The sequence below is a fragment of the Coffea eugenioides genome, chromosome 9 (genome assembly GCF_003713205.1).
Source record: "Coffea eugenioides isolate CCC68of chromosome 9, Ceug_1.0, whole genome shotgun sequence".
NCBI lineage: Eukaryota > Viridiplantae > Streptophyta > Magnoliopsida > Gentianales > Rubiaceae > Coffea > Coffea eugenioides.
The window spans coordinates 15,139,366-15,261,501 of NC_040043.1; the positions used below are offsets into that span (position 1 = coordinate 15,139,366).

At 33.9% G+C, this 122,136-nt stretch overlaps 10 protein-coding genes across 11 annotated transcripts in view; 3 read left to right on the forward strand and 7 right to left on the reverse strand.

The window, feature by feature from the left end:
* Nucleotides 1-6,435, forward strand: part of LOC113783129 (coatomer subunit epsilon-1-like) — a 7,026-nt gene extending 591 nt beyond the window's left edge. The window contains exons 3-7 of the mRNA XM_027329180.1: nt 1,647-1,798; nt 3,439-3,574; nt 3,656-3,811; nt 4,160-4,239; nt 6,064-6,435. Coding sequence (XP_027184981.1) covers nt 1,647-1,798; nt 3,439-3,574; nt 3,656-3,811; nt 4,160-4,239; nt 6,064-6,157 — 618 coding nt within the window. The 3' untranslated portion in view covers nt 6,158-6,435. The remainder of the gene's footprint in view (nt 1-1,646; nt 1,799-3,438; nt 3,575-3,655; nt 3,812-4,159; nt 4,240-6,063) is intronic.
* An 11,700-nt stretch (nt 6,436-18,135) lies between these two features.
* Nucleotides 18,136-27,992, reverse strand: LOC113782293 (putative FBD-associated F-box protein At5g56690). Its single transcript, XM_027328183.1, has 4 exons — nt 27,720-27,992; nt 20,073-20,147; nt 18,790-19,632; nt 18,136-18,660 (listed from the first exon to the last, which is right to left on the reverse strand). Exons 1-4 carry the CDS (start codon nt 27,990-27,992, stop codon nt 18,136-18,138), a joined length of 1,716 nt encoding a protein of 571 aa, XP_027183984.1.
* A 10,485-nt stretch (nt 27,993-38,477) lies between these two features.
* On the reverse strand, nt 38,478-38,828 carry LOC113782294 (MADS-box transcription factor 23-like). The gene has a single exon (XM_027328184.1). It carries the CDS (start codon nt 38,826-38,828, stop codon nt 38,478-38,480), a length of 351 nt encoding a protein of 116 aa, XP_027183985.1.
* Nucleotides 38,829-42,640: 3,812 nt separating this feature from the next.
* LOC113782295 (MADS-box transcription factor 25-like) lies at nt 42,641-46,273 on the reverse strand. Its single transcript, XM_027328186.1, has 2 exons — nt 46,216-46,273; nt 42,641-43,032 (listed from the first exon to the last, which is right to left on the reverse strand). The coding sequence occupies exons 1-2, from the start codon at nt 46,271-46,273 to the stop codon at nt 42,641-42,643; spliced, it is 450 nt and encodes a 149-aa protein (XP_027183987.1).
* Nucleotides 46,274-50,470: 4,197 nt separating this feature from the next.
* On the forward strand, nt 50,471-50,863 carry LOC113782296 (NAC domain-containing protein 4-like). The gene has a single exon (XM_027328187.1). The coding sequence runs from the start codon at nt 50,471-50,473 to the stop codon at nt 50,861-50,863; it is 393 nt and encodes a 130-aa protein (XP_027183988.1).
* A 6,047-nt stretch (nt 50,864-56,910) lies between these two features.
* On the reverse strand, nt 56,911-61,728 carry LOC113782297. Its single transcript, XM_027328188.1, has 3 exons — nt 61,693-61,728; nt 57,673-57,759; nt 56,911-57,540 (listed from the first exon to the last, which is right to left on the reverse strand). Exons 1-3 carry the CDS (start codon nt 61,726-61,728, stop codon nt 56,911-56,913), a joined length of 753 nt encoding a protein of 250 aa, XP_027183989.1.
* Nucleotides 61,729-62,528: 800 nt separating this feature from the next.
* Nucleotides 62,529-68,982, reverse strand: LOC113782960 (UDP-arabinose 4-epimerase 1-like). Of its 2 annotated transcripts, none has more exons than XM_027328945.1 (11): nt 68,663-68,982; nt 67,768-67,939; nt 67,205-67,329; nt 66,323-66,436; nt 66,139-66,246; nt 65,928-66,019; nt 64,407-64,548; nt 64,166-64,260; nt 63,700-63,829; nt 63,142-63,286; nt 62,529-63,060 (listed from the first exon to the last, which is right to left on the reverse strand). In XM_027328945.1, exons 2-11 carry the CDS (start codon nt 67,826-67,828, stop codon nt 62,825-62,827), a joined length of 1,248 nt encoding a protein of 415 aa, XP_027184746.1. In that variant the 5' UTR covers nt 67,829-67,939; nt 68,663-68,982; the 3' UTR covers nt 62,529-62,824. The 2 variants fall into 2 exon arrangements, with proteins under 2 accessions (XP_027184746.1, XP_027184747.1); XM_027328946.1 differs by lacking the exon at nt 68,663-68,982 and adding an exon at nt 68,550-68,634.
* An 11,014-nt stretch (nt 68,983-79,996) lies between these two features.
* LOC113783863 (pentatricopeptide repeat-containing protein At1g30610, chloroplastic) lies at nt 79,997-87,758 on the reverse strand. The gene is made up of 9 exons (XM_027330108.1): nt 86,996-87,758; nt 85,954-86,145; nt 84,647-84,728; nt 84,336-84,527; nt 82,284-82,397; nt 81,816-81,906; nt 81,579-81,736; nt 80,957-81,388; nt 79,997-80,569 (listed from the first exon to the last, which is right to left on the reverse strand). The coding sequence occupies exons 1-9, from the start codon at nt 87,691-87,693 to the stop codon at nt 80,162-80,164; spliced, it is 2,367 nt and encodes a 788-aa protein (XP_027185909.1). The 5' UTR covers nt 87,694-87,758; the 3' UTR covers nt 79,997-80,161.
* Nucleotides 87,759-94,629: 6,871 nt separating this feature from the next.
* LOC113782298 (protein PELPK1-like) lies at nt 94,630-94,956 on the forward strand. Its single transcript, XM_027328189.1, has one exon. It carries the CDS (start codon nt 94,630-94,632, stop codon nt 94,954-94,956), a length of 327 nt encoding a protein of 108 aa, XP_027183990.1.
* An 8,143-nt stretch (nt 94,957-103,099) lies between these two features.
* On the reverse strand, nt 103,100-109,256 carry LOC113782299 (uncharacterized PE-PGRS family protein PE_PGRS20-like). The gene is made up of 2 exons (XM_027328190.1): nt 109,167-109,256; nt 103,100-103,378 (listed from the first exon to the last, which is right to left on the reverse strand). The coding sequence occupies exons 1-2, from the start codon at nt 109,254-109,256 to the stop codon at nt 103,100-103,102; spliced, it is 369 nt and encodes a 122-aa protein (XP_027183991.1).
* Between the last annotated feature and the right edge of the window lie 12,880 nt (nt 109,257-122,136).

Consider the following 122,136-nt stretch of genomic DNA (forward strand, 5'->3'; position numbering starts at 1 on the left):
TGAGATTTGGCTTATGGATCGGGGCGCTACCATAGTTAGAGCCGTTTAGGTGAATTTGCATTTCATTCGGTACTTAGATGTGGTTTTGGATACTCTTATTCTTCTGTGTTACATTGTGATAAGTGAAGGACTTTTTTTTTGGGAATTGTGATTGTGTGGAAGTGTTGGTGGACAGTTGTGATACCGGGTTTGTTCAGAGTGTACTTGTGCTTTCTACTGTGAGTGGAACTGTTTTGTGGCCTCCTACTAGCAGTAGGAAAGAAGTGTTGTGAAGCAACACTTGTGTGGTAATAAGCTAACTGTTAAATTAAAGAAGATGTTTCATTTGATAAGATATCCAAGTCGATTAACTGAAGGCTAGAAATATATATGATTTGTGATGCAATTGACACTTCTGAGAAGATATTCAGATTCTTCTAGTGAATCAAGTTTATCACTTGATGATAAATCTGATAATGTGGTTTGTGGTCATTTCTCTCTGTTGAATTGCAATAATTGTATCAGATAGAAAAGATGTACCTGGCTGGAGAAAATAAAGACCATAGGCCTGAAATGCTCATGTTATAGGTATTGGTAGATAGGAACCTCAAGACCATAGCTTATTCAAATCTGTTCATGAGATTTATGAGAAAATACCATTCACTTGTCTCAAGGCAATGGAAAGAGATGCACGTTGCTTCTGTTTCTATATCTAAATCACTAGATGCAGTTCTTGGGCAAAACTTGAAAAAATAACTGCAGAACCTAGTTTACTTTGATTTTTTTGAGCTCATAATCTTGTTTGATTTGTTCTCACTACACAAAATTGTTCCTTGCGCTGAACTTGAATCAATTTATTTGGATAGAGTATTATTTGAAATATTATTTGGAATAATTACTGTAGCACTTTTTGTGATGTGATGTATGTGAGATAAAAAAGTAATTGGGAATGTAAAAAGGTGGATTGGGAAATGTGTTTATGATGCAAGCGAAATATTATTTGAGATATTTGTGCTATCCAAACTAGTGTTTTGTTTTTTTTTTTTTCAGATTTAATGTTTTTAAGTTCCCAATTATATCTATTTTGTTTTCCTTAGTGAACACTCTGTTGTTTATTTACCTTTTTCAAGTGTAATTTGATCACATTTGAGAGGGGTAGTGACTTGATGGAAATTTGTGTTGAAGAGTTATGGTATTGTTACTGTAGTATTTCAGATGTTCTTTTTGAAGGTGTAAAAGATGAAACTTTTGTGGAAAGATATTTTCTTGTGCATATTATTATCTTTTTGACAAGGAGGCTTTGAACATTTTTACTTGTAACACAATTTTTCGAAGTATTCTGATGCACTGGTCTTGAAAAAGTAAAGCCATTTTGTTTTTTCTAGTAGAGGTCCTACCTTTTCTTCCTTGTCCCCCCCTCTTCTTTCCTTGTGGGAGAAGAATGGTAAAACTGCATCAAGAATCCAGCTTTATATGTTTCATTTTGCAGAAAAACTTAGTGTTTGCACTTACATGCTAAAATTGATGGGCATGATATGATATGTTTTTCCTGTTGCTTTCTTTTTTAAGCAGAGGAAATATTTTCCAAGTATTTTACTTTCCTAAACTTTCTGTTGAACTGAATGGGTGAATAGAATTATTTAGCCAGTTTCATTTGTGTTGAACAGGAAGCAACAATCTCAAGTATTAAGGAGTGGTTGGGAGATCCAGCCATTGGGAGCAACCCTATTTTACGCCTTATTGCTGGAATCATATTCATGCATGAGGAGGACTACAATGAAGCTCTCAAACATACAAATGCTGGGGGAACTATGGAGCTGTAAGTGATTCTTGTCTTGGTTCTCGAAATCTAATTTTTCCCCTTGTAATACATATGCTTTGCAGATTCTATTATGTTTCTATCGTCAATATTATTCAAGTAGTGACCAAGCTTAATGCCTTGTGAAGAGATATACCACTTCTAGATATTTTGTTGACCTCGTGTAATTTTTATTGTGATGCTTGACGCAGTTAAGGTAACTTCGATTTCGTCATAATCTTGAATTTGTGATAATCTGTTTGGCTCACTGTTATTCTGTCTCATTTTTGCCAATGCTTATAGGTGCCTGTAAAGGTTTTCATTTAGGTTACCAGAAGTCTTTGACACTGTAGGTTTTCATGATGTGCTTACCTGTTGATCTTCAACCTTCATCTATAACTCCAAGTGTTATCACACACAATAGTTACCAGCCAGCAATATTCCATGTTTCACCACAATTGTTTTCTTAGCCATGGTTTTTGTTCTTTGGCTTGTTTACTTTATTCACAAACTTGCTTGTTCTTTTTCTGGAACCTAATTTGCCTCTTCCTTTTTAGCTTGTCATGGTGTACTGAGTGCTTTCATCTGAATGTTTACATTCAGGTAGAATTCAGGTCTTTTCATGTATAACAAATAAATCACTAAGTATTTTTATGACCATATAACTTCCTAACGTGATATCTTTTAGGTGCAATCCCTGAGATTGCAGTTTCTTGCGCAAGCCCATGCCTATGCCTCTTCCCTTTTTTACTGGTCTTTATAGTGGTAGGCTGAACAAAACTTCCTGGGTTTTCAAATCAAAGTGGCTTTTTTATGACTTGAAGCACGTCATCATTAGTGGTCTTCCTGTAAATTGTCTTGAAAATGCCCGGCATGAATCTGATTTGTGATACAGTTGAAAACCTAATCATAGCTTTTCTTGAATTAATATCAGTAGTTTCTATCAGGGTGAAATATTCTGTGTTGGTGAAGGAAGTCCCTATAGTATGAGTTAATATGTATGCTTTATGCGTTGGGTAGAGAATCATGGTGAATTTTTAATTTTTTCCTACATTTCCTAGATTAATTTGTCTTTGTTTTTTCTTTTTTGATAGACATTGCTATGAGCAATTTTTTTGCTTGTTTGGGATGTTTCACTTTTTCTATGAACTTGCTTTTGCATTTCTTTATGCTTCATCGTATTTCTCCCCTTCCGATTAATTAGGACTGCAGAATTAAGCAGTTAGGCATACTGAAGTTTATTGGCCAATATAAACTACAAGAATTATTCATGTCTAGTGTTTTCTTCAATTAATTTGTCGTTTACTTGAACTCTTTTTTTTTTTTTTTTGGGAACCTCGTTCTTGCCATGTGCATGTCACCATGATGCTTCATGCATACAGATATTTTGGGTGCGTGATCGTTGATGTCCTGCTTTTTCTGATGCTCTATCCTTAATTCATGGCTGTGTTCTAAGGTTCCAGCGTGGTGAGTTTGCTAGTCAATGCACATCTAGCATTTTTTTCCCTTTGTTGTGAGTGTTGCTGCTTATACTGTGATGTTGGAATCTGTTCTGAAGTCTTTATGGCGTACTTATATTTTGCATATATATAGTTTGTTTCATATCTGTGACTTGGAAGACCTGAATTATATCTAAATGTATACATGCTTGCTTTCTACAGGCATGCATTGAACGTCCAAATATTTCTTAAGATGTACAGATCAGATTATGCAGAGAAGCAATTAAGAATCATGCAACAGATTGATGAAGACCATACTCTAACTCAACTTGCAAATGCATGGATGAATATAGCCGTAGTATGTATAATTATGTCTAATGTTGTCTTGTAAACTGTACAACAATCAAATTGTTTACTTAAATAAGGTCATGTTGAGCAGGGTGGTTCAAAGATACAAGAGGCATATCTTATCTTCCAAGATTTTTCTGAGAAGTATCAGAGTACATGTCTCGTCCTGAATGGAAAGGCTGTTTGCTGCATGCACATGGGAAACTTTGATGATGCTGAGACACTGTTACTTGATGCCCTAAACAAGGCAAGCTTTAGTTTGCAGATTATCTTTTATATAGGCACTCAAGACCCCTAGGAATAAATGATAGTAATGACTTGTTCTTCTGAAGAAGGATAATAACATCTAATCTTCATCACTTTGAGTTGATGTATTTAGCATATCTCTTCGAAAAGAATCTGCTTTTCATAGATGACACCAATGTGAGATGACCGTTTCTTCACTGGTTTTGCATTTCTATGTCTTATGGTTACATTATGAAAAACATCCTTTGACATACTTGTGCCTAGTTAGTTTAACACATTTGAATTCTGGGAAGGAAGTGAGTTCCCGTTTTGCCGCCAGATGACGGGGGGTTTTTGACGATTTATGCAGGATGCAAAGGATTCTGAGACACTGGCCAATCTGGTGGTCTGCTGTCTTCACCTTGGGAAGTCTGCTTCGCGGTTCCTCAGGTAGAGTCATGATACTTTAAATAACTTTACTTGGCATACAGTAATGTGTATCTGAAGTGCTATGGTCTAAAGGGATTTCACTTGGAATCTTTTATGTTCCCTGTATTGTACTGTTATCATTTTCCTTTCTTTTTCTTTGTGGTTCCTTTTCTTCTTCAATTGCTAAACAAAATAAGTGGTGCATCAAATGACATTATTGAATAGTCCTTAGGTTGCTATGTTAAATTTCTAGAATTTACAATATCATTTCTTCTGTAACAATAACCAAATGATAACGTACACATCCTTTGGGGTTTGCCAAAACATTTTGAGGCTTTCAAGGTACCATTTCTTGGAATAGCTCCCCACAATCCTTTTAAGATTAATGAAAATAGGCAACTTGAAGTTATAACTTGCTTGATTACAATTTCCTAACTGGTTTTAATGTTTCTATTTGTCCATATCTAAAAGAATCAGTGGCCATACGGGAGATCTGGTTACAATTGTCTGATAGGAGTCTTTATTTAGTATTAATTGGGTTACCTATGAAAGGTAGATAACTAGATGTAGTTGCAGGAGAAATGGCAGAGACTGTGAGAAAGGACGAAGAACTGATCCTTATATTTTTGAAAGCAGAAAGTTTTTAATGCTTAATTTAGGATTGGCTGCTTAGTTTTTAGAAGGGTACGATGGTTTTTTCCCTGGTTTGCAGTCTATTAGTTGAAAGTGAAAGATTGTAGAAAATTGAAGGATTCTGTCCATGTTTGATATCATTTAGCAGCTGCAAACTGCATGAAGAGAAACTATCAAATGCAGAAGAGTGAATATTAGGAGGTAGGTAGGCATCATCTCTTATGATTTAGGTCATGGACAATGACGTAGGCAAGTCTCAATAAATGTCCCTGGTGACTTGCACCAAGGTTTCTTTTTTTGACTGCTTACAAGGTTTCAGATACAGGCATGCACCGAGATAGGCGTTGATTAATCTCACATTTCTGACTCTAGTTTCTCGTCAATCACAAGTATCCATCCTATCTAAGTCAGAAAATCAGCTCATGGTGTCAAGGCCAAAAGCTCAGTATTCGCAATTACTAAACGCACTGTTGGACAATCCCTAAGAGACTAGAAAAGTTAAAACCCTCCAATTTCAATAATTTACCAAGTGCAAGAGCAAACAAGGACTCTAAAATCAAATTGTCAGAAGAGCTTTTGGTCTTGTTTGTATAGTGTTGTAGGCATATATGTGAAGTATGTGTATAGTTCTCAAAAAGAATGTATATAGTTGGTGGCCGAAGGAGAAGTTAATTTGGTTAGCAGTAATTTCAAGGCTAAGTTTCTTCATAAGATGTTCAAGAATAGATGCTTGATAGGAGTCTGCTAATAATTTCAGGGCTCTGTGCTAAGTTGGGTTTTTGTGAGATGAGATGAGTGAATATACAATACTAGAGTCTTTACATCATTTGATCTTTAATCATCTGCTGACGAGTGTTGAGTAGACGAGGATGGAGCCCTACAGGACCTGAAGCATTGGATGACTTTTGTAGTCTTGGGCTTCAATCTCACGCTCTCTTCACCCGAAATTCTCCCCTTCTTGCTCTACTTGTAGCCTTGGATTTTGACCAATTATTGATAATGAAATTGCTAGTGTCGGAAAATTGTTCTCTGTCCAAGCATGTAATGTCACCTTATTTACTTAGGGATGCCTCTATTCTGATCCATTGTGGTCTCAGTTGTCTGATTTTCGTGCCATACTTGAAAATCTGGAGATCTGAAATGTGACTGACATTACTTTTTAAAATCTGAAATTTGACTGATATTCCTACTTTTTATGATTCTCATTTTCAGCCAGTTGAAGTTGTCACACCCAGATCACTTGCTTGTGAAACGGGTATCGTCTGCAGAAGATAATTTTGAGAGGGCACTTCAAACAGTTGCTTGAAAATTGCCGCATCGCCTGCTACTGCAAAACTAGTGTTGTTTCTGGTCTTTACACCATTGTCCTGGTTTTACTTCATATGAGCTAGGAAACAAACTTGGTCATTATTCTGAATTGTCCGTAATACATCGATAGTTGCGACTTCTCTCTTGAATCAGATAGTGTTTTACATATGAAATTTTTTTAAGTGGCTACAGGTTTCTTGTGTTCCATTGCCGCCATTTTGGAGATCCATGTACCGACTTTTTTTCGGAATAGATATTGCCAAGAGTTTCATTTCAGTTCGTAGTTTTCTCCTGCCTCTGCGCAGCAATTTTTGAGAAATCTGTTTCTTGGTTAAGACTCACTTAAGTTGATACCATGAAAAATAGATGAAGCAGAATTTTGTTGAAAAACATTTTTGTTCCAGTAAAACCAGACATGAGCATAGGAAGCGGTCGAGTTTTTTTTTTTTCAAAATTATTGTCATACATATTTATTGCAATATTGTTGTACAAATTTGAATTTTCATACTCATGACTGATAAACTATGTTTGGAAAAACGTACTTTTCATCCTTAATGTTTGGGTGTGCGATAAATTTCATCCTCAGTTTTAGCAAGAACACATTTAATTATCAAACATTGTCAATTTTGGTTAATTTAGGACAATTGGCAGAAAACTCTTAAAATTGGACGGAAAGTAGTCACATGAGAAGCATGCTGCATTAGTGAAGCATGTTCCATTAGGTAATTTATTGTAGTCAACAAAAGGAGAAAATTGAACCACTGGGCCAATGGCTCAGTGGCCAATGGCTCAAGTTCCTCCTTGGACTGTAGGTGAAGGTTCAAATCTCACCTGCAGCAAAAAAAATCTAAGGGTTGTGGCAGAGCACTCCCTTGATTTAGTTGGGTCTGTATACCCACTAGTTCCCTACCACAGCCTCCTTAGGCTTCCCCTCCCAGGTTATACAAATGTAGGAAGAACTTTTCTGCCATTCTCGCTGTCATCAATTGGACAATCGGCTATTCGGCTGGCTACTAGCTAAAAGATTTGGTGAAAGCGGATTGGATCCATGGAGAATCCCATTGAAGAAAAATGTCCTTATAAAAGAAGGAACTAAGTGATTGGTCACAATGAACAACCAAGAAACCTTCTTTTCGGATTGTCATCCCGCTAAGGTTTCGTTTGATAGAACTGAATCTGAATCCTAAAATTTAAATATTAAAATAATTAATTTGTTGATTTTTAAGTACTGAAAAGAAATATATGAATGTCTGAATTTTAATGTTGAACCTATTTATACTATTTGATAAACATCTATAATTGAGTGCTTAATAAGCTAAATTGTACGATTTTGCCCTTCTATCTTTTCCTCCAAAAAAAAATAGAACCTATGAAATAATTAGCTTAAAATTGTTAGGAATGAAAATGACAATAATTATTTTAAAATCAAAAATTAAAATAAAAGATGAAATATATTACGGAAAAAACAAATTTGAGTTCGGTGAGTACAGGAGCGGTAGATTAAAAAAAAGTGAAAGGAAAAAAAATGAAAATTATGAAAGAGTAGAAAATGGAAAATGATAAAATTATGACAGAGTAAAAAGATGTGAGGAGTATGAAAAAACTGTGAAAGTCCTTAAATAAGGAGAAAAGAGAAGTATAAAGCTATTAGGTAGAGAATATCAGGTTATTTAATTAAATAATGATTTTAAACATTGTTAATAAACAAGGGTAGATTTGGTAGATAAGATAAGATGGTTGAATTAAAACTGTTGAGTCTAATCAGAATTAAGCATTCAGTTATGATTCTTATGCTTAAAAACATATACACAAGTTTAGCACCGTTTAACAAGTTAGTAGATGAATTTTTATTTATCAAACATCTAAAACTTCTGAATGTCTGAAAATGTTCAGTTTTAGCACTTTTTTATGTTATCAAACAAAATCTTAGAAGTTGTTAGTGTTGTTCTCAATCCACAATTGTAGATCGGTGTTGATGAAATCGAAGAAGAAGAACTTCTACTTCTCATTTTAGCACTCTAGGTTCTCCATGGCCTTTGCTTTTGTAGGTAGAATAATAGGGATTGAGCATGGTGAAACTCTGCCTGCAAAATTTAGGGCTAGATTGTATACTTTCCCATTTTTGTTGGCTGCATAAAATTACACTAACGGATTATGTTTCTCACGTGACCACCTTCCAATTTCAAGAGTTTTTTTTGTCAATTGTCCTAAATTGACCGAAATTGATAATGTTTGAGTATTAAATGTGTTTTTACTCAAACTTTGAGGATGAAATTAATTGCTCACCCAAACATTAGGGACGAAAGTGCATTTTTCCCAACTATGTTTAAACTTGATGAAAGTGAAGCTATGAATAAGGGTGAGTTATTGTAAAACATGAAGTACGAGTTGGAATGTCTTCAAAGCAGCATTCTTCACCTCTCTCTCTCTCTCTCTCTCTCATTATTTTTATTGTCTCTATTTTACACTTATTTCTACTCTACACTAAAGGAAATGGGTGGATCCAAAATGGTTAATGGGAAACCCAAAAAGGATTGAACCACTATCGAATCAGCCAGATGCCTCTGCACCCCTTGGTGAGTTTTTCTAGGTTATTCTAGAGAAGAATACAAGTCAAGGGAGCTTTAAACCTCCTCTGGTGGTCAACAACTCTAGAGGTAGTTGGTTCTCTTGATTCACTTAAGCCAAAACTTGACAATTTTCTAGATTATTCAACTAGTTAAACTATAGTATATGTAATTGTCAAAAATAGCAAAAATTTATCTTAATAAATATAACTAGGCAAATTGACCTGTTATACTTATTTGTAATTTGAGTTAATTCGAGATTTACTTTATTTTGTGAGAAGTCCAGTTAGATCCACACAATTGGTTTCTAAGTAAAATTCAACATCTGGGTTTAGTACATTCATCCCATTCATTTCTAGTCAATTTCAACGTCTAGGGTTAACATGAAACGAGTAGGTTTATTTTCTAATATCCTTCTAATAAAAATATATTTGTCATTATGGGAGATTCTAAGTTTAGTATGAGAAGTGCAGGCATATTTCCTAGTAATTTCATTTAAAAACTCTTTACCTTTACGGGAAATTCCAAAAAGGTTAATCAAATTTTGGAACTCTCCCTCCGAGTTTCAATATAACCGATAAAAATATGGCAGCCTGTTTTCCCAAAATCTATTTAAGAAACTATTTAGTAGTTACCTTTAAGGGGATTCTAGGTTTGGTATGGGAAGTACAGGCATATCTCCTAGTAATTTCTTTTAAAAACTATTTACCTTAATGAGAAATTCCAGAAAAGGATTCCTGAAATTAGAAACTCTCGCTTTCGTGTTCAATATGTAAGCTATATAAATAGGTTGTTCGTGTGGTAAAGAGGAAAAAAAAGGTTGTTTGTGTGGTTTAATCCCAATAGCCACCACAAAGAACATAGAGCACGAGAGAGTATATAATCAAGGTTCAATGGCTTCAGACAAAGGTATGCAATTTCTTATGTACGGTCGCTTTACTTGCTGTTAACTTTTAACTATTACATAACATATTATTTTTGCAGAAATCCGATTTTGTGAAAGAATAAGAAATTCTTCACAGGGCAGAAATTCTATTTCTGAAGGAATACAATTAGACTAGACTCCTTTACATACTATAATTGCATGCCTATCTCATCCTATTCAGCATTGCAGATTGCACATATTTGTTCATAAACTGCCTGTCTAATAGCTGAAATAGTTATCTTCTAATTTAACTGAACTAGTAAGTAAGAACAAGGAAAAAAGTTTGGATAAATTACTTATTACCCCCTTGTAATTTTATGTAATGTCAGATGATCTCTCTAAGGTTTTAAAATAGTCACATAATCCTCTCATGGTTTTATATAAAGTGAAAAATGAACAGGATGCCCAATCAGTTATGGCGTTCATACCAAACGCACTTTAAAAGCGCATGTGATAAAATTTTAACATCCATGTAACCCCTTATGATTTGTATAAATATCTACTTTACTTCCTGTGATTTTTGTATTTATCTATGTAATCTTCCGATATTTTTATGCAAGGTGATTAAGTCGTGTGAATAGGGGCCCTATTGATATTTTAACTAATGCCATTACATAGGCTATTCTTTGTCAAATTTTCATATTACATAAAATCATAGGAGTTGAAAATTTGAAACATTAGGGATGTCATATGGCAATAAATGAAATCACAAGGGGGTATATGTAATTTACCCAAAAAATTTAAATTAATGCCAACTTCTCTGCTCCGACTTCCTCAGGAACAGGTTCCAGGATCATTGAAATCGGTGTCAATCATGCTAAACTAAATCCTGAAAAGAAAGGCAAATACTATGTTGATATATCCGTCGAGGAAGGCCAATGTCTACGAACAATGTTGAGAGATTGTGTAGGTGGAAAATACAGTATTTCATGGAACCAAAAGTTTGTTTTCTCGGTCCCAAATCAGTTCATCTTTGATGAACATTCCAGCGTTTCCTTCACCCTCTTCAGAGCCCGCAAATTTTTTCCAGATTCTGTCGTAGGAGAGGCGACAAGTCAGATGAAAGCACTCTTTCCCATTGCCGGAGAGTTGGAGAAAGTTGAGAACGTGGAGAGAAGCATTCTAGCTGAGGCCAACTACGATACAGAAGAAGAGGAAGAGGAGGATTGTATCAAGGAAGAGTCACCAGAAAAGGAGGCTTTTCAATTGACAACAACCGTTGGACTTCCAATTCTCAAGGGCTCGTCTGTGAAGGGAACATTGGACATATACATAACTGCATGGGAGAAGTATTATCCAGGCGAGCTAAATTGGTATTGGAGGAACTCAAAAGTATATCAGATTTTTAAAGGGTCGGAGCATCTTGGAAGTTTGTATGTGGAGAAAGCAGTGGAAGAGAAATATGTATCCTATGTGGGTAAAGTAATGTGGAGAAATTTGGCCATGGAATATGAAGAATTCATGATGGATCGAGTACCTGAGGCGCCACGCCCAAAAAGATCATTTCTACTGTCCAATTGTCTCCTCCTATAGTTCTAAGGATTAGATGAAGGAAATCCTGTTTAATTTGTTATGACCTTATGTTTCTTTTGAATATTTCTGTCATTACGTATTCAGGATATCGATTATTTAGGTTTCTTTGATTATTATATGGTTATACATTGTTATCATATATGTGCTCTTTGATTTTAGATTTATCAATTTCTCTCTAGTAAAATTATTGCGAACGAGTATCTACAACACTAATAATTTGAGATTATTATGAAAGAGCTTCTACAACACTAATAATCTGCTATAATATGAATGGGATGATTTTGAACATATGCATTAAAAAAAAGGCAGGTTTGGTTACCCTAACTTGTACCCTTTAGCCCCTCATTCGGTCTCTGCTTGATGGCCTTGATACAAACAATTAACATCAAGAAAAAAATGATGCCATCAGTTGCCTTACCCCTAAAAGACGTGCTTTTGGTCACTAATGTGTCATCCCGCCTTCATAGGTGTGATGCTTGCTTGCAAAAGAAGAGAAAATGTTTTCAATTGCCCCTCGCATGGTTTCTTTTACTACTATAAGCTGATCGAGCCTTTTCCCTCTTGAAGGCGTGATACTTCAACTGCGTAGAACAATAAGCCCCGCCAATTGAAGGCCCTACACTATGTCACGACTTTACGCGTTCTCTAACAAACCTCTCAAATATTGTGAACATTTTCTTAGTCATGGTAAAACATCATTATCAGGCAGCAATCAATATATTTGAGATCTAAATTTTGGGCAGTTTCTCATGAATTCACCCTCCTTTTTTTTCTTTGTTTTTCATATTTCTTCCCAATTAAAATTCTTGTCTTTCTATCTTAGTCAAGCTACACAGTTACGTCAAATTCCAAAAATTGCTTTTCTTATTTCAAGATTTCCCCCCTTTCCAAAAAGAGGGATGGTTGCAAATCTTATTAACTCTCACTAAATTCTCGAGTACCTGTTGTATGATCACCTGAAACAGCGAATTGTATAGAGAAGGTGATTCAATAAAAGATTATGAACGAAATATTCAATCTTATTGCAGTAATTGGAATGTGCCAATTTTTTCAATGCTCTGTGGCAGAAAGATAAGCAGATGCATGCTGCTCTCCAACTGGATGGAAAATAAAGTGATGGAATGAACAATTGATATCAATAAATTTCGAGAACTAAATGCACATAAGCCGTTTACTTGTCGACCTTAACTGCTTTTGTTGCTTCAAATGGTATTTGCTACAAAAAAAAAAAAAGGCATTTGCTAATTGCTAATGTCTCGAGAAGTGAGATCATGAGTTTAGACATTGGTAATCAACGGTCTACGCTGATGAGATCATGCGTTTGACAGTTGGGGTGAGAAGGGTGTGAAAAGGGATGCGAGTTAAAAATTAAAATTTTTTTCTAACCACATTAACTAATATACAAAATCTTGCAACTGTAGGACATAGCTCACATTTATTGCCCAATTACATTTGTACACTTTTTCAATTTAGTATTTTTCCAAAAAAAAAAAAAAAACTAACACTTACGGCTCACTTAATTAGTGCCCTTAGCAAACTCATTAGACAAACCTTATAACATATGCAACTCAAATATTTTCAAAACTAATAAAAAAATAAAAATAAACAAAACCATATAACCATTGAAAATAGGATTTTATGTATATGAAAAAAATGTCATGCTAAATCAACAAGAAGAGATAGATATAGAATATTAAGAACCCAATAAGAATTTTTTTACAGCAGATATCAACTATCAAATAAGAGAAATTTTGACAAAATTTAGTCTGAACAATGTGGGCATATATCTTGGGCAGACTGCCACATAATTAAAGGAACCCTGTAGTAGGTCAAATTAATGATGAAGCCTAGAGAATTGATGATGAATTTTGACAACCAAGGTTCTCTAATTTTATTGGAATGCGTGGAAGGGCAGAAGGGAAAAATGAGAGATGAGTGCAGTGAGGAAGTCTTGAGCTAGTAAGCGGAGAATAGATATAGGGCTTTCAAATGCGCAGTCAGGTTCAACAATATTTTTAGACCATGGTTTCTATGGTGTACAATTAGTGCTTTTTGTATTGAAATTTTACACCCAATCATATAGGGTTAACACGTACTTCTCAAGGATCAAGATGTACAATGCATGCATTTAAGCCTACATACTAGAGCACGAGGGGCATATTATTTCAAAAAATTGTTCAACCAATTATTGAGGCCGAGTTTGATATTATCCACCATGTTCATTGATCACTAATGAATTGTTGTATTATTTAAAAAGAAAAAAGATTGTAGTTTAAGCTTGAACTTCCTTCTCTGCAGCTTATATTAGGTAAGACTTGCTTACTAATTGCGTCGCATAATATGATTCCAATTCAAGAATGGAAGCAATTTGGATCCAAAAAATAGTGAGAAAAAGGGAAAATAAGATAGATAATTTAGGGGAGGGGAGGGTTGGATTGGGTGATAAGATAGAAGAGATTATAAGACCTCTCACTTACAAATAAATAAATATAGATAAAGTTTCGTTACTTCCAATTCTGTAAAATTGACATTAACTAGAGCATATATATGTGAGGGAATCATACTTATAGGGCGTTACTAGAAATGATAAGAAACTCTCACTAAGAGATTCTAAAAGAGAAGAATCTCTAATTAAAAAATCTTGAGAGAGAATATATTCAAACAAGGGAAATTACAAATTAGGGAGAGAGAGAGAGCTCCCTCTCATAGAGAAATGACTAGATTCGGTCTTTCTCATTAAAAAGATGAAAGAGATTTTAAACGTCTCTCTCACATGGAAGAAGAGATGATAGAGATTTTAATTTAAAGAGTTCCAAAGAGATGGAGGAGAAAAGAGTGCTAGAGAGAAGGAGAATTTTCCATTGAGCATGTGCGTGTAGTTGAACAATAGAATTTGTCCAATACAATATTACACTATTTTGTTGGACGATTTGATTCACAACCGAGAGTTGATTTTGGGATATAAAAGCTTCGAGTTTTAAATCTGAAGGACGAATTTGCTACATTTTAAGTGTGAGGGACAAAAAAATTTTTTTTACGAAATGTGAGGGATGAAATAAGTCATTTTCCCAAGAAAATATACATAATTATTTACAACTTACAAGTACTCCTAATAAGGGCGGTAAATGAGCCGAACTCTTAAAGAAGCCTTAACGAACAGTTTGAGCTCGATTCAAGTTTGATTTTCAACGAATTCAAGCTCGAATTCTAGTGGGAACTAAAATTCATTTATAGTATCGAATCGAGTTCAGACTTATAGACATTCGGCTCATTAAGACTCAATTCAATTCAAACAATTTTTAATATTTTTTATTTAAAAATTTTGTTAATATTTTATATAAAATTATATATTTATTATTTTATTATATAGATATTATATATGTATTAATGATAATTTAATATTAAAAATTGAAGAACTAAATAAATTTTCGAGTTCAAATCCATCGAATATTAAATCTAATCGAGCTTAAACTGTGGAAAGTTCAATTCGTTTCATTTATAGCCCTCCTATTAATATTACAGTCTCAATCTGGTAGAAAAATAGAATAGTTCTGTTGAATTGGTTTTTTAAACACTAAACTATAATCAACTGGGCTCTGGGAGGTAGTTTTCTCTGAAGCTTCTTTGCACTTAGTAAAGCAGCTTCATTGTTTCTTGGAATTGGACAAATCTCTTCCCTCCATGATGTTCGAGTATAATGAGGAGTACGGCAGTCAATGATGATCTTCTCAAGTGAGGTGGCTGTCTCAAGCAAATAGTTGGCAAGTTAAAACATCAGTCTTGATCCCAGCCCAACCAACGAATTCGATCACGTTGAGACACTATCTCCTTGTTTGCTCTTCCCACTCCTGCTCATACGCATCTAACGTTTCTCGGTATCCAAATGGAGTTGCAAGAATAGACGTCTTGTTGCCCAATCAATATCATACTTCAATTTCGGCTTAATTAGTCTAGGAGATGCACCTATGATGGAGCTGAAGAAGAGAAGACTTTCATCGGCAACTGCTACAAATTTCAATTCCAAGTGCTTAAGGTTGCTGAATTCCGGAAAATTAGATGGAAAACCTACGCATCTTGCTGAACCCTGCACTCGAAATGTTAAAAACAGAAGTTAATGGTTAAAAGCAAACCAGCACCAGTGAACAATTTAGGAAACAAAGATAAACAAGTAACATACAAATAAAATTGCAGAAACTGTTAATCGATATTACCGTGAACCTCAGATCCAATTCCAGTTTCTCCAGCCGAGAGAGATACAAAGTACATGGAGATTTGGTGATGAACACCTCACAGTATTGATTACTAAAGGAAACTAAAGCGAGTTCTGGAACTTCTATAAAGCATATATTTATCCTTGGCCTGGCGTATTTGAAAGATACAAGACTTGCAGCTGAAACCTCAACATTCTGCAACTTCTGGCAATATCCAATCTTTAAGTGCTTCAACTTAAGTGACTGACCAGAAACTCTGAAGTTTTGCAGAGAGGAAGAATTTTCCACCATTAGTTGCTCGAGGAAGAGACACGTTGATAAGAAGTATGCAAGATCTTATTTGTTTTGGTTCATGTAATTTATATTTTACATTGCTAATTATATTGCTTGCGAATGCAAAACTTTAATGTAAAAATATAGGGCAAATTACACTTTTCCCCCATGGTATAGCTAATTTTTACATAGCCTATATATAGTTTTAAAAACTATATATAATCCCTTCATAGTTTAGATTAAAGTGTCAAAATGACGGAAATGATCATCCGTAATGGAACCTATGAAAATATTGAAATTACCGTTGTTTAAAAACTAAAATGACTTAAGTGATCAAAATATATAAACATAATATGCATGATGCTCCAACCCCGTATGATTTTATATTTACCATATAACTCTCTTATGGTTTAATGCTTTACCATATTACCATATAGCACCTTTATGATTTTCAATATATATACATAATCCACCTATGGTTAATAAATAATTTTTAACTTTACATAGGGGTATTTTTTATATTTTAGTTGACTCCGTTATAGATTGCAAATTTCGTCACTTTAATACTTTAATTCAAATCATGAGCAGGTTATATATAACTTTGAAATTATAGGGGGAGTTATGTAATAAAATACTAAACCATAGGAAGGTAAAGTGTAACTCGCCCAAAAATATATATGCTACAATGAATCAAATATTACAATTGAAAAATTTGAGTACCAATCCCCAATTATTCTAAAAGTAAAAAATGGCTAAATTTCACATAAATAAACCAATAACATAGTAGAAAAAAAATGAAAGCAATAAAACATGGTATGTTTTATAAATAAATCCAGACTAATTAGGTCAAGTTTGTATTAATTGTAATCAATCTATTCTATTTGTGTACTAGGCATTGAAATAAAAAAAATTTGTTCCTACCATTTTGGATATCGTAACCAAAAACTACGATTAATTTCACTTTGCATCCTTTAGGTATACCTAATTTTCACTTTAGTCCCCAAACTATAAAATTTGTTCTACTTAAGCAAGATTCTTGAGGAAGTGAGCTGGATTTTATATTTACGTGGGTATACTTTAGGAACTAAAGTATGACTAATTTCATACTTCAAAGATTAAAATGGAACATGTTTTAAACTTTAGTGACTAAAGTGGGGGAGGTACTATAGTTTAGGGATTTAAATGTCTTGCTTTGAAGTTTAAGGATCAAAATGAAAATTCAATTATAATTAAAAGGTATAATGTGGAATTAACTCCCAAAAAATATTCATTATATCAAACACCGGAATTAGAATGTTCAAAAGTTCAATGGACAATTTAGAAATATTATTTTAACACTTGACAGTCAACTTCATTGACTAACGTCAATGACCCAACGTCTAGTATACATTCCTCTGGTAGATAGGATTAACCTTTAATGTATTAATCACCTGTGCCATGTAAATTGATTACTTATGCTATTAGTATTAAAAGTTGTATCATATGCAGATTTAAAATGGTGGGATGCAGATTTAACCCTTCCCTATTTCATTCTTTATCACTTGTTAAAATAGAACATATGACATTAAAATCACAACCATCTTGTCACTTGCCTACCAATTATTGATCATGAATTCATTAACCTAAAATGTGCCACGACTCACGAGTAGATATAAGATATAACCAATTTTTTGCTGTCTTGTCAGAATAACGTGCCTTTGTGCACCCAATTTTCTAAAGACAGTCGAATAAGTTTTTTGATTCAGGTTAATTCTGTTTTTTGTCGTAAAAATGTTTTATATCAAATTGTGTCTTTTAGTAACACCAAAGAGAAATGGTACATTAGTCAATCCGCAACGCCTCCTATATATCAGCAATAGGTCCTAATATTCTTTCTATCAAGGGAGGTTTATGAGCTTTTCAAAAGTTTGGGGGGAGGCAAGTGAAATAGTCATAAATCTCGTAAACTTAATTGCTCATTTTTTTTTCTCTCCTATTTAAGATGCCTAATTAAAGAGAATTAATGAGTCGTATGGATATTCGGGTTTTACCCATGTTCATATTCAACTCTTCACTAACCAATTTTTTTTCATAATTTCTCTCTTTTAACAACTTAATCATTTTTAATTATATTTTGTTATGTTTTCCTCTCTCTTCTAACAACCTTTATTTTTATTTTTTTATAAATTGACTTAATTTATTTTATCCATATGTACTTCTTGATGATCATCATATCATGCATGATTAGTGCTTTAACATTTGAGCTATGTCCGAACTCTGAAGAAAAGAGATGAATCTTGAGGAATTATCAATGTAATTCAGGAATGTTATTGAAAGAAAAAGGGAGAAAGAGAGCAAATGAGATGGAGAACTGAATAAAAGGGGGATTTGTTGAAACTGAACGAAATTGATTTTACATAAAGAAACTACACATAAACAAGCACCCCAATAACAATAGAATAGTTCTGTTGAATTGGATTTTCAAACGCTAAACTATAATCAGCTGGGCTCTGGGAGGTAGTTTCCTCTGAAGCTCCTTCGCACTTAGTAAAGCAGCTTCCCTGTTCCCTGGCATTGGACAGAGCTCTTCATTCCATGATGTTCGAGTATAACGAGGAATTCGGCGATCAACTATGATCTTCTCTAGTGAGATGGCAGTCTCGAGCAAATAATTGGCAAGTTGAACATCGGTCTTGATCCCAGCCCAACCAACAAATTCGATCACGTTGAGACACTTGTGACTGTATCTCCTTGCTTGCTCTTCCCACTCCTTCTCACACACTTCTAAAATTCCTTGGTTTCTAAATACTTCTGGATTTGATAAGGTTTGGTGTCTTGTTGCCCAATCAATGTCATACTTCAATGTCAACTTAATTAGTCCAGGAGATGCACCTATGATGGAGCTGAAGAAGAGAACACTTTCATCGGCAACTGCTACAAATTTCAATTCCAAGTGCTTAAGGTTGCTGAATTCCGGAAAATTAGATGGAAAACCTACGCATCTTGCTGAACCCTGCACTCGAGATGTTAAAAGCAGAAGTTAATGGTTAAAAGCAAACCAGCACCAGCGAACAATTTAGGAAACAAAGACAAACAAGTAGCACATAAATAAAAATGCAGAAACTGTGTTAATCGATATTACCGTGAACCTCAGATCCAATTCCAGTTTCTCCAGCCGAGAGAGATACAAAGAACTTGGAGAATTGATGATGAACTTCTCACAGTATTGATTACTAAAGGAAACTAAAGCGAGTTCTGGAACTTGTATTAGGCATATGTTTATCCTTGGCCCGGCGTATTTGAAAGATACAAGAATTGCAGCTGAAACCTCAACATTCTGCAACTTCTGGCAGTATCCAATCTCCAAGTGCTTCAACTTGAGTGACTGACCCGAAACTCTGAAGTTTTGCAGAGAGGAAGAATTTTCCACCGTTAGTTGCTCGAGGAAAGGACATGTTGATAAGAAGTATGCAAGATCTTCTTCAGTTATCGAAACAGACTTCAAGCACAGGGCTGTTAGTCTGTCAAAACTCGGAAAATCAGAAGGTAAATCCAGCAACCAGGACGGGAAAGTATAGACACTATCAGAACAGGTATAACATCCGGCAGCTGCAGTCAGATCCACTTCAAGCCTTTGGACTCTTTTCACGATGGCAAAGTCGATCCATTTATCAACAGCAGTTGCATAAATATATGACCCGCCCAAGTCAAAAGCAATTCTCAGTCGTTCTAATGATGAACCTTCATGTGAATCTAAGACTTGATTAACCCAATCTCGATATTTTGGTGCTTCGATGTGGCGTTCTTTAACCCCATCGAACATAAGCCGCATTGTTTCCGATGCATCAAAATCCAAATGGCTACCATAAATTTTCCAGAGGTTCCTCCACCTACGAGAAAGGATACTTGTCCTTGCTGCCTCTTTCATCGCCATGCGTGACAATATGTTTCCCAGAATTTCTTCCGGCAACTGATCAATCCAATCCTGCAAAAGCAATATTTCCACATTCAAAAGACAGGTTTGAACAAGTTGTATGGTTAAAAAAAGAAAGTAAAGCTTAATCTCTAAGACACAATCAACATAGCAAGAAATACAAGTTTTGATCAGATATTTATCGACAAAAACGCAGGTGCAGATTAACATGCAAAGTAATATGCCCACGCAGCCAATATCCAATATTGGATATAGCTAGCGAAAGAAGACGTGGTTTCATATTCCAAAGGTACTTGATAATTTAAAAGGCAACAATGGAGAATGAACAATTCATCTTTTTATGATTGTTTTTCAATGAAAACCCCTAAAAATTAAAGAAGCTGATAGATAAGACAAGTCCAAGACGCAGTAGTGTGGCAAATAAGATAAACTCAGGAATAAACAATCTCAAAAGAAAAAGGGAGAGGAGAGGAGAGGAGAGAAGCTTTCACCTTCTGGCGCGACTGCGGTGGTGCACTACGGGCCTTCTTCGCCTTTTTCTCCATGGAATTAGCCAAATAGCCAAACTTCAAGACGTTTTTGTTGAACTTAGAATAGCCAAACTTCAATCGATGATTTAATGATCCTTAAAACCATCCATCAGCCTGGTTAGCTTAGCGTGGGGAAATCTTTTTCCTCATAGCAGTAGGAATTAGTAATGCTTAATAATTGCGGATTTGGATACATATTTGAAGCAGGAGTGGGTAACCAACCGTTAAAACAATAAATTGCACGGACACCCCTTGAGGTTTCGTATGATTACAATTATTTCCTTCAATTTTTACTAAATCGCAAAGAGCCTCTATTTATAGGGAACAGGTATTGATAAAAGTCGTTGCTTTAGTAATTTTTTTTTGGGAGGAAACATATGCTATTGAAATACACAACCTACTACCATTGCAAGGATAAATCAATTTAATTTAGGGGTTGCCCTTATATTACAAAGATACCGCTCTATTACAGTACTATTTAAGTTTTCAGGCATGTATGGTAAGTTAAAAAAAAAAAACACTAATATCACGTTGGCAGATCCCAAACCCCCTAATTTCCGACGTATTTTTGGAGCTTGTTTTTTAACTGCACTAAAATGTGATTCATGTGATCAACACTAAAAGCTCTTGGGTACGAATATTTTGTGCTCAGTTTTTCTATGGCTAGCAACATATAAATTTGTCAATATACTTGAGATGTTGAGCTAATACTTAGCTACTTAAAAATCTATTTGCTGAGTTGGAAATTATCTCTTTGTATCTTAAATCACACAAATACATTTTTTTGTGTAGGTCGTTAACACAAATTCATGCATTTCTTATCTTAGATAACTAAAAAAATGCGTCGTACAAATTATGAAATGTCACTCTTACTCGATTACTTATACTGATTATAGATTCTAATTTTGAATAATTATTTAATTTATGTTCTTTCTGTTTGTATTTAAATTAGGATTTATTATCACTTTGCCCCCTTAACGTTTGGTACTACTATCAATTTCCCCCTTAACGTTATTTTTTAGTCACTTTACCCCCAAGACTAACGGTCAAACTTAACGGAGTTTGTTAATTAAAGTGAAAAGACATGTTTAACCCTTAAAATTATTATCACTTTACCCCATAAAATATAGTCTCATTATCAATTTACCCCATAGAGTTATTTTTTAGACAATTTATCCTACCATTAAACCAACTTAGCAAGTTAAAAAACTTTAGAAGAAAATACCCTCCTCTTTGCATAATAAAAATAATAAAAAATTTAAGTGACTCTTCTCCTTTTTAGTATCAAGAAAAAAAGTCAAAGTATTAATTTCTTTCTTCTTGGCAATTTTATTAATATTGAAAAAAATAGAAAGATGGAGAGGGGGAGGGGGAGAGAGAGCTCAATTCTTTTTTTAAAAATTACAAATAAAAAAGAATTAAATACTTTTATTATTTTAAAATTATTTCACTTTTTTGTTTACCACCAAATTCCAATCCTAATCTCGACAATCCTTAAAGTAATACGATAATGTTAGACTTTTCTTTATTTTCTTTTTTTGCAAAATCTAATTTTTTGTCTCCTTCTTTCCTATCTCTTTTTCTTTTCCTAGTATTAATAAATGTGAAAAAAAGAAATTTGAGAAAACCCTTTATTTTTATGTTTTTCAATCTCTTAAAGTAAAAAAAAAAAAGAAGAATAACCATTCCAACTTTTTTATTTTTATTATAGTGATACAAGGGCTTTACTCATTCCAATCACTTTATTCATTTAGATTATACTGATACAATCACTTTAGTTCCTAAACATTATTTTCTAGGCATTTTACCTCATCGTTAATCTAACTAGTATGGTCAAAAAAATTTAAATATATTTACCCTTTTTAATAGATAATTAAAAATAAAAATGTTGGAATGGTTATTCTTCTTTTTTTTTTTTACTTTAAGAGATCGAAAAACATAAAAATAAAAGGTTTTCTCAAATTTCTTATTTTCACATTTATTAATACTAGGAAAAGAAAAAGAGATAGAAAAGAAGGAGATAAAAAATTAGATTTTGCAAAAAAAGAAAATAAAGAAAAGTCTAACATTATCGTATTACTTTAAGATTGTCGAGATTAGGATTGGAATTTGGTGGTAAACAAAAAAGTGAAATAATTTTAAAATAATAAAAATATTTAATTTTTTTATTTGTAATTTTTTTTAAAAAAAAGAATTGAGCTCTCCCTCTCTCTCTCTCTCTCTCTTTCTCCCTCTCTCCCTCGCTCTTCCCTCTCCATCTTTCTATTTTTTTTCAATATTAATAAAATTTCCAAGAAGAAAGAAATTAATTAATACTTTGACTTTTTTTCTTGATACTAAAAAGGAGAAGAGTCATTTAAATTTTTTATTATTTTTATTATACAAAGAGGAGGGTATTTTCTTCTAAAGTTTTTTAACTTGTTAAATTGATTTAATGGTAGGATAAATTGCCTAAAAAATAACCCTATGGGGTAAATTGATAATGAGACTATATTTTACGGGGGTAAAGTAATAATAATTTTAAGAGTTAAACATGTCTTTTCACTTTAATTAACAAACTCCGTTAAGTCTGACCGCTCGTCTTGGGGGGTAAATTGACTAAAAGATAACGTTAAGGGGGAAATTGATAGTAGCACCAAACGTTAAGGGGGCAAAGTGATAATAACCCTAATAACAATGTAGTAATGCTATAAAATAAAGGGTTAATCACATTTAATCCCCTTAAGGTATACCCCATTTCTCAGTTTACCCTCTAACCTTTAATTTTTCTCACTTAACCCCCTATAGGACAAAATTGCCCTTGCATAATTTTGACTTTTCATTTACCTTGTTTTCCTTTCTTTTATTTCTTTTTCTCTTTTTTCTTTATTTAATTCTTCCTCTTTCCCACAAAAATCTTCACCTTAATGATTGAAATTAAAAAAGAGGAATTGCAGAGATCTATCTTCTCCTTAAATGATTAAAAATATATTCAAATTACTTTCCTAAAATACAATTTTTTTAGCCTTTCAATTCTTTTAATTTTGGGTTTTCCTCTTTCCTTTCTAGTTTCTCGTTTTATTCCCAAGAAAATATCTTAAGATGAAATTGTGACCTGATTAATAATCATCAATTGAAATTTGTGACACGTGGCATCATACAAAAAATCAAAATTAATTTTTGATGCCTTTTAAATCTTCACCCAGAAATATGCAATTACAAACTCAAAACAAAAATTTTCGTTGAAATGAAATTTTCTATTGGGAAGGATGAAAGAGAGAAGAAAAAGAAAAAGAAATAAAAGAAAGGAAAACAATTTCATCTTATAATATTTTCTTGAGAATAAAATGAGAAACTAGAAAAGAAAGAGGAAAACCCAAAATTAAAAGGATTGAAAGGCTAAAAAAATTGTATTTTAGGAAAGTGATTTGAATATTTTTTTAAATCATTTCAGAAGAAGATAGATCTCTGCAATTCCTCTTTTTTAATTTCAATCATTACGGTGAAGATTTTTGTGGAAAAGAGAAATAATTAAATAAAGAAGAAACAAAAAAAGAAATAAAAGAAAGGAAAACAAGGTAAATAAAAAGTCAAAATAATGCAAGGGCAATTTTGTCCTATAGGGGGTTAAGTGAGCAAAATTAAAGGTTAGGGGGTAAACTGAGAAATGAGGTATACCTTAAGGGGTTAAATGTGATTAATCCTAAAATAAAAGGGTATTTTTGTCCAAAATTTCTTAACATGTTTAGTTGAATTACTTATGGGGGTAAAGTGACTAAAAGATAATGTTAGGGGATAAACTAATTATAGTGATATAGTTTAAGGGGTAAAGTGATAATAACCCTTTAAATTATAAATTTTTAGTAGAAAAGAAAGTTAAAATCCATAATCTACCAAATTATATCCTTCAACGAAATTATTGTAATGGAGTAGTATGTATATAACACATTATCTAAGAAGCAGGATTAAAAGTTGATTGGATTTTGACTTCACATATAGCACGTAGTAATTTAACCAAAATGAACCCAAGAAAATACACAATAAGGTTGCCAATGAGTTAAGTCAAGTTCAAATACTAATATATTTGAGCTTGAGCTTGAAGATATTTACCCTAATTCAAACTTGAAATTGATGAATATTTATTTGGGAAAGGAAGCCAACATCGGTGCTCTTATACAAGGGCCATCTCCAGTTTATATAGGGAAAATCGATTAAAATGTCTCTCACATTTTGCAAACTGACTTTTTTGTCCCTTACTTTTAAAAGTATATTTTTATGCCCCTTACAAATTTACATTGATCAAATTTGGTCCCTATCTAGGTATTCGACTAGTTTTTGGTCGGAATTCACTACGTGCCTTGCACGTGATCATTTTTGAAGGGCAAAATTGTTAAATCAAAATTTACATAATCCGATCCATAGTCCCTCACATTTCATAAAATATATTTTTTGTCCCTTACATTTCACAAAAAGAATTTTTTCATTCCTCATATTTTACAAAATAAATTTTTCATCCCTCATTGATCATATGTACGAATAACTTTTTTTAAATCTCATGTATATATCTATTTGATTCACTTGAACAATACAAATAGCATGTAATATATCTCTATTTGATTTCACCCGAACGTATTGTTCAAGTGAAATTAAATAGATATATACAAGGGTTTAAAAAAATTATTAGTTTTTCACTCATGTTCATTTCCTTTTACTCGAAAATTGAAAATAAAAAAAACATTTAATCCTAAACATTATCAAGTGTTTATATCGAATTAAAATTGGACAGAAAAAATAAAAAAAGGAAAAGTATGACAAAAAAAAGTAAGTGATTAACACTTTCAAATTTTAAAACAATCATAAGGCAAGAAATTCAACTGTTGGTCTAAAAGGCGGCAAGTAAAAACTTCAGATTTAAATTGCAATTTGTTAGCATGACTATAGAATTCGAATTAGGACTGATTAATTAGATGGCCTTATTACACAACTCAATAAATGAATTATTACCAAAAGAGAGAGCCTACAAATATTGAACAAATTCACATGGTGAAATCAAATAAATATATATTGGATTTAAAACAAAATTGTTAGATTTAAATCCATGTATATATCTATTGAATAACATGTATACAATTACAATTAGTCTGTTTAGGTAAAATCAAATAGAGATATATTACATGTTATTCGTACTATTTAGGTGAAATCAAATAGATATATACATGGATTTAAAAAAAAAAACTATTTGTACACATGGTCAATAAGAGATGAAAAAATTTATTTTGTGAAATGTGAGGAATTAAAAAAAATTATTTTGTGAAATGTAAGGAACTATAGATCGGATTATGTAAATTTTAATTTGACAATTTTGCCCCTAAAAAATGACCACATGCAAGGCATGTGATGAATTCTGACAAAAAACTAGTCGGAAACTTAGGTAGGGACCAAATTTGACCAATTTGAATTTGTAAGGGACATAAAAATACACTTTTAAAAGTGATGGACAAAAAAAGTCATTTTACAAAACATGAGGGACGTTTTGAACGATTTTTTCTAAAATATAAATATTACACTAGCCCCACATTTCTACCTTGTATATAAGAAGAAAGCCAAGTTACTGTAGAAGTCCATCTTTTTGACACACGTATTACATATATTTTTGACAAATGGAATCTTGGTCATTTTAACTAAATTTTTCCTTCCTTTTTTTTGATTCAATTGGACCAAAAGGATTAAAATGTTTTTTCTCTTTCAGAAAATCAACTCCATCTCTTCCTCTTCTTCTTGCGGCAACTACTGTCATCCCTCACATTTTTATTTTTTATTTTTTAAAACTAATCTAACTAAGATTGTTGCCATGTTCTTTTTTTTCATCGAGATGATTTGCTACTTAGCAAAGAGAAGTCTTGATTATTTTTTGATCCCATATTACATTTTCTTTTCTACCTTTTTTTTTTATCTCTAATCTCTCATGTTTGATTTATTTTTCGATCATAATGTTATAGCCAACTGGCATTTGTTTGTTAAATTTATAGGATGATGTTTTATTTGGTATTTCTTCATGGATAAAAGGTAAAATATGTAAAAAATCTTAGAATGCATTTTATACCAGCGATCATCTTCTATGAATAAAACAAAAATTCATTCTTTTCTTTTCTCCTCCCAGGATTTGATTTCTTACTTCAAATTTTTTTCCTTTTCTTTGTTTTTTGGTTACATTTTGTAATTATCTACAATTTTGTATATTTTTGAGAAAAGATATATCATGTGATGCTTCTACCAAGATAAATCTAGCGAGGCATTCTTTTACCTCTGTTTTTCTCTGTTTCTTTCTTTCCTCCACCCCCATTTTGCAATTACTTTATGGTCTATTCAATTTAATTGAAGGATCCAATAAGATTTTGTATATATTTAAACTAATGTTAATTTTTGTTTGTTTTTAATTATTCAAGTGCTGTAGTATCAATTGGGTTGGCATACAAGGATTGTAGTTGGTGATGGAAGTCACAATTGAGACTTTCAGCCTAGAGTGTGACTTGACAAAAAATTGTTGGAAAATTCAATTTTGATTAGGAAGATGTTTTTACAATAAAAAAAATGGTTTAGTTCTAATTTGTATATGTAGATTTGGAAACTTAGGAATTCATATTTTTATCTAACCTTGCTATTTATATTCTGGAGTTGCGAGATAATGTTGTCACCTTTAGGCAGGATTTAAATAGATGAACTAGATTCTTCTATCAAAAGAAAGAAAAATGTGAAAGTTTATAGTAAGTTATATTGATGTTGAAAATTGTGCCACATCTTAGTGGTTTTTTATACTTTTTCTCATTATTAAAGTACTGAAAGCATTATGACTGCTTTTGGATTAGTTACAACGAAAACTTTGCTACTATTAATACAACAATGCACTTATAGTGTATTAATTCTCTCTCCTTTTTGGGTATCATCATCATAGTGATTCAAAAGCTTTATTCAAATCACAATAAATAGGGGCGTTGACTTCATGCATGGAATTTCTCTTCACAACAAATTTTGAGGGAAATTTTAAGGGTTACTCCAAATTTTGTTAATTGTACTCCTACAATAAATAAAAACTATATGATAAAAATAATAGTGAAAGTGTGATTAACAAAAATGAGAGTTCAAATAACATTGTCAATTTTAATTGTTTTGATGCTTAATTTTTCTCCTCTATTTCTATTCATTCACCATGTGCCAAAATAATTTGATGTTATGTGTTCGACTAAAATTTCTAGGGGCCCAAGCTATGCTTTGCACAGCTCAAGTACCTCTAGTGGTACATAGTAATGGCCTAAAAAGGAAGGGTTTTGATGAGAAGACTTCTAAGAATAAAGCAACATGGTCCTATTGAATTTGATTTTATAGTTTTAGCAACTTACTATTCCAGTATCTATGAAATTTTTCGTGATTACACCTGACATATTTCTTAATTTCCATAAATCTCTTTTCTAGGCACAAAGGCAATAATAGTAAATCAACTTATTGACACCAGATGAATAAATTGGGAAATTCCACCACACTATTATGAGATATTCAAAAACTATTTTTCTTGATGATACAATAAGAAAAAGTTAGTGAATTAGACTAAAACATCGGAGACAGATTCTGTACTTCATGTACTGCTTCTTGATCATCATCATCATCCCTTTTAGATGATTCAACTTCCTTAGCTTCTTTATAATTCTGGACAACGGATGTAAGATTAGGATGACCAAAGACAAAGGCATTGCCCGCTTCATAGATGGTGACGACCGCTACCTGTGCGCCAAAATCTTGGCCAAATTCACGGGCCATCTTGAACAGCTCTTTTCGCCTGGTTCTGAATGCAGCGTTTTGCTTGGCCTTGTCCTCAATTTTTTTAATCTCCGTTCTTCTGTTCACCATATTGATCAGTAGGAATTATTTCTTCTTTCTTGATGAATATCAATAACTAGAACTACCAAAGATTAATACTTATTTGAACGGTTTTATTACTATGTCATCAAATTCTCTATAATACAAACTCAACTTTAACTCCTTAAATACAGAAATAGAACTATAAAACCTATTCCAATACAAATACCATACACTTCCCTAAACCAACATTGATACTAATTCTAATCTAGTTACCAAATAATAAATATAATTCTAAAACTATTATACTTCTAAATAGGCATGGTTTATTTATTTATATATTTTTTATCAACAGAGAGCAAATGAAATGGATCTGAATAAAAAGAGAGAAAAAAAAGTTACATATATCAAATCGTTTAGGAGGGGTCTCCAAGCATTAACTTTTTGGTGAAAGCATAATAAACTTGCAAAAATATCCAAATTTAGGGGTTGAAATAAATGTGAATTTGTACATTTACACAATAAATTAGGTGCGATATAAGTATATTAATGAGTGCTCTGAGCACCTGTTTGAAAATCCTTCAACTAAAACCCTTTGATTAAAAAAAACCCTAAACCCTTTGATTTGAAGATCAAGATGCCATTATTGTTCATGTTTATAAATTATGTGTCACATACAAGTAAGGTTGAAATTTTGGAGGAGTTCTTTTACTTAGGTCTGCTCGTTGGTACGAGTTGACTGAAACTTTCAAGTGGAAAAATTTTTTGTTGACTGTTATTCATATTTGTTCGAGTAAACTGGATGTTTTATTTATTCAGATTCATATAATTGAACTGACATTATCATTATTTTTAGGTGATTGAAGATCCATGTGTCACGAGCTGCTTGTTTTCCTACAAGTCAACACCGTGTGCGGTACTAGCGTACGTTCAAGACTTAAACTATGAACGCTTGGCAAGTTCAGCCTTAACACAAAATGCGCGGTTATAATGCGGAAGCGCAAAAGTAGTAGACAAAGAGAGATGTGTGGCAAAGGAAAGCTTAAATTACACAAAGTTTCATGTATAAGGTTGCCAAAGGTTCCCAAAAAGGTTCTCTACAAATGGAAGGGCTTGGCCTATTTATAGGTAAGCCAAGAAGCTACACAACTCTAGAGAATTCTACAACTTGGACACCTAAGCGGTTCTCTAGAAATCTCTACACAACTTGTATATACACTTAGATACTAGAAGGTTCTACACAAGTCCATACTTATCCATAAAGTCCTAGACTTATCTACAAGGCTCTTGAAAACCCTAGAAGGTTTCACAAGCTTCTAGCATGGCCTACACAACTCTAGCAACTTGTGGCACAACCTCCATGTTTTAGCCAAGCCACCAAGGCTTGGGACTTAGTTGAGGGACTGGGGTGCGGATCTACTGACGGTCCCAACTTTGGTGCCAGGACTACTGTGTATGGTGTTGTGGAACTTGGCCGGCTGGACATGGCCGCGTGCGCGATGGGCACTGGCGCACGCGGCTAGGCACTGGCGTACATGCAGATAGGCATGGTCACACGCGGCTAAGTGCGATCCGTGTCACATGGAAGCAGCAATTAATTCTCTTTCGTGTCCTCTTACTTGTCATTTGTCAATGCTTGTCGCATCACCCATTTGATTGTTTTCCACATCTAGATAGGGGTGTCCAAAAAGAATAGAAAAAGTGAGTAGTCAAGAAAACCAAAATTGGTCAAAATTGAAAAATAAGATAATTAACCCACAATTTTTGAAATGGTTAGCTTATCCGAACTTACATAAAAAATTAGGTTAGAGTATAGATTTCCATTGTTAAAAATTGAGGCCATCCGACTTACTTGCATATATATAATGTAGGGTTTGATAGAGTATCCAAAATTATAACCTCAATCCATAATTATTTAGTCATTTACTAACAATTTAACTTAGAAGGACCATGTACATTTTATTTTTCTAAAAACTTATAAACTTATCTACCTAACCTCATTTACTTTTTCTATTTCCTATATCCATCACCACTAATTTGATTTACTCCGCTACTCTGCTTTGTGTCTCTTTCCAAAACTTATTTTAATTTCTTATAAATTCTATCCATTTCATTACTCTACTAATTATTTTATTTTAAGTTTTTAAAGCTTACATATTTGGTTGTCGAGTAACCTATCATCCTTATTAAAAAAATAAATTGATAACTTTCAAGAAATAAAGAAAACAAAAATCTTCAGAATATTCGATGTTTTAATTATCTAACATGTTTTGATTTTTTGTTTTGTTGATAGTTTTTTAGAGTTATAAAATTAAGTACTCTTATTCATTGGAAAAAATTGTTGTACTATTTGATTTGTTAATCTACTTCCTTTTTTCTATAAGTAGAAGAAGGTTAAATTACCATGTGTACTAGAACTTATCCTACAATTTAACTGGGCACTAGTTATCTTGTTGAATTGGGTTAAGATATGGAACGCAATCTTTCTAAACTGATACATGCGGTTAGAATTAGTGAAATTGCAAATGAACTAATTATCTGATCCATGAACAACTCTTCATCTAAAAGCTTTAATAGTACGATTAACAGATGCTAAAAGCTCTTGGGTACGAATATTTTGTGCTCCACAGTTTCTCTATGCTTAGTAATGTAGGAATTTATCAATATACTTGTGCTGTTTAACCGATACCTAGCTACTTAAAAATCTATTTGCTGAGTTGGAAATTATCTCTTTGTATCTTAGACACACAAATACTTTTTTTGTGTGTAATTTGTTCACACAAATTCATTTCTTAGTTCACATAACTATGAAAATGTATCATACAAACTATGAAATTTCATTCTAATTAACAAGGTTTAAACCTACACTCCAAATTTATACCGAAGACCTCGTTAACTACAAGTATGTAGGCCATTAATTGTAGTATGGAGGAATTAGGGTCTATCCCACGAGAATCACTTATTAATTACAAAGGCTTCTAGCTAACTCAATTATCTAAACTAATCAAGAATTAAAACTAAGTAAAATAACAACAATGATAAACAATGCAAGGAAAATAACAAACTTGAAGAAACTCAACTAAACACAAGTGTCGTAGGGTATATAATCTACTAAATGCACCTAACTATGGATTTAGCCAATGAACCGAATTTAGCCAATACTATAGTTTCCTACTTTCGTGGTGAAATCTAAAGTGAAGACTTAATTTAGGTCTAGAAATGCCAAAATCCGCTTAAGTGTACCACTACTTTTATATGCCTACTCCTTAGGGTCCACCTATTCCATTTTCATCATTATCAACTATTTTCATAGATTAATAACTATAATGACTTGCAAATAGTGATCAAGCATTCACAAATATTAAAACAAAAATAAGTGAACTAGCAAGTACAAGTTGTTGAAAAGATCAACTATATTCGACCATAATTAAGGCATATATAGCTTCATCTATCCCTAGAAAAAATGAACCTAGGTAAAGTAGATAAAACTATTAAGCTCATGTCTTTAATATAACTAAACATTAATGAAACAATAAAGCGAGTGGGGAAGAAGAAATGCTCATTTAAATGAAGGAACAAAATCTCCAATCTTCATCATCTTCATTGGCGTCAAAACCACATATTTACATCAAAAGTTCATCCATTGTTTCCATTGTTTAAACCTACAAGAGGAAGAACTAAGCTACTTTTTACTACTAGATAAAAACGAGAGAAAAGAACTAGAGAGAGTTTTTATTTTCTCCCTTTTCCTACTACTACTGCTACTGCCGCCTCCCTAGAACCTTCCTCTTTCAATATTTTCTGCACAAAAGAAAGTCTTGTCCACTTTGAATTCGATAAATAGATCACTTTTTAAGATACCATTTTTTTTTTGTTAAAATTTTTATTGCAGAAATCATCTGCAAACACTCGCAAGGGAAAAAATATCTAAATATCAAGGGTAAAAAAATAAGTTCATTAATTTAGTGCAGTTTATATTTTCGATGAAATTTGCAAATCATGAATGCTAAATTGTGAGTGCTCTATTTATTTTTAGGCTTCTAAACTTTCATTTTTAAGTGATATATTTATGTTAGGATCCAATCAAGATATTTGAAAGTATTTATTATGGACAAAATGATTCAAAAACATAGGAAAAAAGAATAGAGAGTTGGATGTTAAGAGGAAGGCTAAGGCCGTGAACACTTATCAAATTCAAACACACATACATAGCCATATACATATATATATATGTATATATATTGTACTCGTACTCTAAAGTGTTTTATGACTAACTAACTCATTACAATTTATTAAAATTGGTTTTTAATCTGCAGTGGATCTTAATTACTTGCTAATCAAAGTAAAGAATTACATCAAACAGATAAAAAACTAAGTTTGTTGCTGCAACACTACTCTACTGCAAATTAAACTTCTACTAAATTAGCCCTCCTGATGATCAGTTCATGACACATTTATACACATGAATTTATTATGATTCAGAAGAAACTGAGCTAATTTTCAGTCATTGATGAATTGCTGTTAAAAATCATATTATTGAAGATAATTTCCATGCCGGCACATAATTGAGAAATTGAATACATTAGTGTTGTATATGAGTCAATTGAAGAACAGTAAAGATCAAGAATCAGAGGTAGATACAGAAAGAATGCAACCCAAAGTAATCTCTGCCTTACAAAAGTAAACCGCACAAGAAAAAAGATAAAATATTTCGACCAAATTCAATCAGACAATGTTGATATTATAGAAACAAAGAACTTTCTACATCAGATTCAAAGAAGCAAGTCAAGAAGGGTGGACTAAATGTACCTTCCATTTAGGAGAAAATAAAATTTGCAGCAATATTGTTTCTGGGCTATCCCAAGAACTAGAAATATGAAAACCAACTTGACCAAAATTCAGAAAGTGCAATACAACCCAATTGTTTCAACTTTGCGTACTGATTAGACATGATCTACAATAAATCGTTGCCTGCTGGTCAAAGCACGATCCGTAAAAGAATTTTATGAACTTTACACTTTCGAATTGTTCCATAGATGACTAACTAACATCTTTGCTGCATCTCTGACTCAATTCATTGCCAAAATGGCCCTTTCCATGTTAAAAAAAAATTTAAAAAAAATCTTCTATCAGCCTATTTTTCAACTACCATGTCAACAAAAAGGTTGAGACTTAAAACTCGTAGTCAGTTCTCTATTTCAGGTCCTTTTATCTTTATTGAAGTCACCAGAAGAATCAGCGCTTCTCTTCCTGATCTGTTACTTTCTTTTTCATCCCTTCCTAGACAGCCATACTTTCCTGAAGTTTATGAAACTCCAAATTGTCACCTGGGGGCACATCCCTAAACAAGCTAGGCATCATAATTGAGTTTGCAGTTGAATTCCCGTACTTTTTCACCACATTCCCGGTATCTTGTACTTCTTTATCAGTAGCATCCTTTTGGCTCCCCTGCAGGCAAACGAATAGACAAACCTTTCTAGATTCAAGCTTCTGCCTGATCATGCCAGGGCGCTTATCTTCTTTTTCTGCGCTAGTCCTCAGTAGCAATGGCAAAGTCAATGTCATTAATAAATCCATCTGATCAGGCATCGTATTCTTCTTGATCTGATTAGCTCGATCCAACACCACATTTTTCTTCTCTTCCATCTGCATCCTTAGTTGCTTAAGTTCCTTCAACTCCATTTCAAGCAGGCATGAATTCGTTGCTAAGGAACTCATCTTTGAATCTACAATTAGACACCCTGGCTTTTTAACCATTTTACTATAATCTTGTATTTCTTGATCAGAAGTGTTCTGATCATCATCATCAGGGTTTTTCTCTATTTCATCAGCATCACGTTTGGGAAGATTCTCTGCTTGTGGCTGAACATCATTGCTAGCTTTTGCGGCTGCTTCACCTTTCTTGGCTTCTTGATAATGCTGGAGGATAGAATCAAGAGTAGGATTACCATATTCAGAGATTTTTCCAGCTTCAGAGATGGTGATCAGTGCTACCCCTGCATCATATAACTGGACAAGTTGGTGTGCCTTCTTAAACAACCCTTGTTGCCTTGCTTCAAATGTATCCCTTTGCTTTTTCTTGTCCTCAATTATCTTGACTTCTAATTTTCTTTTTCCTACACTGATAAAAAATCAGTATCTCTCCTTTCTTGGAAGAAGTAACTCAACAATAGGATATATTTTCTTGAAGCAAGCTAAGAGTATCGATTACTCGTATTAGGAGAATGAGAGCAAATTCATTATACACTTAATACCGACCAAAAATTAGGTCTGTGATTGTAACCACCGAATAACAGTTTTAACAAAAACAAATCAACTCCCGATTTCAGTTGCTAAACGTCGTCGTTTTGGTGCTTGATGTGCAATTCCACGCTCTTAAGGCTGATTCCAGATTAATTTATAAATCTATTTGCTAATTTAGAAATTATCTCTTAGTTCACCATTTAACGAGGGATGATCTTGGCTTAATGAATTTTAGGAGGTACGAATCAATTTCTTAGTTATGTTCCTTGCATGTCGTGCATTCTATTACAAAATAAATAATTATTGATAAAATGGTTAGGAAGTATGCATAAATTTAACAAAGTCGGGACATAACTAATAAATTGTCATGCAAACAAATTGTCTTGGTTTTCTAGGGATGCAATTTATAACTTGGATGAATTAAACTTATATACGGAAATATCTCTCATTTCTTATCAAGAAACAGTGGGTAGACATAGAAAATTAAAAGCCATAGCTAACAGATTCAAAGGACTAAATTAGCAAATAGATTTATAATAGCCAAATTTAATAGAGCAGCTTGCACATTGGAAAAATTGAATCGTCAATGGCCATATTTAATGGAGAAAGTGAAGAATGATAGATTCGACTGCTAAATTACTTTCAAGTACCACCAATGAATAATCTACACTAATATTGTTTCTGACAAAATCTAGGAAGCAGAAATTAAAATTAAGTGGAGCTTAGCCAAGATTAGGAAGAACAATTTGGCGCACTCCTACAAATTTCCTTATTGGATGATCTTGGCTTAATGAATTTTAGGAGGTACGAATCAATTTCTTAGTTATGTTCCTTGCATGTCGTGCATTCTATTACAAAATAAATAATTATTGATAAAATGGTTAGGAAGTATGCATACATTTAACAAAGTCGGGACATAACTAATAAATTGTCATGCTAACAAATTGTCTTGGTTTTTTAGGGATGCAATTTATAACTTGGATGAATTAAACTTATATACGGAAATATCTCTCATTTCTTATCAAGAAACAGTGGGTAGACATAGAAAATTAAAAGCCATAGCTAACAGATTCAAAGGACTAAATTAGCAAATAAATTTATAATAGCCAAATTTAATAGAGCAGCTTGCACATTGGAAAAATTGAATCGTCAATGGCCATATTTAATGGAGAAAGTGAAGAATGACAGATTCGACTGCTAAATTACTTTCAAGTACCACCAATGAATAATCTACACTAATATTGTTTCTGACAAAATCTAGGAAGCAGAAATTAAAATTAAGTGGAGCTTAGCCAAGATTAGGAAGAACAATTTGGCGCAATCCTACAAATTTCCTTATTGATGAAAATATGATCTACCAAAGAGATTTTATGAATTTCACACCAACAATTGAATTTTTTTCGAGAGATGAGTAACAAATATATATATATATATACACACACACACATATATGCTGCAAATGCGATTGAATTCATCTCGATAATAACTCTTCTTGATCTTATTAGCTCGAGCCCAATACTTTTTGTTTCATTGCTTCCATCTGCATCCCGGCTTTTTTCAAGTTCATGTAGAGAACCCGTATCCAGCAATAAATAAGTATTTTATGAGTTGTGCAAAAAAAAAAAAAAACGCATATGGTGTTCAAATCCCCTTTCTCCTTATGTGATTCTTAAATCCTATCCTTATCTTGCTGAAAAAAATTAAAATAAAAAAGACTTACATGGTTCTCTTTTCTAATTATATATGCACATAACATCAACAATTTGATAAAATTACAACAATTTATTTTTCACCCACAAAAGTATAAGAACTAATATTAATATAGCATAACATCTAAAATGCATAACAAATCAACCAATATTTTTAAACATATCCATTTTAATCATGCATAATTTTATCACACTTGTATTTTTTTAACAAAAGTTTTACCTGTAAAAAATTCATATAATAATCATACTTTTGAGAAAAAAAAATCATATAATATGAGTATATAAAATACCCCCACACTTGAACCATTGTTTGCCCTCAAGCAATTAGAAATACAAACCAACAATTATCCAAAATTTTGAAAATAAACATATGTGCACCATTCAATTTCATTTTCTCAAAAAAAGGTAAATACTATTATGCAATCACTCAATTAAGGTCAAGTACTCATAATATCAAATAACGGAAAGCTAATATTACCGTCATTATAATAAGTTCATGTCAATTTCTCATCCTTATCCAATTTCATAAGCAAGCAACTTATATGGTCAATAAAATACTATATAATCCCATGATCATATTCTTATTCAACTTAAAGAGTGATTTATTCATATAATATAGCTAAATATTACTCAAATTGTGAAAGTGTCTTTTGACACGAAAATCGATATTTTTATACATGAAAATCGCCGGTTACTCAACATTTCATATACTCAAGTTGCTTTACATACTCTTAATTCAAGTACTGTTTTACGCGAAAGTCGACATTTGTAGATGAAGACTCCCGGTTACTAAGTACAAGAACCATTGGATTAGAACAACTCTTATTCTCTTTTTTTTTTTCTTTTGGTTTTTTTTTTTCAAAGCAAAGATAATAATTAGTCCCTCAAAAGAATAGTTATGAGAAGAGTGTTACACTTGTTGAGCATATTAATCACTTAACTTATAAAATCAAGTAAAGAGAAGAAATTTCATCAAATTTGTAAAATGTAAGCATAATTTTCTCCACTTTACACGATATATTTTCCTATAAATGCAACATTTTTAATCACATAATAGTCATTTCCAAATTAAATAAGAAAAAATATTTTCAAACCACATATATTTATCTCAAATGTAGAAGGAATTTGAGTTACTAATGGTATGGAACTTATTACCCCTTTGGATAAAATTGAAAAAATTTGAAATTTTTTGGTGCAATTTTACAATTTTGGACATGATTTGGAAAAATTTTGACAGAGTTGTCCCTTATAAATGAACTAAACTCCATGCCAACAAACCCAATTTTGATACATTTTAAAGCATAAGTCCGATATTTGCAACCAATAAGTTAATCACATACAATGTATATAATTTCAATTCTCCCCCCACACTTAACATGCATATTGTTCTCAATGTGTAAAAAGGAAAACCAAGATAAAGAAAGTAAAACTCCCCTATTGTTGCGATCGAAATGTTAAAGCATGAAATTCACGAGCCATTGTCCGCTTATCTCCAAAACTTCATGAGTTCCATTTTATAACCAATAGTGATAAAATCCTAAGAATGGAAAATGAGAAACAAAGGTGATAATAAAGGCATTGATAAACATATAATGGCGATCCATAACTCCTATGCCTTTGTCTTGGTGATGCACCTGTAAAAAATTGATAAGAAGCTACTCAAGGTACAATAAATCACTTCACTTCACACATTTTCACTCTTAAAATTCCACACAAATTGCTACATTCTTCATATATTCAAAAGTCATCATTCTCTCAGACTCTATATGAAGATTAAGCAATCAAATGGCTAAAATGTCACCATATAATGAATGTATACGTGTAAGCATCATGAACAAGTCACATTTTAGCAATTTGAACCATCCAATTATGCTTAACAACATTCCAAGACCAAGTACCACATTGATCATAAAATAGGAATGCGTATAAAGTGAAACATTGCATAGATCATCACATTCCCACATTTGATCATCTAAACATGCTTAGAGATGTTAAATAAGCATAAAGGATCTTATATACACCAACAAATAACATCACAAATTCAACATTCAAAGTGTATCAATAACTTCATAAGATATGCAAAAGATGAATGTAAAATACCAAGTTAAGTTCAAAAATTTACCTCAAGTTGGTAGAGTGGGGGCACATCTCTAAACAAGCTAGGCATCATAATTGAGTTTGCAGCGGAATTCCCGAGCTCTTTCACCACATTCCCAGTATCTTGTACTTCTTGATCAGTAGCATCCTTTTGGCTCCCCCCTGCAGGCAAACGAATAGCCAAACCGTTTCTAGATTCAAGCTTCTGCTTGATCATCATGCCAGGGCTCTTATCTTCTTTTTCTGGACTAGTCCTCAGTGGCAATGGCAAAGTCAATGTCGTTGATAAATCCATCTGATCAGGCATCATATTCTTCTTGATCTGATTAGCTCGATCCAACACCACATTTTTCTTCTCTTCCATCTGCATCCTTAGTTGCTTAAGTTCCTTGAACTCCATTTCAAGCAGGCATTAATTCATTGATAAGGAACTCATCTTTGAATCTGCAATTAGACTCCCTGGCTTTTTCACCATTTCACTGTAATCTCATATTTCTTGATCAGAAGTGTTCTGATCATCATCATCAGGGCTTTCCTCTGTTTCATCAGCATCATGTTTGGGAAGATTCTCTGCTTGTGGCTGAACATCATTGCTAGCTTTTGCGGCTGCTTCACCTTTCTTGGCTTCTTGATAACGCTGGAGGATAGAATCAAGAGTAGGATTACCATATTCAGAGATTTTTCCAGTTTCAGAGATGGTGATCAATGCTACCCCTGCATCATATAATTGGACAAGTTGGCGGGCCTTCTTAAACAACCCTTGTTGCCTTGCTTCAAATGTATCCCTTTGCTTTTTCTTGTCCTCAATTTTCTTGACTTCTAATTTTCTTTTTCCCATATTGATCAAAAATTTGTATCTCTCCTTTCTTGGAAGAAGTAACTCAACAACAGGATATGTTTTCTTGAAGCAAGCTAAGAGGATCGATTACTCGTACTTCGAGAATGAGAGCAAATCCATTATACACTTAATATTTCCAGATTCAGTCTGATGCACCAAAAATTAGGTCGGTGATTGTAACCACCGAATAATAGTTTTAACAAAAACAAATCAACTCCTGATTTCAGCTGCTAAATGTCGTCGTTTTGGTGCTTGATGTGCAATTCCACGCTCTTAAAGCTGCTTCCAAATTAATTTATAAATCTACTTGCTAATTTAGAAATTATCTCTTAGTTCACCATTTAACGAGGGATGATCTTGGCTTAATGAATTTTAGGAGGTACGAATCAATTTCTTAGTTATGTTCCTTGCATGTCGGGCATTCTATTACAAAATAAATAATTATTAATAAAATGGTTCGGAAGTATGCATACATTTTATAAAGTCAGGAAATAACTAAGAAATTGTCATGCTAACAAATTGACTTGGTTTTCTAGGGATGCAATTTATAACTTTGATAAATTAAACTTAGAAAATTAAAAACCATAGCTAACAAATTCAAAGGGCTAAAATTAGCAAATAGATTTATAATAGCCAAATTTAATAGAGCAACTTGCACATTGGAAAAATTGAATTGTCAGTGGCCATATTTAATGGAGAAAGTGAAGAATGACAGATTCGACTGCTAAATTACTTTCAGGTATCACCAATGAATAATCTACACTAATATTGTTTCGAACAAAATCTAGGAAGTAAAAATTAAAATTAAGTGGAGCTTAGCCAAAATTAGGAAGAACAATTTGGCGCACTCCTACAAATTTCCTTATTGATGAAAATATGATCTACTAAAGAGATTTTATGAATTTCACACCAACAATTGAATTTTTTTTTGAGAGATGAGTAAAAATTATATATATATATACACACACACATATGCTGCAAATGCGATTGAATTCATCTCAATAATAACTCTTCTTGATCTTATTAGCTCGAGCCCAATACTTTTTGTTTCATTGCTTCCATCTGCATTCCGACTTTTTTCAAGTTCATGTAGAGAACCCGTATCCAGCCATGAATATGTATTTTATGAGTTGTGCAAAAAAAAAAAAAAAACGCATATGGTGTTCAAATCCCCCTTCTCCTTATGTGATTCTTAAATACTATCCTTATCTTGCTGAAAAAATTTAAAATAAAAAAGACTTATATGGTGCTCTTTTCCAATTATATATGCACATAATATCAATAATTTGATAAAATTATAACCATTTATTTTTCACCCACAAAAGTATAAGTAATAACTAATATTAATATAGCATAACATCTAAAATGCATAACAAATCAACCAATATTTTTAAACATATCCATATTAATCATGCATAACTATTTATGCATAATTTTATCAGACTTGTATTTTTTTAACAAAAGTTTTACCTTTAAAAAATTCATATAATAATCATACTTTTGAGAAAAAAATCATATAATACGAGTATATAAAATACCCCTCACTTGAACCATTGTTTGTCCTCAAGCAATTAGAAATACAAACCAACGATGATCCAAAATTTTGAAATAAACATATGTGCACCATTCAATTACATTTTCTCAAAACAAGGTAAATACTATTATGCAATCATTCAATTAAGCTCAAGTACTCATAATATCAAGTAAAGGAAAGCCAAATATACCGCCATTATAACATGTTCAAGTCAATTTCACAAGCAAGTAACTCATTTGGTCAATAAAATACAATCGAATCCCATTGTCGTCTTCTTATTCAATTTAAAGAGGGATTTATTCATATAATATAGCTAAATATTACTCAAATTTGTGAAAGTGCCTTTTGACGTGAAAATCGACATTTTAAGATGAAGATCGCAGGTTACTCAACACTTCATATACTCAAGTTGCTTTACATACTCTTAATTCAAGTACCGTTTTACGCGAAAGTCGATATTTGTAGATGAAGACTCCCGGTTACTAAGTACAAAAACCATTGGATCAGAACAGCTTTTATTCTCTTTTTTTTTCCTTCTTTTTCTTTTAATTTTTTTCTTTTCATTTCTTTTTCAAAGTAAAGATAATAATTAGTTCCTCAAAAGAATAATCATGAGAAGAGTGTTACACTTATTGACCATATTAATCACTTAACTTATAAAATCAAGTAAAGAGAAGAAATTTCATCAAATTTGCAAAATGTAAGCATAATTTTCTCCACTTTAAACGATATATTTTCCTATAAATGCAACATTTTTAATCACATAATAGTCATGTCCAAGTTAAATGAGAAAAGAAATTTTCAAACCACATATATTTATCTTAAATGTAGAGTGAATTTGAGTTACTAATGGTATGGAACTTGTTACCCCTTTGGATAAAATTGAAAAAATTTGAAACTTTTTGGGCAATTTTACAATTTCGGACAAGATTTGAAAAAATTTTGACAGAGTTTTTCCTTATAAATGGACTAAACTCCCTGCCAAGAAAATCAATTTTGATACATTTTAAAGCATAAGTCCAATATTTGCAACCAATAAGTCAATCACATATAATGTATATAATCTCAATTCTCCCCCCACACTTACCATGCACATTGTTCTCAATGTGTAAAAAGGAAAACCAAGATAAAGAAAGTAATACTCCCCTATTGTTGCGATCGAAATGTTAAAGCATGAAATTCACGAGCCAATGTCCGCTTATCTCCAAAACTTCATGAGTTCCATTGGATAACCATTAGTGATAAAATCCTAAGAATGGAAAATGAGAAACAAAGGTGATAATAAAGGCACTGATAAACATATAATGGCGATCCATAACTCCTATGCCTTTGTCTTGGTGATGTACCTGTAGAAAATTGATAAGAAGCTACTCAAGGTACAATAAATCACTTCACTTCACACATTTTCACTCCTAAAATTCCACACAAATTGCTACATTCTTCATATATTCAAAAGTCAACATTCTATCAGACTCTATATGAAGATTAAGCAATCAAATGGCTAAAATGTCACCATATAATGAACGTATACATGTAAACTTCATGAACAAGTCACATTTTAGCAATTTGAACCATCTAATTATGCTTAACAACTTTCCAAGACCAAGTACCACATTGATCATAAAATAGGAATGCGTATAAAGTGAAACATTGCATAGATCATCACATTCCCACATTTGATCATCTAAACATGCTTAGAGATGTTAAATAAACATAAGGGATCTTATATACACCAACAAATAACATCACAAATTCAACATTCAAAGTGTATTAATAACTTCATAAGATATGCAAATGATGAATGTAAAATATCAAGTTAAGTTCAAGAAATTTACCTCAAGTTGGTAGAGTGGGGGCACATCCTTAAACAAGCTAGGCATCATAATTGAGTTTGCAGCGGAATTCCCGAGCTCTTTCACCACATTCCCAGTATCTTGTACTTCTTGATTAGTAGCATCCTTTTGGTTCCCCCCTGCAGGCAAACGAATAGCCAAACCGTTTCTAGATTCAAGCTTCTGTTTGATCATCATGTCAGGGCTCTTATCTTCTTTTTCTGCACTAGTCCTCAATGGCAATGGCAAAGTCAATGTCGTTGATAAATCCATCTGATCAAGCATCATATTCTTCTTGATCTGATTAGCTCGATCCAACACCACTTTTTTCTTCTCTTCCATCTGCATCCTTAGTTGCTTAAGTTCCTCCAACTCCATTTCAAGCAGGCATCAATTCGTTGCTAAGGAACTCATCTTTGAATCTGCAATTAGACACCCTAGCTTTTTCACCATTTCACTGTAATCTCATATTTCTTGATCAGAAATGTTCTGATCATCATCATCAGGGCTTTCCTCTGTTTCATCAGCATCATGTTTGGGAAGATTCTCTGCTTGTGGCTGAATATCATTGTTAGCTTTTGCGGCTGAACATCATTGCTAGCTTTTACGGCTGCTTCACCTTTCTTGGCTTCTTGATAACGCTGGAGGATAGAATCAAGAGTAGGATTACCATATTCAGAGATTTTTCCAACTTCAGAGATGGTGATCAATGCTACCCCTGCATCATATAACTGGACAAGTTGGCGGGCCTTCTTAAACAACCCTCGTTGCCTTGCTTCAAATATATCCCTTTGCTTTTTCTTGTCCTCAATTTTCTTGACTTCTAATTTTCTTTTTCCTATATTGATCAAAAATTTGTATCTCTCCTTTCTTGGAAGAAGTAACTCAACAACAGAATATGTTTTCTTGAAGCTAGCTAAGAGGATCGATTACTAGTACTTCGAGAATGAGAGCAAATCCATTATACACTTAATATTTCCAGATTCAATCTGACGCACCAAAAATTAGGTCGGTGATTGTAACCACCGGATAATAGTTTTAACAAAAACAAATCAACTCCTGATTTCAGCTGCTAAACATCGTCGTTTTGGTGCTTGATGTGCAATTTCACGCTCTTAAGGCTGCTTCCAAATTAATTTATAAATCTACTTGCTAATTTAGAAATTATCTCTTAGTTCATCATTTAACGAGGGATGATCTTGGCTTAATGAATTTTAGGAGGTACGAATCAATTTCTTAGTTATGTTCCTTGCATGTGGTGCATTCTATTACAAAATAAATAATTATTGATAAAATGGTTAGGAAGTATGCATACATTTAACAAAGTCGGGACATAACTAAGAAATTGGCATGCTAACAAATTGTCTTGATTTTCTAGGGATGCAATTTATAACTTGGATAAATTAAACTTATATACGGAAATATCTCTCATTCCTAATCAAGAAACAGTGGGTAGACATAGAAAATTAAAAGTCATTGCTAACAAATTCAAAGGACTAAATTAGCAAATAGATTTATAATAGCCAAATTTAATAGAGCAACTTGCACATTGGAAAAATTAAATCGTCAATGGCCATATTTAATGGAGAAAGTGAAGAATGACAGATTCGACTGCTAAATTACTTTCAAGTACCACCAATGAATAATCTACACTAATATTGTTTCTGACAAAATCTAGGAAGCAAAAATTAAAATTAAGTGGAGCTTAGCCAAGATTAGGAAGAACAATTTGGCGCACTCCTACAAATTTCCTTATTGATGAAAATATGATCTACCAAAGAGATTTTATGAATTTCACATCAACAATTGAATTTTTTTGGAGAGATGAGTAACAAATATATATATATGTATACACATATATGATGCAAATGCTATTGAATTCATCTCGATAATAACTCTTCTTGATCTTATTAGCTCGAGCCCAATACTTTTTATTTCATTGCTTCCATCTGCATCTCGGTTTTTTTCAAGTTCATGTAGAGAACCCGTATCCAGTAATAAATATGTATTTTATGAGTTGTGCAAAAAAAAAAAGAATGCATATGGTGTTCAAATCCCCCTTTTCCTTATGTGATTCTTAAATCCTATCCTTATCTTGCTGAAGTCTATGATGCAAATGATACAAATGATGCAAAAAGTCTATGAAAATCACCCCATTTGACCTCGAATTGAAGAAGTTAAGCACTACGAACCCTTGCCTTAATTCGATTGGTGAAATGTTTTATGTGAATTTCAATTGGTTAAAAGGTTCTGTGAAGGTCAAATGATGTTTGTTGGATGATTTCTTTCGAGGAAATGATGTATAAAAAAAGATTGGTGAAATGTGGGTGAGAAAACTTGAGGTGAAGCAAGAAGAAGAAAAAAGAAATGAACCTACATTTTTGCTCTTTAAAGCAGCCTAATACGTGACTTCAGATAAACTCAATCTGAAGGCGCGTTTTGCATGTTCTCGCGTTTTCTGCTTTAAGTTTGTAGAAGACAATACGCGACTTCAATGAATACGCGAATTTGAGCCACGTATTGAAGTCGCGTTTTCTGCTTTCATGTTGCAGAAATGAAAAGCTGCTTATGGAATACGCGAGTCAAAGTTGCATTTTCCTGGGTCTGGCATTTTCTTGTGCAAATTTTGCAGAAATGTCAATTTTCTTAAAACTATACATGGTGCTCCAATTATTCAAAATGCATCATAGATTGTTCTTTTGTCTAAATAAGAAATGCACACACATGTAAAAGGATCAAAACATGCATTTTACCCCATTCTAACGAATAAAAAACAACATTTACTCAAATTGAGGGGTTGAATTTCTTGATCAAATTTCGCCTTTTTCTCTTCATTTGGTCACTTTTATTTCTATTTTCAATACCTACAAATGAAAAACAACAAAACAACTTAAACATATAATTTAAATATAAAATCACACCAAAATAACATAAACTTAAACAAACATTGGGTTGCCTCCCAACAAGTGTTTTTTTATAGTCATTAGCTTGACTATTTCACCTCATTTTTCAAGGAGGCTTGGTTAATGAATAATCCACCATTAGAGGACGTGGTGGATCATTAAAAGGTGGCTTAATAGCAAAAGTCACATGTTCTAATGATAAGAGAGATGGAAGTGGTTTACCAATCTCAAGTGAGTCAGAGATATTACCTTGAATGTGTATCACTTGAAAACTCATCAAAGGAATGTCTGCATGGTTTTCTTAGGCAACAATACCTTTAGAACCTATATTCTCAATACATTCCTCGAGAGAGATGAAAAATGAGTCGTTAAGGCTCACCTCTTGAGGTTCAAGGTTAGCTCTAAAGGTACTATCATGTGAAATGGATATTTTCTCATTGAAACACAGTTGAGATTCATCATTTCATTAAAATGCAATCCATTTTCACTTGCACACATGCTCACCATTCATGCTAGGGTCAACTTGCATATCATTAGAAGAAATAACTTCACACAAAACATGTAATTGTTCTTGTATTCTACCAAAATGAGAAGTTAATTCATCTATTCTTTCCTCAACCCTATCAAAATGGTCGAAGGTTGCATTAGCTAGTTTTTCTATAGTTAATTCCCAAGATAACTTAGAATCGTTAGCTAATTGTTCACTTTCTAATTCCAAAGGTGAAGATGCATTAGCTAACATTTCTATTGCCAATTTCCAAGATAGTTTTGAGTCATATTAGACACATTTGGGATGGTAATCATAAAAATATGAAAAATCACTATAAGTACATTGATTATCCCAACCATAAGTATAAGAATTTCCCTGATTAGAGTTGCATTGATCAAAACAAAATTATAATGCCCAAATTCACCATAATAATCTATATTTTGTGCTTGTCTATATGCATGAGTAACATGATAACCTCCACACAAATCACAAATCATATGATAAGAATTAAAAGTATTAACATTCCTCTTTTACTCAATTTCATGCATAATGGTGTCCATTTGAACTTGTAACATTATAACATCAAGTTTAGCCTTTAAACTCCTAAAACCATTTTCAAACGGCATACCTTCAGTAATTTCTTGGTTATCTCTATTTAAAGAGTTTTGCACGTAGTAACCATCCATTGCCGATCTTCCTTCTCTCATGCATTATCTCCTCATATTTTTTACTCTCCTTGAATTCCTAAACATGTCTTCAAAGTTGCTAAAAAACAAGTTTAGTCAAGAAAAATAGAGGACTCGAAACATATAAAAAATACAAATAAAGACTCAACAAGACACTATATATAACAAATTAATACACTAGACACAACAAAAACAAGTAAAAATGTCTAAACTAATAAAGTTGTTCTTAGCATCGATATTGACAAATCTTCCCCGACAATGGCGCCAAAAACTTGACGTGCGCGGGGTATACATATATAATTAACTCATTTGCAAGTAAGTTTTACATTTATAAACTCTTAAATACCCCACACGTGATTTTTCTCAAGTATACGAGTTGCGATTGAGTATAGAATATTAAGGGTCGATCCCACAGGAAAGATTTCAACTACCGATATTTTTCGAACTCCTTTATTATTTAGACTATAAGTATGAAGTAAAAGTAATAAAATTAACACTAGAAAACTCCTAGAGATATGGAATTCCTTACTACTCTTGCAAATGACATTACCGGTTACTTGAATGCTATTATCTTGGCTAATTATGGCGTAATTTCCGAATGTATGTGAAACCTACTCTCGTAGTGAATCAACTATACTTGTAACTAAGTCATACCGATTCTCGTGGTTATGAAATTAACTACAAGCTCTTTTCTTCTATGAAATTACATGAAACAAGTCACTAAAGCCACATAGGTGGACCTCTACTCTCGTGAGTGAACTCCCTAGGTTTATCAATTTCTTGAACTAGTGTTAAATTTCAATTCTCATTACAAACTTAACACCTTTAGATAATCACAACTAATGGCCGGTTAATCATGATTAGAAAAGCAAAAGTGATAAATAACTTGCTCAAAATAACATCATCAGATAACCAAATAAACATCACTAACAAAATATAGCAAGTTCATCCATAACTCTAGACATACACTTTAGCAAAACATGAATAAAAACAAATCCAAACTTGTATTATAGCTAAACATGAATTTAAATACAAAAGAGAAAGTGATAGGAGAGATGTCACCCTTATCACATGAGATCAACCTCTCAATCTTTGCTCCTCCAATCTTCATTCAAATCTAACTACAAGTACAAGAAGGAAACACTACGCTAACTATACTATACTAGTCTAACTAATGAACTAAGGAAACTCTAGTAAAAGCTACATTTTTGGTAAGTTTCTCTAGCCTTCCAAAGTTGTGAAAATGATCTCCAAAGGCTGCTATTTATAGAAGATTCAAGAGCCAAATGAGTTGTTTCTACTTGACATTTTTTACTCTTAAAACTTTCATGAGTTGTTTCTCCAACTTTTCACCCTTTCTTGGTTAGATACAGCCGGAATTGCTAGCTGGAATTGAGTTGAAAAAGTTGTGTGAAAGTAAGGCAAGTTGATGAGAGTAAATTGTAGCAATCAGGTGAGAATACGGGACTAGAGAATAAGTGACTACTACCCATGTATTGCCAAGTCGCGTTTTCACTTCTATGCATTTGACCTCACTTCAACTGACATTTTCTCGATGATGGAGGCCAAACTGGCTCTTGTACAAAACACAAAAGTTGTACCTGTTTGAGTTAGTTTTCCAATGCCTCAATAATCATCCCATTTGGAGTTCTGCGGACCGAGATATAACCAAAATACCAAAGACTGGTCAGTGCTCTGTTTCAGCTTTCAACAACAGAGTTTCTCTTCTGTATTTTGACTTTTTTGACAGGGAAAACAACTAAACTGGACTTTGATATCTTCATACCAAATGTAGATCTATCTCTTAGCTTCAAAATAGTATAAGAATCACCTCAATCCAATACTTATAGCTCAAGATATAGCCAAAATACCAGAAGGTGCCAAAGCTGTGAAACTTGCTTCATTTTGTTCTTGATTGCATTTCCTCTTTTGCACTTCATATTTTCTTTTTATCACTTTAACCATCATCAATCATCCAATTATCTTCTCCAATCACTCCATTTGATGATTGAATCATTAAACTACAAAAACATGAAGTTTTTACTCTTAAAATCCATAGAAATGCAATTTTCACACTTCAAACCACAAAATGCATATTTTCACTAGAATCCTAGTTAATTAGCTATAAAAGTAGTTAAAACATACCATAACTAACTAATAAAACACATTAAAAACACGTAAAATACCTACTTGTCATATATAAACTATACTAGTGTTCAAGCACGTACTGATGTGTGTGCAAGTAATAGGAAAAATATTTGTAAAATTTTTTGTGTATATTTATTGAAATCATTTCTTAAAAAATTGGTTTTAGATTTTGATAATGGGTTAAAAACAAAAAGTCACCTATGATTAAGCAAATATACCAGAAAGCTCCCCGTTGTCTCAAAACATACAATCCGACACCTCCTGATTTGAATTAAATTGAAAATGTGACAAAAATCGTGAAACTAACGTGGGTAAATGAAATGACAAAGGTACCCTAATATATATAAGGGTAAAATGCTAAAAAGGCCCTTGTGGTTAAGCCAACTTACAAGAAAGTCCCTTGTAATTTCAAAAGATATAATATTCTTCCCTTTCACACACAACACATTTGTTCTGCTTTGGTTAATATCTATACATGGGATAACACCATGATCACAAAAAAAACCCACAACCATCCATTGTATACGTAAAATGCAACATCCCTTTTGATGGCTTTTTTGATCTCAACAATTTTTATTTTTATTTTTTTGTGAACACTCACAAACCTTGTATTAGTATCATAGGGTCAATCTGCTGCTTACTTGAGGGCTTGACAAAGATATAAGCAACTATTTGGTACATAGTAATGGCCTGAAAAGGGAGGGGGTTTCTATAATTTGCCTATTCCATTCCAAGTTTGATATAGATTATTTAAGTGGAAAGTTCTTTTCCTCTGAATAGCTTGTTCTAACTGTTTTTTTTTTTTGGTAGAATCCCAAAAATTCAAAAAAAAATCTAGGAAAAACTCTTTCTAACTTTATTACAAAATATTCAAAATAGTAGGACGTCTAATTTATCCTCGTAAATCTGTTTTTTTTTACTAACTCATCATATCTTAGGATATTTGTGAGCTCAATTAGTAATTGAATGTATGTTTATAATAAATAATTTTTCTTGCATTAAAATAAATTTTTTTGTTTTACTAGCAAACATATCCTTTTAAATACTTTATTTTTTGACTTTGAAGAATTGTGTGGAAATTTTTTTTTAAATTTTACATAAAAATGAGAGTATTTTAAAAAATAAAAAATTTATCATATTTGTTTTGATTCATGCAATTTATATTTTACACTGCTAATTATAGTACTTGCCGATGCAAAACTTTAATGTAAAAAATCTATATGCTGCAATGAATCAGATATTACAATTGAAAAGTTTGAGTACCAATCCCCAATTATTCTGAAAGTAAAAAATAACTAAATTTTTCTCATAAATAAACCAATAACATAGTAGAACAAATAAAATGAAAGCAATAAAACATGGTATGTTCTATAAATAAATCCAGCATAATAAAGTCGAGTTTGTATTAATTGTATTTTATCTATTCTATTTGTATACTAGACATTGAAACAAAAAAAAAAATTCTTCCTACCATTTTGGATATCGTAACCAAAAACTAGGATTAATTCCACTTTGCATCCTTTTATTATACCTAAATTATCTCTTTAGTTCCTAAACTTTAAATGGGATAGTTTAGTTCCTAAACTATAAAATTTGTTCTATTTAAGCAAAATCTTTGAGGAAATGAACTGGATTTTATGGGCATACTTTAGGGACTAAAGTATGACTAATTTTATACTTCAAAGATTAAAATGGAACATGTTTTACACTTTAGTGACTAAAGTGGGACAGATCCTGCAGTTTAAGGATTTAAATGTCTCACTTTGAAGTTTAAGGATCAAAATGAAAATTCAGTTGCAATTGAAGGGTACAATGTCGAATTAACCCCCAAAAACTATTCATCATATCAAACACCGGAATTTGAAGGTTCACAAGTTCAATGGGCAATTTAGGAATATTATTTTAAGACTTGACAGTCAACGACCAACGTCAACGTCAAGTATACATTCCTCTGGTAAAAAGGATTATTAACGTTTCCTTAACCTCAATAATTTACCTAGCCCATTCGCCTCTCACAGAAGACAAGAAAACATATACAGTGATACATAAATGGCTGATATCATTCCCATAGGGTTTCGTTTTAGACCCAGTGAGGAAGAACTCATTTCCCTACTTTGGCTGAAGGTTACAAACCAACTTGATGAAACAGACCATATCAAGGAGAAGATACTTTACAGTGACGGTGCAGAACCATGGGATGTTTTGGGGGATAATGATGTTCGTTGGCAATTCTATGATGATAGCGAAAAAGGGGCTAGTACGAAAAGAATGGTTTATGTTTTTGCCAAGTTGACGAGATTGAGTGCCAAGAAAGCTGGGAGAACGACTGGTTTGGGGACGTGGGACGGAGAAACGAAATCGTACCCAGTTGAGGATATGAGTACTGGTGAGAAAATTGGTTCAAGGAGGATGCTAAGTTATGTTCGAATTCTGGTTCAATAAGGGTGAAAGGTGGCTGGATAATGCATGAGCATTCGCTGGATGGAGCATCATTGAATGGGTTAAATAGCAGATGACTAGATTGGGAAATACCATCACGCTGCTATGAGATATTCAAAAACTATTTTTCTTGATGATACAATAAGAAAAAGTTAGTGAATTAGACTAAAACATCCAAAAAGCGTTGTTTAGACATGGATATTAACATAAAATAGAATGTTAAAAATGCAATGCATTGTAGCAGAAACTTGATTTGCCTTGAATTTAATTCAGTAACAAGCCAAAAGTCCCTTTGACCTTAACAGCTTGTCTTACTTCTAAAGTTGTTCCTTAATTGGTGGTAGCACAGTCCTTTATCTTGGTTGAAGGTGGGAAAGACCATCTTGAACTGTTTCCTTTGTGCATTTTATTATTACATTGATAGCTAGGTTGCAAATTAATGCCCTTAGGCATAAAAAAATAACTGTATACTACTGGTGTTATGACTAGCTTCCATGAGAAACAAATGAACTACCTTCAAACTGATGAAACTTTTAAGGGGGAGAATGGATGAATTTTACGCTAGGAATTTGTCAAAAGATGACTAATCATAATCTGTGCTGCATATGTAATCGAAATCATTGCAGTTGAAATCCCCTGCTTTTTCAACTCTCAAAGCAACAACAAACGAAAAAACTAAAGAATTAATGCTACTAATGAGTTCTCAATTTCAGATACTTGAATCTTTTCCGGAGTCACCAGAAGGATCAGCACTGCTCCTCATGATCTGATTAGCCCGATCCAATATCTTCTTTTCTATCTCTTCCATCTCAGCTATAAGTTGTTCAAGTTCATGCAACTCCAAATCTTCAACATGGTGCAATTTTCGGAGCAATTTTCTCAACAAGCTCCATATCATATTTGAATCTACAGTTGAAAGCCCCTGCGTTTTCACCTCTTTCCTTAAATCTTGCTCTTCTTGATTGGCATCATTCTTTTGGCTTCCTCCTTCAGGCAAGTCAAGTGCAAGACCCTTTCCAGATTCAGACTTGTTCCTGATCATCATGCCACAGCTCTCATTTTTTTCTACTTTTATTATGCCTCAGAGGTAGTGAGAAATCCATCTGATCAGACTTGTTTCTCTGATCACCAAGCATATATTGAACTTCTTGATGATCATCGTCTCTTTTCCAAAATAGTGATTTTCCTTTCTTAACTTTTATCTCACCATCAGAGTTGCTCTCATCTTCATCATCATCAGTGCTTTCCTTTGTTTCAGCAAAATCAACTGGAGACAGATTCTGTATTTCCTGTACTACTTCTTGATCATCATCATCATCCCTTTTAGATGATTCAACTTCCTTAGCTTCTTTATAATTCTGGACAACGGATGTAAGATTAGGATGACCAAAGGCAAAAACATTGCCCGCTTCATGGATGGTGACGACCGCTACATGTGCACCAAAATCTTGGCCAAATTCACTGGCCATCTTGAACAGCTCTTTTCGCCTGGTTCTGAATGCAGTGTTTCGCTTGGCCTTGTGCTCAATTTTCTTAATCTCCATTCTTCTTTTCAACATATTGATCAGTAGGAATTATTTCTTCTTTCTTGATGAATATCAATAACCAGAACTACCAAAGATTAATACTTAATTGAACGGTTTTATTACTATATCATCACAATTCTCTATAATACAAACTCAACTTTAACTCCTTAAATACAGAAATAGAACTATAAAACCTATTCCAATACAAATACCATACACATTCCTAAACCAACATTGATACTAATTCGAATCTAGTTATCAAATAATAAATATAACTCTAAAACTATTATACTTCTAAATAGGCATGGTTTATTTATTTATATTTTTTTTGTCAACAGAGAGCAAATGAAATGGATCTGAATAAAAAGAGAGAAAAAAAAGTTACATATATAAAATCGTTTAGGAGGGGTCTCCAAGCATTAACTTTTTGGTGAAAGCATAATAAACTTGCAAAAATATCCAAATTTAGGGGTTGAAATAAATGTGAATTTGTACATTTACACAATAAATTAGGTGCGATATAAGTATATTAATGAGTGCTCTGAGCACCCGTTTAAAAATCCTTCAACTAAAATCCTTTGATTAAAAAAAAAAACCCTATACCCTTTGATTTGAAGATCAAGATGCCATTATTGTTCATGTTTATAAATTATGTGTCACATACAAGTAAGGTTCACGTTTTGGAGGAGTTCCTTTACCTAGGTCTTCTTGTTGGTACGGGTTGACTGAAACTTTCAGGTGGAAAAATTATTTGTTGACCGTTATTCATATTTGTTAGAGTAAACTGGATGTTTTATTTATTCAGATTCATATATTTGAACTGACATTATCATTATTTTTACGCAATTGAAGACCCATGGAAGCAGCAATTAAATCTCTTCCGTGTCTTTTTACTTGTCATTTGTCAACACTTGTCGCATCGTTCAATTGATTGCTTTACACGTCTCGATAGGGGTGTCCAAAAAGAATCGAAAAAGTGAGTAATCGAGAAAATCAAATTGATCAAAATCAAAAAATAAGAGAATTAACCCATAATTTTTGAAATGGTTAACTTATCCAAACCTACTTAAAAAATTATGTTAGAGTATAGATTTCAATTTTTAAAAATTGCGGCTATCTGAACTTACCTGCATATATATAATGTAAGGATTGATAGAGTAACCAGTATCGTAACCTCAACCCATAATTATTTAGTCATTCACTAATAATTTAACTTAGAAGGACCATTATACATTTTATTTTTCTTAAAACTTATAAACTTATCTACTGAACCTCATTTACTTTTTCTATTTCCTACATCCATGACCACTAATTTCATTTACTCCGCTACTTTGCTTTTTGTCTCTTTCCAAAATTTATTTTAATTTCTTGTAAATTCTATCCATTTCATCACTCTGCTAATTATTTTATTTTTAATTTTTAAAGCTTACATATTTGGTTGTGGAGTAACCTATCATCCTTATTAAAAAAATAAATTGATAACTTTCAAGAAATGGAGAAAACGAAAACAAATCTTCAGAATATTCGATGTTTTAATTATCTAACATGTTTTGATTTTTTGTTTTGTTGATAGTTTTTTAGAGTTATAAAATTAAAAACTCTTATTCATTGGAAAAAATTGTTGTATTGTTTGATTTGTTAATCTAATTCCTATTTTCTATAAGTAGAAGAATGTTAAATTACCATGTGTACCAGACCTTATCCTACAGTTTAACTGGTCACTAGTTATCCTGTTGAATTGGGTTAAGATATGGAATGCAATCTTTCTGAACTGACATATGTGATTAGAATCAGTGAAATTGCAAATGGACTGATTATCCTATCCATGAACACCTCTACATCTAAAAGCTTTAATAGTGATCATCATATTCCTTCAGGGTTAACAGATACTAAAAGTTCTTGGGTACGAATATTTTGTACTCAGTTTCTCTATGCTTACTAACACAGGAATTTATCAATATACTTGTGTTGTTTAGCTAATACTTAGCTACTTAAAAATCTATTTGCCGAGTTGGAAATTATCTCTTTGTATCTTAGACACACAAATACTTTTTTTGTGTGTGTAATTTGTTCACACAAATTCATATCTTAGTTCACATAACTATGAAAATGTATCATACAAATTATGAAATTTCATTCTAACAAGGTTTAAACCTACACTCCAAATTTATACCTAAGACCTCGCTAACTACAAGTATGTAGGCCATTAATTGTAATATGGAGGAATTAGGGTCTATCCCACGAGAATCACTTATCAATTACTAAGGCTTCTAGCTAACTCAATTATCTAAACAAATCAAGAATTAAAACTAAATAAAATAACAACAACGATAAACAATGCAAGGAAATTAACAAACTTGAAGAAACTCAACTAAACACAAGTGTTGTTGGGTATAGAATCCACTAAATGCACCTAACTATGGATGAAATGATCAATTATCACTAATAAACTTGTTTTGCTAAGGATGCATTTTACTCAAACCGTCAGAACTTACTTTCGCCAATGAACCGAATTTAGCCCACACTATAGTTCCCTACTTTCATGGTGAAATTTAAAGTGAAAAGTTAATTTAGATTTAGAAATGCCAAAATTATCCATTTAAGTGTACCACTACTTTCATATGCCTACTCCTTAGGCTCCACCTATTCCATTTTCATCATTGTCTACTATTTTCATAGATTAACAGCTATAATGACTTGCAAATAGTGATCAAGCATTCACAAGTAATTAAAACAAGAATAAGTGAACTAGCAAGTATAAGTTGTAGCAAAGATCAACTATATTCGACCATAATCAAGGCATATATACTTTCATCTATCCTTAGAAAACATGAATCTAGCTATAGTAGATAAAACTAGTAAACTCATGTCTTTAATATAACTAAGCATTAATGAAACAATAAAAAGAGTGAGAAAGAAGAAATGCTCATTCAAGTGAAGGAACAAAGTCTCTAATCTTCATCGTCTTCATTGGCATCAAAACCACATATTTACATCAAGATTTCTTCCATTGTTTCCATTGTTTAAACCTACAAGATGAAGAACTAAGCTACTTTTTACTACTAGATAAAAACGAGAGAAAAGAACTAGAGAGATAGTCTTTATTTTCTCCCTTTTCCTACTATTGCTACAGCCACCTCTCTAGAACCTTCCTCTTTCAATATTTTACACAAAAGAAGGTCTTGTCCACTTTGAATTCGATAAATAGATCACTTTTTAAGACAACATTTTTTTGTTAAAATTTTTATTGCAGAAATCATCTGCAAACACTCGCAAGAGAAAAAAAATCTAAATATCGAGGGCAAAAAAATAAGTTCATTAATTTAATGCAGTTTATATTTTCGATGAAATTTGCAAATCATGAATGCTGAATTATGAGTGCTCTATTTCTTTTTAGGCTTCTAAACTTTCGTTTTTAAGTGATATATTTATGTTAGGATCCAATCAAAATATTTGAAAGTATTTATTAGGGACAAAATGATTCAAAAACTTAGGAAAAATAATAGAGAGTTGGCTGCTAAGAGGAAGGCTAAGGTTGTGAACACTTCTCAAATTTAAACATACAAACATACATACATACACAGCCACATACATACATATATATATATATGTATATACATTGTACTCATACTTTATAGTGTTTTATGACTAACTAACTCATTACAATTCATTAAAATTGGTTTTTAATCTGCAGTGGATCTTAATTACTTGCTAATTAAAGTGAAGAATTACATCAAACGGGCATAAAACTAAGTCTGCTGCTGCAAGACTACTCTACCACAAATTAAACTACTACTAAATCAAACCTCCTGATGATCCGATCATGACACATTTATACTCATGAATTTATTATGATTCAGAAGAAACTGAGCTAATTTTAAGTCATTAATGAATTGTTGTTAAAAAATCATATTATTGAAGATAATTTCCATGTCGGTACATAACTAAGAAATTGAATACATTAGTGTTGTATATGAGTCAATTGAAGAATAGTAAAGATCAAGAATCAGAGGTAGATACAGAAAGAATACAACCCAAAGTAATAATTCTGCCCTACAAAAATAAACCGCACAAGAAAAAAAGATAAAATATTTCGACCAAATTCAATCAGACAATGTTGATATTGTAGAAACAAAGAACTTTCCAACATCAGATTTAAAGAAGCATGTCAAGAAGGGTGGAATAAATGTACCTTCCATTTAGGAGAGAACAGAATTTGCAGCAATATTGTTTCTGGGCTATCCCAAGAACTAGAAATATGAAAACCAACTTGACCAAAATTCATAAAGTGCAATACAACCTCATTATTTCAACTTTGCCTACTGATTAGACATGATCTACAATGAACCGTTGCCTACTGATCAAAGCATGATCCATAAAAGAATCTTATGAACTTTACACTTTCGAATTGTTCCATAGATGACTACCTAATATCTTAGCTGCATCTCTGACTGAGTTCATTGCCAAAATGGCTCTTTCCATGTTATAAAAAAAAAAAAAATCTTCTATCAACCTATTTCTCAACTACCGTGTCAAAAAAAAAGGTTGAGACTTAAAACTCCTAGTCAGTTCTCCATTGCAGGTCCTTGCATCTTTATTGAAGTCACCAGAAGAATCAGCGCTGCTCTTCCTGATCTGATTAACTGGATCTGTTACTTTCTTTTTCATCTCTTCTAGCTGAGCCATACCTTCTTGAAGTTCATGCAACTCCAAATCATCAACTGGGGGCATATCCCTAATCAAGTTGGGCATCATAATTGAGTTTGCAGTTGAATTCCCCTGCTTTTTCACCACATTCCCAGTGTCTTGTACTTGTTGATCAGTAGCATCCTTTTGGCTTCCCCCTGCAGGCAAACTAATAGCCAAACCCTTTCCAGATTCAGACTTCTGCCTGATCATCATGCCAGGGCTCTTATCTTCTTTTTCTGCACTTGTCCTCAATGGCAATGGCAATATCAATGTCATTGATAAATCCATCTGATCAAACATCGTATTCTTCTGATCATCATCTTCACCGTCATCATTATCAAGACTATCTTCTAATTCAATTTCATCATCATCTTCAGGCAGATCATGTAGTTCTTGTCGATCCTCAGTTCTTTTTTCGGATGATGATTTGGCTTTCTTGACTTCCATCTCATGATTAGACATTTCCTGATCAACATCATCATCATCATCATCATCAAGGAATTCTTCTATGTCACTTATATCATCATTTTCAGCCACATCATGTACTTAATCTTGATCTCCATTTCTATTTTCAGATGACAATTTGGCTTTGTTGACTTCCATCACACGATCAGACATTTCCTGCTCATCATCATCATCATCAGGGCTTTCCTCTGTTTCATCAAGATCATCTTCAGGCAGATTCTACAATTCTTGATGAACATCATTGTCTCTTTTTGTGGCTGATGATTCAGTTTCCTTGGTTTCTTCGTAGCACTGGACAATGGAGTCGACAGAAGGATGACCAAAGGCAAAGATATTGCCAGCATTACTCCTGGTGGTCACTGCTGTGACGACCCCACCTTCTCCTAGTGCATACCCTAGAAGTTAGCGGATCGCCTGCCTAGCTCTCGTCAGGATTCACTCACTCACATTAACTTCAGAGATAACATTACCATTGGACAACTGAACATTCACTCTTAAGTACATCTCCAATCAGTTTGAAACATAACTTTGTCCAATAAAAGAAAACAAAATACCTGTTCTAAATATCCATTCTTAATATCACACCAACTCAAAACAAAAGATTCAACCATCTTAAAATACGAAAGAAAACGTGACTCCAATATATATACACATAGTGATAGAATTTCCCAAAACAACTTTCCAATTCATCCAATCACTTTTCAATCTCCAACTCCTGTAAGGAAAACAAAGTTAAAAGGGTGAGCTTACGCCCGTGAGGTTTCCATGCAAGTAACATTTAATAATCACATGAATCATTATAATTAAGCAAGTAGTGCACATTTCACTGTACAATCACTTTCATTAGCAATTGAGGAAACACTTCACTGAACAATCACTTTTAAAAGGATACGGTGCTCGCATTAGAGCCACTTCAATGCACTACACACTCCGCCGAACTCCTCCTTATAACCTCCAAAACAATAAACACTTCCCTCACTTGGATGGCCATATCAATATCAGTAATCTACTACTCCGTGGTAATACTCGAGCATACCAAAACACTTACCCAAAGCTACCGTCCTACCCGACCAAGCCCTTTGCTGGCTCGAATAGTCCGTTGAACAGAGGGTTTTGGGGCCCAATTCAGCCGGCGTGATAAAGTACACACACGGCTTACAGTCATGCGCACTTACAATATCACTTGATCAATTATCAACCTTCAAACTCAACTAAGCCAAGTGCGATAAAGTACACTTCCGACCTAGAAGGCGAGGGACAATTGAGATACACTTTGCAATGAATCACTTAGCAATATTTCATAATAAGTTCATTTGTCACATAATTTCACTCAAGTACACATAAACAATTAAACACGTAAATTCGGAAACACTCACCAAATATCCAAATAAATTACTCTCGAGTCTCGAGTCGATTTTCTGGTTCACAGCTACTTCCTGGACAAGTTAATAATTCCAAATCAAATACATAGTTTGTAGATGTTCACTTATTGTTCTTACTTTATCACTTGAACTATTAAAATCAAGTTTGACTTTAAAGTACAAATATAATATATTCAATATTCAATATTCATTTATCATTTATCATTTATCATTTTATTTTGAAACTTATTGACTTAATTGTTTTAATCAAGAATTATACATATACTAAGTTTATAGTCTTATAAAACGTTTAACCTAAGATTAAACCGTTTTCTATCCAATACTCTAAGATTAAGGCAAATTGATTTTTCATTCTTTTCTTTTTGGATTAAACTAGACTCCAACTTGCCAATAGTTTAAATCTCGTTTAAATTTTACTAATTTTTCAGTTTTAAGTTCTTTAAAATACTTGTAAAATAGTTTCAAGATACTATAAGATGCTCCATATAAATTCACAACCATTTAACATAAATTTTCAAAAGTTTCCTGAGAGCTTCATCTCTTCACACATTCGGTCAGCCAAAGCAAGAATTTTAGATCAAATGTTTCTAAATCTTCAACAAATTCCATCTTTCACTTACTCAAATATTAGTCACCTAGTATACATTCTGTTCAACATGAACTAAGGTGAATAACTCATAATTTCAGCATGTTATTCGGCCAAAATCACATACAAAAGCTGTTATCAGCTATAGCATTCCCCAACTAAATTTTCAAGCAGTGTAACGGTACAACATTTGTTGTTTTCTCAAGTCTTTCCTTTCACTTTCATGCCCCAACTAAACATGCAGGGGATGATTATTCAACTACAGGTTAACCTTAACAAAACATGGAAATTTATAACCAAAATTCAAAAGAAAAGCTGAACTAAGATTTATATCTTCTCTCGGCTGTAAATCTGATGTATAGCAGCAGGCAATAAATGAAGATGAATTTCTTCTACTAAATCCCTCAATCTTATGCTCAAATTTCTCATGCATGGAGAAATCAAGGTGTTATCCAACATTTTACAGATTAACACAGAATTTTAGAGTCATTACTTATAAAAGGCAGCTGCAACTTTTCTATTTCCCCACTCGGATAAGCTAAAAGAATTCCAGCAAGTTTTCTTTCTTTATTTTTAACTCAAGGTTCCAACTTTCACAAGTTTCTACGGCTAAACTTTACATAATATCAGAAATAAACATTTCCATGCATTTCCTATAATATTCTTCCATTTTTCCATTGATAACAGCCTGCAATTTCAGTTGATCATCACTCAGTTCTCACAGCTTCAGTCAAGGATCATTTGAGCTTCAAACCAGAAATTTCCCTCAGTTGAAGCTCACTTTCCTCTGCTAAAACTCAACTTGCAGCTTAAACATATACTCAGTTACACTCAGTATATAAGTGTTATTCACGAAACTTACCTCTTGCCTTACGTGTTAGGAATCGCAGACGAAATCAGTTTCCTTTCCAGCTTTGTTCCCTCCAATCCTTGGTTAGTTGATGACGAAGCTCACTAGGCTCTCTCTCTCACTTTCTCAATCTTGCTCTCTTTTCTCCCTCTCTCTGTTTCTCTCGGTGTTGGCCTGGTAAAGAGACGAACTAAAGTTTTATTTTGTTCTCAACCACCGCCCAAATTTTAACAGATAGTTTTCTACTTTTCCTTTCGGTAACCGCTTGTATTTAGCAGACCATTGGCTTGGAATTTTCCTTTGGTTTCTCTCAAGCACCGCCCAAGCTTGTTTAGCATTGCTTGCCTTACTTCCACTCGGTTCTAGATTCTCCAAATGTTTGTCCTTTCCTCAGTTCTTTGGTAGTTCAACTGAAACTCAAGGTTGATTTGGTCTTTTTCTCCTTTTTCCTCTTAATATCTCTCGGGTAGCTAGACTAAGAATGAACTACAGCTAGCTTCTACTTATTGCCTCTTAACCGACCAAAATTACTTTTGCATGCTACTTGGCTAGCTAATGAGGACAAGTGTCCTCCAAATTGCATGATGTCTTGTTTGCTGTTGTTTGCAATTGGAGAAAAAAGAAAGCTTTCTACTATTTATCTCGCGGGTCTTATTGTTTAAGAAGGTAAAGATAGTTTTCTTTCGGTGGTTAGTGGTAGACAACAACAAATGAATTGGTTTCTTTCGGTTCCAAATAGAAAGTAATAAAGGATGCTCGCAGATTGTATACCATTCTCAATTCCTAATAGAAGGCAATAGTAAGTACTAGTATATTTCCCCATTTGCGGTTCTAATGGTAGACAACTAGTAGTTTCTTTCGGTTTCTAACTAACAGGGAAAATCAACATTTAATTCTTGTACATATTAGGCATTTACATGCTTCCAAACGAGTGTTTTTCCATGTTTATTTTATTATTTATTTTTATAACAATAAATTCTAACTAATACTGATATTTAATGGTGTAGGTGATACAATTTCCTAATGTATTACCGGTTTATTTGTTAACGAAAAGAAATAATTAAACATGTATTGTAATAAATAAAAGAAAATGGAACATGTATTAAATTTTAAATAAGGAATAAAATTTTCAATCTCTCACACTCTCTTCCCCTTACACCGTTATTCTTAAGTAAATCAGGATATTTCTAAATTCTCAATTTTTATAAAAATTCAATTAGGCATTTAATTTAACCACTTATTCATTATATGTAATATTTCTAATATCAAGGTAAATAAAATAAAATAAATGCAAAGCACACACATGATTTTTTTCGAGTTCTCACAACTGCTACCTCAGCACCATATTTCTGGCCTAGCTCCATAGCCATCTCGAACAGCCTTTTTCTCCTCTTAGTAAATGTAACTTGTTGCTTTTTTGTTGTCCTCAATTTTCTTGATTTCTATTCTTCTTTTTCCCATACTGATGATCAAAAATCAGTATTTCTTCTTTCTTGATAGATGTTAATTGAACAAGCACTATGCTATACTTTCTTCAAGCTTAGCCCGAGAGGACTGCCACAATTTCTTCAAGTTTCCTGCTATGGTAAGAATTGAGAGAAAGAGTGAAAATCAGATAACAGGAAATCAACAGAGGAGACAAACGATTTGCGTTAGTTGCTTCCAACTCCATAAGAGTGACAATCCATCTTATCTGCTTATTTCCGGATTCAGTCTGAACCGTCCAAATGTAGTTCCGTGCTTCTAACTTAACGGAATAACGGTTATAACAAAACAAACCAACTCTCAGCTCTTCTCCTAAACAACATCTTTTTGGTTACTCAAACTCTTTCTTTTTTTTTTTTTTTGGGTTTTTCATGTTTTAAAAAGTAATTATTAACCCTTAAAATGAGACAGGCGGGTGTTGGCCTGATATGGGGTCACAAAAATTTTGAGAATTACTTTATGTAAGTTAACCCTATTTTTTTTTCTCAGACGGAAGATCTTTAAATTTGGCTGATAATGTTCATTGGGAAAAATAATACTAAATTTCGCAATTCATTTGGCTGAAATTTTTTTTTTGATTAATTTCCACTCCCCTGGTTCTTGGGCACCATGTTCATTTCTCGTTTCTTGAATGTGGATTCAAGAGTTTTGTGTGGTTAATTTCTTGAAACCAAGAGAATGATAAATACATAATAACCCAAAAAGACAAAAGAATAATTTATATCTATACCTCACTGATGATTATTGTTCAAATACCTCTTCCTCAAATATGAGTAATAAACAGAGCTGCTTCCCTAAGCCTCTAAGCCATGGGGATTCATCAAATTAGAAAGAATAAACATCCAAATCCCAGGCCATAACACCCTCTTCTAAGTGACTCCTAGAATGGAGTAAAATCAGGCTGTAGGTTGGGGCTGGCTGGCCGGCTGGCTGGCTGCTCCTGTCAATGTTCCACTGCCAGATAGTGGATGTATACTAGCTCTAAATTGACTGAGGTGTGCTATATCCATTAATATGTGCCTTCTGCCATCTCCAGGCTACCCGCAAACTCTCGTGAAGATTGGTGTATTTTGCTGTCCAGTTTAGTTCTGTCCTAATTTTAGTTGGATCACTGTATACTTCAGCATAATCACCAGGCCGACGGGGAAGGTAGTCGACCTTGAGAGGTACTCCTGTCACCTTCTTGCAGGCCTCCACAAACTCCTTTACAGATCGACCTGAAGTAGAAAAATATGAACCGCATAAGAAATGGCTAATATGGTCAATTAAGTTACAGGTTATAACAAGAAATGCCTTACCTCTCCCCGTTCCAACATTGTAAATTCCAACTTTCCCAGGCTTTGCCTTCTCAAGGGCTTTGACATGAGCATCAACAAGATCAGTGACATCAATATAATCCCGGATACAGGTTCCATCTTCAGTCTTGTAGTCTGTTCCTCTCACCTGTCCATGAAAACAGAATACCCGCTAAGTATGTAAAATCTATCTACTCCCCAGACGAGAAAAATGTAGATGCTAATTCTGTGCTACTGGAAACTGCCAAGTGAATGGTAAAATTATCATCTGAAATGCTGTTGAAGGAAAAAACTACAAGAACGTTGTGCCCCGGAGCCAACATTAAATAAATCAAAATTTCCAAATAAAAAAGTTACTCCTTCCCTGGCTTTCTTCATTTTCCAGTCTAACACAACCCTGTATCCCCACAAACACATGAAGCCCATTTTAAACATTCCCAGACGTTCCCCTCCACAACCTCAGCATTGCCCAATGCTGGTCCCCACTCAAGAACACCCAAACCTTTAGAAGATTTCAGTGCTACACTATCAGATAAAGAGTGAAGGGTAATATCAGCAAACCTTAAGCCCTGGAATTATTCCACGAGCAGCATCAAAGCAAGCACCTGATATCCTACCATGCTCACGTAGTTCTGGTCGAGGAGCTTCACCTAGTCTTCCTTCTGGATCTGAACCAATCACATTGAAGTATCTGAAAATTAAAAACTTCAGCGTCACAATGGGTAATTATCGGTTCAGTAAGCATCACATCATTAACTACCCGTTAACCCCGTCAAGTAGACTGTTCACGACATCCTTTTACTGACAACATTTCATTAGCTTCACTACCACAATAAATTGACTTGTCAGAGAACATTTTTGTTTCCAATAGCTCTCGTCACTTTTCCAAGAAACTCTATAAAGCAGTAATGGGATATGGAAGGTGAATAATGAACTATAAACCAAAAAAGAATCATTTGAAAGAATAATTAGCTTGAGCTTGATGCTAATCAGTGCAAAAGGATTAGAGTTGCAGTCAAACTCGTACCTTAAAATCATGACAGCCATGTCTGAATTCTTATGAAAATCCAGAATAATATCCTCTGCCATCTTCTTGGCTTTTCCGTAAGGATTAATTGGTTTCTATACAGCACAAAAAAGCATCAGATTTCTACTGTACAGCTCCAAACATATAAACTATCTGCTATTAATGCCCTCTCTGCACTCTATTCGACTGAAAAGAGTTAAGAAATCTAGGAAATCCACAAAAGAGGCTCTAGATCCTTCACCTGTGGAGTTTGTTCTGTAATAGGCATCTTTTCTGGCTCTCCATATGTTGCACATGTACTAGAATATATCAAAGTCTTCACACCATGTGTATGCATGGCTTCCAATACACCAAGTGTATTTGACGTGATATTGTGATAATACCTGTATTATCACAATAATTAGCCCAATAAACTACAGTCTCGTCTTGAGTCAATTAAAAGGAGAAACACATACAGATACTGGATTCAGGATGAAGAGAAAATGGCAAGAGGCAAGACTTTGATAAGGAACAAAGAAACCAATAACCACAAAGAGTTTATTCAAAGATAATCAGTGTTCGAAGCAATCAGCTTTATGGTAATAGAAAACACAGCACCATGAATCTTGTTTTTATTTTCGTGAAGCAAACTGCCCAAGTACAAAAATGTTTGACCATTAACATAGATAGCACTATAAATACTAGTATTCTATCTTCTGGGGTGTCACAATACTCGAGCAAACTGCGAATGCACCAAATTTAGCTTATGCCATGCCTGAAGTATATGGATCTATCTATTCAGGCAATCAGACATCCAAAATCATACAAGAATTAACATAACTTTCAAAGTAGATAAACAAGCATATGAAGTACTTCCTGCTTCTTTAAAGAGGTAGCTCTAGTAATAAAATAGTTTTTCGAGTATTTGATGGCCTAAACTCATAGCACCGGCTGCTAGGTGAACTTTTGCACTATAGCCATCGCAACTAGAGAGTTTGAAGTCACTAGGCTAATAAGCCACAAGAACTGTCCTGCTAGATCAGGTCAGATAACTAAACAACCAAAGAGTGAGATACGCTATAAACATAAGAAGAGGTATACATAATAGCAATTCTTGATGGTATTTTTAAGCTTCTTTTACCAACACTGGAACTTTAGTCTCTATTGTGCAGTTTGATTCTTTTTTCATTACTCAAAGTTCTTATGCTACTGGAAAATAATCTATGAGCACAACATAACAAACTGTATATTGCAAGGACACAGTTCACAACCTTCCAGAGAGCAATTATTCCTCAGCGATAACATACCAGTATTCTTGTCTGTTTGCAGTAACTACACTTGCATTAGCACAACTATTTTAATATCTTCAAGGTGCTAAACTAACTGGCTTCTAATATTTCATAAGATCATGAACAGCAGATGTTGAAAGGAGGAAAAAGATACCAAAAAAGAAAATGCCTAATTAGATGTGTACTTGGAAGTCAAGAATGTGGCTATTGATGGAGAATAATTGGCAGTGTGTGCAAATTTGCTAAGCAATCCAACAGATTCAACTAACCTGAAATTATTTATTCTACTTGAACTTCTATGAAGCTTCATGTACCCTTCTCTCTATATTTTCTTAGAAATTCTACAAACTAGCTCTTGAAGTGTTTTAAGAACAATATCCTGATGGTTAAAACTATTGCTTATACATATCTGTAGTGTCCAAAATAGAGTGGCTATGTGGGGGTTATAGGGTGCCAGAAAAGAAAAACATCCAAGTGTAATGTTCTGTACTTACTTGAGTGGATCCATAGTGCTCTCTCCAACATATGCAACAGCTGCAAAATGCATCACTGCATCAAACGCATTTTCTGAAAATATTCTGTGCACCTGAATATATTCATCAAGGAAAACATTGGCAGAAGGGACATTTAACTATTCGAATGCAAAAAATAATAATAATACTAATAATCTCATAAAATCTTAACACAGAACAAAACTCAGGATACAGCTTTTGCATCTCCCAAGTCAGTGTATATAAATTGAAGTCTGCCGGGTTCTGGAAATAGTTCTTGTAGAACCTTTATGGCACCCAGGTTTCCTCTCGAGAGATTGTCCTGTCAAGTTGCAACACATCTGTTCATGCTACAAGTTAACATTAAAAGGTTCTTTACAGATTTTCTTGAGACATACCACTATTGTTACTCGGTATGAATCTTTTAGAAGCCTAAATGCAGCATGGGAACCAATATATCCAGCACCTCCAGTTACTAATACATGAGTAACACCTGGTTCATAATGAGCAAACTGGCATGACAGAGGATGCATATTGGTCAGAAGATGCAAAAGGGAACTGAGTTAACTTCAAAAGCCAAAAATCAGCATAATTTAACCAAATTTTGCGAAGTTTTTTCCCTTTTGTCTGCTTGGCAATTATTCTTTTAGTAACAAGACAAGTTTGTTATATTGGAAACCCAACAGATCACAATAAATTAACTTGAGTCACTAAATTGTTTACCAATAAAATTCCACATTGACTCATGGGAAGAGAATTAATGGGAAGCCAGCTGTTAACACAAAAATGAGGTTCAAATCATTAAAGAGAAAGGTCCACAAAAAGACCAGATTTCTCCAACTACCATGATATTCACCTAGAACTAAAATGCCAATTAGTGTCATCTGCCTGATATTTACTCATATTATTAAAGCTAGTTATAAACCAATTTAATTACACATCTAGTTTTCAAGCTTCCTGCCTTCCTAGGATTACATCAAGCCATCAAACAAAAGCCATCATATACGAGGAATATTAGTTAGTTCATTCATCAACCCACCAAACAGGTTCCACTCTTAATGCTTCATGTGGATACACTAGCGGTATGACTTACACATAAACCTACATCATTGTCTAGGTTTAATTTCCAATGACAATTAGTGTAAGTAGTCATAATCACAAAGTTTATGAACTCTTGCGGACACGATTGAAAGCTGCAATGTTTAGAACAACTAATCCATCTTAAATAAGTAGCATATAGTTTCAATTGCAAATATATGAACAAGAGATTAGAGAACTACCGGGCTCGGGGTATTGAATGTTGGAGATCTTTTAAGCATAATGATGCATAATGCAGTTAATGCTGCAGCCATAAAAACTTTGCCTACAACATTGCTCTTTTTCTTTGGATCGACATAATCCATGCCTACAAGCAAAAGAAATGCATTATTAAAAAAAAATTGAATAATCTAAGAATCTTAATGACATAATTAATCGGTTATAACAACAAAATTCTATTGATTCTGAAGAACAACTACTGAACAAACAAAAGCTTCATTCCAGCTCAAACAATATCCTGAAAAAGTATCCAACATTCGTGCACTGCTGCAAATTAGTAACCACACACCCCCTTCTTCTCCCCGGACAACCGGAAGAAAATGACAAGAAAAGATCACAAAAGTGAAAGTCCTAGCACTTCAATCTTCTCAGAGGAGCAATAAGTAAGACAGAATTACACATGAATGATTAAACCGACAATGCATTCAATGCAAAATATCCCAGATAGGAACTACAGCTTTGATCGCCACTTCCATACATTCAAAAGAAGAAGGGGAAAACGCGTATGAAACTGGAAACTGCTCACCTCCTAAAGACATAGATCTAGTAGACCTTGATTGAGTTCTTGTCCTGTTAAGACTTAGCATTTGAGCAAACTCGCCAATGCTAAGAACACCGACACCACCGCAATACTCAAATCAACCCTCTGACATCAATTGCCTATTGGTATCCCTCCTTTGATTGTACAACAGCTGTACCTGCAACCCAGGTCAAAATTTCAAATTTAACCATAATCAGTAATGCAACAAAATTACCACAAACTTACCATAAAGAAAGGTAAAAAAATCAGTCAAATTTAATTAGAAGGCAAATTACAATGGGCCCTCTGCTGAAAAGGTAGGTACACTACAGTCATAATACCTACCAAATCGAATTGAATTGCATAACTAATTGTCCAAGCTATGCAGGTACTCATTCGTAGCAACGTATAAGACAAAATTCAAATTTTCCAAAAGGATCTACGAAAAACCAGAATATACAAACAACAAAGATCTCACAAACAACCAATCAGAAACCGATTTTTTGCTACAAGACTAGAAGGAAGGGGGAAAATCCCAACGTGAAATTCACCCAGAAAAACCAAGGACAAAAAAAAAATCAATCCAGTGATTAGTCTTGATCAAAAAAATTTCAAGAAAGAAATTAAAATTAATCAAAAAGTAAGAAAACCCACATGAGAACAGAGCTAAAGCTTCTGAAAAGATCGCAATAATGGTCCAAAAGCTTTCAAAAAACTATACAAAACCGAAATATTAATGAAATTAATTTCATAAAAAAATGCCATTAGATGGTATCCTGAAAATATACCTAAATCAATGGCCTTCTGTGAAGTCCATGTATAAATTTTAGTGATCACAAGATCCAACCAATCACAGAAAATAGTTTCTGGCAGATTAAATGAATTAAACAAGAAAACGTACAAGGAGCGAGGCAATGATGCAAAACAATTGTGGTTGATGGATTTTCTTGAGCCCTTTTCCTTGGTTCAATGCAGGAATTTGAATTTGCCAAAAATAAAGTGAAGGAAGAGAGAGATAAGAGTTGGGGGTGGGGGGGACTTGACTTTGCTTTTCTCGGGTTTTCTGTTCTGGGGATGTAAGCAACTGAAGAAACTTGGAAGGACCCAACTGAGGATAGACTCCTTTTATATATACATATATTTGTGCATTACATGTATAGTTGTACAAAGCAATAGAGGAGACGCGGAGCTGGAGTTGGACTTCTTCTTGTGATCCTTTGTCGTATGGGAGTGTGAAGAGGAGACAAGGACAAAGTGGGAGGTCACCCAATCTCTCTCTCTCCTTGGCTCCAAACTCTTTTTCCTTTTCCTATGTGTAGTCAAATATATGTGAGGGAAGCCAACACGTTTGGCTGGTGGAGAGCTGCTTTCAAGGGCTAGTGAAAATTAATTCCACATTAGTTAGGCACGAAATCGACAGACGTTGGAACGATTGTCAGTGTAATTATTTTGATATCAGTATAGCTTTAGATGAAGAATATATAGAAAAAATTCGAGCTATTTCTTGAAATATACGCTTGATATAAGATGTTCTTTTCATCTGTGTCGCTTTTTTTTTTAAAAATTTAAATTATGATTCGATCGGAATGAAAAATATATTGATAGTTCTCGAATTGTAACTATATTGGGCCCTATACATTTGGCATTATATTTGTGAGTTGGCATTTGTGTATCAACTATGAGTCTCCTCCTTATCACGACGTACAATTGGGGGCATATTTACATTCTTAATTATTTCGAAAGAGGGATTCTTATTTTTGGTGGCCGTGATATATATTTATGTTGGGATTTCGCTAAATTACACAAGGACAAATTTCTCTAGTTGAAATATGAGATACATTAGAAAGTTCCTCATTTTCAATTTGAGAAAATGCAAGGCTTTAGATATCTTTGAAGAGAGATTCTTATTTCTTTAGTGAGCATGATATATATGTATACATGTTAAGATCTTTTTTGTTCAAGGGGCACTTTAAATTTTACATTTTCAATTTTCAACCAAAAAAAAAAAAAAAGAAGAGAAAGAAAAGAAGTGTTTGTTTGGACTTTGGAGGGAGGAGCAATTCCATTTTTTTTTATTTTTTTTTTGGTCCTGAGGAAAGGGAGGAGCAATTCTAATTTCCAAAGGGATAGAATCCATCATTGGCCTAAACAATCATATTGAAAAACGTAAACCTATGTACTAATGTTACACAATTTGCATCCTTCCTTACATTAGTAGTTTTGTAGTGTACATATCTCATGCCAAACAATCATTACCAGTAGTTGCTGAGGCCTTGGTCCAACTCCGATAACCCTTGAGAAACTTAATTGTAGGCTAGCTAAATAAGCTATATTGATACGCAATAAATTGAATTAATAAAAGCGTTCATCAATATGAAGTTTAATAAAGGGTCGAATATAGTTTTGTTACGTGCCTAAATGCTGTATTGTTTGAACCAATTAAAGAAGATATTACTCCTTTACTATGAATTTGCTGTTATATTTAATTTTCAAATACTTCAAAATAGTTAAATCTTTAAAAAATGAATACCATATAGTTAAGCACATAATCAATAAATCGATGGAAGATATTTTGAAAAGATCTCATAAGATGTCCTAGTACATGAATTTTGTTATAATCTTTTTCACCGGTGAGGTGAGGAGGGGAGGAAGGGAGAAAGGGATAGTAGGGCAATAATAACAAGTTCAATTAGCATCTTATGATGGGAAAAAAAAAACAGAAAAAATCAAATTCTTCAATTCATCTAGCCACTAATAGGATATTCTAGGCACAAGGATTTGGGGTTAAATTCCTATAGCACTCTTACTTAAGTCTGGTTGTTTGGATTGTAGTTTATTTGCCAATTTTTATTTATCAGCATTTTCAATCATCTTTTTATTTGACATACATCACATAAAAAAACTACAATATTTTTTTCAAAAAATTATTTAAAATAATCTATTATCCAAACAACGATTTGTTGCCTAAAAACACCTCGTTTCTACTTTATACATTTTTTTTTTTTACAAAGCGAACACCGCGCAGCGCGCGTTAAGCGGCAAGGTGGGGAAGGCATGTATCAGGTGAATTAATAAGCCTGCACATAACATCTCAATTAATTGTTACTATGACCCTCACGTACATCTGCCTTGGCGATACTAGTGGGTCGGCGATACTAGTAGGTCCTTTCAATATCCACTTTTGCGGCTTATTGAAAGCTTGTTCTTAAGCCGAACAAGCCATGATCATCACGCGTCATTTTTTGTAAAATTAATTTAGTTAAGATTTTGATACAGAATGAATTTGAAGAATCAAGTTAATTGATATTCATATGCTTAATTTTAATTGTCTTGTCGTTGAAACAGGTTAATTGATTTTTTTTCAAATGGATGACTGAGAATATTTATTTTTTAAGCGGATGATTGAGAATATTTATTAACATACAAAACTTATCGTAATAATGCATACACGCACATTTATTATCACAATTTGTTATATTTGAAGGTAAAGAGACAATTTCTTTTGGATTTACTTGCACATTGGTTGCAAATTGCAATTCAGCACCCTAAACTATCACACCATATGGAGAAGCATAGGTATTGAACAAGTATGCCCATCATGGTATTAAAATTTTATCTTCATAGTGCATACATTGCACCGAGTTTGATAGACTATTTGTATCCAACATTTTACAGGGGAATTCTATGATCGCTTTAGGGTACTGTACCGATGAGATAAACGTGTTAGAACACAGTCAGATTCATAACACTATAAAATATGTGATGTAAATAAAAATAATTTTGTTTTCTCATTATAGAACATAAACAATAGCTGTTTGGTAATTTTGGTATCTCAGTATACACTAACAGAACTCCACAAAAATTTAAAACCAAGCAGCTGGGCCTTAATTTGGCAACAAACTGCAATAGTCGACCTTGATTTGTTTTATATGCTAATGCTGCATTTCTGCTAGAGACATAAATGATCCTCAGAAAAGCTAGAGATTATTATGTTTTCAAGATTGTTTTGAATTTCTAACGAGTACAAAAATTTATGTTTTTGTGATTATCAGTACGTCGACAAACAAATTCAAATGAATGATCATCGAGCTGAACTCAAATCCACTATCTAATTTTGGTTCATTTTTTACACCTTTTTCCTCTAACAAACAAGTATGGCTTGCTTAGTTATAGATCATTTGTCACACTTTTTCACTCCCAACCGTTCAAAATAGACTTGAACCTAAAACCTCTTGATCCGGAGTCTTCAACCCTTGACCAATATATCAATGTCTCATTTGCATCAAGAATATCAAGGATGTAAAATTATTTGTAAATGGTTACTTAAACTGTTCTAAGTTGGGATGTATTTGCTAATCAATATACAGCCAAATCAACTTCTACTATTTACTCTGTAAGGAAGAGTGGCCACAAAAACTAAAGCTTCACCTAATTGGCAAAAATTACGATTCTTATCATCTAATTACCACTTTTGCTACTTCCATTCTCATTTCCCTCTCTTCTTCTTTATCAACGATCTTTTACAGTTTAACCTTGTTGTATATCTCTGCAACACCCACCTCTTTTGTATCCTGCCACCTACCAAGTAGGATAGGGACAAGTCGCCATGGGATCCTTGGATGCAAAATCATGTGAACAATCAATACTTGTGTTTTTTTTATAAGGGAATCAGTAGCCCCTGCTCGCGAGTGCACACTGGATGGATAAACTCCAAATAAAGGATAATTGAAATAATTGAAAGAGGAAAAAACGTAGGAGAAAAGATATAGAGAATGTGTGTCGGTGGGTAATCAGACTACCAAGAAGCGTTAAAAGACATCCTTGTCAGAGGAGGGGAGCTATTATCTTACTAAAATCAAGAAAAGTTTAACATTTCCAAATTTGAGTAAACTTAAGCACTTTTAACAATCAAGAAAAGTTTAACATTTTCTAAAGTTGGGTCAACTTAAGCATTTTGAAAAGGGGTTAACAGTTATATGTAGATTCTAAATAAAATAACAAGTATAGCTAGTAGGAATTAGGAGATTGGACGGAATGACTAATTTTTGGTAAATTTAACAAAAAAAATATATGAGCCAGGACATGAGGCTAGGGGGCAAGTGCTTTGTCATAAAATAGACAAAGGGAAAATTTTCTTATACAAAAGAAAATTGAATAATAGTTGTGTCAATTCTGTTACAACTATATATAAAGAGTTTTAGGACAACAATATTAAAATAATTATATGACAATTAATTTTGTTGTACATTGAGCAACTATAGTACTTGGAAAAATATATTTAATGAAGATTATAGGTTGATTCTTTTCTACCAAAAGTTCTAGTCGTTCATATTCATCTACTTTTTTTTTGTCCCAACTAGTATTTGTTTCTCATTTTGACCATGCCCTTATGTTTAAGGTAGGCAATATTTGCAAACTTGAAAAACCCTTAAGGGGCAATATAAAAGAAAAAAAAGAGATAATCTACTTTCTTTTTGTCCCAACTAGTATTTGTTTCTCATTTTGACCATGCCCTTATGTTTAAGGTAGGCAATTGTTGGGCAAAATTAGAAATTTAAATAATTTGTAAGCCAAATGTAAGAGCTCTTCAAAGTTGATAGGGGCACTTCTTGTGTCTTTACCACCATCCTACCTTCCAAAGCTATGTTAAGTCCTTCCAAACAAGTCATAAATCATTTTGAACAAAGTTTAAAACACTACTTTACGCGTTCAACACATAATGGTAAAAACAATATAGAACATGTAATCTAAGTCTTACATTGTTCAAAATTTAAATTTTGACTAATCATAGCCATCAAATACATATATAGCATTTGTTGATTGTTATATATTATTTTGGAACATTTGTTTGAGTTGAAATTTGTCACTTTATACAGTATTTTTACTTTTTCCCTTTATAATTTTACCAAAAAAGAAATCCAAAACGAGCTCATTTTACAATAGCTAATTAAAGGATGTGCGATAGAAAATATTAAATATGTCAAGTGGGGTTAAGAAGAAGGTGCTAACAAAAGCTAGAGTCTAGTTCCACAAAGAGTAAAACACAAAACAGGAAAAGCAAATACACAGACCATACGAGTATCAGACAATGTATTATATGTGTTGTGCTTCTTTTGTTAGCTTTATTTTCTGCAAAGCAAATCGTATAATATATATATGTGAATTCCACTCTAACAACAACAGATGATAGGGAGAACCAAAAGAAACATTCCTATTTCTCTTTCTTGTTTCTCTTTTGGTGCAAATGGAGGTGATTTTCTTTCTTGAAAAACAAGCGATTTAGTTGCCCTAGCAAAAGTGAATGGACATTTTATGAATATGATCATGTATGATGTAATAAACAGCATGAAACATTTCTTTTGATGACACTTTGTTATTGTTCATGACAGCTTTTTCACCTCTTAACTTCTACGACAGGAAGTTGCTATCGCCATAGCTCAAATTGTAATGCCACAACAATTTTTTGATGCATACTAAAAATGCCATTTTCATGTAAAATTAGATTTCATCATAAACTCGCTCGATAGAGGTAGTATACCTATTATTACTACGACACTAAAATTTTAACTATAATTGTTTGCTTTCGTGAAACGTAAACATCAGCAAATATGGCCTGTTCTCAAAGAGTTTTCAAAAATTTATTTATCGTCAAACTTTAGATACCATTTTTGTGAAAAACATTTTTGGTTTTTCTAAAAGAAAAACACATTGCTCAACTACATATTTAGCTCACCTACATCACATCTCAAAGTGCTAAAATGTTATTTTTCTAGCAAAATTTCCAAAAAGAATTAATGTAAACAAATAATTTTTAAGTTAAAAAGTGATTTAAACAGTATTTCAAAAAACCATTTTCATAAAAAAAAAATATTACTAGGCAAATCAATGTTGATGTTCCAATAACTTCACTGTAATATCTTGAAGTTGAATGAATTTTTTTATCGAACTTGATTATTATCGAATATAAAACGTTGTTTAAATTTAGTTTAACCAGTTGACGAATCAAACTCACACGATTCGAATATAATATCTTGAAGTTGAATGAATTTTTTTATCGAACTTGATTATTATCAAATATAAAACGTTGTTTAAATTTGATTTAAAAAGTTGACGAATCAAACTCACGAATATTGTGTAATTTCACTTATTTTTTAACCCTAACCGTGATGATATGCACGCTATCGTGTATATAAGGAGTGCTGAAATTTACTTCTCGTTCTGTCGTACCATCTTAGTAACGTGCGCGGGTCTCATAATTCGAGGTCATAACCCAATGATTCAATCACAGGTGTGCCTATTGAAAGTCGACACTTGTCCAGCGTCGGAATTCGAGTCGGCGAAATGTCCCAATCTCGTGTGGGGGAAAAAAACATTTCTTACTTCGTTGATTTTTTTATCTGGCCCCACATGGGGTGGGACCACTTCAGGAACTGTGGACCCACCATGTACCTTTAATCCTGCCCAAAAGTTGCTCAAAATCATGTGGCCTCTCCTCTTGGTGTTTGGTGCTGATTGGCTCAGGGAAAAAGGAAAGATTCACGAAATAAATTCTTGGACTTTGATAATTTTTTTTTAAAATTAGCTGAAAAAGTTGAAATATATTACAGGGTAAAGCACATTCATCCCATGATTGTCGTAAATCAATGTTGGAATAATGCAACTTCTGCTGCAATTTCCTAGCTTCAAAATAAGTCGGCTCTGTTTGGATTGTTTTTTCCTGGAGTTTTTATTAAAAAAAAATATATTGTACCAATTTGATATGTGTAAGTTGAAAAGATGATTGAAAAATGTATTAACAAAAAAAGTAAGTTTTTTTTGAAAAAAATCACAATCGAAACAAAATTAAGTTAAGTTGTTATTAGTTATTAGGAATATATTCAGTTTTTAACTAGTTCAACTATTCTGAATTATAAGTATCTCCTTTTGTTGGGATTTATTAAGAGATCTGTCAGCAAAAATATGTTAATTTGTTTCTTGTATGCTCTAGAGACAGAGTTCGTAAATGAAGAATTTAAAGTCATTTTCGGTCCTTTAATATATGCCACCATTATAAGTCATTTTTTTTATGACACTAACTACAAATGTTATTTCTTAATTTATATTCTAAATTTCAACCATCAATTTTGTGATTGCTTTTTGGGTTCTTCTTGGCATCTTGCCTTACCACACAATATAGGAAAGTGTAGAACTTCTTGGAGAGAGGAGTTGAATCAATCATTAGTATCTAAAATATTGTGTCAAAACAAGATTCATGACTAAAATTAATTGAGTAAATCTTATATACACTGATAGTGTATACATTATTATCGTTGGATTCGTGATATGTGTGTAATAGTTAAATTTTAAATTTTAAATTTGTATAATTATCATTCATCCAGCGCTGACAGTATATATACTATTGGCGCAGAAAAGATTAATCCAAATTAATAAATGGTCATTATTCACTAACTCAGTTGCCGTCAGGTCCACCACTATTCAGAACACTGGCTTTCTACCCACCGAGACACTTGTCAAATCTTAGTCAATCATTTCCTAACATGTAACTATTCTTGTATTGATTTCCATTGGAAAGTGTCAAATGAAACAAAAAAAAAAAACTTCCATTGGAAGTGTTCCTAATAAATGCAAGTTACTGTAACAGTTTTTTTGTTTTTTTGAATAATCAAATATTAAGGTAGTGTGTGAATGTTTTTGAAGCAATTTTTAAAAATTTAATCGATAAAATATGGAACCATCCAAACAGAGTCTTACTTGTATATAAAATACTATTAATGTCTATTACAATTTTATGGCTTTTGTATATTTTGTCACAGGGTAAGAAGCAGAGTAAAAAGAAAAGGTGGCATATTATGACATTATCATCACCCCTTATTTTTACATACACTTTTCCGTTAAACTTTCAAATTATTTTACGGACAAAAAAATATATAATCAATCTAACCTTTCATTTTATACTCTAAGCATAGAACACATTTGTTTGGATAAGAGTTTGTTTGGATGATTTATTTGAGATAATTACTGTAGCACTTTTTGTGATGTAATGTATGTGAGATAAAAAAGTGATTGGAAAGATAAAAAGGTGGTTGAAATTTGTGAAGTAAATTTTTTTATTTGAAATCAAACCAATCCAATCCAAACCAGATGAAGGACTCTTGTGTTTTATATGGTGGTTGGAAGGTATATATAGTTAGGGTCAATCCCACTATGGACTAACCTACTTGAATTTGAGTCTCCAAACAAGATTGTACATAGGTAGTAGTAATGAAAGTTTCTAGAAGACCATTTATGAGATTGAAGTTGTGATCCAAAAATTTTACACTACAAGTCTTGAGTTTCTTTTCCCCCTAAAAAAAATTTAAATAATTTTGACTCCGATCGTTTCTACGAGACAGAGTATATCTAAGGATTCATAAATCACTAAAAAATTATTAAATTATATACAATTTATTCTCAAGAAGAAGTGACACATTCTTGTCAATTCAGCCAAAATCTGTTGGCTATGAGCCTTCAATTATGATAGATACTCTCTCTTGCACAATATCAAACAAATAATATGTTTTTACCAAAAAAAAAAAAAAATTCACATGCAAAAAGTCAAACTGATACCATGAATGAAGGATGTTCATTCCCTGTTGTCAAACAATAAAATATGCCCAGCCTCAGAGTTGGCTACACGTAGAAGTAGGTGGGTCTGGCAATTTATCTTCTGGACCATGTTCTTGACGCTTCAATAAAGCTAGGCGGCAACAATCAATTTCGCCATGTTGATTAACCTCTCATATCATGATTTTTGGTATTACAACTATATCAAGAATTTGATTGCTAGATATATGTAGTTAAACTTTTCAATTACTTGAATTTCGTGCTTTAACAAAAATGTTGCATATTTCATATTGTAGTCGGTACAAATTTGCATCCTTTCTTTGTATTGGGTGATTTAGTTCATTCAGATCATCTCAATAATTATTCAGCTAACTAGACGAAGTTTATCAAAATCAAAGAGGGCTCAAATTTGTTTCAGCAGTCTATTGGCCAAAACTTGGGTATAACCAATTTTCAAAAATTCAATGTCCATATTGTATCACACCATTTGGTGAGATGATGTAGTACAATTTGGATCATTGAATCTTTGAAAATCAGGTCTATTTATCTGTGAGTCCGGTCTATTTAGTCGAGCCATTCATTCTTCAGCTTATTTTTTCAGTTGGGCGGAAATGTCGCCAACAAAACATAGGCAAATAAACATTTCTAACAGCCGAATACAGTAGCAATTTGCTTGATAAATAACTTCAAGAAATTAACAAAAAATAAAAAGCAAAGGAATTAGAGGGCACATCTTGAGTTTCTTGATGTCCATTTCTTTCTATCAAGAAATGAGTTGTTTTCTTGTTTGAATTTCCAAACCATGTGGTATTATTTGAAGATTAAGCTTCGCCTAACACAAGGGTGAGATATTTAAGTGTGCAAGGGCGGCCTACCACTTACACTAGCCTACTACATCCTAGTGCTAATTCTCAATTTATTTAATAACTTAATCAATTGTTTAAATCATTGTCAACTTTACATTGTTTCAAGTCCTTTTCTAGATGTCTATTTAATAGATAAGGCAATTGATTGCCCATTGGTGACTATTTACACGAAGAAAAATCATATTCTTCGGATTTAAGAATGAGTACTTCTTTACCACTAATGCACAATTCCGGCCGCCACCTACTTATTGGAGATAATTTTTGCCCCTTCATCCTAAGAGGGAATTGTTCATTCTTCATGATACAAAGACAATAACAAGTCTTACTAATTGAGCGTCTTGTATCCCTTTCACTATCTCAATTAGTCCCTTAGCATTAAGAATATTATGCATGACTTTGACCAAGTCTGCGGCTGCGCTGCCTGCCCTTCCATTGCACGAGGCGGAAGTCACGGTTTTATACTCGATAAACTTCAACCCTTTTGATGGACATTGTGGAATAAGTAGATAAATAGCAATTATCATTGGTGATTGTATGTATTTTTTGATAAATTGGACATAACTAGCATCTGAATACGTGCTACACTGAAAAAATATATAAATGCGACAGACGGCAATAACAGTTAGTATGTACATTCACATGATAAATTGACTACAATTTAAGTATACTACCGATTTTATTTCATTAATCAACACATAAAGTTATTAGTAAGTATCAAGAAAATAATAGTTAATATGTACATTCACATGATACGTTGAGTATAATCTAAGTATACTAACGATTTTGTTTCATCAATCCACATATAAAGTTGTGGTTAAGTATCAATATATCATAGTATATAATTGGTATTCTTTTCCCTTAGTAATGCAAATGCCTTAAAACATTTTTTATTAAGTCACCTTCTCAATGGACCATAGATGATAGTGACTAGTGACTTTAGGACTGAATTCTGATAGCACCTTCATAATATTGATAAAAATAAACAAACATACGTAGCATCAATTTGATTGATTAAACAGATATTGATAAACAAGTCATTCGAGTCCAATCATATTAGCCTTGTTTGGCAGCTAATATGTCGGTGGAAAACGCTTTTTTTAACCTAATTTCTACATAGTTATATTTTCTATTTCTAATTATAAAATCATATTTAGGTACAAAATTTACAAATGTATATGACTGGAGTTTCCATAATCAACTTTCTAAGAAATCACATCAAAAAATTGTGCAGTTTACAAGTTCTAAAAGAAGGCCAAGGAGGCCTTGGTGTGATAATCAAGATTGAAATATCAAAAATTAGAAACATTGAGTTCAAATTTAGCCTTCCTCTCCCCTCCTCCCCCAGTCCCCACCAAACACACACACACACTTGTTGAAATCCCAAACCTCCCCTGCTAAAATTTTTTATTTGAAAAGAAAAGGGTTCTAAAAGAAGAAAAATGGCTAATTCTGTAAAATATAGACATCTCAAAGCTGACTTTGTAAAATATAGGCATGTTCGAAAGATTACCCCACCCCCCCAACAAAAAAAACAAAAAATTTCTTTTTTGTATTTTCTCTTGTATTCACCTCTACGTTGGAAAAAGAAAATTTTTATATAGATTCGTTACTGAATTTGATATTGAAATTTTCCTTTAAAATTCATAAGCTTATTTACATATATCAAAATAATTTATTCACCTTGTGCTGGTGAGCAAATCGGCTGTTGCATCCTAGAGAAATGCCTATGATGATTATAAACCTTATATTTGAACAAGAAGACAAGGTGAAGGAAAAAGCTGTTTAAGAATCCACATAAAAGATTGCCTGCTCAGCAAAACAGTTGGAGGAGAACAATCCATGATCTTCAAGACATGAAATGCCAGGAAGGGAAAATGAATCGCCTTACATTTACACTGACAAGATAACATGCACTATAGATATAGATGTAGTTAATATACAAAAGCAGTTGTGCTTGTGCAATGAGTTCTATCAGCTACTTCTGTTAAACTAAGTTCATTAGATGCCATCTGCTGGCTTAAAAATTCCATACAGGATAGCTTTAGATTTTGGAGTATGAGATTTTGGGCATCGGTTCTGGCAACCAATGAATTCGCAGAGTGCATCAGCTTGACAAATGTATCCTTCTCCAAGCTATGAACGTTGTCCGCGAAGAACTTTAACCACCACTTGGTGGAAAATGCCTGCGAGTTAATAGAAGGATGGCAAGCAAAGCAAGAGAGAGCAGCAGTGAAGTTACCTTGCTCCAGTTTTATGCGAAACATTTGGCTAATCAGCAGGAATGGCGGAATCTGATCTCCCTGAACCAAATGCATCCAGACCATCTCCAAGAGTTCTCCCTGTAAGAAAGAAGATGGCATGTGAATAAACTGGACTTTATCTCATAAGTTCTAATACTGGACAATTAGTGATGGAGTTTATTGTCTACTTCAAAAAAAGAAAAGAGGAATATGTGAAGGGGGCATATATCCGAAGGACTAAACACTACAAAATGTCATTCATCTTTTACGAAAGTATGCCAAAATTGACATGAACTCAACAATTGACCTGAACTCACGTGACGCTTGCTAGGGAACACTTAAAAGTAATCAACACACACATCCATGTACATTAAAATTGGCAGTAAAATCCGAGTGGCAAGCAACAGAGAGAAAATCTGTTCAACAAATGTAAATCGTTGATTAACTGAGACCAGCATGGGTGACAAGAAAAAATGGAAACAATACCTTTCCAGCATTGCTGGCATCCAATATTATTTGAAGATGACGTTTTGAATTGAAGTGGTAACCAGATTTTAACATCTCTACATATACCCACTCAAGATCGTCCCACTTCTCTTCTGCAGCACATCCCTCCAGCATCGTGTTAAATGTGTAAAGATCTGGTGTAACCTTTTCTTTGTAATCTGATTTACTATTTATAGTGTGGCTGTTTTCTAATAATCTCAGAAACAACTGCTTTGCTTCTTCAAACATCCCTTGATTCAGGAAGGCCTTTAGCATTATATTATAGGTAACCAAGTTTGGAGAACAGAACTTCTGCATATGTTCAAAGATATATGCTCCATTTTTAGCATTACCAGAATCAACACATGCTTGAATCAATCCAGTAAACGTCACCACCAAAGGCTTATTTGCAACTCTGCATAATTTGTCGATCTGTGGAAAATGGAAAGAAAGAGAAAATTCATCAATTTACAGCTCAGTCTCTTCAGCTAACGAAAACATCTAGAAAAGAGAACTAAATTGAATATTCATCACTGCTACGGCAGACTAAAAAATTATATGCTCTAATAGAGTTACAATCTGGCAAGAAAACCTAGTTTGGCATTAAATGCAATGAACCTACTTGCATTAGTGCCTCGTGACACCTTTGGGCACTACAAAGGCAACGAGCCAGGTCATAGTACAAACTGGCGGTACCAATAATTCCTCGCCTTTCCATTTCTTCAACAGCTAATATAGCTTCGTCAATTTTACCTTCCCTCCACAAAGTGTTCAGAAGAACTGTAGATAGGATAGGATTTTGTCATAAATAGTTAATGTTTGGAAATTTCCAGAGTAAGAAAACATATGGATGCATTACCTTTGTAAGTTAAGGCATTTGGAATACATGTTTTTTGCATTTTCCTGAAAAAATCATGAACCAAGTTGTACTTTCCGCATGCAAGCATCACCTGTTGCAATACAATCACTTGAATTAAGCTGGCAGATGAAATCTTTTAAGGAAAACCCAAACTGTTCAACCAGACAAAATAATCAGCGAATGGATTTCAATTACCCAATAGCAAAAACAATACTTATAGATAACCAGATATCAATAAATAAAATGCCTCTAATGCAGTAAAACAACAGTTCCAAATACAGAAAGTTTATAGTCACATTATTAAAGAAGACACCAAATTGAACAACAGTACTTTCAGAAAGAAACTTGATGGATGTCAAGTATACTATGCAGCTGAGTAATCACACTTGAAACTTTGGTAAAGGAAGGCATATCACCCTGTTTCATAAATGGAATGATATAGACAAACAGCAGACTAAAGTGTTATACCTCCATGACTAGACCATATGTCGTGCTCGAGGGAGGCTGGCCTTGTTGCTTTAGCTGCTGCAACACCCAGAATGCACCTTCCCAATTTTTGCGCTTCACACAAGCATTTAGAACCTAGAAATAAGCATAGAGTCTCAGATTGTAAAGACCATAGCAGAACGAACTTCCATTAACCATGAAGAAAACAGCTTTTAAAGATAATTGTGGCATCGTAGATAAACCAAAGTCCTTCAAGCATTGAGCTACTACGAAACTTGTAAAGGGAGAAAAACAATACAAACTTTTCATATCCTGTCAATCAAGTGCTACTATCATCTAATTTAGTCACATCAACATTTATACTGGGATAAGTTTAAAAAAAAAAAAAATTATAATGGGCTAGCAAAGTATTCTGTTCTTATCATAACCTCATTCCTGCAATCACCATGAAGCACCAAAGCTCAATCTATGAATTGCTCAGATAATTGCAGAGTTCAATTAAATTCAACATCTGGAGATGACAAAGGTAAAGTATTACCGATTTGAAATTTTAGAAGCATATACAAGATAATATTTGTGATATGGATTTTTCTGTGACAATTGATTCATCCTAGCTTGAGTTATATTTCTTAAAACTTGCATATGATTAGGGACTAAGTCATAATGAAAAAAATCTCGGAACATGCTTGCGCCATAGATGACCAAAAGTGACGGCCAGAAGGAAAGGAGCCCTTCAATTTAGTGCTTCTCAGGATCATCAGAAGTTACTTTTTAGCTGTTATTCCTATTTTAATCTGAAGATGAAAAGACCAAACAAGTGTGATGAAAGAACACCTAAGCTGAAACTGCCAACAAAATTGGTCACAGTATAGTTACAAGCATAGAGTGGTACAAATTGTACATGGAGTCTCCTGAAGCACAAGATGCCCTCTTCTCTAAACTCTTATGCTTTCAAGAAATATGATAACCTTAACATGGTAGCACAGCACGCAAGACTCCTAAGTCTCCAATTCTAAGAGTCCCTCCTAACTCATCTTAAAAAGAACAACATAGAAAAGAAAAACATGATGAGTTGTCCTCTGCACAGAAGAATGAATGATAACAAACTAAACCACTGGGGGACAAGACATGACAAAAAGAGGAATATACAGATTGAACATCCCTGGATTACAAATCCTTTTAGAAATCAATACACTACTTTTGGAATACTCAAACCAAATGTCCAGCACAATCCACTTCCATATTTGGACAGATAGTGGTTCATGATATCTGTTAGCATAATACCCTTGATAGAAATACTAATAGATGCAATATTCAATAACTCTACACTTGGAAACTAATAACAAAATAAAAATGAAAAAACAAATGGGCACTTAATCAAGTTTAATAGTAATATGGATAGAGGCAAATTTTTATTTTAGCTTGATATAGTGTTAGAAGAGAAACCACCAAAACAAAGCCATTCCAACCATGAATATCAAACATGTAACAACCCCATTCCCCCCACCCCCCAAACAACCCATCAGAGAGAGAGAGAGAGATGTAGTATAATATAGGCCAAAGATACAGGATTAAGGGTGAAAGGATCAGCTGTTGAGTCAATATATCTATCTCATTGGGATAAATACTGTAAAGTTTGTTTTCAGCCCAACTGTACTGGATGAGAACTTTACAAAGGATTACTTATAGCAGGAGGAAACCAAATCAGGGATGACACAGGCTATGAAACAAACAGGCTAGTGACAGATTCTTTATAAAAAAGGGACCCTAAAACCAGGAAACAAAATAAGCAACCCTTTTCCAAAACATTCATCTCATTTTCTTGTAAATAAGCAAAAACATTGTAAGCAAAGCTGTAATCACCCTAATTTAAGGAGAAAAATCATTTGCAATTGTTCGTCCATATCTAGGCATATTATTGTTTCAAATCTTCATGGTAACCAAGAATGACAATCTTATGCTGCATTGTTTGTGTATCTTTTATTCCGTGAAATAATTGATATACAGACTTATTCTAGAAAGGTTTCTCAAAACTTCCAAGTGAGGTTAATTGTCATGCAAAAAAGCACTCACTGCATTGTAGACAACAACATCTGGCTCCAATCGAGGATCCCATTTTTCAAGAAAACCGGTCTTGAACTTCTTTTTCGGAAGAGACCTCATGCAATCTATTACATGAAAAAGTTCCTTCATGTGTCCTGCTTGTCCAAGTGTGACAGCAATACAACGATAAGCTACAAGATCTGGATATGTGCACATTTGTTGCTGGCAGCAAAAAAAAGAGAATAAAGAAAATCAGTAAAAGGTTCATTCTCCATTTCAATCTCAAAATTGCAGGAAAGATCAAAATTATGATGGATGTAACAAACATTTCACACTTCTACCTGCATTGACTGAAACAAGTTGAGTGCCTCCACAGGCCTCCTCGACTTTCCTAGCACATTAAGTGCAGTTGTGTAAATGAATCTGGGAAGAGAAAATAAATCCAATTATACTGATGAATACATCTTTGACAACTATTACATGCATATTACTATATTAAGTACATCTTTAACAGCAGAAAAGTACTCAAAATTTGTTGAATCACAAGCCATGCAATACAGAAGTCGACATTTTTTAACACCTGAATAGAAAACATGGTTGCAGGAAGCATATGTCTCCTCCCATCTGTCTTTTGTCTCTCTTTCTTATTCATTCAAATATCAAACAGAGATTGATATATCTTCTCATATATTTCTTTTATAGCAAGCATAAATGATCTTCTCTCTTTCGCTGGAACCCTCACTAAGCTTATCCTTCGGCTGTTACGCAAAGAATACTCAAGCTGCTCCAAGATTTCTGACCTCTACATAGCACCTACTCTCACAATTTCTTACACCATCTCCAATCATTATTCTCCTCACCTCCAAAAACATTTCACATTCTGTGATTTTTTTAATTTACTTATACTCTCTTGGAAGTTTTGGTGAACGACTCTACTTCACTTTTTGATAGTATTGAGGGGGTCATGAGTTCTATGCATGGAGCAGCACTTTCAGAAGTCCATTTGAGGTGAAGGGATTCATGTCTAATGCACAAGATTTCACATGTTATTACCATGCAGAGTTTAGACTTGCTAAGTTTCTTAACTTACTAGTTCTTTTAAGAGATGCAACTCTAAACCTATGGTAGCCGGCCCCAGAGAAGCGAGATAAACAGGAAGAAGAGGAGAGATTTTGGATAAGGGACATAACAGGAAGAAGAAGAAGAGCCAGAATGATTATCAGTAGTTAGGATTTCATTACATGTTTTTACTAACTAATGTATAAATGGTTAATGAAAGTTGACTAACATAGTCTATTTGCCATGCGGATGAGAAATTGAACTTATAGTAGTTTGGCCAAGCCTGGGGAGTTGATTCACTGTTTATTCAAAACTGAGGAGTAGTAAATGTAATTAGCCAAAATATAAAAGGTCTGAAAGTTAAAAGAAATGAACAGATGATTTCCACTTTCCTTGAGTTGGAAAACTTGGCTTACCCTGTAGGAGAGTAACTGACCAAAGTGTTACATAGAAAACCTAAATAAAACGAGTGAACAAATTGAATTGAGCTTCAAACAACTTACAACATGAGCAATTAAGGAATCATGGAAAAAAAATTGCGGTATCCCCAAGAGCTTTACTCTTTGAAGGTATTAGGAGAGGCCTGTACCTTAGCTTATGCGATTTGAAGCGCTCGCGCAACTGAATCCACTCAATGACTTGAAGCACACGCCTCCAGTTTCCCAGCTTACCCAATATCTGGATGATCCTCAGCACTGAATGATCTGAGAATCTAATCTTGGCACTTCGCATCATTTTAGAAAACATCCACTCAGGCATGTCAATATCTGCACCATTGAGACTGCGGAAGTAAATTACTTCACCATGAATTAAATAAATGAGAAGAAAAGAACCTGCAGTCAGCATTACAGAAGGAAGTTCATAATAAGAGAATCAAATACAGGTTGGTTTAGTTCAAGAGGTTACGTATCAAGAGAGTAAATACTAATGTGAGAGCATGTTGTAAAGCACATGACCAGGTCTATGAGTCTACGAATTTTAAATAAGTTCATGCAACCGAAATGCTGAGGCATTAACAATGCCCAATCTAGAGACGCTTCCAAATAGAGCATGAATTTGACTCTCCAAAATAGAGATCCGAGGTTAATAATGCTTATATCTTTATCCATACTAGATTGGACTCTAGGTTGCCAAGCACCATTTACGGTCTTTATGAATAAGTTCATTTTCAATAGTCTCAGTTTTGGCTTTCTTTGATAATATTGGACCCAGTTCAATGCACACTATGATTAATTGCCAAAAAAAAAAAAACCTGTTGGACCCATGTATGCAGAAATGTCAAGCAGAATTCGTTCTTTCACAGTCAATACAACTAAGAATCTTATATTACCAAAATTCCGATCAACATAGACGGAGAAAGCTTCCATTAAAACAATAACCTCTTCTCCTTTTTAATTTTTTATCATCTACTTTTCTTCCTGCACTAATATCTCTAATGCATGCAACCAACTAAAATCACCAAAATCACAACAACAAGCGCTTGCAAGCTAGATGTTGCCTGTTAAATTTATCATCAAATAACATAATCCCAAATACTATCCCACCTAAAGCCAAGACAATCTCGATTCTTGAAAAAAATTTATAAAGGACCAAATAACATGGGAAAATAATGGCATTGAACAATGTCTTACCATTTAGCTAGTTTCTGAATCCTCTCTTCCATATCCACCCTGGTAATTCTTGGCTTATCATAAACATCATCCAGTTGTTCCAATGGTTTAAATGCAGCCCTATCAATTATATGTAAAGCCTCACTCTCATTGCTGTCATTCTCACCACTAGTAGAAGACTTCTTCATAGGCTTCCTCGTCTTCTTCAACTCAACATTCTTCTTCTTCACTTTAACAGTCTTACTAAGCCTATCATCTTTCCCTTCTTTTCCCATAAACACACTAGAAACTTCCCCTCCAATGCCCCTTAATTCACCATCTTCTTCATCCCCTTTGCTAAAACTATTGTCTTTCCTATCAGAATCCTTCAATGTATCATTTTGATTCGCTCTTTTGCCCCTCGAATTCCCATCTTTTTTTGAATTTTGAGGGCCCTGCTTTTCTCTGCTAGCTTTCACCGACTCCATGGCCTTCAAGTACTCATCGAAGGAGGGTTTGAATTGAAACTCTTTCTCATCAACAACATTCTTATTAGCTAATAAAGAACCAGTAATAATTCTGGTGCTTTGCTTCTTTACCTTGTGCAATTGAAATTTCAAGGCAATTCCGAAAAAGGGTCTTTGAGATACAGGAAACCCAGATGGAAAGATTGAATTTTGGATGTAATTTGGTCCAAAAACTAAAGAACTTTCGGTTAAAGGAAGACCCACTTGAGCCATCGGAGTAGAGGTGTAAGCATTCCACTGAAGAAGAGACCAGAGAGTGAGGAAAGCCGGAAGGGATTTCTAAACCCGGTAACCGCGGAATATGAAGAATCCTAGAAGCAAATGGATGACCCGGGCCCAAATCCGTTCTGAGTTATTAGGTTGTTTGCGCCTATGTGGATCTATATGCAGATCCGAGCCCGTTCTCATCTAAAATTTGGGACACGAGCCCCGAACGGTTGTCGGCAAAACCGTTCAGACCGATTTTGTGCAAAACATACCGGACGTAATTTTGTATGCATATTATGTAATTCACTTTCAACAACGTATAATTATAAAATAAAATTTTATAGGTCTCACATATAATATGAAAAATGATGAACAAAATGCAATTTGAACCTTACATTATTTTTAGTCAGATCTTGACCATGAATCTTCAGTAACGGCTACTTCCTAAAATTTGTAATCTTTTCTTAAGAGCTTTTTTGTCTAAATTTTCTGATCCATCTTAAAACTATGATGCAATTGATGCCATATATATTTATACATATATATATATCCTAGAATTTTTGTCTAAATTTTCTGATCCATCTTAAAGCTATGATGCCATATATATATATACATATATATATATATATATATATCCTAGAATTTAACTTGATTAATATTTGAGGCACAGAATATCGAGGTATTAAATTTTAATAAGATGTCAGCTGTAGTCTAACTTAATGTTAAAATTCATCCCATTAATGGTGGGTTAAAATATAAAATGAATAAAGTATTAAATTATAGTGTATTGGCTCACTTACATTTTAGTGCTTAAATTTCGATTCTGGACAGTGGACTCCCTAAAGTATGAATTTCATCCCACTTTTGTTCTTAACTTTGAGCCATCACTTACCTACTATTCCTTAGTTTTGACAAATTTGTCTTTGTGGTATAGATTTCAAACTTTAGAGGTAAAGTGTCCAAAATTAAATTTAAGGATTAAAATGGAATAGATTTCATACTTCAAGGAGCAAAGTGTGTATAATCAAAATTTAAAAACTAAAGTGAAAGTGTGTTCATAGTTTGAAATTCCGTAGAATTTAATCTTTTATTTTTTTTGTAAGTGTGAGGTCTTGAATGTATGACTTTTTATTTACAATTCTTCCCACTTTATCACCTAATCTAACCCTTTTCCAAGATTTAACCTCTTGTATATTACGATTTGAGCCATTTTTAAAACTATTAGATAGAGAGAAAATAAATTGAGAATAAAGAGAGAAAAAGCAAAAAGAAACATAAAATAATGACTTTCAAAATTTTGACGGTTGATGGGTCATTAAAATCAAGAAATGAGGTTTAATTGCTTAATGTGGCCTCTCAACTTTTGGAACATGACACCTAGCCCCATCTCGCGCCCTCAAATGTGTGTTCATCCTCTAAATAATGTGTTGCAATCAAAACACTAAGCTAATATTCTCATTGACAAATTCATAGATCAATTTTCCCAAAAAATGACTAAAATCGTCACATTAACTTTCTTTTTCCATTTTTCACCTTCACCCTATTAGAAAATTGGCTTAATTTCTTTTAGTCAGGTTTCTTAATTTGTGTGAAAGTAATTAATTTCTTAATTGATTTTAATTACTTGAAATAATAATCAAAGAATTTCCTATTTGTATAAGTTTAGGAATAGGAGTTGTTTTCTATTCTGAATTAATCTAGAAATTAGCATTGATTTGCTGTTGTTATTTGAGTTTTGACCAAATAATATTCTCTATAAATAGGTGAATTGACATACTACAAAGAAACACATAAGGGGCACACAAAGGTGACATGTAACCTTACATATGGGGTGAGAGAGGATTTTTGGGAGATGATAGATAGTATATAAGGGTTGGAATTGAGTTCAAATTGTATTCTTGTTTCGGGTTTTCCTCTCATAATAAAGAACGGGTTTTCTCTCCATGGACGTAGACTCAATGGTGGAATCGAAATACATTAACTATTGTGTGTCGTTTATCTTTAATGTTTGTAGCTTGTTTGTCATTAAATTGTTGTGTACTTGAGTCTCAATAGTTATGTGTTCTGCGCTTGGATCCTAACAAATAGTATCAGAACTTGGTTGTGAGACTGGATTGTTCACAAGCACTTGGATCCCAACAAACTGAATAGCTGGATCAAGAGTTTGGTTGTTCAAAATTAGATTTTGGTTAATTATTGAGATCAAGTGGGTTGGTGACTATTACCAATTGAATAATTTAATGGGTGGTATCCTTGTTTCAAGAATTTGGTAAGAAGCATTGAAGGTGAAGGATGGAAAGTCAAAAAACATGAAAATACTTAACGGTGAATCTAGACAGGTGATTTATGGATCAAGAAAAAGGTGGAGTCTAATGTTGATTTTGGACGTGAATTGATGGAAACTTTCTCGCATCTCCAATGATTGATACTTCAACCTGGTGACTTTTAGATTTCGGTTATGTTTTTTAGGTGGTGTGGCACGTGTCCCAAAGAAACAAAGAGATCTAATTTTCGTGTGTCAGAAGACTCCGACAATAACGAGTTTTTCGTTTTAGGTAGAATCTTGGAAACCACACGTGGCGAGACAGTCTTGAAGATGGAAAAAAGTATGGTAATTGTACCACTTGATTGTCTCAGTAATTAGGGTTAGAATTCACAGAAGCGGATCTCGAATTGCAAGTGGTGGTGAGACAAAATCCTGCAAAGGGAAATGACGAATTAAAACACTTTCTCACGAGTCAACTAGAGCTTAGACTTGGGGTAACTACACATGTTAATTTGGCGATTGAATTAATTTAATATCAGAATTGTATTGATTCGAGTATGTAGTTCGGTACCTTATTATTTGGTAGTTGAAAGCAAATGGTTGTTAAAAGAAATTTTCGTCAAGATAGAGATTTATTAGAAAATTGGTTTAATTTCTTTTAGGCAGGTTTTTTAATTTGTGTGGAAGTAACTAGTTTTCTAATTGGGTTTAGTTACTTGAAATGGTAGTCAAGGAATTTTCTATTTGTATAAGTTTAGGAATAGGAATTATTTCCTATTCTAAACTAATTTAGAAATTAACATTGTTTTCTTGTTCTTATTTGGGTTTTGACCAAATAATGTTCTCTATTTGGGTTAGCATACTACAAAGAGATACATAAAAAAGCACACAAGGGCAACATGTAACTTTATACATGGGGTGAGAGAGGGTTCTTGGGAGAAGAGAGATGGTAGACAAGGGTTGGAATTGGATTCAAGTTGTATTTTTATATAGGGTTTTTCTGTCATAATAAAGAACGGGTTTTCTCACCGTGGACGTAGGTTCAATGATGGAGTCGAATCACGTTAAATATTGTGTATCGTTTATCTTTCATACATGTGATTTGTTTATCATTAAATTGTTGTGCATTTGATGTCTCAATAGTTATGTGTTCCGTGCTTGAATCCTAACACACCCCACGAATTCTCCAACCCAAACAATAGCTGCATAAATTGCAAACCAACAACAGTTTTTTGGTTAGTTTTTTTTAAGAGACAGTGAAAGAGCTTCTATTTGTATCACATCATAGTTCAAGAATAGATCTAAAAGTAGTTCATCAAATTGCCCCATGCAAATATTCAATTGCCATTTGGATACAAAATCTTTCTTCTCTGGTCACCTAAAAATAAAAGTTGCACCTTCCACAATACTTTCTTCTCATGGTTGGTTACATGTGTCAGCGCATTCCTATCAATTTGTGCCAATTTGTACTCTATAGTTACTCAAGAGAGCCAACTAAACTAGCTACAACTTCCTCATCTCATCTTTTTTCCAACTACTCTCAATCAAACTCCAATGAAATTTTTCTTGTTTTTCTTCCTATAAATAGGAGCAAGAAACATTGCCCCTCTACCCAAATACAAACACAAAAGTTTCCTAGAGCAAACACATTATACTTAGCCATGGCTGCTTTTTCAAACAAAATCTTCCTTCTATCCCTGATCATGATGGCATTATCATCAGCTTCAACCATCCAAGTAAGTGAAGCAGCTCGCCACCTTTTGCAAACCTCTCAACCAGCAATTCCAGCAGTTCCTTCAATACCAACATTGCCTTCCATGCCAAACTTGCCAGCTGCAGCATTGCCACCATTACCTACAAATCTTCCATCTTTGCCAAAGCCCGCATTGCCAACATTGCCCACGGTTCCTAAGGTGGCCGTCCCTCCCATTCCAGCTGCAACTTCATTGCCAAACATCCCATTTACGATTCCTTCAATCCCATCTAATATCCCAACCTCAATTCCTTCAATTCCTTTCTTCTCACCACCACCATCTAACTAGAACTTGAGACGTTGAGGGGCTGGCTATACTGCCTTATACATGCATGCATGTTTCATTTCTTCCTATGGATTCCGATGTTTTTTCATTTTGGATTATTGTACTTCCATTTAATACATGTGTTTGATGAATTAATCTAGATCATGATTCTACTCTATATCCAGGGGATTTCAAGGCAGTGATTATTGTACTTCTTTTTTAGCTTTTTACACTGCATTGTAATATGTTTATGGTATTAGTGATGATCACATATATTTGTTTCTTTATCTAATTTTTTCTTGGTTCTCTCCATTTTTTAATTACATGGGCAATTATCCACTTGTGTTCATTCTAGTAGGTTGTAATTGTACCGACAACTTTTGACTACGGATAGAATTGATAACAGTAAATTAAAATCAGTTCCAGAAAATATCAATTGCTATTGCAGATGGGACAAAAGAAGAAACCTACCAAAACATAAGATTTACTGTTTTTTGTTTTTACTAAGGCTCATCCTTTAAGCTGTGAATGGAATTTACTTTGGATTAATGAGAGGAGCTTAAAAGTGTAAATTAACGGTAAGCAGAATTCATGATGAGGATAGTTAAAAATGCACCAAAATTAATGGTAATCAAAAAAATAAATAAATAAAAGGTGTTTCAAAGAATTAACAATAATTCACCTGTCTTAAATCTCTGAAATTTCTTTTTGTCTCCAGTGTATCACCCGAGGATATAATAGAATCAGACATTTTCCCCCAATTTTGATGAGAATTTCTATACAATGTGCACCCTACGATTTAAGTTTCATTGTATAAATCTTTCATTCATTTTATGTTATAATGTGGATGATGTGAGACACACTGTACCCGGGTAGACGGACTTTTCCATTTTCTGTCCTTAGGGTACAGGATAAGGAGTGAATTTGGAGTTATTTTATTTCATGAAAGGGCAAATTTTATTCTGCAGAAGTTTTTACACTTCAGTGGGTGGATGGACAGTAGTTTTAGAGTTGCTATATTTAGTAGGTGTATATATCCGTTTTTCTCTGTATGTTATCATATTTTTTGGGATATGTAATAAAAAGATGATAATAGAATGAAATTCGAGCATTTACATCAAGCCAATAAATATATTTGATTATAGGGTAAATTACACTTTATCCCCTATAGTTTAGCACTTTTTCACATAATAATCTTATGATTTTAAAATCTATATATAACCCTCTCATAATTTGAACGAAAGTACCAAAGTGACATAAACGGTTATCTGTAATAGAACTAATTGAAATGTCGAAATTATCTTTGTTTAGAAATTGAAATGACTAAAATACCAAGACATATAAGTGTAATATAGATAACATTTTACACTCTTTATGATTTAGTATTTTATCACATAAATCTCTTATGATTTTCTAAATCTATACATAACCTCCGGCATTTAAGAAATGATTTTCATCTTCAAAAATGGCTACTTTTGACATTTCAATGGACCCCCCCCTATTGATGAAAATTCCGTTATTTTGATATTTTAATCTAAACTACAAGAGGGTTATGTATAGTTTTTAAAACTATAGAAGAATTATATGAAGAAATGCTAAATCAATAGCGAATAAAGTTTAATTTTCCCTTGATTATATTGCTTCGCCAATTAGTATAAAAAAGAAGAGATGGCATTTTTATACACTGTTAGTGTAAAGATTTTTTTTACATAAGCAAGTTTGAATCATGTTATATAACATGAATTCAAATTTCAAATTTAAATCATACACGTGACATATATCTAAGACTGCTCGTATAAAAAAATTATTATACTGTGTGCATAAAAAGTTAATCCAAAAAGAAGTACAAAGAGTAAAGTTATAATTAATCATGTTGCATACAACTTATCAATTGAGGAGCGAACCATAAAATGTGTGGGATTTTCATGTACACGCAAAAGTAATTAATTTGCTAGCTAATCCGGAGCTTCCTACCCGTTGGATCAGTGTGCTGCAAAATATTCAACACAACTCATCATTAATTAATCATGAGCTATTTACAAATATATAAATTAGAGAAACTGTTGCCCAAACATATTCATTTTCTTGTTTTTTTCCTCCTAAAATTAAACATGAATGAACTGCACCATCTATCGAGCCTGCAATTTTGTTCCTTACCCTTTTCTTTTCTTTTTTTTGTTTGGCAACTAGAAGAGTATAACCGTAGTTCCAACAAAGGATAAAAGAACTACCAACACAAAATATTTTTGACAAATCTATACTGGTTGTCCAAAATCAGCATCTTCTCACTTGACAGGCACATTTTTTCACTTACAGGCCATGGATTCTCATTTGGTTTTTTTCAATTTTGTATACAAAATGAGGTTCCATGTGTCCATGTATTACATTTTCTTGGTAGATTTTAGTTGGAACGCATTTGAATTTGTTTAACAAATGTGTAGTTTACCAAGAAATCCAACTAACTAGTATTTCTTTCTTGCTAATTGCCCAACTACATTTGATCAAACTTCCTAAATTTTTTCACGTATTCCCTATAAATATCGATACTAGAATCATATCTCTCATTCATGATTCAACTCACAACATTAAACAAGAATTTCCTAACCATTGTTGGAAACCTAGTAAAATCTTCATCTCTGAGCATCAATCAATACATCAATGGCTACTGGTTCTAACTTTTGCTTTGTTCTATCTTTGATAATGGCCTTATCTTTTTCAAGCATTCATGGTGGCTCGGCGGCTCGGCAGCTTCTTCAAACTTCTCAACCAGCAATTCCTGCAATACCAACATTACCTTCGATTCCAAATTTGCCTGCAGGGTCGTTGCCAAATTTGCCAAGCAATCAGCTTCCACCTTTGCCCACCATGCCTTCAGTTCCCCAAGTGACCATGCCACCATTGCCTTCTGGTTCATTGCCAACCATTCCAAATATTCCTATATCCATTCCTTCAATCCCTTTCTTCTCACCACCTCCATCAAACTAGTCCTTGCCGTGAGATCTCGACATTAATTGTGCCTTCTTTTTCTTCCTCAAATTCATCGTTGTGTTGATACAATTATGTTCATTTTCTTTTGTTTAAAAAATAAAGTTCCAAGAATTGCATTTTGTTTATGCTGTTCTTTAGATGTTGTGAGGCTTGATTTTTATTCTGGGCGTTTGTAAACATGTTTCTTTTGTAATGTTCATCTTTCGAGTTTATTGCTTATACATTTGCTAGTTTTTTTTTTTTTTTTGGCATTTCATGTTCACTAAAATGTGCCAGTATAATTACAATGTAAATCGTTGGTATTGGAGATTATTGTTATTTTAGCATGTTATGATCTTAAATCTGGATTTGTAAGACCAAAGGATTACATGCAAGTATTGATCCAATCATGAGCGCTTTCAATATCCTCGTAACAATTTGACCAAAGCAAATCAATTCTCAAAATCTCAAAAAAAAAAAAAAAGAAAAAAAGAATCAATGGGACAGCTTCAATAACTCAGTGAGGAACAATCTACTTACTACTCTGAATCAAGTATAACACTCAAAGTTTGCCTTTTAATTTTGTGTGTGTGTGTGTTTAAAAAATACAATAATAAATAATCAGTAGGCATATTGGCTAGTCACTTATCATATAAATATAATCACTATTAGTCTGGGTTGCCTGACCGTACTTAAACCTCTCTAACTCGGGCGTTGGATCAGACTTTACTACTCTGAACTAGATAACAGTCCATGCTTAGCCTCTGTTTGATAATCCACTTTTAACACTTAAATTTATATGTTCAAATCTTAACACGTTCAGACGCGTTTGATAATAAAAAAAATTAATATTTAAATTAATTAAGTGGCATTGGATTTCTTAAACAAAACTTGCTAGCAAAATTAAATGATAAATTATTCACTTATCACTTAATATGATATACACTCAAATGTATCAAATTTAGTATTTAACAATTTAATAGAATCAGATGGACATAATTACTTTCACAATTTACCAATTCGAAATTGTACCAAACTAAAGTATAAAAAATTAAGTAAATAACACAGCTCACTAGCAACACAAGGTCAAATCTATCCAATACGGACAATCACGCAACACAAGGTCAAACCTACGCAATACAGACTATCACGCATTGTGTGAATTTTACTAAAATCTGTGTCATGCTAGCAATAATACAAAATTAATAACTTTTTCAATTTAATTTCAACTCGACACATGTAGTGTAGCTAGCATTCTCCCTAAAGTAATTAAATTATTATTTTTCTTTTCTAGAATACTAGCACCCACCTGCCTTTTATGCGTTTGAGCTTTCCTAGGCCATAAGCACTCCAAAAATGTCACCTTAAGTTCTTTGAATCAAATATAAGAAAAAAAAAATTTGTATTAAGCTAAGAACCCAATTAAAATATACTAAATTTTTAATCACCGAATTGAAATCCCCCCGCTCTAAACTAGTATATTTAAAGAATTTCCTAATGTTGCCAAAATAAACCAAGTCTAGAAGTTTCCATTTATTTATCTACTAGTTTTATTGGTGTCAAATTTTTAGTTGTTGTGCGATTCAGGAATTTGTGTTTTATTTGGTAATTTCTTATATAAGTAGTTTTTTTCCCAACAAATTTGGTAGGTTACAAATAAAACATTAGTTTAGAGTGCCTTTTAAGAGAGTCCAAGACAGTTTGTAAAGCTTTATTGTAGTGTGACTTTTTTCCATTGTTTTGAGATATAATCATATTGTGAGTTATTTATTTCTTGCATTTTTCATAAATATTTTGAGTGATTATTTCATCCTCCAATCTTTAATTCTGCACGCATTAATTATTATTGGAACCTAAATTTGGGTTCTACACCTAAAGCTATAAACTATTAGCTATGTAATGACCCTATGCCTTTTCATGTCCTCATGCTTATTTTTAAGTATAAGGTCACAACTCATAGTACAAATGCAGCTCATGCAGATCCTTTACATAATGGGATCTGGTACAAGTTCATGCATAAACAATATCACAATCCTACATCGAAGAAAATCTGTTGTGGCCTGACCTGACAAGAATTGAAGGAATAGTACAGAAGAAGAAGGGGAAAACAGAGACTTGAGAGAGAAGATAGAAATTGTAGAGAAGGGGGAAAACTGAATTTGATTGTATTTTCTGCATACCCTTGCATCTCATCCTTAGGCTTATTTATACAAGTTCCATTCTCTAGAGCCTTCCATATCTATAACAGAATGCTCAACAGAAAGGATCCTGCCCGCCTGCATGCTGTGCAGTAACGGCCCAACTAACTTTTAAAAACAGAACAAAATGCCTTCTACATTCTCGGTTACAACTAGCTAGGGAAATATCTATGCTACCTAGAGTAATTATCTAGGATCATTACAATACCTCCCCCTCAAGAATCCTAGTCACTAGGATTGAGTTGGAAGTCTGGAAACTGTGACTGTATTACAGTGATATCCTCCCAAGTTGCATCTTCAACACCTAGGTTCAACCATTTGATCAGTACTTGAGTCACCTGCTGCCTTTTCCTTATGATGCTACGAGTGGCAATGACTTTCTCAGGGGCAATCTTAACCTGTCCGTCTGTGGTAGTTAAAGGCAGGTCTTGAGCCACCACATGATTCTTAGCTGAGGGCTTGAGTAGTGAGACATGGAAGGTAGGGTGGATCAAGGAACCAACAGGTAACTCCAACCTATAAGCCGCATTTCCTACTTTCTGAAGGATCTTGTAGGGACCATAATATTTGGAGGACAACTTCAGATTTTTTCTGATTGCCACAGATGCTTGCCTATACGGTTGCAGCTTCAAGTAGACCCAATCTCCAACCTGGAAACTTCTCTCACTCCTGTTTCTGTCAGCAAACTGCTTCATTCGATTCTGAGCTTTGATTAAGTTTCCCTTCAGCAACTCATTCCATTTCCTCCTGTCCCCTAGCCATTGCTCCACTGCAGCCACTGGTGTCTCCCAGGCATCGATGCCTAGCTGAGATGGTGGATAACCATACAGAGCTTGGAAGGGAGTCATTTTTAAGGCTGTGTGGTGGTTGGTGTTATACCACCATTCTGCAGCAGCCAGCAATGACTTCCATTTGTGAGGTTGCTGGAAGCATAGGCACCTCAGGTATGTCTCTACACACCTGTTCAACCTTTCTGTCTGCCCGTCAGTCTGGGGGTGGTAGGAAGTAGAGTAGTGCAGCTCAGTGCCTAATTTTCCAAATAGCTCTTGCCAAAACAGGCTGGTAAACAGCCTATCCCTATCAGATACAATGCTAAGTGGCAATCCATGCAACTTATAGATGTTATTGAAATATAGGTTAGCCACAGATTGTGCTGTATGCTTAGGTGGTAGTGCTATGAGGTGGCAATACTTAGTAAACCTGTCGATGACAACCATTATTCCCTCATATCCTTGGGACTTAGGCAGCCCTTCAATGAAATCCATTGAGATGTGCTGCCATGCCTGTTCAGGAATAGGTAGAGGCTGTAGTAGTCCTGGTGTCTTGCAATTTTCTACCTTACTCCTCTTGCAAACATCACACTGCTGTACCCATTTTTCCACTCCTCCCTTCATTCCTGGCCAGAAGAAGGGTCCTTTCAATCTTTGATAGGTCCCTAGGTTGCCTGAGTGACCCCCAATGGAAGAGTCATGGAAGCAAGTTATCAGTTTCTGTCTTAAGTTACCTGAGGAACCAACGTACACCCTGCCTTTGTATCTGAGTAAGCCCCCTGTAAAGGAGTAATTTGGGAAGGAATCAGGCGTAGTGGTCAGGCCTTCAGTCAATTTGGCTACATTATCATCCCCCTTGTAACTCTCTAGGACCTCAGATAGCCATGCAGGTTTCATGACTGAGATGCTATGTGTAGAAATGTCCTCCTCGTAGTCTCTTCTAGATAGTGCATCAGCTACCACGTTCTCATTTCCCTTCTTGTACTGTATTTCGTAGTCCAGTCCTAACAACTTAGTGAGCCATTTCTGCTGCAGGGGAGTGGTTATCTTCTGCTCTAGAAGGTACTTTAAACTCTGGTGATCTGTTTTTATGATGAAATGGTTTCCCAACAGGTAATGTCTCCACCTGGAAACTGCTGTGATAAGGGACAGCAACTCCTTCTCGTATATGGACAGCCCCAAATTCTTGGATCCTAGAGCTTGACTGAGATAGGCAATAGGTATTCCTTGTTGCATTAGCACTGCACCAATAGCTTTATGACTAGCATCTGTTTCCAGAACAAAGGGTAAAGAAAAATTAGGAAGTGTTAGTACGGGTGTGCTGCTCATCAGCTGCTTCAATTTTTGAAAGGATAGCTTAGCCTGTTCATTCCATTGGAAGTTGTCTTTCTTCAATAATTCAGTCAGTGGCTTGGCAATAAGTCCATATCCCCTTACAAACCTCCTGTAGTACCCCGTTAGTCCCAAGAAGCCTCTTAATGCCTTCACTGAAGATGGGGTAGGCCAGTCCATCATGCTCTTGATTTTTGAGGGATCTGCCTGCACTCCTTCTCCACTGATAACATGTCCCAAATATTCTACTTGAGACTGTCCAAAGATGCATTTGGAAAGCTTGGCAAAAAGAGAGTGAGCCCTGAGTGTTTCCAGGACAGTTTTGAGGTGCAAAAGATGAGTGTTTGGATCTGGGCTGTATACAAGGATGTCATCGAAGAACACTAACACAAATTTTCTCAGGTAAGGTTCAAAGACATGGTTCATCAGGCTTTGAAAAGTTGCAGGGGCATTAGTAAGACCAAAGGGCATAACAGTGAATTCGTACAATCCTAGGTGAGTTTTAAAAGCAGTTTTTGGAATGTCAGCAAGGAACATCCTGATCTGATGGTATCCAGCTCTTAGATCTATTTTAGAGAAGATCTTGGCTCCATAAAGTTCATCAAGTAAGTCATCAATAATAGGTATTGGAAATTTATCTTTGATTGTCAGGTCATTTAGTTGTCTGTAGTCAACACAAAACCTCCAAGTTCCATCTTTTTTCTTAACCAATAGAACTGGAGAGGCAAATGGGCTATGGCTAAGCTGGATAAGGCCACTACTGAGCATGTCCTTTACTTGCCTTTCTATTTCATTTTTTTGGTTGTGAGGGTACCTATAAGGTGCTAACTTGAAAGGTTTGGCATTTGGTACTAGGGAAATTTGATGGTCACAGTTTCTGGAAGGAGGGAGGGACTGTGGTTCTCCAAATACAATTTTGTAGTCTTCAAGTAGAGTACCTAGGGACTGCTGAAAACCAGTGTCTAGCTGAGTGACCGTGCACTCCTGAGCTTTATTAATCCTCAGTCCGCATGCCTACTTCCAAATTCTGGTGCTCCATCCTTCCTTCTCAGCATCATCACTAGGAAGTTTGAGGACAGTCTCCTTAGATTCTCCATGCAACAGAATCCTCTCCCCTTTCTCATCAAAGGACATGTTCAACTGCTTGAAATCAAAGGTGATAGGGCTGTGTGCCGCCATCCAGTCTACTCCTATGATCACATCATACGGCTCCAAGTTAATGACAAACATATCATGAGTGAACTGTTTACCTTGCATTTCCCAACTCATGTTTGGAATCATCTTGTTGCAGGTCAAGTACTCCCCATTGGCCACCCTGACCCTGAAAGGCTTGATAGACTGGACCAGCTCTGGATGGAGTTGTGCCACAGATCCTTTGACAAAACTATGAGTGCTCCCTCCATCAACCAGGATCGAAAGTGGAGTTCCTTTAAACCTCCCTTGCAGCTTGATGGTGTTGTAAGTCATCCTCCCAGTGAGGGCATGTATCTCCATTTCTATGCCCTTGGTAGATTGAGCTCCTTGGTACTCGATCATCTCCCCTTCCACCAGATCATCCGGACTATCTTCTATTGCTACGATCAAATGTATTTCCTTCTGCCTACATTGGTGGCCTGGACCAAACTTCTCCCCACACTTATAGCAGAGACGGTGCTCCCTTCTGTACTGCAGCTCTGCTGGGGTGATTTGCCTGAAGTTGTGAGGAGTCTGTTTTTTGACAGCATTGGCAATAACAGGTTTGGTATGAGGCATGGTATATTGAGTAGCAGTTTGTGTAGTATTCCCTGAAGAGAAGGATTTTTGGAGAGGCTTGTGCTTCCTGTGGTATGCTTCAAAGGCATTTTCTTGCAATCTGGCCAGCTCAAATGCTTTGGATAAAGTCTTAGGATCGTGAGTCTTCACCATTGATCTTAGCTCCTCTGGTAGTCCACTCAAAAAACATGAAATGTAATAAGTTTCTGGAAGAAGTGGGGCACGAATCAATACCTCAGAGAGCAGTTCCTCAAATTTCTCCTGGTAGGCTAGGACTGTGGTGGATAGCTGCAATTTATTGAATTCCTCCACTGGATCCATTTGTCCTAATGTTCCAAACCGCTTGCACAACTCTCCAGAAAATTCCATCCAATCCACTTTGTTACCCCTAGTAGACTTGAATCCTTGATACCATACCTCCGCTCTACCTTCTAAGTGGAATTCTGCCAGCTCCATCCACTGCTCTATCGGAATGTGTAGAAGATGGAAATACCTCTGAAGTTTTCTGATCCATTCCCTGGGATTGTCTCCTCTGAACGCTGGAATTTCCAGTTTAGGTGCACTAGCATGGAAGGAACTCCTGACATTCCTCTCTCCTTGCTCTCGAGTTCCTATATCTGAACTCCTGGAGTGGCTTCCCTCTGGAGAGCCTAATATCCCTTTCTCAGGATTCCCTCGATTCAAACTAGAGAGCTGCTGAGAAATGGCTACCATGAATGCATCTAATTTATTGCTTAGTTCCACACTCACCGCATCCAACCTATCTTCCATAATTTGTTTGTCTGTAGTAATGGATTCCAGAATTCCTTGGAGTCTGCTATCCTGCCTACGTAGCTGTTCTTCCATGGTCTTCATTCGAGTTCCATCTGCCATTGAATTGCAGTGATTGTAGCTCCCTAGTCCAAGGACCGGAAGCTCTGATACCACTGTTGTGGCCTGACCTGACAAGAATTGAAGGAATAGTACAGAAGAAGAAGGGGGAAAACAGAGACTTGAGAGAGAAGATAGAAATTGTAGAGAAGGGGGAAAACTGAATTTGATTGTATTTTCTGCATACCCTTGCATCTCATCCTTAGGCTTATTTATACAAGTTCCATTCTCTAGAGCCTTCCATATCTATAACAGAATGCTCAACAGAAAGGATCCTGCCCGCCTGCATGCTGTGCAGTAACGGCCCAACTAACTTTTAAAAACAGAACAAAATGCCTTCTACATTCTCGGTTACAACTAGCTAGGGAAATATCTATGCTACCTAGAGTAATTATCTAGGATCATTACAAAATCACAAGTTACCATCAGTACTTAGCCATAAATTTGCAAACAGGATTAACTTATGAAATAATGACTAGTAGTACCTAGAAGTGAAACATCCAACTCTCCGCCTTCAAATAAGTTTCACTAGACTTCAATTGTAAACTTCTCACTACCACCACAACTCAAAATGGTTCAACAATTTGTGCATACTCTCCTTCATTTTCAAATGATTATTCTCAACTTAGCATGCTGATATCTTTCTGGAATCTAGTTATCCAAGATTTGATGTCAAATTATTTAGGTAAGGGAGTTGCAAAAACTGACCCCAAAACCTATTTGTTAAAGAATTGTATTTGAACAATTGGTCTAGAGGTAGTTCATCAAAATCCTCCATAAAAACATACTATTATGCCATGTAATTCAACTTCTTTCTTCCTTGGTCACTTCAAAATAAAAGGCGCACCTTGCACGCTACTTTCTTCTCCTGGTTGGTTCCATGTGTCAACAAATTCTTCTAAATTGTACTTCTAGTTACTCAAGAGAGCCAGCTAAAAAAAAAACAAAAAACTATAACTTCTTCATTTAATATTTTTTTCCCAACTACCATCAACCAAACTTCTATGAACTATTCAAGTTTTTTCTTCCTATGACAGGACTAAGTAGATTTCCCCTCTTCTCAAACAAACAAACAAACACATACACACACGCACACTTAATTTCCTAGAAGAGTTTGAACACATTATACTTAGACATGGCTTCAAACAGAATCTTCCTTCTATCCTTGATCATGATGGCACTATCAGCAGATTCCACCATCCAAGTAGGCGAAGCAGCTCGCCACCTTTTGCAAACCTCTCAACCAGCAATTCCTACAATGCCTTCAATACCAACATTGCCTTCCTTGCCAAACTTGCCAGCTGCAGCATTGCCACCATTGTCAAGTACTCCCTTGCCAACATTGCCAACAAATCTTCCATCTTTGCCAAAGCCCACATTGCCAACATTGCCCACCGTTCCTAAGGTTGCCGTCCCTCCCATTCCAGCTGTCACTTCATTGCCAAATATGCCATCCACAATTCCTTCAATCCCAACTTCAATTCCTTCGATTCCTTTCTTTTCACCACCACCATCTAACTAGACCTTGAGACATTGAGGGGCTACGTATACTGCCTTATACATGCATGCGTGTTTCATTTCTTCCTATGGATTCGGATGTTCTTTTCATTTTGGATTATTGTACTTCCATTTAATACATGTGTTTGATGAATTAGTCAAGATCATGATTCTATTCTAGATGATCTAGTGGAATTTTATCGTGATTATTTTACTTGTTGGATACCATGTTATACGGCACTGTAAAATTTTTATGGAATTAGTGATGATCAAGTATGCTTGTTTCTTTATCTAATTCTCTTGGTTTTCCTCCATTCTTTTTTCAATTTCCAATTACTTGATACTCACCAATAACCCATTTGTGTTGATTCTATCAGGGTGTAATTGTATCATCAACCTTTGCGTGATTAAGGACATAAATTAACAACACTGAACTAAAAATCAATTCCTGCAAAATTAAATCAACATTGCAGATGGAATTGAAAAAAACTACCAAAAAAGTTAAGATACCGTATTTAGTAAGGCTCGTCAACTAAGTGTCTGGGATTTATTTTTGACTAATGCAATGAGATTAAGTATATAGCTTATTAACTACTTTTTTTTTACGATGAGGCCAATTGAAAACGCACTAAAGGATCACTGGTAGCAGGAAAAATGAGTTCTGAAAGGAACATTGATAATCCTCCACTCTTGAATCTATCAAAATACCTTCCTGGCTCGAGATTACCAACCGAGGATATGATATATTCTAACCATTTTCCCCTGATTTTGACAAGAATTCCAACGGAATTTGCACCCTGGTGTTTAAGTTTTAGTGGATTAAATTTTCAATTGTTTTACATTACAACGTGAATGATGAAATAGTGGGAATCGCGCATCGATGTAGGGCCAATAAATTTATTTAAATATATGGTTCCAACTTTAATATATCTTTTGGCTAGTGCACCTTAAAATGTATGAATTCAATTTTAGTGTATACGAGGTCGTTCAATCTAAAAGCACTTATAGAACATAAAAAAACGTTAGTAAAGTCCCAAGTCTAAACTTCCCTAACTAATTAGTTTACTATGTGAACATTGGAGCTACTATTAAGTTTGGTTGCAAAATTTTGGAATATTAGAGAAGGATTTCAATGAGCAAAAGATAAAGGAATCACCAAACTTATTTTAGAGTCAAATTTTACACTAATAGCTTTGGATGTATGTCGCATATACATGATTTAAATTCAAAATTTGAATTCACGTTATGTAAACTTATTGATGGGGCATAATTTATTATTAAATTTATGATTAATTTCCCTTTTATCCTTGCCAAATATTATTTTAATGGTTGGATTCTATTTATATTTGGTATTGCGACCTAATTATAGGAGGTGGGGCTGAAAAATGCTAAAAAAGAAGAATTTCTTGAAGACATGTTGTAATGTCCGGATTCTCGGGATTGCGTGCAGTGGGAAGCGGTCAAGAAATTGACAAATCTGGTTCTAAGTTGTGCAACCAATTCTTTCCCTTTGCTGATTAGTAGTTTACCAGTATTAGGAAGCAAGAAACAACGAAATCTCGCTAGTTGCCTTTATCCTTTTGTTTTCCTTATTGGTTAGGACTGACTAGACTATAGACTAGTCATTTAGATTAGGTTTGAGGGCAATTCCTTTTGTCTCTTTTTTGAGGGCCGCAAGACAGGAGTATAGGTTCTCTTCATTCTTTTACTTTTGCATGAAAACATTTAACTTTGCTTTTGGAAAAAGATTTGGTGTCCATGAACTCTACTTATTGGCGTGAGAACATTTCTATGAGGTGCGGCTAAATTCTTAATCTAGTTAGAGATCAACTCAACGACGTAGTCCCAAACATCTGTGAGATCGAACTAATCTCAACTTCTTTCTTCAATTTATTGATATTTGTGTATTTTCTATTTTAATTCTTTGAGATTATTTCGTTAACTGAATGTCTAGGGCCCGATATTCAAAGTGACCTAATAATTTATTGTTAAATTAATCAACTAAATTCGTAATTGTTTAGTTGATTAATATTAGTGGTAACTAGCGTTTACACACGTTAGGAGAACGTGCAATCTAATTTAAATAACTCTCTTCGTGTGTTATTGATTAGGGTTAGGCTTTTCTAATTCTTAATGCAATTGAAAAATTAAATCCTACGGTCGTACCTAGAGTTATTTCCTGGTTAGGGGTGATTAATGGTCGTACCTTGGTCATCAATAAACTAAGGAAAAGTTGGTCGTCAAAACTTGTTGACGACTATAACTAACCTGTTAATGAATTGAGCGAACCATCTTTGCATCAATGATCGGATAAATAAGCTGTGTCTGCGAGGATATATTTTTTACTAGAGTTTGTCTACCATCGATTTAATCCCTGCTTCATGAATTATTTTTATTAATTGGTTATTTGTTTAATTTTATCTCTGATTGAGTTGTTTAATTATTCTTGATTTTACAAAAATCCCCCTTTCTCCGTACTCTAGAAGAAACAAATTTTTCCTAATCTCCGTGGATTCGACCTTACTCACCGCTATATACAAAAATTGTATTTTCCTCGAATAGGTATTTGTTGTTGTACAGGCTCGACACCTGTCACTTATCACCAAACTTATCACGATTTAAACCTATTTTGTAAAAAAAAAAAAAAGAATTACACATTGACAATGTATAATTTTTTTTAGAATTAATCTTTCCTACACTGACTGTCAGCGTTGGATGAATGACAACTATGCAAATTTTGAATTTGAAATTCAACTTTTGCACACATGTCATGAATCCAACGGTGACAGTGTATACACTGTTAGTGTATATAAGATGGGATAATTGCAGAAACCTCCCCTGACTTTTATAGTAATAGCATTGACCGCCCCTATCAATTTTGAAATAGCACTGACCCCCCTATCAAAAGTTGGAGGCAATTTAATAGGCAAAAGTGGGTCAATTTACTAAAGTACCCCTGACATGATTTAATTTTACCAAATGAATGTGATGAGTACTTTCATCAAACCCAACAAAACATTTATTAATAAAAATTACACTAAATTAACTATTTCTGCATAGTTTAACTAATTAACTAATTAACTAAATAGCTAATAATCTAATTAATTAATAACTAATTATCTAATTGTTAATAGTTATTAACTAATCAAACTATTTCTGCATAGTTAAACTAATTAAATATTAACTAATTATCTAATTAACTATTAACTAATTATCTAATTAATTAATTAACTAATTAACTAATTTCTATTTATCTAATTAACTAATTAACTAAAGCTGTTGTCTGTCCGAAACTAACAAACTATTTGCATGTTAAACTAATTAACTAATTAACTGCTTAACTAATTAACTACCTAATTATCTAATTAATTAATTAACTAATTTTTGTTTATCTAATTAACTAAAGTTGTTGTCTATCCGAAACTAACAAACTATTTGCATGTTAAACTAATTAACTGCTTAACTAATTAACTAATTAACTAAAGCTGTTGTCTATCCAAAACTAACAAACTATTTGCATGTTAAACTAATTAGCTGCTTAACTAATTAACTAACTAATTATCTAATTAATTAATTAACTAATTTCTGTTTATCTAATTAACTAATTAACTAAAGCTGTTGTCTATTCGAAACTAACAAACTATTTGCATGTTAAACTAATTAACTAACTAACTAATTAAAAAACTATTTGCATGTTAAACTATATGCAGTACGCATTATCTATTTAAAGTATCCGTTTTTTATGGGTATTTTACTTTCAAACATTTAATTTATGATAAAAACATCAATGTTTGTAAGTAAAATTAAAAAAGTGTTACAGTAATATCAATATTCTTACTTTCAAACATTTAATTTATGGCCCTATGTCCCTCCCTTTTTGTAAGAATATTAAATGTTTGAAAGTAAGAATATTCATATTACCGTAACACTTTTTGAATTTTATTTACAAACATTGATGTTTTTATCATAAATTAAATATTTGAAAGTAAAATACCCTTAAAGAGCCGATACTTTAAATAGGTAATGCGTACTACATATAGTTTAACATGCAAATAGTTTATTAATTAGTTAGTTAGTTAATTAGTTAAGCAGTTAATTAGTTAATTAGTTTAACATGCAAATAGTTTGTTAGTTTCGGACAGACAACAGCTTTAGTTAATTAGTTAATTAGATAATTAGTTAATTAATTAATTAGATAATCAGTTAATTAGATAATTAGTTAATAGTTAATTAGTTTAACTATTAACTAATTAGATAATTAGTTAAGCAATTGTCAAGCAAATAATAATTGTCAAGCAAGTAAGGGCAAAATTGGAAGAAAATTCTTATCTCACTTCTACAAAAGCTGTCAAGGAGGTCTCTGCAACAAATTGTTACTGTTCAGGGGAGGTGAATGCAATTTCTAAACCTAGAGGGGAGGTCAGTGCAAATGTCAGAAATCTCAGGGGAGGTTTCTGCAATTATCCCATATAAGATTAATTTTTTTTTAAATACTAGCAGATTTAGATCATAGCACATAATATAGATTTAAATTTGAAATTCAAATTATGCATAAGTGGCACGCATCCAAAATTGTTAGTTTAAAGAAATCGCTACATTAATGAAAAGTTAATCCCAAATTTAAGGGGACAAAACTTGTTAAACGGAAAGTGTGAAGTACTAACTCTTCGTGTGGGCAAATTAGTGGCATATTGCATGTCCTCCACTCAGAGGATCGGGGTCCTAGTCCAATACTGTCATGGAGAGTGGAACATGTATGTGGATTTCCTCTAAAATTAGGGTGCTCAATCAAATCCATCCGTAACCCTTTTGTAATCAATCACAAATTGGGTGAGGACCAATTGTTTGTGCAGAATTATTAAGCGTTAACTGCTAAAGACCCAATTAACAGATATTTGTAAACATAGCATCACTTTTTCTATTTCTCCAAAAAGAAAAAGAAAAAGAAAAACCGAAAAGCCAATTCAAAGTTAAGGCATTGGAATAGTATGCTGCAGAATTACAGATATGTAAACTTTCTTTCCATTCCCTATTTCTTACTTTCCCAAATCCATGATCCCAACCATTCTATAGAGTCTATGATTTGTTCCTTAGTTTTTCTGTTGGCACTATGGGAAATTAGGAATACTAGTGACTCCCAAAATATGACCAACTACCAACATCGGTACTTTTGACAAATCTACAGTAGCACTTTCTTTATCCTTTCTATTAGGCATATCTGAAATTGGTAGCAGTAGTTGGGCGATATTCTTCTCATTCACAGGTCACGGCTTCTCATTTGTTGTTTCTATGCCATATGCAAAATGAGGTTCCATGCGTCCTAGTAGTGATTTTTCTTGGTAGAGTTTAGTTAGGGTGGATTTGAATTCGTTTGACAAAGTCGTAGTTTAGCCAAGAAAGCCAACCAACTAGTATTCTCTCCCCCATTTATTGTCCAGCAACATCTAATCAAACTTATTATAATCTTTCAAGTATTCCCTATAAATAGAGATACTGGAATCGTATCTCTCATTCAACTCGCAACATCGATCAAGAATTTGCTAGTCATTGGTGAAAATCTAGTAAAATCTTCAACTTTAAGCATCAATCTATCAATGGCTGCTAATTCCAACTTCTGCTTTGTTCTATCGTTGATGATGGCATTGTCCTTTTCAAGCATTCATGTAGGCGAGGCGGCTCGGCACCTTTTGCAAACTTCCCAACCAACAATTCCTGCCATACCTTCAATACCATCATTGCCTTCCATTCCAAATTTGCCTACAGGGGCATTGCCAAACTTGCCAAGCAATCAGCTGCCACCTCTGCCCACCATGCCTGCAGTTCCTAAGGTGACCATGCCACCGTTGCCTTTTGGTTCATTGCCAAACATGCCAACTATTCCCAATATCCCTATCTCCATTCCTTCAATCCCTTTCTTCTCACCACCTCCATCAAACTAGTAGTTTGACTTGAGATTTCGATATTCCAGGGTGTGGCATCCTTTTCGTCCTCAAATTCATCATTGTGTTGTGATACTAGCATTATGTTTCTTTCGTAATGTTCGTGTTTCAAATTTATCACTTAAAAATTCCCTGGATTGTAATTTCTGCATTTGGTATTCACTGAAATGTACTTGTATATTTACAATATTGCTGTTGTATTGGAGATTGCTGCTATTTTAGCAAGTTATGATCTTAAATCTGGACTTGTAAGCCCATAAAAACACATGCAACTTCTACAATTTCAATCCTGAGAGTTAAGAAAAGACCAGGCAAATACTTAGAATATAGAGAATTTCATGAAATCCTCCAACTTCCTTTTTATTGATTTGTACCGTAATATGATTTTGGAAAAAAGGAACTGTACAAATTTTTGCTTCAAATCACGTAAAGGAATATGAAAAAGGGAAAAGAAGAAAATTACTCCCTCGTTATGTTTTGGAGAAACAGAATACTATGGCCATAGATTCAGATTAAAAATGGAAGACATGGATATAAACACTATTTTAAACAGACAAAAAATTGTAGTTTAAATTGGCTTGAGCAATTTAGAATTCAATGTAGGAAACCAATGGGATATATGATGGAATGAAATGCAGTATATGTACACATTTTGTTTGATTCCAATTTGACTTTGATAGAAGCAGAATCATCAAATCAATGAGTAATTTAAAAAAAAAAATCAATTTCAAAACTTCATTCTTTTTTGTTCTATTTCCCTTTTGTTCCTTTAGAATTTTCTTCCAATATATTTTGAGATAACAGGGCAACAATAATCCTCCATCGGCGGTAAGCACTATAAAATGGTATTTTGAAGTAATTAATCAATTCCTTAAGGCAAAGCTCTGGATTAGTAAATACAAGATTTAAAATAATTCCTCTTAAATTGGGAAATTAAGCTCGAATTCCTTTTAAATTGGGAAATTAAGCTCTTATAGCTTAAACTTTGTTACATATTTACAAGATCGAAAACAATTTTGACTATCTTTCTTTTCACCACCACCATCTAACTAGACCTTGAGACATTGAGGGGCTACGTATACTGCCTTATACATGCATGCGTGTTTCATTTCTTCCTATGGATTCGGATGTTCTTTTCATTTTGGATTATTGTACTTCCATTTAATACATGTGTTTGATGAATTAGTCAAGATCATGATTCTATTCTAGATGATCTAGTGGAATTTTATCGTGATTATTTTACTTGTTGGATACCATGTTATACGGCACTGTAAAATTTTTATGGAATTAGTGATGATCAAGTATGCTTGTTTCTTTATCTAATTCTCTTGGTTTTCCTCCATTCTTTTTTCAATTTCCAATTACTTGATACTCACCAATAACCCATTTGTGTTGATTCTATCAGGGTGTAATTGTATCATCAACCTTTGCGTGATTAAGGACATAAATTAACAACACTGAACTAAAAATCAATTCCTGCAAAATTAAATCAACATTGCAGATGGAATTGAAAAAAACTACCAAAAAAGTTAAGATACCGTATTTAGTAAGGCTCGTCAACTAAGTGTCTGGGATTTATTTTTGACTAATGCAATGAGATTAAGTATATAGCTTATTAACTACTTTTTTTTTACGATGAGGCCAATTGAAAACGCACTAAAGGATCACTGGTAGCAGGAAAAATGAGTTCTGAAAGGAACATTGATAATCCTCCACTCTTGAATCTATCAAAATACCTTCCTGGCTCGAGATTACCAACCGAGGATATGATATATTCTAACCATTTTCCCCTGATTTTGACAAGAATTCCAACGGAATTTGCACCCTGGTGTTTAAGTTTTAGTGGATTAAATTTTCAATTGTTTTACATTACAACGTGAATGATGAAATAGTGGGAATCGCGCATCGATGTAGGGCCAATAAATTTATTTAAATATATGGTTCCAACTTTAATATATCTTTTGGCTAGTGCACCTTAAAATGTATGAATTCAATTTTAGTGTATACGAGGTCGTTCAATCTAAAAGCACTTATAGAACATAAAAAAACGTTAGTAAAGTCCCAAGTCTAAACTTCCCTAACTAATTAGTTTACTATGTGAACATTGGAGCTACTATTAAGTTTGGTTGCAAAATTTTGGAATATTAGAGAAGGATTTCAATGAGCAAAAGATAAAGGAATCACCAAACTTATTTTAGAGTCAAATTTTACACTAATAGCTTTGGATGTATGTCGCATATACATGATTTAAATTCAAAATTTGAATTCACGTTATGTAAACTTATTGATGGGGCATAATTTATTATTAAATTTATGATTAATTTCCCTTTTATCCTTGCCAAATATTATTTTAATGGTTGGATTCTATTTATATTTGGTATTGCGACCTAATTATAGGAGGTGGGGCTGAAAAATGCTAAAAAAGAAGAATTTCTTGAAGACATGTTGTAATGTCCGGATTCTCGGGATTGCGTGCAGTGGGAAGCGGTCAAGAAATTGACAAATCTGGTTCTAAGTTGTGCAACCAATTCTTTCCCTTTGCTGATTAGTAGTTTACCAGTATTAGGAAGCAAGAAACAACGAAATCTCGCTAGTTGCCTTTATCCTTTTGTTTTCCTTATTGGTTAGGACTGACTAGACTATAGACTAGTCATTTAGATTAGGTTTGAGGGCAATTCCTTTTGTCTCTTTTTTGAGGGCCGCAAGACAGGAGTATAGGTTCTCTTCATTCTTTTACTTTTGCATGAAAACATTTAACTTTGCTTTTGGAAAAAGATTTGGTGTCCATGAACTCTACTTATTGGCGTGAGAACATTTCTATGAGGTGCGGCTAAATTCTTAATCTAGTTAGAGATCAACTCAACGACGTAGTCCCAAACATCTGTGAGATCGAACTAATCTCAACTTCTTTCTTCAATTTATTGATATTTGTGTATTTTCTATTTTAATTCTTTGAGATTATTTCGTTAACTGAATGTCTAGGGCCCGATATTCAAAGTGACCTAATAATTTATTGTTAAATTAATCAACTAAATTCGTAATTGTTTAGTTGATTAATATTAGTGGTAACTAGCGTTTACACACGTTAGGAGAACGTGCAATCTAATTTAAATAACTCTCTTCGTGTGTTATTGATTAGGGTTAGGCTTTTCTAATTCTTAATGCAATTGAAAAATTAAATCCTACGGTCGTACCTAGAGTTATTTCTTGGTTAGGGGTGATTAATGGTCGTACCTTGGTCATCAATAAACTAAGGAAAAGTTGGTCGTCAAAACTTGTTGACGACTATAACTAACCTGTTAATGAATTGAGCGAACCATCTTTGCATCAATGATCGGATAAATAAGCTGTGTCTGCGAGGATATATTTTTGACTAGAGTTTGTCTACCATCGATTTAATGCAATTTTAGTGTATACGAGCTCGTTCAATCTAAAAGCACTTATAGCACATAAAAAAACGTTAGTAAAGTCCCAAGTCTAAACTTCCCTAACTAATTAGTTTACTATGTGAACATTGGAGCTACTATTAAGTTTGGTTGCAAAATTTTGGAATATTAGAGAAGGATTTCAATAAGCAAAAGATAAAGGAATCACCAAGCTTATTTGAGAGTCAAATTTTACACTAATAGATTTGGATGTATGCCACATATACATGATTTAAATTTTAAATTTGAATTCACGTTATGTAAACTTATTGATGGGGCATAATTTGTTATTAAATTTATGGTTAATTTTCCTTTTATCCTTGCTAAATATTGTTTTAATTGTTGGATTTTGCTCATATTTGGTATTGCGACCTAATTATAGAAGGTGGGGCAGAAAAATGCTAAAAAAGGAGATTTTCTTTAAAACATGCTGTAAAGTCCGGATTCTCAGGATTGTGTGCACGTGAGAAGCTGTCAAGAAATTGACAAATCTGGTTCTAAGTTGTGCAACCAATTCTTTCCCTTTGGTGATTTATAGTTTACTAGTATTAGGAAGCAAGAAACAAGGAAATCTCGGTAGTTGCCTTATCTTTTTGTTTTCCTTATTCGGTGAGGACTGACTAGACTACAGACTAGTCATTTAGATTAGATTTGAGGGCGACTCTTTTTGTCTCTTTTTTGAGGGCCGCAAGACAGGAGTATAGTTTCTCTTCATTCTTTTACTTTTGCATGAAAACATATTACTTCGCTTTTGGAAAAAGATTTGGTGTCCATGAACTCTACTTTTTGGCGTGAGAACATCTCTATGAGGCATGGCTAAATTCCTAATCTAGTCAGAGATCAATTCAACGATGCAGTCCTGAACATCTGTGAGATCGAACTAATCTCAACTTGTTCCTTCAATTTATTGATATTTGTGCATTCTCTATTTTAATTTCTCAAGATTATTTCGTTAACTGAATGTCTAGGGCCCGATATTCAAAGTGACCTAATAATCTATTACCAAATTAATCAACTAAATCCGTAATTGTTTAGTTGATTAATATTAGTGGTAACTAGCGTTTACACACGTTAGTGGACGTGCAATCTAATTTAAATAACCCTCTTCGTGTGTTATTGATTAGGGTTAGGCTTTTCTAATTTTTAATGCAATTGAAAAATTAAATCCTACGGTCGTATCTAGAGTTATTTCCTGATTAGGGGTGATTAATGGTCGTACATTGATTATCAATAAACTAAGGAAAAGTTGATTGTCAAAACTTATTGACGACTATAACTAACATGTTAATGAATTGAGCGAACCATCTTTGCATCAATGATCGGATAAATGGGCTGTGTCTGCAAGGATGTATCTTTGACTAGAGTTTGTCTACCATCGATTTAATCCCTGCTTATCTTCGTGAATTATTTTTATTAATTGGTTATTTGTTTAATTTTATCTCTACTTGAGTTATTTAATTATTCTTGATTTTACAAAAATCTCCCTTTCTCCGTACTCTAGAAGAAAAAAATTTTCCCTAATCTCTGTGGATTCGACTCTACTCAACGCTATATACAAAAATTATATTTTTCTCGAGTAGATATTTATTATTGTACAGGCTCGACACCTGTCACTTATCACCAAACTTGTCATGATTTAAACCTATTTTGTAAAAAAAAAAAAAAGGAATTACTTTTATTCTTGATTTTGATGATCACAAAAGCACTTTGAAATGTTTATCTAATTCTCTTCAAATATAAGTGTTTTGCTTTTTAGAGAATCAGGTACAAAGGTGTCAAGGAAAGAAAATCAACCAAAAGAAGAAGCAAAAACAGGGCACTCATGTCGGACGTCCGAAAGGATGAAGAACATCAAGAAGGAAACTCCTTCGGACGCTCGTGAGGAAGCATCGGACGTCCGGGAGGATCGGATGCACTCTTCGGACGCATATCGATCGTGTTGGACGTCCGAAAAATTTCGTAAAGTTTTGATGACTCTCTGGACGACATTCGGACGCAGATGCTTTCGGACGATAAAATCCAATCGGACGTCCGAACGACAACTTGGTGAGTTTCGGACGATGGGATCGGACGATGATTAATCTGTCGGACGTCCGACAGCCCCAACGGCTAGCTGACTCTTCATCTGCCTTCTATCCGTTGGAAGCATTAATGAAACCAATTTTTAGTCCCCTTCAAATACAAACGATTCTGAACGAGAAAATGACTTTTGCACACTTTGACTACAAGATCTAAAGAGATATTTTAGCTAGAAAATAGTCTCCCAAGCAAGATTTGTTCTCCTAGTTGTGTGAAGTTCTTGTAAGCTCTTCTCTTGTGTTTGAAATTTTCAATAGTGTAACTTTGTTGAGGGTTATCTGAGTGATAGTAAAACTTCCTAACTTGACTAAGTGAGGCATGGGGTAAGGAGGAAGTGATCCCTCCATTGTACATTGAGTTGATTATTGTTCATCAAAGAGAAGGTGCTCATCTTTGTGATTGGTCTTCAAGTTTGAGGAAAGCTTGGTAGACAATCGGTTTGATACTCTATCTTATTCTTTTTGTTTAATAAAATTCTCATTGCTTATATATATCCTTATTTCTGATCAACATTGTTCTATTCTTTAAAATTACTTGATTGATCTCTACTAGAAAAGAAGGTAAATTTTTATTAAGTAAAAAGTGCATAAACTCAATTAAGTTTTTAATCAACCTAATTCACCCCCCCTCTTAGGTTATTTTTGGGCCTTACAATTGGTATCAGAGTTTGGTCTCCTAGAGATTAAGCTCAAACGGTTTGGAGTAAAGATGACAACCAATCATGCCATGTTTGTTGAGGGGCAATCTGTCACTAGACCTCCCATGTTTAATGGTTCTAATTATGTTAGTTGGAAAGAAAGAATGATTATCTTTTTGCAATCCATTGATATTGAGTTATGGTTTATTGTGAATGAAGGACCGCATGATGCTAACATTCTTGATGCAGATACAGGTTTGTTTCGGCCTAAAACAAGAGCTGAGTTGAATGCTCAAGATAGAACCAATCTCACTTTGAATGCCAAAGCCATGAATGTTCTTTATAGTGCCTTAGACTCAAATGAATCGATTAGAGTAAAAGGATGTAAATCTGCTAAAGAAATGTGGGATAAGCTAAGAGAAATTCATGAGGGTAGTGACAACGTGAGAGAACAGAAAAAGTCTATCTTGGTCACAAAGTATGAATCATTTAAAATAGAACCCCTTGAGAATATTGACAAAATGTATTGCAGGTTCAATGACTTGATCAAAGATCTCGAGGTGTTAGGCAAAGAGTACACCTTGGGAGAGAAAAACAGGAAAATTCTCAATGCGTTGGGCAAAGAATGGGAAAGTAAAGTGACTGCAATAGAGGAGGCTAAGGATTTGAATTCTGTGCCTATTGAATCTCTAATTAACTCACTATCCTCCTATGAGTTGAAGTTGAAAACTAAAGTGCAGGAGGAAGAGGACGCGAGAGCTAAGAGAAACATAGCTCTGAAAGGCAGCTCAAGGTGAAGATGATCCAACTCAGTTGGATGATGAAGACTCGGATGGTGATGACAACGATCTTGCTCTCATCACAAAAAGCTTCAAGAGAATCTTGAATAAAAGGAAGTTTAGAAGGGGAGGACCTAGCAATCAATTCCAGAATCAGTCTTCAAACGCAAGGAACAAAGGAAGACAAGAATTCAACAAGAAACAATTGGACAAATGCTACGAATGTGGACAGCCTGGACACTACGCAAACGAATGCTCCCTGAAGAAAAAGAAAGATGGAAAAGCTGATCGAAAGCCAAGGTTCAACAACTTCCAGATTACATGGAATGAATGTAACTCCGAAGGCGAAGTTGAAGAAGAAGAAGAATCAGCTCAAATGGCCTTCATGGCTATTGGAGATAATGAGGTAACTTCCATACATTCTCAATCTGATAGTGATGATGAAGATGATGATGATCTTGAATCCTTTGTTGAAAAATTGCATAATGCCTTGAAGGAATCTTATGATAAAAATAAGCAGCTAAAACAGAAAATTGTCTTTCTCATTCAAAATAATACAAGTCTTTTTCAACAAAATAAACAACTAAAGGCTGACAATGAGTGCCTTGTAAGAGCCGAATTTGATGTTCAAAATGAACTTGATAGAAAGACAAGTGTTTGTGAAATGCTAAAGGAAAGACATGCTGATTTGAATAAAAGGATGGACAATTTGGATGAGACTTTAAAATCTAGAAAACAAGATTATCTCAAAAAGAACATGTCAACCACCTTTCTTACTGCTCATGAAAGAACATTAGCACACAACAAAAATGCACATGATTTCACAACATATAGAAGGAGTGGATTGAGATTTATCAAACCATTACATGTTAAAGACTCTTCCATTATGTGTAGTTTTTGCTGTCAAAGAGGGCATTTGAAAGGAGATTGTTATGTGAAAAGAAATCTGAACAGAGGAATGAGATGCATGTGGTTAGTTAGACACAATTCTAACTATTGTGGACACCACACTTTTTACTAAGCAAGTGTTAAATGATCTTCTTATTGTGCAAATATATGTAGATGATATTATTTTTGGCGCTACTAATGAATATCTATGCAAGGATTTTTCCACTATTATGCAAAGTGAATTTGAAATGAGTATGATGGGAGAATTAAATTTCTTCCTTGGACTTCAAATACATCAAGCACTAGAGGGAATTTTTATAAATCAAGCAAAATACACCAAGGAATTGCTGAAAAATTTGGCATGGAGGACTCAAAGCAAGTTGGAACTCCAATGTGCACTTCTACAAAACTTGACAAAGATGAAGAAGGTAAACATGTGGATGAAAAGCACTATAGAGGTATGATTGGAAGCCTACTCTATTTAACCGCAAGTAGACCCGATATTATGTTTGTTGTTTGCTTGTGTGCTAGATTTCAATCTTGTCCAAAAGAATCACATTTGAACGCTGTTAAAAGGATTTTTAGGTATTTGAAAGGTACATTAGACTATGGTCTTTGGTATGCTAGATCTTGTGAATTTGCTCTATATGGATATTCGGATGCTGATTTTGGTGGTTGTCGTGTGGACAGAAAAAGTACTAGTGGAACTTGTCACTTTCTTGGTAATTGCTTAGTTTCTTGGTTTAGCAAAAAATAAAATGCAATTTCTTTGTCCACAACCGAAGCGGAATATATTGCCGCTAGTGCATGTTGTGCTCAACTTTTATGGATGAAGCATACCTTGAATGATTTTGGATTGTTATATGACTGCATGCCTATATTCTGTGATAATACTAGTGCTATCAATTTGACCAAAAATCCAATTCAGCATTCTAGGACAAAACATATAGATATAAAGCACCACTTTATTCGCGATCTTGTTCAAAAAGGTGAAGTTTGTGTGAATTATGTTTGTTCTAAAGATCAAATTGCTGATATTTTTACAAAAGCTTTGCCATTGGATCAATTCATTCATCTACGATCAAAACTAGGGATAATCGAAAAATCATCTTAAAAATTGTTTTTCTGTTCAAAGCTTTCGGACGTCCGAAAGAAGATGAACGGACGTCCGATAATGTTCTTCAGCTATTTTCCCAGAAAGCACCTGTTCGGACGAAACTGGAGGACGCACGACTTCGTTCGGCCGTCCGACAGTGCAACGGTACACTTTTTAAAGTGACTTCCCTCCTCATTTGCTTCAGAACTCTCCTCTTCTCTTCTCACTCGGACGGAAACCTCTATCCTTCTCACACTCAATTTGTGCTTTTCTGAAGCACTCATTCCAAAATTGACTCAACCAAAAACTTCTCCTGATCATTGCGAGTTCAATTTTCGGATCTTTTCACCAAATCTCATCACATTTCGAAAGTTCCCAAATTTCCCTCAAAACCCTACTTTCTCATAACCGCTCTGCTCAATCATCTTTAAGGCTTCTTTAACCCAAAATTCTTGTGTGATTCACTCCCATACTACTGTGTGCATCATTAGCATCATACATCTCACGCATTTCACACAATGGTGAAACTAAGAGGAGGAAAGGTGACTGCCGGACGCAAACACACACTCAGGGATGAAGATGCTGATTCTCCTAGGGCCAAAAGATCATCCAAACGTGTCAAAAAGGGGGCAGTAAAGGCTCAAATTTCCCAGCCTTCCGCTCAGCCAGAATCCGGACAAGGAACTTCTTCTCAACCGACCTCCAAATCAACCACTGTCTCCCCATTCTTTGATGCTGCTGCCAAAGAAAAACATTCCTTGATAACCCAGAAAGGTTTCATTCTTCAACGAACCATAAATCTTTCTGAATTCCGCAAGATTGGTTTAGAGTCAATTCTTAATCTCTTTGAATTCCAGAAATGGTCACATATCATTTCCATGCCTAACGTTTATTACCCTGAAATGCTATATCAATTCTTTGCCAATCTTAGGAAAGGCACTGATCACACTGAAATTATGTCCAGGATAAATGGGGTAGATTTAGTGTTTGATCCTGAGATTGTGAATGCTGTTTTAAATACTGTTATTGAACCAGGATGCAAAAGTAAAATTGCCAATTTCTTTTCTTATGAAGAGCATCCCACTGCTGATAATCACTTTGATAGTGCTAAGATGATGTCTTATTTTCAAAAGAAGTTTTCTGCCCCTGCTGATGCAAAACTGAATGACCTTGCCCCTGTGAATTTAATTGCTTTCTCAATCATTTCAAATTTGCTTGTACCTACTGATGGTCATAGGACAGATGCCAATAAAATGGAGCTATATCTTTTTTATTGTTTTCGAGAAAAAATTCGCATTGACTTTGGCTTTGTCATGTGCAAGTTTTTACTTCGCTTCACCACTGATTCTCGTAGAAAACTGTCTTATGAAAAATTTCTTCAGAAGATCTTTGAGTTTTACAAAGTACCCATCCTTGGTGTTTGTCCCAAAGAAACGTTTTCTTCTGCCTTTACTAAGGCTTATTTTGAGCGCAAGAATCTTGTCTTTAGAGATAATTTGTGGGCTTATAAGGAGGCTATGTCTAATGAACCTAGATCTAAGGCTGCACATGATCCCCTTCACACTTTATCCTCTGTTGCACTGACTTCTATTCATCCTAGGAAGACTGCCACTAAGGCATCTTCTTCTTCAAATTCTGAAGTGGTTGAGCTCCTTCGTGATCTTAAACAACATGTTCTACTTCTTGAACATGGTCTCATGCTCACCATGTCATCTGAGCAACAAGCAGACTTTCTGGATAAAAAGAGTCTTCTCTTTCCCCCACCTGTGGTTGAGGAAGTTCCTCATGGCAAAGAGCCACGCTCTAATGTTCATCAGCTCCTATTCGCTCCATGAGTCCTGCTTCCATCGATCTCACCTCTACTCCGGTGGCACCTCATGATCCTTCCACATCTGACAAAGGCAAGAAACCAGTTGGTGAACATGCTGAAGATGATGAAGACACTGAGGAGGAGGATCTCTCTCAGTATCTGCTTACTCGAAGGACGCATGGGTCCACTTAGTTTACCATTTAGGATCTCTAGCCATATTAGGATCATTTACATTCTGTTTGACTGTTTTCTATTTGCTAGGTGTTAGATGGTTGTCTTGATTTTTTTTGTTGTTTTCTTTGATTCTGGTGCTTGTAATGTTCCAAACTGGATATGTGGATGTAATGGTGCTTGTAATGTTTTGTGATGCTCGTAAGCTATTTTGTTAAGAATGTTTAGTCCTTTTTTATGTTACTGATTCTTAACATGTCTCTTTACTTTTGTGATTCTTGACATGTCTCTTTACTTTTGACTTTTGTGATGACAAAAAGGGGGAAAAAAGATATGAATTGACTGGATATGTGGATAAATCTGTGAAGTAGCCAAGTGAGGGGGAGTTTCTCAATTGCTTAACTATTTTTGGATAAATCAGTGAATAAATTGGTTAACTAAGTGAGGGGGAGTTTTTCAATTGCTTAACTATTTTTGGATGATTGAATAAATCTGTGAAATAGTCAAGTGAGGGGGAGTTTTTCAATTTTTGTTCTTCGATTGACTGAGAAAGGGGGAGCCTATTTGTAATCATCAAATTTCATTTCAAATCATTGTTTTGTCATCATCAAAAAGGGGGAGAATGTTATTCTTGATTTTGATGATCACAAAAGCACTTTGAAATGTTTATCTAATTCTCTTCAAATATAAGTGTTTTGCTTTTTAGAGAATCAGGTACAAAGGTGTCAAGGAAAGAAAATCAACCAAAAGAAGAAGCAAAAACAGGGCACTCATGTCGGACGTCCGAAAGGATGAAGAACATCAAGAAGGAAACTCCTTCGGACGCTCGTGAGGAAGCATCGGACGTCCGGGAGGATCGGACGCATATCGATCGTGTTGGACGTCCGAAAAATTTCGCAAAGTTTTGATGACTCTCTGGACGACATTCGGACGCAGATGCTTTCGGACGATAAAATCCCATCGGACGTCCGAACGACAACTTGGTGAGTTTCGGACGATGGGATCGGACGATGATTAATCTGTCGGACGTCCGACAGCCCCAACGGCTAGCTGACTCTTCATCTGCCTTCTATCCGTTGGAAGCATTAATGAAACCCATTTTTGGTCCCCTTCAAATACAAACGATTCTGAACGAGAAAATGACTTTTGCACACTTTGACTACAAGATCTAAAGAGATATTTTAGCTAGAAAATAGTCTCCCAAGCAAGATTTGTTCTCCTAGTTGTGTGAAGTTCTTGTAAGCTCTTCTCTTGTGTTTGAAATTTTCAATAGTGTAACTTTGTTGAGGGTTATCTGAGTGATAGTAAAACTTCCTAACTTGACTAAGTGAAGCTTGGGGCAAGGAGGAAGTGATTCCTCCATTGTACATTGAGTTGATTATTGTTCATCAAAGAGAAGGTGCTCATCTTTGTGATTGGTCTTCAAGTTTGAGGAAAGCTTGGTAGACAATCGGTTTGATACTCTATCTTATTCTTTTTGTTTAATAAAATTCTCATTGCTTATATTTATCCTTATTTCTGATCAACATTGTTCTATTCTTTAAAATTACTTGATTGATCTCTACTAGAAAAGAAGGTAAATTTTTATTAAGTAAAAAGTGTATAAACTCAATTAAGTTTTTAATCAACCTAATTCACCCCCCCTCTTAGGTTGTCTTTGGGCCTTATACTGTCCTACACTGACAGTGTATAATTTTTTTTAGGATTAATCTGTCCTACACTGACAGTGTATACACTGTCAGATGACAACTAAGCAAAATTTGAATTTGAAATTCAACTTTTACACACATGTCATGAATCCAACAGTGACAGTGTATACACTGTCAGTGTATATAAGATTTACTCTTTTTTAAAATACTAGCAGATTTAGATCATAGCACATAATATAAATTTAAATTTGCAATTCAAATCATGCATATGTAACAGGGATCCAAAATTGTTAAACGGAAAGTGTG

Coding starts and splice junctions, on each gene's coding strand:
- LOC113782293 (XM_027328183.1), bottom strand. CDS start 27,992: ATGGTGAACAGAAGAACGGAGATTAAAAAAATTGAGGACAAGGCCAAG. Junction 19,633..20,072: donor CACCGCAGTCGCGCCAGAAG/GTGAAAGCTTCT, acceptor TTGCTTTTGCAG/GATTGGATTGATCAGTTGCC. Junction 18,661..18,789: donor AATTGGATCTGAGGTTCACG/GTAATATCGATT, acceptor TCTCGAGTGCAG/GGTTCAGCAAGATGCGTAGG.
- LOC113782294 (XM_027328184.1), bottom strand. CDS start 38,828: ATGGGAAAAAGAAAATTAGAAGTCAAGAAAATTGAGGACAAGAAAAAG.
- LOC113782295 (XM_027328186.1), bottom strand. CDS start 46,273: ATGGATGGTTACTACGTGCAAAACTCTTTAAATAGAGATAACCAAGAA. Junction 43,033..46,215: donor TAACCAAGAAATTACTGAAG/GTATGCCGTTTG, acceptor TGATCAATATAG/GAAAAAGAAAATTAGAAGTC.
- LOC113782296 (XM_027328187.1), top strand. CDS start 50,471: ATGGCTGATATCATTCCCATAGGGTTTCGTTTTAGACCCAGTGAGGAA.
- LOC113782297 (XM_027328188.1), bottom strand. CDS start 61,728: ATGGCTATGGAGCTAGGCCAGAAATATGGTGCTGAG. Junction 57,760..61,692: donor GCCAGAAATATGGTGCTGAG/GTAGCAGTTGTG, acceptor CAAGAATTGTAG/AATCTGCCTGAAGATGATCT. Junction 57,541..57,672: donor TGTCTGATCGTGTGATGGAA/GTCAACAAAGCC, acceptor GATGTTGATCAG/GAAATGTCTAATCATGAGAT.
- LOC113782960 (XM_027328945.1), bottom strand. CDS start 67,828: ATGCTAAGTCTTAACAGGACAAGAACTCAATCAAGGTCTACTAGATCT. Junction 63,830..64,165: donor ATGGCTGTCATGATTTTAAG/GTACGAGTTTGA, acceptor TTTAATTTTCAG/ATACTTCAATGTGATTGGTT. Junction 63,287..63,699: donor GAATAATTCCAGGGCTTAAG/GTTTGCTGATAT, acceptor TTTCATGGACAG/GTGAGAGGAACAGACTACAA.
- LOC113783863 (XM_027330108.1), bottom strand. CDS start 87,693: ATGGCTCAAGTGGGTCTTCCTTTAACCGAAAGTTCTTTAGTTTTTGGA. Junction 84,729..85,953: donor TTCAAATCGCATAAGCTAAG/GTACAGGCCTCT, acceptor TTCTCTTCCCAG/ATTCATTTACACAACTGCAC. Junction 84,528..84,646: donor ACTTGTTTCAGTCAATGCAG/GTAGAAGTGTGA, acceptor TTTTGCTGCCAG/CAACAAATGTGCACATATCC.
- LOC113782298 (XM_027328189.1), top strand. CDS start 94,630: ATGGCTACTGGTTCTAACTTTTGCTTTGTTCTATCTTTGATAATGGCC.
- LOC113782299 (XM_027328190.1), bottom strand. CDS start 109,256: ATGGAGATAGGGATATTGGGAATAGTTGGCATGTTTGGCAATGAACCA. Junction 103,379..109,166: donor CCTTAGGAACTGCAGGCATG/GTGGGCAGAGGT, acceptor CTCAAGGTCTAG/TTAGATGGTGGTGGTGAAAA.